Source organism: Aquarana catesbeiana, linkage group LG01, assembly GCF_042186555.1.
Source record: "Aquarana catesbeiana isolate 2022-GZ linkage group LG01, ASM4218655v1, whole genome shotgun sequence".
Taxonomy (NCBI): Eukaryota; Metazoa; Chordata; class Amphibia; order Anura; family Ranidae; genus Aquarana; species Aquarana catesbeiana.
Window position 1 is genome coordinate 17,216,266 of NC_133324.1, and position 115,707 is coordinate 17,331,972.

General features: G+C 43.5%; 1 protein-coding gene and 36 non-coding genes across 37 annotated transcripts; all 37 read left to right on the forward strand.

The window, feature by feature from the left end:
• Positions 1–15,341: 15,341 nt before the first annotated feature.
• Positions 15,342–48,258, forward strand: LOC141130151 (uncharacterized). The gene is made up of 9 exons (XM_073618103.1): positions 15,342–15,587; positions 21,985–22,275; positions 24,076–24,345; positions 29,757–29,909; positions 33,259–33,366; positions 36,869–36,970; positions 39,435–39,548; positions 41,813–41,911; positions 44,009–48,258. Exons 1-9 carry the CDS (start codon positions 15,500–15,502, stop codon positions 44,449–44,451), a joined length of 1,668 nt encoding a protein of 555 aa, XP_073474204.1. The 5' UTR covers positions 15,342–15,499; the 3' UTR covers positions 44,452–48,258.
• A 2,558-nt stretch (positions 48,259–50,816) lies between these two features.
• On the forward strand, positions 50,817–50,888 carry TRNAT-CGU (transfer RNA threonine (anticodon CGU)). Its single transcript has one exon. It is a non-coding gene; the product is annotated as a tRNA-Thr (tRNA).
• A 3,027-nt stretch (positions 50,889–53,915) lies between these two features.
• TRNAT-CGU (transfer RNA threonine (anticodon CGU)) lies at positions 53,916–53,987 on the forward strand. The gene has a single exon. It is a non-coding gene; the product is annotated as a tRNA-Thr (tRNA).
• Positions 53,988–55,459: 1,472 nt separating this feature from the next.
• TRNAT-CGU (transfer RNA threonine (anticodon CGU)) lies at positions 55,460–55,531 on the forward strand. Its single transcript has one exon. It is a non-coding gene; the product is annotated as a tRNA-Thr (tRNA).
• Positions 55,532–57,006: 1,475 nt separating this feature from the next.
• On the forward strand, positions 57,007–57,078 carry TRNAT-CGU (transfer RNA threonine (anticodon CGU)). Its single transcript has one exon. It is a non-coding gene; the product is annotated as a tRNA-Thr (tRNA).
• A 1,474-nt stretch (positions 57,079–58,552) lies between these two features.
• TRNAT-CGU (transfer RNA threonine (anticodon CGU)) lies at positions 58,553–58,624 on the forward strand. Its single transcript has one exon. It is a non-coding gene; the product is annotated as a tRNA-Thr (tRNA).
• Positions 58,625–60,101: 1,477 nt separating this feature from the next.
• TRNAT-CGU (transfer RNA threonine (anticodon CGU)) lies at positions 60,102–60,173 on the forward strand. Its single transcript has one exon. It is a non-coding gene; the product is annotated as a tRNA-Thr (tRNA).
• Positions 60,174–61,644: 1,471 nt separating this feature from the next.
• On the forward strand, positions 61,645–61,716 carry TRNAT-CGU (transfer RNA threonine (anticodon CGU)). The gene has a single exon. It is a non-coding gene; the product is annotated as a tRNA-Thr (tRNA).
• A 1,474-nt stretch (positions 61,717–63,190) lies between these two features.
• On the forward strand, positions 63,191–63,262 carry TRNAT-CGU (transfer RNA threonine (anticodon CGU)). The gene has a single exon. It is a non-coding gene; the product is annotated as a tRNA-Thr (tRNA).
• Positions 63,263–64,736: 1,474 nt separating this feature from the next.
• Positions 64,737–64,808, forward strand: TRNAT-CGU (transfer RNA threonine (anticodon CGU)). Its single transcript has one exon. It is a non-coding gene; the product is annotated as a tRNA-Thr (tRNA).
• A 1,474-nt stretch (positions 64,809–66,282) lies between these two features.
• Positions 66,283–66,354, forward strand: TRNAT-CGU (transfer RNA threonine (anticodon CGU)). The gene has a single exon. It is a non-coding gene; the product is annotated as a tRNA-Thr (tRNA).
• A 1,479-nt stretch (positions 66,355–67,833) lies between these two features.
• On the forward strand, positions 67,834–67,905 carry TRNAT-CGU (transfer RNA threonine (anticodon CGU)). Its single transcript has one exon. It is a non-coding gene; the product is annotated as a tRNA-Thr (tRNA).
• A 1,474-nt stretch (positions 67,906–69,379) lies between these two features.
• TRNAT-CGU (transfer RNA threonine (anticodon CGU)) lies at positions 69,380–69,451 on the forward strand. Its single transcript has one exon. It is a non-coding gene; the product is annotated as a tRNA-Thr (tRNA).
• Positions 69,452–70,925: 1,474 nt separating this feature from the next.
• Positions 70,926–70,997, forward strand: TRNAT-CGU (transfer RNA threonine (anticodon CGU)). Its single transcript has one exon. It is a non-coding gene; the product is annotated as a tRNA-Thr (tRNA).
• Positions 70,998–72,471: 1,474 nt separating this feature from the next.
• TRNAT-CGU (transfer RNA threonine (anticodon CGU)) lies at positions 72,472–72,543 on the forward strand. Its single transcript has one exon. It is a non-coding gene; the product is annotated as a tRNA-Thr (tRNA).
• A 1,474-nt stretch (positions 72,544–74,017) lies between these two features.
• On the forward strand, positions 74,018–74,089 carry TRNAT-CGU (transfer RNA threonine (anticodon CGU)). The gene has a single exon. It is a non-coding gene; the product is annotated as a tRNA-Thr (tRNA).
• Positions 74,090–78,956: 4,867 nt separating this feature from the next.
• TRNAT-CGU (transfer RNA threonine (anticodon CGU)) lies at positions 78,957–79,028 on the forward strand. Its single transcript has one exon. It is a non-coding gene; the product is annotated as a tRNA-Thr (tRNA).
• A 1,477-nt stretch (positions 79,029–80,505) lies between these two features.
• Positions 80,506–80,577, forward strand: TRNAT-CGU (transfer RNA threonine (anticodon CGU)). Its single transcript has one exon. It is a non-coding gene; the product is annotated as a tRNA-Thr (tRNA).
• A 1,471-nt stretch (positions 80,578–82,048) lies between these two features.
• Positions 82,049–82,120, forward strand: TRNAT-CGU (transfer RNA threonine (anticodon CGU)). The gene has a single exon. It is a non-coding gene; the product is annotated as a tRNA-Thr (tRNA).
• A 1,474-nt stretch (positions 82,121–83,594) lies between these two features.
• On the forward strand, positions 83,595–83,666 carry TRNAT-CGU (transfer RNA threonine (anticodon CGU)). Its single transcript has one exon. It is a non-coding gene; the product is annotated as a tRNA-Thr (tRNA).
• A 1,474-nt stretch (positions 83,667–85,140) lies between these two features.
• Positions 85,141–85,212, forward strand: TRNAT-CGU (transfer RNA threonine (anticodon CGU)). The gene has a single exon. It is a non-coding gene; the product is annotated as a tRNA-Thr (tRNA).
• Positions 85,213–86,686: 1,474 nt separating this feature from the next.
• TRNAT-CGU (transfer RNA threonine (anticodon CGU)) lies at positions 86,687–86,758 on the forward strand. The gene has a single exon. It is a non-coding gene; the product is annotated as a tRNA-Thr (tRNA).
• Positions 86,759–88,237: 1,479 nt separating this feature from the next.
• On the forward strand, positions 88,238–88,309 carry TRNAT-CGU (transfer RNA threonine (anticodon CGU)). Its single transcript has one exon. It is a non-coding gene; the product is annotated as a tRNA-Thr (tRNA).
• A 1,474-nt stretch (positions 88,310–89,783) lies between these two features.
• On the forward strand, positions 89,784–89,855 carry TRNAT-CGU (transfer RNA threonine (anticodon CGU)). The gene has a single exon. It is a non-coding gene; the product is annotated as a tRNA-Thr (tRNA).
• A 1,474-nt stretch (positions 89,856–91,329) lies between these two features.
• TRNAT-CGU (transfer RNA threonine (anticodon CGU)) lies at positions 91,330–91,401 on the forward strand. Its single transcript has one exon. It is a non-coding gene; the product is annotated as a tRNA-Thr (tRNA).
• A 1,474-nt stretch (positions 91,402–92,875) lies between these two features.
• On the forward strand, positions 92,876–92,947 carry TRNAT-CGU (transfer RNA threonine (anticodon CGU)). Its single transcript has one exon. It is a non-coding gene; the product is annotated as a tRNA-Thr (tRNA).
• Positions 92,948–94,421: 1,474 nt separating this feature from the next.
• TRNAT-CGU (transfer RNA threonine (anticodon CGU)) lies at positions 94,422–94,493 on the forward strand. The gene has a single exon. It is a non-coding gene; the product is annotated as a tRNA-Thr (tRNA).
• Positions 94,494–95,972: 1,479 nt separating this feature from the next.
• TRNAT-CGU (transfer RNA threonine (anticodon CGU)) lies at positions 95,973–96,044 on the forward strand. The gene has a single exon. It is a non-coding gene; the product is annotated as a tRNA-Thr (tRNA).
• Positions 96,045–99,854: 3,810 nt separating this feature from the next.
• Positions 99,855–99,926, forward strand: TRNAT-CGU (transfer RNA threonine (anticodon CGU)). Its single transcript has one exon. It is a non-coding gene; the product is annotated as a tRNA-Thr (tRNA).
• Positions 99,927–101,702: 1,776 nt separating this feature from the next.
• On the forward strand, positions 101,703–101,774 carry TRNAT-CGU (transfer RNA threonine (anticodon CGU)). Its single transcript has one exon. It is a non-coding gene; the product is annotated as a tRNA-Thr (tRNA).
• Positions 101,775–103,562: 1,788 nt separating this feature from the next.
• TRNAT-CGU (transfer RNA threonine (anticodon CGU)) lies at positions 103,563–103,634 on the forward strand. The gene has a single exon. It is a non-coding gene; the product is annotated as a tRNA-Thr (tRNA).
• Positions 103,635–105,413: 1,779 nt separating this feature from the next.
• TRNAT-CGU (transfer RNA threonine (anticodon CGU)) lies at positions 105,414–105,485 on the forward strand. Its single transcript has one exon. It is a non-coding gene; the product is annotated as a tRNA-Thr (tRNA).
• A 1,732-nt stretch (positions 105,486–107,217) lies between these two features.
• TRNAT-CGU (transfer RNA threonine (anticodon CGU)) lies at positions 107,218–107,289 on the forward strand. The gene has a single exon. It is a non-coding gene; the product is annotated as a tRNA-Thr (tRNA).
• Positions 107,290–109,077: 1,788 nt separating this feature from the next.
• On the forward strand, positions 109,078–109,149 carry TRNAT-CGU (transfer RNA threonine (anticodon CGU)). The gene has a single exon. It is a non-coding gene; the product is annotated as a tRNA-Thr (tRNA).
• Positions 109,150–110,929: 1,780 nt separating this feature from the next.
• On the forward strand, positions 110,930–111,001 carry TRNAT-CGU (transfer RNA threonine (anticodon CGU)). The gene has a single exon. It is a non-coding gene; the product is annotated as a tRNA-Thr (tRNA).
• Positions 111,002–112,733: 1,732 nt separating this feature from the next.
• On the forward strand, positions 112,734–112,805 carry TRNAT-CGU (transfer RNA threonine (anticodon CGU)). Its single transcript has one exon. It is a non-coding gene; the product is annotated as a tRNA-Thr (tRNA).
• Positions 112,806–114,586: 1,781 nt separating this feature from the next.
• Positions 114,587–114,658, forward strand: TRNAT-CGU (transfer RNA threonine (anticodon CGU)). The gene has a single exon. It is a non-coding gene; the product is annotated as a tRNA-Thr (tRNA).
• Positions 114,659–115,707: the final 1,049 nt, after the last annotated feature.

Consider the following 115,707-nt stretch of genomic DNA (forward strand, 5'->3'; position numbering starts at 1 on the left):
CTGTAGTTTGTACAGCACAGTGATGATGTCACTGCTATATTTACAAGGTAATATCTGAGTTTGTAAAAACATTTTGGATTTTTTTTATCCTTTGCAGCTATTAAGGAAGATATTTTAAAGCATTTGTTAACCCCCCCCCCCCCCCCCAAAAAAAAAAAAAAAAAAAGATCCTATTCCTTTAAAGCATGTTATATGACACAGTGCTTGTCCTGTGTCATTTGGTCCCCGGTAAAACCTAAAAAAACCTGGCTGATCCTGCCAGTTTCTACCCTCCCCTATGTAAACTGACCACAGTGTATCATGGCTGCTGAGACCAGACGCCGTGGTCAGTTTACGCGCCTCTGTCATCAGCAGCCTGTTATCTGCTCTCCTATCTGCTCTTGTGTCCTCCTCCCCCCTCCCCTCTCTGTGTGTAAGCCGCCCCTCCCCCCTCCCCTCTCTGTGTGTGAGCCGCCCCTCCCCCCTCCCCTCTCTGTGTGTGAGCCGCCCCTCCCCTCTCTGTGTGTGAGCCGCCCCTCCCCTCTCTGTCTGTGTGTGAGCCGCCCCTACCCTCTCTGTGTGTGAGCCGCCCCTCCCCCCTCCCCTCTCTGTCTGTGTGTGAGCCGCCCCTCCCCTCTCTGTGTGTGAGCCGCCCCTCCCCTCTCTGTATGTGTGTGAGCCGCCCCTCCCCCCTCCCCTCTCTGTCTGTGTGTGAGCCGCCCCTCCCCTCTCTGTGTGTGAGCCACCCCTCCCCTCTCTGTCTGTGTGTGAGCCGCCCCTCCCCTCTCTGTATGTGTGTGAGCCGCCCCTCCCCTCTCTGTATGTGTGTGAGCCGCCCCTCCCCTCTCTGTATGTGTGTGAGCCGCCCCTCCCCTCTCTGTATGTGTGTGATCCGCCCCTCCCCTCTGTGTGTGTGTGTGATCCGCCCCTCCCCTCTGTGTATGTGTGTGATCCGCCCCTCCCCTCTCTGTCTGTGTGTGAGCCGCCCCTCCCCTCTCTGTATGTGTGTGAGCCGCCCCTCCCCTCTCTGTATGTGTGTGAGCCGCCCCTCCCCTCTCTGTATGTGTGTGAGCCGCCCCTCCCCTCTCTGTATGTGTGTGAGCCGCCCCTCCCCTCTCTGTATGTGTGTGATCTGCCCCTCCCCTCTGTGTGTGTGTGATATGCCCCTCCCCTCTGTGTGTGTGTGTGATCCGCCCCTCCCCTCTCTGTATGTGTGTGATCCGCCCCTCCCCTCTCTGTCTGTGTGTGAGCCGCCCCTCCCCTCTCTGTATGTGTGTGAGCCGCCCCTCCCCTCTCTGTATGTGTGTGAGCCGCCCCTCCCCTCTCTGTATGTGTGTGAGCCGCCCCTCCCCTCTCTGTATGTGTGTGAGCCGCCCCTCCCCTCTCTGTGTGTGAGTGATCCGCCCCTCCCCTCTCTGTATGTGTGTGAGCCGCCCCTCCCCTCTCTGTATGTGTGTGAGCCGCCCCTCCCCTCTCTGTATGTGTGTGAGCCGCCCCTCCCCTCTGTGTGTGTGTGTGATCCGCCCCTCCCCTCTCTGTCTGTGTGTGAGCCGCCCCTCCCCTCTCTGTATGTGTGTGAGCCGCCCCTCCCCTCTCTGTATGTGTGTGAGCCGCTCCTCCCCTCTCTGTATGTGTGTGAGCCGCCCCTCCCCTCCCCTCTCTGTATGTGTGTGAGCCGCCCCTCCCCTCTCTGTATGTGTGTGAGCCGCCCCTCCCCTCCCCTCTCTGTATGTGTGTGAGCCGCCCCTCCCCTCTCTGTATGTGTGTGAGCCGCCCCTCCCCTCTCTGTATGTGTGTGAGCCGCCCCTCCCCTCTCTGTATGTGTGTGAGCCGCCCCTCCCCTCTGTGTGTGTGTGTGATCCGCCCCTCCCCTCTCTGTATGTGTGTGAGCCGCCCCTCCCCTCTCTGTATGTGTGTGAGCCGCCCCTCCCCTCTCTGTATGTGTGTGAGCCGCCCCTCCCCTCTCTGTATGTGTGTGAGCCGCCCCTCCCCTCTGTGTGTGTGTGTGATCCGCCCCTCCCCTCTCTGTATGTGTGTGATCTGCCCCTCCCCTCTCTGTGTGTGTGTGAGCCACCCCTCCCCTCTCTGTATGTGTGTGAGCCGCCCCTCCCCTCTCTGTGTGTGAGCCACCCCTCCCCTCTCTGTCTGTGTGTGAGCCGCCCCTCCCCCCTCCCATCTCTGTATGTGTGTGAGCCGCCCCTCCCCTCTCTGTCTGTGTGTGAGCCGCCCCTCCCCTCTCTGTATGTGTGTGAGCCGCCCCTCCCCTCTCTGTATGTGTGTGAGCCGCCCCTCCCCTCTCTGTATGTGTGTGAGCCGCCCCTCCCCTCTCTGTATGTGTGTGATCCGCCCCTCCCCTCTGTGTGTGTGTGTGAGCCTCCCCTCTCTGTATGTGTGTGAGCCGCCCCTCCCCTCTCTGTATGTGTGTGATCTGCCCCTCCCCTCTGTGTGTGTGTGTGATCCGCCCCTCCCCTCTCTGTATGTGTGTGATCCGCCCCTCCCCTCTCTGTATGTGTGTGAGCCGCCCCTCCCCTCTCTGTATGTGTGTGAGCCGCCCCTCCCCTCTCTGTATGTGTGTGATCCGCCCCTCCCCTCTCTGTCTGTGTGTGAGCCGCCCCTCCCCTCTCTGTATGTGTGTGATCCGCCCCTCCCCTCTCTGTCTGTGTGTGAGCCGCCCCTCCCCTCTCTGTATGTGTGTGAGCCGCCCCTCCCCTCTCTGTATGTGTGTGAGCCGCCCCTCCCCTCTCTGTATGTGTGTGATCCGCCCCTCCCCTCTCTGTCTGTGTGTGAGCCGCCCCTCCCCTCTCTGTATGTGTGTGAGCCGCCCCTCCCCTCTCTGTATGTGTGTGATCCGCCCCTCCCCTCTGTGTGTGTGTGTGTGAGCCGCCCCTCCCCTCTCTGTATGTGTGTGATCCGCCCCTCCCCTCTCTGTATGTGTGTGATCCGCCCCTCCCCTCTCTGTATGTGTGTGATCCGCCCCTCCCCTCTGTGTGTGTGTGTGATCCGCCCCTCCCCTCTCTGTATGTGTGTGAGCCGCCCCTCCCCTCTCTGTATGTGTGTGATCCGCCCCTCCCCTCTGTGTGTGTGTGTGTGAGCCGCCCCTCCCCTCTCTGTATGTGTGTGAGCCGCCCCTCCCCTCTGTGTGTGTGTGATATGCCCCTCCCCTCTCTGTATGTGTGTGATCCGCCCCTCCCCTCTCTGTATGTGTGTGATCCGCCCCTCCCCTCTCTGTCTGTGTGTGAGCCGCCCCTCCCCTCTCTGTATGTGTGTGAGCCGCCCCTCCCCTCTCTGTATGTGTGTGATCCGCCCCTCCCCTCTGTGTGTGTGTGTGTGAGCCGCCCCTCCCCTCTCTGTATGTGTGTGATCCGCCCCTCCCCTCTCTGTATGTGTGTGAGCCGCCCCTCCCCTCTCTGTATGTGTGTGAGCCGCCCCTCCCCTCTCTGTATGTGTGTGATCCGCCCCTCCCCTCTGTGTGTGTGTGTGAGCCGCCCCTCCCCTCTCTGTATGTGTGTGATCCGCCCCTCCCCTCTCTGTATGTGTGTGAGCCGCCCCTCCCCTCTCTGTATGTGTGTGATCCGCCCCTCCCCTCTGTGTGTGTGTGTGTGAGCCGCCCCTCCCCTCTCTGTATGTGTGTGAGCCGCCCCTCCCCTCTGTGTGTGTGTGATATGCCCCTCCCCTCTCTGTATGTGTGTGATCCGCCCCTCCCCTCTCTGTATGTGTGTGATCCGCCCCTCCCCTCTCTGTCTGTGTGTGAGCCGCCCCTCCCCTCTCTGTATGTGTGTGAGCCGCCCCTCCCCTCTCTGTATGTGTGTGATCCGCCCCTCCCCTCTGTGTGTGTGTGTGTGAGCCGCCCCTCCCCTCTCTGTATGTGTGTGATCCGCCCCTCCCCTCTCTGTATGTGTGTGAGCCGCCCCTCCCCTCTCTGTATGTGTGTGAGCCGCCCCTCCCCTCTCTGTATGTGTGTGATCCGCCCCTCCCCTCTGTGTGTGTGTGTGAGCCGCCCCTCCCCTCTCTGTATGTGTGTGAGCCGCCCCTCCCCTCTCTGTATGTGTGTGAGCCGCCCCTCCCCTCTCTGTATGTGTGTGATCCGCCCCTCCCCTCTCTGTATGTGTGTGATCCGCCCCTCCCCTCTCTGTATGTGTGTGATCCGCCCCTCCCCTCTCTGTCTGTGTGTGATCTGCCCCTCCCCTCTCTGTATGTGTGTGATCCGCCCCTCCCCTCTCTGTATGTGTGTGAGCCGCCCCTCCCCTCTCTGTATGTGTGTGATCCGCCCCTCCCCTCTCTGTATGTGTGTGATCCGCCCCTCCCCTCTCTGTATGTGTGTGATCCGCCCCTCCCCTCTCTGTATGTGTGTGATCCGCCCCTCCCCTCTCTGTATGTGTGTGAGCCGCCCCTCCCCTCTCTGTATGTGTGTGAGCCGCCCCTCCCCTCTCTGTATGTGTGTGATCCGCCCCTCCCCTCTCTGTATGTGTGTGATCCGCCCCTCCCCTCTCTGTATGTGTGTGATCCGCCCCTCCCCTCTCTGTATGTGTGTGAGCCGCCCCTCCCCTCTCTGTATGTGTGTGATCCGCCCCTCCCCTCTCTGTATGTGTGTGATCCGCCCCTCCCCTCTCTGTATGTGTGTGATCCGCCCCTCCCCTCTCTGTATGTGTGTGATCCGCCCCTCCCCTCTCTGTATGTGTGTGATCCGCCCCTCCCCTCTCTGTATGTGTGTGATCCGCCCCTCCCCTCTCTGTATGTGTGTGAGCCGCCCCTCCCCTCTCTGTATGTGTGTGAGCCGCCCCTTCCCCCTCCTGCTGCTCTCATAACACTAGCCTTTGTACACCATCAGCACTGCCTCCTATTGCATAGCTCCTAACTGTCCCCGATTTGGAGCAATGTCCCTCTGTCCCTCATTCCTCCTCATTTGTCCCTCATTTTGGTGTGATCTATACACAGTGAGGACGGAAAGTATTCAGACCCCCCTACATTTTTCACTCTTTGTTATATTGCAGCCATTTGCTAAAATCATTTAAGTTCATGTTTTTTCCTCATTAATGTACACACAGCACCCCATATTGACAGAAAAACACAGAATTGTTGACATTTTTGCAGATTTATTAAAAAAGAAAAACTAAAATATCACATGGTCCTAAGTATTCAGACCCTTTGCTCAGTATTTAGTAGAAGCACCCTTTTGATCTAATACAGCCATGAGTCTTTTTGGGAAAGATGCAACAAGTTTTTCACACCTGGATTTGGGGATCCTCTGCCATTCCTCCTTGCAGATCCTCTCCAGTTCTGTCAGGTTGGATGGAAAAAAATTCATAAACAAATCTATTTATAAATATTTTTACCGGTCACATTGTATTCAGTAGTTTCAAATAGCCTTGGTGTGGAGAAAATTCCTTGTTGCTCTATCCTAAGGTCTCCCAGCGGTCGGCCTGGTCAACAGAGGAGCAAATAGTACACACATGCCTTGTGAGGAGTCACACACCAATGCGACCGGTAAAAATATATATAAATAGATTTGTTTATGAATTTTTTTTTTCTTTCTTTCTTAAAAGTATTTTAACGTGTTTGCTCCTTTACAGTTGTTATACATATATCCTCTGAAGAAGACCCACTGGGGTCGAAACGCGACAGGTTCTTACATGCAAGACCTCTGTACTATTGTATTACTGCCGCATATGGTGTAACATACCGTGTATCATTTTATGCCATTGGTGTCGTTTTTAACCCATTGCTTTTGCTCCACAGTTCATGTTCTGATCATACATGTCAGTAGTAATTCTTTGATGTTTTGCAATAATAATAAAAACTATTTTAGTACGCTACCCGGTTTTGTACTTTTTGATTATTGCTGGCTGCTAAAAAAACCCTCTTTGGGGGATTTCCCGTTTTTTGATCCATTATTTGGGGTGCGCAGCCTCCTTTGTCTTCACTCACATTGAGTGTTTTTTCTTTCTAATTATTCATCTTTAAACATTTCCCGCCGTATGACATCATATGACATTCTAGACTTGAAGTGGAGATATCTGGATGATGCCTTCTGCCACCCATCGGCGGCTCTCAGGGTTCTCCCGTTTGACTAGGGGGCCCGGGATCCAATCCGGCGGCGGCAACCAGGTTACCACAGAGCAGGCTGTGGACCGGATGGTGTCCATGGCCATCTCTATGATCCTGTATTTAAAAAAAACACAGCAGTCAGCAGCAGGGAACTACCTCTTGCTCTTCCCCAGCAGGGAACTTTAACCATTTCCTGCCCGTAGGACATCATATGACATCCTGGACTTTTAGTGGTTGTCTCAGGATGATGGCTGTATCCACAGGCATCATTCTACTATCTTTTTTTTTTTTCAGATAGCAATTCCCTGTAATGTAAAAGCCATCCTATTGGCTAATTACCCCTTGGATTTCTTTTACAGGTGGCAGGATCAGACACTCACCAGAGGCTCTCCGATTGCACGGGAGAGCCCAGTATCCAATCCGGCGGAGCCGCGTTACCACAGAGCTGGCCGTGGACCGGATGGTCCTCGGCCATCATCTCTATGATCCTGGGAGGCCGGAAGCGACTTCATTACGTTACTTCCGGCTCTGGCAGATGTAAACACTGCCATTTTTTTTCCCAGGAAAGCAGAGATTACTTTTTTTTTTTTTTAGATCTCATGCTTTCCAGGGTAGAGATATCTGGGGTCTTAATGACCCAGATGTCTTTATAAAAGAGGACCTGTCAATCATGCCTTATTTCTGTACGTAGGCATCCCTTGTGATAGGAACAAAAGTGATAAAAAAAAATAAAAAAAATTTAAAGGACAGTGTAAAAAAAAAAAAATTGCAACAACCACCTTTTTATTCTCTAGGGTCTTTGCTAAAAAAAAAATATATATCTATATTACATTTGGGGGTTCTGAGTAATTTTCTAGCAAACAAAACACAGATTTTTACATGTAGGAGAGGAATGTCAGAAATGGCCTGGGTTTGAACTGGTTCACAAACAAAGCTCTGACATGTTATAATATGTGACAAAATGATGACCCGGAGTTCATGTTTTCCAGTTAGATCCGTTTATTCATCACATAGAGGAGAGATAATTCAGAACATTTTAGACCAACATACATTTATATGATTTTCTATAAGAAAACAGGAAATTACATTAATGTCATTAAAAATGGGTCAGAACAACACACATGTATCGATATTGACAGGAAAAGAGTTACTGCAGACAAGATCCACATTGGAGCTCTGAGCGCCAGAGGCGTAACTAGAAACCTCAGGGCCCCAGTGCAAGAAATCATGAACGCCCCCCCCCCCCCCCCCCAAAATCATGATTTTGATACCAATGCAACCTCAGTGTCCCCAGAGCAGCCGGTGTCACTAATGCAACCTGTGTCCCCAGTGCAGTAGGTTTTACCAATGCAACCTGTGTCCCCAGTGCAGCCGGTGTCACTAATGCAACCTGTGTCCCCAGTGCAGTAGGTTTTACCAATGCAACCTGTGTCCCCAGTGCAGCCGGTTTTACCAATGCAACCTGTGTGCCCAGTGCAGCCGGTGTCCCCAGTGCAGCCGGTGTCACTAATGCAACCTGTGTCCCCAGTGCAGCCGGTGTCCCCTGTGCAGCCGGTGTCCCCTGTGCAGCCTGTGTCCCCAGTGCAGCCGGTTTTACCAATGCAACCTGTGTCCCCAGTGCAGCCTGTGCCCCCAGTGCAGCCGGTTTTACCAATGCAACCTGTGTCCCCAGTGCAGCCGGTGTCCCCAATGCAACCTGTGTCCCCAATGCAACCTGTGTCCCCAATGCAACCTGTGTCCCCAGTGCAGCCGGTGTCACTAATGCAACCTGTGTCCCCAGTGCAGCCGGTGTCACTAATGCAACCTGTGTCCCCAGTGCAGCCGGTGTCACTAATGCAACCTGTGTCCCCAGTGCAGCCGGTGTCACTAATGCAACCTGTGTCCCCAGTGCAGCCGGTGTCCCCAATGCAACCTGTGTCCCCAATGCAGCCGGTGTCCCCAGTGCAACCTGTGTCCCCAGTGCAGCCGGTGTCCCCAGTGCAGCCGGTGTCCCCAGTGCAGCTGGTGTCCCCAATGCAACCTGTGTCCCCAATGCAACCTGTGTCCCCAATGCAGCCGGTGTCCCCAGTGCAGCCGGTGTTCCCAGTGCAGCCGGTGTCACTAATGCAACCTGTGTCCCCAGTGCAGCCAGTGTCCCCAGTGCAGCCGGTGTCACTAATGCAACCTGTGTCCCCAGTGCAGCCGGTGTCACTAATGCAACCGGTGTCCCCAGTGTAGCGTGTGTCCCCAGTGCAGCCGGTGTCCCCAGTGCAGCCGGTGTCCCCAGTGTAGCGTGTGTCCCCTGTGCAGCCGGTGTCCCCAGTGCAGCCAGTGTCCCCAGTGCAGCCGGTGTCACTAATGCAACCTGTGTCCCCAGTGCAGCCGGTGTCACTAATGCAACCGGTGTCCCCAGTGTAGTGTGTGTCCCCAGTGCAGCCGGTGTCCCCAGTGCAGCCGGTGTCACTAATGCAACCTGTGTCACCAATGCAGCTTGGAGGGGGTGGTTGTGGTACTGGAGGGGGGTGGTTGTGGTACTGGAGGGGGTGGTTGTGGTACTGGAGGGGGTGGTTGTGGTACTGGAGGGGGGTGGTTGTGGTACTGGAGGGGGTGGTGGTGGTACTGGAGGGGGGTGGTGGTACTGCTACTGGAGGGGGACCTCTTACTGATCCCATCCCCCCACCACCACCACTGATCTCATCCCTATCCCCCCACCCCCCATCTCCTCTGTTGTAGAGGTGATGGGGGGTGGGGGGATAGGGATGAGATCAGTGGTGGTGGGGGGATGGGATCAGTAAGAGGCAGAGCCGCAGAGGTGGTGGAGGTTGGGATCGATCGATTGGAGTGCAAAATGGTGACTTACCGCCAATCAATCGATCGATTCCCCCTCCTCAGAAATAGTCCTTCAGCATGCCTCCTCCAGGAATGCCTTGCTTGCCTCAGGTCACACGCCGCCATAGGTACTCCACACTGTGCAGAAGCAGAGGGGAGAGCTCCTCCCCCGCCTTCACTGAATTGGTCTGCTTCAGTGTCCGCCCCGCCTCCCTTACAGTCTCTCTGTTTCTGGATAGGCGGGGGCGGAGCCCACACAGTCTCTCAGCTCAGCGCTTCTCTCTCCCCTCAGGGCAGGCATAGCGTGTGAAAGCCCCCCTCCCCACGCCCAGGCAATGAACCCGACACAGTGGACACACACCTCCGGACAGTCAGGTGGACCCCTACACAGCGAGTGGGCGGGAGAGCGGCTGCTGGGCCCCCTGAAGTGGCAGGGAGAACTACAGGGCCCAGTTGCACTTGCGACTGTTGTGACCCCTATAATTCCGCCACTGCTAAGCGCCCCATACACTGACCAATGTATTAAAGAAACACAATGTGTCATCCAACTATTGTCTTTATCTTCCAGTCAGTTATATGGATAACACATATACTTGTAGGTGCCCTAAGTTTCTGTTATTAATCACTTGCCTACTGGGCACTTACACCCCCTTCCTGCCCAGGCCAATCTTCAGCTTTCAGAGCTCTCACACTTTAAATGACAATTGCACGGTCATGCAACGTTGTACTCATATGACATTTTTATGATTTTCTTCATACAAATTGAGCGTGCTATTTAGTCACCACTGGGGTTTTTTTTTTTTTGCTAAACAAGCAAAAAAAGACTGAAAATTTTGAAAAAAAAATGATATTTTGTTATAAAATTTTGCAAACAGGTAATTTTTCTCCTTCACTGATGGGCACTGATGAGGCTGCACTGATGGGCACTGATAGGTACTGATCAGGAGGCACTGATGAGGTGGCATTGATGGGCAATGATAGGTGGCACGGAGAGGTGGCACTGATAGGCAGCACTGAAGGGCACTGATAGGCGGCACTGGTGGGCACTGTTAAGGAGGTACTGATGAGGTGGCACTGATAGGCGGCACTGGTGGGCACTGATCAGGAGGCACTGATGAGGTGGCATTGATGGGCAATGATAGGTGGCACGGAGAGGTGGCACTGATATGCAGCACTGAAGGGCACTGATAGGTGGCACTGGTGAGCACTGATAATCAGCACTGGTGGCCATTGATCAGGAGGCACTGATGAGGTGGCATTGGTGGGCACTGATCAGGAGGCACTGAGGTGGCATTGATGGGCAATGATAGGTGGCACAAAGAGGTGGCACTGATATGCAGCACTGAAGGGCACTGATAGGCGGCACTGGTGAGCACTGATAATCAGCACTGGTGGGCATTGATCAGGAGGAACTGATGAGGTGGCATTGGTGGGCACTGATCAGGAGGCACTGAGGTGGCATTGATGGGCACTGATAGGCAGCACTGAAGGGCACTGATAGGCGGCACTGGTGGGCACTGATCAGGAGGCACTGATAGGCAGCACTGGTGGGCACTGATCAGGAGGCACTGATGAGGTGGCATTGATGGGCACAGAGAGGTGGCACTGATATGCAGCACTGAAGGGCACTGGTGAGCACTGATAATCGGCACTGGTGGGCATTGATCGGGAGGCACTGATTGGCATCACTAATGGGCACTGATTACCAGTACTGATGGGCAATGATAGATGACACTGGTGGGCACTGATTGGCAGCACTGAGGGGCACTGATTACCAGTACTGATGGGCAATGATAGATGGCACTGATAGGTGACACTGGTGGGCACTGATTAGCAGTACTGATGGGCACTGATAGGTGACTGCTGGGGAAGAGAAAGAGGAAGGTATTGCTGCTGACTGGTGTGTTTAGTAAATACAGGGAAATGTATCATGCAACGTTACAATGTATCAGGGTATTCTACAACACTGGGAAGTATTTGGATGTTTGTAGCATATAAGATTTCATGCACACAGACTTATGGAAATAAGAACATAGCAGAAAAATCTCCTCTAATGTTACAATATGTATGTGTATTTCTGCACGTATGGCATTTGAGCGTAAATGCATTTCACCATCAGAAAAACACAGAATTGTTGACATTTTTGCAGATTTATTAAAAAAGAAAAACTGAAATATCACATGGTCCTAAGTATTCAGACCCTTTGCTCAGTATTTAGTAGAAGCCCCTTTTGATCTAATACAGCCATGAGTCTTTTTGGGAAAGATGAAACAAGTTTTTCACACCTGGATTTGGGGATCCTCTGCCATTCCTCCTTTCAGAATACTTTCCGTCCCCACTGTATATATATATATGTGTGTGTGTGTATGTATGTACTGTATGTATGTATGCACACCTCCCAACTTTGTGAGATGGGAATGAGGGACACCTATCAGCAAAAGTATGCAGGCTTAGGACACACCCCCTTCCACGCCCCCTTAAAGGAGAATTGTGCAAAAAAACAAGATTGGTTGAACCCACAAGTGCTTTTTTACCACTACAATTCCTTTATATCGGCTTTTGGAATTTACAAATGCAGCAATTTAGAAATCAGATGAAAGGTTTAGCCCTGGAAAACACTTTTTGATAGATAAAAAGTGCATTTTATATACATCTCTATAGATCAGACCAAAATGAGGGACAAATGAGGAGGAATGAGGGACAGAGGGACATTGCTCCAAATCAGGGACAGTTGGGAGCTATGTGTGTGTACTGTATGTATATGTTTGTACTGTATGTATATATGTGTGCATGTGTGTACTGTATATATGTACTGTATATATGTATGTGTGTACTGTATATATGTGTGCATGTGTGTACTGTATATATGTACTGTATATATGTATGTGTGTACTGTATATATGTACTGTATATATGTATGTGTGTACTGTATATATGTATGTGTGTACTGTATATATGTACTGTATATATGTATGTGTGTACTGTATATATGTATGTGTGTACTGTATATATGTGTGCATGTGTGTACTGTATATATGTACTGTATATATGTATGTGTGTACTGTATATATGTATGTGTGTACTGTATATATGTGTGCATGTGTGTACTGTATATATGTACTGTATATATGTATGTGTGTACTGTATATATGTACTTAATAAATAAGGGAAATTAATCCCGCGCTATCTGTTATGGAAGAGGCTAAGGGTGGAAAAGCCGCATACACCGATAAGGTAAACACCTGACCTTTTAGATAAATGTATATGAGTAGGTGGTGCTGCGCTGATCCTTAGTGTAGAAACAGGTGAACATAAAATAATAGAATAATAATAATAAATGCGCTAGGTAAAAAAGTGGTGAAATAACATAAACGTGAAGGATAATGTGTATGACAAAAATTAAAAATTTTTTTTAAATGTTCAATATCTTCAATAGTGCATAGAGAATGGCATAAGTATACTCAAATAAAATATCACTTCAATCACCTAAAAATAAAATCCACATAGTTACAATACAATGACGTGATACTATCAAAGCACCAGTGACTAGCTCTGAATTTAAAAAAGAATAAGGTGCATAGTAAACGTACATTTATACTTGGACCAGCGAAATGTATAGATGAAGTCACGTGGTGTGACGTCACGGGTAGGGACGAGACAGGCTGCAAACACAAACAGAGGCACACGAGCTCGCTGCTCGTTGGATTGTTACCACTGCTTCTCAATTTTTATGTGAGTACCTGTATTTTTACAATAAAGAGTGTTACTTTTTAAACTGGATTACACTATTTGGCTTCTCTTCTGCCGATTACCCCCTATGAATACAACCCCCCTGCATTACACCTGAGGGAACTCCAACCCAGGATCCAGGATAGAGAGGGACGCGCTGGAACCCATAGGCGGACGCCCTTAACAGCTCTTTTGTTACCTGCTTTTGCCCCATTACCTGAAGGTAAGGGGCTATTACCCACCAAAGTGTCTAGCACACGAAGAAAACACTTGATGTGATTCACCCCAGCACTCTAACTGCAACGTGTGCATGCCAGGACGTTGCTGTCACAACCACACACAAGGATTGTTCTTGTGCATCATATGAATGCGTTCCCTAGCACTTTAATTGCAACGTGTGCATGTTAGCACATTGCTGTCACATTTTATTTAAAGGACTTTTCTTTTTATGTTTTCTATGTAAAATAGTATTTTTTCTCATTTTTTATAAAAAACTTTTTACCTTCTTTCATTATTTGATGTCAGCATGCACAATATGCACTTTATATAGAAACAGTTAGCTACCACTCCTTCAATTTTGAGTTGCACATAGCGCCTTTTGTCCGCACTATACATTTCGCTGGTCCAAGTATAAATGTACGTTTACTATGCACCTTATTCTTTTTTAAATTCAGAGCTAGTCACTGGTGCTTTGATAGTATCACGTCATTGTATTGTAATTATGTGGATTTTATTTTTAGGTGATTAAAGTGATATTTTATTTGAGTATACTTATGCCATTCTCTATGCACTATTGAAGATATTGAACATTTAAAAAAAATTTTTAATTTTTGTCATACACATTATCCTTCACGTTTATGTTATTTCACCACTTTTTTACCTAGCGCATTTATTATTATTATATATGTACTGTATATATGTATGTGTGTACTGTATATATGTGTGCATGTGTGTACTGTATATATGTACTGTATATATGTATGTGTGTACTGTATATATGTACTGTATATATGTATGTGTGTACTGTATATATGTACTGTATATATGTATGTGTGTACTGTATATATGTACTGTATATATGTGTGTGCATATATGTATATATGTATATATGTACTGTATATATGTGTGTACTGTATATATGTACTGTATATATGTGTGCATGTGTGTACTGTATATATGTACTGTATATATGTATGTGTGTACTGTATATATGTACTGTATATATGTATGTGTGTACTGTATATATGTACTGTATATATGTATGTGTGTACTGTATATATGTACTGTATATATGTGTGTGCATATATGTATATATGTACTGTATATATGTGTGTACTGTATATATGTACTGTATATATGTATGTGTGTAGTGTATATATGTACTGTATATATGTATGTGTGTACTGTATATATGTACTGTATATATGTGTGCATGTGTGTACTGTATATATGTACTGTATATATGTATGTGTGTACTGTATATATGTACTGTATATATGTATGTGTGTACTGTATATATGTACTGTATATATGTGTGTGCATATATGTATATATGTACTGTATATATGTGTGTACTGTATATATGTACTGTATATATGTGTGTGCATATATGTATATAGGTATATATGTACTGTATATATGTGTGTACTGTATATATGTACTGTATATATGTATGTGTGTAGTGTATATATGTACTGTATATATGTATGTGTGTACTGTATATATGTACTGTATATATGTGTGCATGTGTGTACTGTATATATGTACTGTATATATGTATGTGTGTACTGTATATATGTACTGTATATATGTATGTGTGTACTGTATATATGTACTGTATATATGTATGTGTGTACTGTATATATGTACTGTATATATGTGTGTGCATATATGTATATATGTACTGTATATATGTGTGTACTGTATATATGTACTGTATATATGTATGTGTGTACTGTATATATGTACTGTATATATGTATGTGTGTACTGTATATATGTACTGTATATATGTGTGCATGTGTGTACTGTATATATGTACTGTATATATGTATGTGTGTACTGTATATATGTACTGTATATATGTATGTGTGTACTGTATATATGTACTGTATATATGTGTGTGCATGTATGTATATATGTATATATGTACTGTATATATGTGTGTACTGTATATATGTACTGTATATATGTATGTGTGTACTGTATATATGTACTGTATATATGTGTGTGCATATATGTATATATGTATATATGTACTGTATATATGTGTGTACTGTATATATGTACTGTATATATGTGTGTGCATATATGTATATATGTATATATGTACTGTATATATGTGTGTACTGTATATATGTACTGTATATATGTATGTGTGTACTGTATATATGTACTGTATATATGTATGTGTGTACTGTATATATGTACTGTATATATGTATGTGTGTACTGTATATATGTGTGTACTGTATATATGTATGTGTGTACTGTATATATGTACTGTATATATGTGTGTACTGTATGTACTGTATATATGTATATATGTGTGTACTGTATGTATATATATGTTTGTCAACATTGCCTGCAGCTGTGCATAACTTTCATTTCAATAACATATTGGGTGTTGTTATTACTAGAAGATGACGCATCAAGAGTCCTCCACAAAGTGTTGATAATTATCTGTGGACGGGGAATTCACTCTTCAGCACCAGAAGTGATTACCATATCAGTGACCATAACAGGAAATCATGTGAGGCTCTCTCCTCCTCCTCACCTCACATGCCCAGACCCATTCACTGTGTGTAGTCAATGAGATTACATCAGGCCTGTGGGTGTCACTGAGCACCCCCATCCCCATCCCTCCCTCCTGACCAATCAAAACTCCAGACCTCCTGTGCATTCCTCCAGTCTCTGAGGTTGCATCAGCAGCACCAGTGGATGTCTCTGCAGAGTCCCCCCAATCCCTGCACCATGAAGACCCCCCTGATCCTCCTGATATCCCTGACCACCCTCTACACAGCTACAGGTGAGATCTGCCAGTGTGGAGGGGGCACTGCCTGGTCTGCTGGGACACTGATCATCACTATGTTGGGAGCAATCATCTTTATTTTAGGGAGCAATGATTTTTATGTTGGGGAACAATGCCAGCCTTGTAGGAAATTGCTGGCCAATGAAAGAGCCGGAAATAAAACTCTGCTGGGGAGGATGGAGATATTTTCTGCAGGCTATGTTTGATAAATACAGGGAATGTAGCATGCAGTGTTACAATGTATCAGGCTGTGTTTGATAAATACAGGGAATGTAGCATGCAGTTTACAATGTATCAGGTTGTGTGTAGTAAATACAGGGCATGCAGTTTACAATGTATCAGGTTGTGTGTAGTAAATACAGGGCATGCAGTTTACAATGTATCAGGTTGTGTGTAGTAAATACAGGGCATGCAGTTTACAATGTATCAGGTTGTGTGTAGTAAATACAGGGCATGCAGTTTACAATGTATCAGGTTGTGTGTAGTAAATACAGGGCATGCAGTTTACAATGTATCAGGCTGTGTGTAGTAAATACAGAGAATGTAGCATGCAGTTTACAATGTATCAGGTTGTGTGTAGTAAATACAGAGAATGTAGCATGCAGTTTACAATGTATCAGGCTGTGTGTAGTAAATACAGGGCATGCAGTTTACAATGTATCAGGTTGTGTGTAGTAAATACAGAGAATGTAGCATGCAGTTTACAATGTATCAGGCTGTGTGTAGTAAATACAGGGCATGCAGTTTACAATGTATCAGGCTGTGTGTAGTAAATACAGAGAATGTAGCATGCAGTTTACAATGTATCAGGCTGTGTGTAGTAAATACAGGGCATGCAGTGTTACAATGTATCAGGTTGTCACACAACTTTAGGAAGTCAGAGAATGACTGTAGATGTGGCTGAGCTGTGCTGCTGTAGAAATAAGAAATCCCGCCATGCTCAGACTGGTCATGCTGGACCTTGTAGTTCTACAGTGACAGTCGGCGTACTCTTGCGTAGTATATTGTACATGACTTTGTAACATCATGTGATTTAAATGCCTCCCCTGTCATATGGCCACTTCCCAGCATGCCTTCCTCTTTATGTTAATCCCTCCTACAATATAATACTAACATTTCATACAATGTAATCAGACAATTGTGATCTGGGTGTATGTGAAGTGATACACTTTGTATATAAAGTATCATAGAGCTCCTCGTGTCCATTCTTGTGCACAATGTATATCGCCCAACACTTGGAATTTACACCTTTATGGTTCACGTGAAATCCCCCCTCCCCCATCCTATATTCTTAAATAGGATTACATCAGCTGCTACAGCCAAGCGGAGTTGGCTCTTCTCCTCCTGCACCCCAATACTGACCAGTCCCAGAATGACCCCCCTTTTACTCCTGTTTACAGTGATGAGAGCCAGCTGGACCACAGGGGAGAGTTGCAATGTAAATTCCCATGAACTGCAATCTATATATAGTGTGAGTGTATAGGCTGCCATAGGAGTAACTGAGTAAAATAACTTTATATATACCTCTTCGCAATTTTTTTTTTATTTGGGGAGGGGGGGATTGATGTAGCACACAGATGTCCTAGGTAGAAGACTACGGAAAGGTTGTAGGTGGTGCGGAGGGTTGTAAGAAGCCTGGATAGAAAGGGGGGGGGGGGTGCATGGAATGAGCTGTAGTACTAAGGGCAGATAATCAAATTTGTTTCTTAGAGCACAGAAGGGTTGTAGATAGTGTGGGGGCTGCATAGAGCCTTGAAAGAGGGTTCAGTAGAATTTAGGATTTCTAGGGGTTCTTGAATCTCGATAATAGAGGATGGCCCATTAGGGAGTATTGAGCAGCTCTATACTATCTAGGAAACAAAAGAAGACCAAAGTATTCAATGTGTTCTCAACTTTAAGGCTCGATTCACATCTATGCATGTTGCTTTTGAGCGTTTTTGGAGGTTTTTTTGTGATGCTTGCCACGTTTTTGAGCAGCGTTTTTGCCGCGTTTTTTTTTTTTACATTTTTTTTTACTGTATACAGTTAAAAAAAAAAACCGGCAAAAACGCAAAACGCATCAAAAACGCTGTAAAAACGATGCAAAAACGTTGCAAAAACGCTACACTTGCGTTTTTGATGCTTGTCCATTGAATTCTATTACATGCAAAATGCTGCATTTTGCATGAAAAAAGTCCCTGACCCTTTCCAAAAATGCAGAGGTACAAAAATTGATGTGAACATGTTCTATAGGAACCCATGTTAAAAAATTCCCATGCATTTCTGCAAAATGCAAAATGCATCAAAAAATGCGCTAGTGTGAATGGAGCCTAAAGCTGTGTCTTCAGCTGGTGGACTTACCCTGTGGTGAGCTTTTCGGCTGCCCACACCAGGGCATGTAGCAAAGTCTTCCCCTACTTGGAAGGTACTAGTGATCTACTGGTACAAAACCTGCCTGAAAGCCACCCCATTCCTTTGGCAATGCTGTGGATTAAAGGCCAGCTTAAATGTGGCTTGACCAAAACCTGCCTCGCCGTTGGGGCAGTGCTGTGGGCTAGAGGCCAGCTGAAACATGGCCTGACTAAAATCAGCCCCATCACTGGGGAACCACTGTGGAATAGAGGCCAGGTGGAACATGGCCTGACTAAAATCAGCCCCATCACTGGGGAACCACTGTGGATTAGAGGCCAGGTGGAACATGGCCTGACTAAAATCAGCCCCATCACTGGGGAACCACTGTGGATTAGAGGCCAGGTGGAACATGGCCTGACTAAAATCAGCCCCATCACTGCGGAACCACTGTGGAATAGAGGCCAGGTGGAACATGGCCTGACTAAAATCAGCCCCATCACTGGGGAACCACTGTGGATTAGAGGCCAGGTGGAACATGGCCTGACTAAAATCAGCCCCATCACCGGGGAACCACTGTGGAATAGAGGCCAGGTGGAACATGGCCTGACTAAAATCAGCCCCATCACTGGGGAACCACTGTGGAATAGAGGCCAGGTGGAACATGGCCTGACTAAAATCAGCCCCATCACTGGGGAACCACTGTGGAATAGAGGCCAGGTGGAACATGGCCTGACTAAAATCAGCCCCATCACTAGGGAACCACTGTGGATTAGAGGCCAGGTGGAACATGCCATTGTAAAGTTTCTGTGCCCAAGCAGCTGGAAGAATAGGATGGGTGGGTCTGTAGCTATCCAGATATGCCATCTCTATATCTGATGGGTATGAAGCTGGTTGGTTCTTGAGAGCCGTAAAGTACCCATGTGCTGAAACAAACCAGAATTCCATTAGCACAATTAAAGATACAATGCCCGAGGATTGTATAGAACCTAAAGGAGGACATGTGGTAAAGTCTTGACACCACAGCCTGACCATCTTTTCTTCAACCCCCAGTGATTAAAACTTGTGCAATTGATCATATGATCCACTGCAACAGAAGTTGATTGGTAAGAAGCCTAGATGCCTCCATTCTTGGCCTGACTTACGGTAAAGAAAAATGGGAAAATAATATACAAACAAGATTTGAACTCATCTTGGCTCCAGTAATAAAAGTCCCGGGTAGTTTGTGTCCAGCTGTTCCTTTTGTGTGAGGACTCCTTGGCTGCTGTTTTGTCCCCTTGACTATAATTTTGCCACTTACCTTCATAGCTCCACCAATGACAACCAGTGAACTCCCAATAAAGCATTAATAATCCAGGACAGAACATTAATAATCCAGGACAGAACATTAATAATCCAGGACAGAAGTAATTTTTGAGGGAGCAATGGTAGCTAGGGTGGCTGTAGTCATCCAGATGTTCCATCTTGGTATCCTTTGGATATAAAGCTGGTCGGCTCTTGAGGTCCACAGAGGGTTCAGATGCCAAAAGAAACCAAAATCACATTGGAACATTTTTTCTTAAAGATACAAAGGCTGAGAATTGTGTGGGGCCCTTTGAAGGACATGTTGTAGAGTTCCTGATAGGTGGTGGTGCTGGTAATCCATGGGGTAGGTTTGGTGCTCGGTTGTGAAGCAGAATTCAGGTTTTCTGTAGTCAGAACTCTTCGTGTTTGCTGTGTCTCAGGGACTTTCCAGCCTTGCTGTGTCTCAGGGACTTTCCAGCCTCGCTGTGTCCTCTGGAAGTCTGTTTGTTCTTGAAGTTGCCAACGCCCAGTGTGATCTCATCACATAACTGAGCCGTTTAACAGGTTCTTCATTTCTTCAAGGAACCTTTTCTGTAAGGGATAAAGATCTAAATCAATAGAGCCTTGTCATGTAGTCACGCCTCCTCCACAACATGTTGCAGTTAGGCTTTTTTTATTTAAAAAGGAGTATTTAATTTAAACTGTGAAAATGCATTTATATTAGTATAATATATAAATAGAAAAAATAAATAAATATTATAGCTTTTCATTAGGAATGCACCGATACCAGTTTTGTAAGACCAAGAAGGAGTACAAATACTTTTTCTCAAGTACTCGCCGGTACCAATTACCACTACCTATTTTGCCCTTGGATGCATTTATTTTTTTACGGTTCACACCAGTGCGATTTATCATGCAATCTGACAGTTCAACATCGCACCCTATATACGATTTCATTGCGACTTGCATTGACTTCTGTTAAATAAAGTTGCAAGCCGCAATGGGATCGAAGGTCCAAATTGCACTGATCTGCAGGTTTGAAGTTGTGCTACTTCAGTGCTATTTCAAGGCCCCAGATCACCGCGATTTGGATCTCCGATTTGATTGCGGCTTGCAACTTTATTTAACAGAAATCAATGCAAGTTGCAATGAAATTGAAAAAAAAAAAAAAGTAGTATTAGCCCCGGTTCACGCTGAGTGCGGCTTTGAAATCGTGCTACTTCAGCGTGATTTCAAAGCCTCCAGTCAGTGTGATTTCATGTGTGGCCTGCCGACATCTGTGCGATTTCATGCAAGTTCAATCGTCAAAAATTAGTGCAGGAACCTTTTTCAAAATGGTATATAGAGAAAGCTAGTGCTCCAAGGCAACGGCTATAATCAAATGCTTTTTATTAACCATTTAAGGACCCGGAAGGATTTTCCCCCATAATGACCAGGCCATTTTTTGCGATACGGCACTGCGTCGCTTTAACTGGCTATTGCGCGGTCGAGCGACGCTGTACCCAAATAAAATTGACGTCCTTTTTTTCCAACAAATAGAGCTTTATTTTCGTGGTATTTGATCACCTCTGCAGTTTTTATTTTTTGTGCTATAAACAAAGAGCGATAATTTTGAAAAAAAAAAAAATTTTTTTCTACTTTTTGATATGATACATATCTCAAAAAAATTATAAAAAAACAAATGTATTCATCAGTTTAGGCCAATATATATATAATCTCCTACATATTTTTGGTTAAAAAAAAATCGCATTAGGCGTATATTGATTGGTTTGCGCAAAAGTTATTGCATCTGCAAACTACGGGATTGATTTGGGGACTTTTATTTTTTTTAATTGTTTTTACTGGTAATGGCAGCGATCTACAATTTACAGCAGGACTGCGACATTGCGGCGGACAAATCTGTCCCCAAATGACACTTTTTGGGGACCAGTGACATTATTACATTGATCAGTGCTAAAAAAAAAAAAAGCACTGATCAATGTAAAAATGACACCGGCAGGGAAGGGGTTAACACTAGGGGGCTATCAAGGGGTTAACTGTGTTCCCTGTGTGTGTTCTAACTGTAGGAGGGATGGGCTGGCAGGGACGTGACAGATCACTATTCCCGATGACTGGGAATAGTAGATCTCTGTCATGTCATCTGTCAGAATGGGGATCTGCCTTGTTTACAAAGGCAGATCCCCATTCTACCTTTTGTGCTAGGCGATATTGGGTCGCCGGCAGACATCGAGTCCGCCCGACCCTTGGGCACCCACCCGCAACCGCGCGAGCCGATGTACAATGATGGCGATTCGTGCAGAAGAGCCAACCTGCTGCACTAAGCGGTTAAAGTTTGTGTAGTACAGTCATGTAAGGATCCGGTGTGTTTTCAGCCGCCAGGCCTTAATCATGAGCTCTAGTAACATTTCACTTTTTTTTTTTTACTTGCAAAATGCTCAATTTAGGCTTGAAGATTACTTGAAAGGAGAGGACGAGCTCATCTTGTGTTACTCTACCCTCTCCTTCTATCAGCATGCTCCATGTTAGCATATAAGGACTACAGCACAACTGACTCTGTGTGCTGTTTTTCCCTTTACCAATCTGAGCCCTGCTGTACAGGCATTCAAGAGGCTGGCACCAGGTCAAATTCAGGTACTTACATTGCTTGCATAAAAAAAAAAGAAATACTTGTAATGATTATAGAGCTGCATTAGTTATTGCTTTATATCTGTTTGGAGTTCAGCTTTAACTCTTCAGCATCCACCAAACACTGAAATACCTGTTCTCTTATTTATTTCTGCAGGGGATGAAGGTATGGAGATTCACAATCTATTTAAAGCAATTGGCTCATCTGTGTCCTTTCCCAAAGTGAAGATTGATAATTTCACATTTTATGACTTGAGAAGAACCAATGGACCTGTTGTAGTGACATGTCATGGTGACTGCACTGTACGGGATCCGTACACCCAACGTGGCCACTTCTACCAACACAATGGGACATTCCTGCTGACTCAGCTAAGAAAGGAGGACAGCGGGATCTTTGCGTACGAAGTCAACTTCACATTGAAGGGACAGGTCCATCTCCAGGTGATGGGTGAGTGTGGTATATGGGTGCCAGTCGTGCTATATGAAGAGGCTAGCAAAACAAAACTGAAGCTTAAACTCTGATCAAATTATAAAAAATGGCTATCGGTAGCCCCTTGCTATCTGGGTTCTAATAAGCTTGTGTAGCACCCGGGAGTTTAGGCAGAAATGCTCCTCACAAATGTACTTGCCAGGAGTAGTTACTCTGGTCAACTGTTAGAGATCTATTGATTTATTCGTAAGTTTGGCTTTGTTGAACTTTTCTCTTCTACCACTAGGTGGCCGGGCACTTGGTATTAAATATGAGAAGGGCAACTCAAGGTCAGGTTATGGGTATATGGGGTATCTCAGCCTATGGGCAGGGGTTTTCTTGAACCCCTTGACCTGCTGGGGGCACCTATATATTTAGGTGGAGTCAGGTGATCTATGTTCTGTGCGTCGTGTTGCCCCGGGTTGCTAGGCCAGAGATTGGGCCTATCCTGGGGGCATCTGGCTGCTAGGCTGTCTGAGGGTCTATCTAAAATCAAGAGGGCAGCGCAGGGTTGGGATTGCGGGTTGCAGTCCAACCATAAATGACGGATCTGCCGGCCAGAGAACCTGTCCTGAACGGAGGTAAAGGGGAAGCTGTCGCCACTAACGGACCAACCACCTTATTACCAGGAACCACAGCGAGTAACTGAAGCAAGTACCGGAGCAGTATTCTCACCGAACGGGCACAGTGGAGAATCGGAAAACTTCAGTGGGTATCAAGTCAGGGACCCACCCAGCAGAGGTGACACTTGCAGAGCAGCCTTGTGTATCAAGCCAGGGAACGAGCAGGCCAATGGGGGTGAAGCTTGAGAAGTATCTGGAGTGCCAAGCTAGGGACCCAGCGGAGAGGCGGGGGGGGGGGTGACGCTTGAGGAAGATACCACCGTGAAGATTGGAGGAACTCAAGGGATTCAGTGGCAGTGAATCAGAGGGTCTAGTGAGAGACCAGGAGCTCAGTGTATGGAAGAACTACAAGGAGAAGTTGTAGTGAGAGTGAAAGAACTGTTACACTTTGTGTTAGGAACTGTTAAAGACTGTTGCCATGGGAGACAGCCATAGGTGTGCGCAGCCTCTTGCATTAGGGTGTGCACCCCAAAGCTCAAATACATATGCATGTGTATATGTACTGATGGTGTCAGTAGGGCAGTGGACAGTATAATTTTGTTAATTTTCTTTTCCCAAAATTTTTGGGCTTGTGTAACATTTTTTTTGGGGAGGGATGAAATATCAGTGGTCTAAACAGGGGGGAATATGCAGCACACAAGGCAATTAGGGTGTGCCCAGGCACACCTGGCACACCCTGTGCGCACGCCTATGGAGACAGCATTCCTACACATGCAGATGTGGCGTCTTGCTGGAGGCCTTTCCCTGCACGGCTGTCCTCCTATTGAAGTCTCGGAGTCTACTAATTGAACTTGCAACTACTCAAGGGTGTCCTGGCCCTAACCCTCTTTCCCCTATAAAAGTTTGTAAGAGAAATAAACATCTCTTTTGCATTGTCTGGCGCCCAATAACTTTCACCTTGGCATTCACCATGCCTCACAACCCGCCATATACAGAATGTCAGCTATCTCCGGCCCTGGAGGTTCTCATTTAGACTGAAGGAGGCTTGGAGACCTTGCTACACTTGTTCAAGCGTTATTAGACCCAAAAGCAAACATTTATTATATTGCAGCTTACCAATTCTTAGATGTGATGGCTGCATTTGTTTTCTTTTTAGGTTTTCTTTCTTCTGTTTTCATCCGGTGATCCTGCCAGTAAGTAATTTTTGTTTCTGCAGCTCCGGTGTTGGAACCGGTCTTGAAACAGGAAGTGAGAGAAAACGGAACCCAATGCCGGGTCACCATCACATGCCAAGCCAAGGGCGACGGTTCGCTCAGCTTCACGATTCGAAGGAACGATAAGATTTTCCATAATGTCACCAGCACAGACAACTCCATCTCTCTGTCTATGGATGGCTGGGATCCAGAAACGTCTGGTAGATTCTTCTGTAATGTGACAAATGCGGTCAGCTTCAACACATCTTCAGCGATTGAACTGCCACCTCCAGGTACATTACATTATAGAATGTCGTAACGGCCAGAGCGCTAATGATCTGCAGACTGCACTAATAGGAAATTAAAATGTTTCATTTTTTCAAATGTTTTCAATTTTTTTTTTTACTATTTATATGAAATTGCTTTTTTTTTTTTTTTTTTTTTTACAAATAAAGATTTAATTAGGCATACACTAGAGCTGCACAACTAATCGTTAAAAATTCTAATCCAAAAAAAATTGCTTTTGAAAGACCGGCGCTGTGCAGATACAGTGTGACATAAAATATTGCAATGATCTCCATTTTATTCCCTAGAGCAGGGATATGCAATTAGCGGACCTCCAGCTGTTGCAAAACAACAAGTCCCATCATGCCTCTGCCTCTGGGTGCCATGCTCATGGCTGTCAGAGTCTTGCTATGCCTCATGGGACTTGTAGTTCTGCAACAGCTGGAGGTCCGCTAATTGCATATCCCTGCTCTAGGGTCTCTGCTAAAAAAAATATATCGTATATATAATGTTTGGGGATTTTAAGAAATTTTCTAGCAAAAAATACTGATTTTCACTTGTAAGCAACAAGTGTCAAAAAAAGTTTAGTCTTTAAGTGGTTAAATTTCCCTCCTTTACAGACCGAAGTTCATTCCTTTGATCTAAAAGAACCAAGAGATACATTGTTTCTCTTTATCGCTGTTGATAAACATTTTCCTGCTGAGTTTTTTTTTCGTTTTCTTTTGACAGCTCAGAGAAGGCTCTGCACTTGTTTAACCGCATGGCGACCAGCCGCCGCAGATGTACTGCGGCAACATGGCTGCGCGAATCGCCGTCATGTTACGTCGGAAATAGAGGGCCATCAGGGGGTGCGTGCGCGCCCCCTGCTCGCCCACGGAGCTGATGCGTGTGCCCGGCGGTCGCGGGCACTGCCGTGCTCCCGCGATCGCTCGGGGCACACCGAGAACCGGGGATCTGTGTGTGTAAACGCACAGTTTCCAGTTCTCTGAGGGGAGAATAGACAGATCGTCTGTTCATACAAAGTATGAACAGCGATCTGTCATCTCCCCTGCACAGTCCCCTCCCCCCTTCAGTTAGAACACACACTAGGACACACTTAACCCCTTCACTGCCCCCTAATGGTTAACCCTTCACTGCCAGTGATATTTTTACAGTTATTAGTGAAATTTTATAGCACTGATCGCTGTATAAATGACAATGGTCCCAAAAATGTGTCAAAAGTGTCCAATGTGTCCGCCATAATGTCGCAGTCATGATAAAAATCGCAGGTTGCCGCCCTTACTAGTAAAAAAAAAAATAATACTAAAAAGCCATAAAACTATCCCCTATTTTGTAGACGGTAAAACTTTTGCGCAAATATACACTTATAGCGATTTTTTTTTTTTAACCAAAAATATGTAGAAGATTACATATCGGCCTAAACTGAGGAAAACAAATGTTTTTTTATATATTTTTGGGGGATATTTATTATAGCAAAAAGTAAAAAATATTGCGTTTTTTTTTTTCAAAATTGTCGGTCTTTTTTTTGTTTATAGCGCAAAAAATAAAAACCACAGAGGTGATCAAATACCACCAAAAGAAAGCGCTATTTGTGGGGGGAAAAAGTACGTCAATTTTGTTTGGTAGCAACGTCGCACGACCGCGCAATTGTCAGTTAAAGCGCCGCAGTGCCGAATCGCAAAAAGTGCTCTGGTCTTTGGCCAGCCAAATGGTCCAGGGGGCTGAAGCGGTTCACATGAATCGGGTAAATGCCGTATTATAATTGTGAGGGGGGGGGGGGGGGTTGAATCGTGATCACAATTTTTTTAACGATTAATAATGCAGCTCTAATTGTAGGTGATACTTTTCATTGGCTAACTGAACATTATTATTATTATTATTATACAGTATTTATTTAGCGCCAACAGTTTACGTAGCGCTTTACAACTTGAGGGTAGACAGTACAAATACAATACAATTTGATACAGTAGGAATCAGAGGGCCCTGCTCCTTAGAGCTTACAATCTAACATATTTTAGGGTACCAGCTTGAAAAAGAAAACAGTGTTTTTGAAAGCCTACAAGTTAAAATATTTTTAAAAAAGGGACATTTCTGTAAACTTTCAACATTTTGAAATAAAATAATAAAAAATAAATAAATAAAAATAATTAAAGAAATAAAATAAAATAAACATTTTAAAAATACCTAAATCCAAGTTTGATCTAGGTCAGTGCCAGGGTTAGTGTTTGGGTCGAGGTCAAAGGTCAGGGTCAGTATCCTTTGGACAGTTTTCTTTTTTTGTTAACCACATCCTGCCCAGCCTATAGCAGAATGACAGCCGGGCTGTGGTTTCATTATTCTGACTGGGCATCATATGATGTCCAGCAGGATAAGCTGCTCACACAGACCGATCAGTGGTGCCCACAAGTGCCCATCTGTGCCCACCAGGGATGCCAATCCATGCCCACCAGGGCTGCCTATCAGTGCCATCTATCATTGCCCATCAGTGCCACCCATTAGTGCCCATTAGTGCCGCCTATCAGTGCCACCTATCAGTGCCCATATATTTAAAATAAACAAGGTTGGATGATGTTGTCTTACAATATATAGAGACAAACAAACCTAAAACTTTTTTTCTACTTTGATTAGTGTTAGTTTAAAAAAAAAAATATTGTTACTGTAGCTAAAAAGTATAAACTAATGTATATAAAATGTATATTCTGGAACAGAGCATTGCAAATACTTTTTTTTCTTTTTTATATTGTGCTTTTTAAATGCTACAGAAAAAAATAACAAAAAAACGAAAAAAATTGTAATACTATTGGTTAGAAAAAAAAAAAATAAATAAAAAAAACAGAAAAACTTCCTTTACCAGATCAAACTGTGCAGACAAAATGTTAGTTACAGGGTTGAGACAAAGCATTTACCACTGACGGGGTGCTTACAATGATTAGCTTTTATTTATTTATGTAAAACCTTTATCCCAAAAGAAAAGAAAACGTTTTACTGTAACTGCATAAAAATGTTACTTGGAGTCCAGCTTTATTTGTTAGTCAAGTACATATACATCTGGTAGTTTAACATTATCCTCTTCCCAGACTGACAATGAAGCTGTCCAAAGGTGTCCCCATTGCTCCTCTATGTAGAGCAAGGATCCTCAAACTACGGCCCTCCAGCTGTTGCGGAACTACACATCCCATGAGGCATTGTAATACTGACCCCTGATGTAGAGCATAGTCACCCTATAGCAGGAAGTGTGATACTGACTGGATCATCAGATAAAAATTAAGGAAAAAATCCTAAAAAAAAAAAAGCTGCAATATATGACATTGTTAGTTTTAATGCTGGTTAATTTAGGGCTGATTATGGTAAACTAAGGGTTAAAAGGATATTACATAGAAACAATGGGGGTTTTTTTTATAAAAAAAAGAAGTTTGCTTTAGGTGAAATCAGATGTACTTTAAACCTCATCCCTTGATGTGCAGATGAATGAAACAGATCTTAGTTATCAATGTCTAAACAATGTTACTTTGTATCTCTCCATCTCCTGTCTGATCAATGTTTATAAACAATGTTACTTTGTATCTCTCCATCTCCTGTCTGATCAATGTTTATAAACAATGTTACTTTGTATCTCTCCATCCCCTGTCTGATCAATGTTTATAAACAATGTTACTTTGTATCTCATGTAAGAACACTGTTTATAAACACTGTATCGGACAATAATGTTTGTGACAGCAGCAATTGATATAGCTATTGTATTTGCACAGCAGCTTGTGAAGATAAAAGCACAGGAAGTACGACAACCGCCCTGTGTAATGTTATGACATTTTTTTAGTATTGTTCATGCAACTGGTTAAAGTTTATCTGAACACAAAAACAATCATGTCATATTTTGCAGCTTTCCTGTGATTAGATGATGTGACCACATTCGTTTTCTGTTTCATTGTTTTTTTCTTTGTTTCCTGGATGATTCTCCTAGTAACACAGTTCACTTCCTTCTCTAGGGTGACATGGTGACATGGTGAGTGAGCTTTGTCACCCCAGAACAGGAAGTGTAATATTGGTGAAATCTTAAGATTTAAAAAGAGGAAAAAGACTTGCAAAAAGAAAACTAATACAACCACCTCATCTAAGGACCGATGAGCTGCAATATAATTCATTTTTTAGATTTAGATATGTTTTTAAGGTCTTCAACCGCCTCCTCAAAGAAAAAAGGATTGTTGCCTGGATCAACCAATAAATTAATTATATGAGTGGTCGTTTTAACGGGTAAGTATCAGACAATCATGCAGGCAAAAGTCTGCATGCAGTTCCAGATGCCCTATATATCACATAGCAAAAAACAAGAGAAAGAGTTCTCTTAAAGAGGGTCAACCAGGAACACTAGTGTTGATACAAACCAGCTTTATTAATTACCTAATAATATACCAGATTTAAATACAAAAGAAAGTGAAAAAACAGCAATTTAGACTGACGGTTACCATAAACCAATTAAAATAGGACAACGTTGTCACAAGGGGTGATTAAAAACATATGGGAGCCGCGGCTTCACATCCACTCATACACATCATGCACATCTCTAAATTGTAGATAAGGTGTAAAAAGCTAAAGAATATAATGAAAAATTAATAATAAGGCCCTATTAAAGTAACAATTATATATAGCAATTTGGCAAAAAAAAAATTATATTTTGCAAAGTCCTGTATAATAGGGACAGATCATATATCAATAGCAGAGATGTCTCCTGCCTGGCCTATAGACAAATGACGGGCAAGCAGGAGCGCTGTTATTCTGGGGGGGGACGTCACTGCAGTGTGATCTGTCACCCAGAAAAGGGATCGTCGTACCGGCCCGGCCCCCAGTACCAATCACAGCGATCACATGAAAGTTGTACACAATGAATGGCTTTCCTTCTTAGCCATTCAATGCGTACTATTGTGCTGATTACATGGTACAGACAGGGCCAATCACAGTGCATCTGTACCATGTGATAGCTATGGTCAATCACAGCTATCACCATAGTACACAATGCCAATGAATGGATTCCATCCATAAAAAATGATTGCTTATAACAGTGATCAGCGATGTTTATAAGCAACCATAGTGAAAAAAATAAATAAAAATGCATGCCCAAAATGCTGCAAGTACAGAAAAAAACCTGTTGGTCCCTGCAAAGATCCAGTGAGTTTCTAACTATAAAAAGCACTGTGTAAACTGTTGGCGCTATATAAATCACGTATAATAATAATAAACAATAATAATCATAATAATAAAAAAATGTATTTTTATAAAATTTATAAAAATAAAAAAATAAAAACTTTAAAAGGTAAAAAAACAAACAAAAAAAAAAACAGACTTGTGACAATTATGACTTGTATAAACCTGCCCTAGGTGTGAAGCCTCCTTGAGTCAGTGAGTTTATTGTGTCCTTTTACAGTAAAACCGGGGCAGATGGAAATGATGATCATTGTGATTGGCTTGTTTCTCCAATGGGGCGGTACCATCCTGTACAGCCTATCTGAGAGGGTATCCCCCAAATGCAGTACATTGTGGCAAGAATGGCGGCAAAGGAATGGCTATATTGATGAAGGTAAGCCAATGGAAAAGATCAAAATTGAGATTATTAATTTCCCTAAAATGCTGGTGAAAATCTAGAAATTTCTGAAAAAAGTTGCCTTTTTTTTTGTTGTTGGAGATAAATTGAAGTTAATTGAAGTTAATGGGGAAGGGGAAAGTTAGGGACCAAGGGCTTGAAATTAATCCAGCTCTGTATTGGTGAATACATCAATAAATGTATTTGTTTGTTTGTTTTTTGTAATGCAAGCACAGTGTGTATCTGAATGTGTCCTGGTATCAGCCTATTGGGCAGTAGAGCTCAGACAGAGGGGAGGAGTGGCACAGGGAGCACACCAGGTGGGTTGCAGTGAAAGAAGCATGCTGATAGGAGGAGACAGCAGAGTGACAGAAAGATGAGCTCAGGTGGAGAATTGTAAGTAAGTAGCCACTTTACCTCCCGGGGTTCCGTCATCTGAGGTCTCCCACACGTTTCTTTTTTTGCGGAGAACTGTAAGTGAAAGTGCAGCAATGGTAATATTTCACTAATAATATGTAATAATAATAGTGTGTGTGACTGTGGGGGGGACATTAGAGCGTAAATGTTTGTTTATTAAAAAATCATACAAACATACAGCCTTATAAAAAAAACATATTTACACAAAAATAAACAACAACTAAACAAAAACAAGCATGCTTATATCAGCAAGTAAAGAAAACCGTTTCCTGACAAGATAACATAGAAAGAAACATATTTTAATGACAACAAAAAAGAGACTACAAACCCCGAACCTCAACTGAAACACAATCCAGGCTAAGAAACATTTTGAGATTTAATCGCCATCAGAATGCAATTCCAACCCCCCCCCCACACATTAACCCCTCCCCCCACATCATTCACCCCGACTTCCACATCATTCACCTTGCATTCTGCACTATCCACTCTCATTCCCTTCCCACCTCCCCCTCCACCATCATCCAATCCATCCCTCACTCCAACTCTCGGTGTTTGCTGACCTCCAGCCGCACTTCTGCCACGCCGAGGAGGAGGGGTTGACACCAACATACACGCTGGTCCAGCACCCTCCACTGCATTCACTACACCACACTTTCTGACACTGACTGGGAGACCACAGACTGAGGGGACACTGACACCACAGAGGGCCTCACAGACACAGATTCTGACAGGACAGAGACACTAGGATCCCCTGGTACAACCTCCGCCAACCCAGACTCTTCTCTATCCGGAAGGAAGAATTCCCCTACAAGCTCTGCCTTATTGTGCAAAGCCTCAGGGCACCGGCTATAAGGGTGACCAACCTTATCACATAGGTTACATTTATTGATGTTACTGTCCCTCACCAGATGCCCCAGTTCCTGGCACAAAGAGTACTTCTGTTCTGGACATTTAGAGGAGAAATGTCCCTTGACTCCACATTTATGGCACAGCTTAGGTTGACCAGGGTAGAAGACAGGAATCTTATCTCTACCAATAAAGGTAGAGGAGGGCAAATGCTGGATCACACACATTCCCACACACACTCAACCTCATTGACACCGACCACCCACCCGTCCAGATTCCTCTATCATTCAGAATCTTTTTTAGGGGACACAAGGTTTCACCAAACCTCAACCAGACCCATAAATTCTTGGGGGGGTATAGACTCATTCCTTGTCAGGATAGTCACATTCTTAATCAAGGGCTGACGTGAGACAACTTTGGGGGCAAGCCCCTTCCAGTCCAGCTGGCCCCTATATACACGCTCAAACTACTCCCAAAACAGATCCAGCGATTCTGGACGCACAAATAACAAATCATATTCATAGGAACCAGTGATAAGAGCCAATGATAAGAGCATAAATATCCTCCGCCTTAAATCCCATGGGTAGGATCTTACCCACAACCACCCTCTGATAGGTGGAATATCTCCTCCTTCCCACCTGAGCTGTACCACATTCCTGCACTTAATGGAAGGTGCGTTAGGTGAAAGTCGCACAACCGGCTCCCTTCCAGCAGCAGCATGACTTTGCCCCGACACAGCCTTAGCATAATTCCTAACTGGGACAGATAACACATTAACTGGTTGCATAGGAATATTAACTGGTTGCATAGGAACCTCTGAAATCTGGTTTGGTAAATTACCCACCACTTAATCCTCCCTCCTCCCCTCCAGCACAACAGTCCCGCTAACCATAGTGCCAGAAGTACCACAGATACCAGCAGTCCCGTCATCAAGTAAAGTCTTCTGTTTAGAAAAAACACCAGTTGTTTCAGCGTTCATACAGCCCTCCTGCTCTGCAGTTTCAATGTTCATGCGACATTCCTGCTCTGCACTGTTGGTGTCCATGTGGGACTCCTTGCAGCCAGCTAATCCTGCATTTCCTGCTGATTGCAAGGATCTGTTGGCAGGTGCAATCTCAGGAAAGTCCTCCACACATTGAGAGAGATTTTCAGCAAGCACTCCATTATCATGATCCTCATCTGATGAGTCGGTGCCGCTCAAGGGAGATTCCATTTCTGTAATGGCCTGCAGCAATCCACCATTTTCCTCAACCTCCTCCTGAGATGACCCAGGCTGCTGGGGAGGGAGGGGGGCAGATACTGACTCAGACATGACACATCATGAGACAGGGGTAGTACTGGGTCCACCATGTGAAGCCACTTCCTTACCCCCCATCCATACCGTTGCTCTGGTATCCACCCTCTGGCTGGTACTGGCACAGGCACTTTCCTTCATCTGTTGGAATCTCTCCTCATTCTCACACTTTTCTCTGAGCACACCGCTGCTCTCCTTCAGAGAGGCGACCAACTTCTCCTGCTTTTTCAATGCCTCTTCCAGAGACTTTGGCCTGCAGACTTCCCTGTTAATGTTTCCAGACTTACTGTGCAGGGATTTCTTTTTCCTGAGATCTTCTTTCATGACAGCAAGTTTCTGTTCCTCCTTGAAATACGGCAAAGTCTGTTCACCACTCTATTCTGGAAGACTGGTAAGGATTCCTCTTGCATAGGGACAGGCCCAGGATCCATTGCAGCTTGAGCACATGGAGTAGGCCTCAGTACCTCTGGAGAGCCTCCACCTCCATCTCCCCCCACCTACTGCATGGTGGTTGGGGTTGAAGCCTGCAGGACAGACCCAGGCTTGATGTTTCCTCTAGCTGAGATCCCAGCAGAGTGAGCCAACAGCACCTTGCAAAACAGCACCACCTGGTGGAGAAGCTCCTCTGGTGCAGAGACTGATATGACTGCCTCAGTGATGTCTGTACAGCACTGTGGTATATGTCAGAGTCCTACATGAAAATGCATGATAATAATTGTGGAATATTAATACATTTTACTCTAGGTGGTGTATTTCATTGAAAATAATTTCTGGATTTTTTGGTTTTAGGGGTCCAGGGCTCCAGAACACCTAGCCTCCACAGCAAAGCCCTCACTACAGCGGACAACATTTTTGGGTTCATTAAGGAGTCCCTTGCAGTATCCATTTTTGCACATGGTAAGGGGCATTAAGTCTCACAGTGACCCCAGTCCTATCCAAAGGGTCACAACATGAGAGTCACTGAAAGTCTATATTACAGAAAGATGGAGCCATGTATATCCTACATGGTTGTGCATGTACCAGTCTACATGTATGTATTTGTTTAACGTGTATCTATACCCAAGAACATAAATGTAATATATTGCACTTACCTATCTTTAGATGTGTTGGCTGCATTTGTTTTTTGTTTCAGGATTTTCTTTCCCTTTGCTTTCATCTGGTAATCCTGTCAGTAACACGTTTTATGTCCTAAGGATGAGCAACATTGTCACCTTAGCACAGACCTACAGAACACCTCACCTCCTCATCTACATACCATAGGTGGGGGTGGGGGGTGTTCTGTAGTCCACAGAGATAACTGAGCAAGACTAATAACACCGGTTGAGACTTCAATGCAGGCATAGGCGTGCACGGAGGGGGCGGGGGCATGGGCACGAGGGAAGAGGGACCCACTGTGCCCTGTCATGCACTGCACACCCAGAGTAATCCATTGTATTTATGTGCAGCACTGGATCTGCTGCATTGTCTCCCTTTCCTGTACAGTGTGTAAAAACAGGACAGAGGAGTCTGAACCTGCTCCGCCTCCCATCTTATCCCTGCTTAAACTACCCCGCTCCACACTCCACCCCCTGTCATGCACACGCTGCTAGGAGAGGGCTTGTAATGAAGGTGGCATATTTAAATGTAGAGGACACAGCAGCAGTAGATCCTGGCTGCCTGAGACCAGCCTGGGGCCATGATTTAGAGTAGCAGGCATATTGAACACCCCCCCTCCCTCTCTCTCATCCTCCCTCTGGCCTCCTCCCCCTCTCTCACCTCCCTCTCTCTCTCACCCCCCTCTCTCTCACCCCTTTCTCTATTTCACCCCTTTCTCTCTTTCAACCCTCTTTCTCTTTTACCCCTTTAACCCCTCTGCTCTCTCACCCTTCTCTCTCGTCCCCTCTCCCTACTCTCTCTCTCTTTCTCTCTCACCCCTCTCTCTATCCTCTCTCTTTCACACCTTTCTGTGACCCCCCTCTCTCACCCCCTCTCTCACCTCTCTCTTTCCCTCTCTCTCCTCTCTCTCTCTCCACTCACTCTCTCCCCCCCTCTCTCACCCCTTTCTTTCTCCCCCCTCCCTCTCTCTCTCTCGCCCCCTCTCTCACCTCTCCCTTTTCCTCTCCCCTCTGTCTCCCCTCTCTCTATCTACCCCCTCTCTCTCTCTCTCTTTCTCTCCCCGCTCCCCCTTCACTCTGTCAACCCCCCCACTCTCTCTCCCCTCTCTCTCTTTCTCTCACCCCCTCTCTCACCTCTCCTACCTTTCACTCTCCCCTCTCTCTCCCCTCTCTCTCTCCCCCCTCTCTCTCTCTCTCGCCCTCCCCCCTTTCTCTCTCTTATCCCTCTCTCCCCCCCTTTCTCTCTCTCTCTCTCTCTCTCTCTCTCTCACACCCCTTTTCGTTCTCACCCTCTCTTTCCCACCCCTCTTCTCTTGTCTATACCAAAATGTGATATAGTTTTCTCACTGAGGTATTTCAGAAAACTATTCTGTATTTTGGCCACTAGATAGAGTTGATTAGACAGGCACTAATATCTATAAGATATTTTGTTCAACTTGCATGAATTCTTATATAATTTGTGTAACAAATGTTTTATAAATAGACCCCCTACAGTGTGTATACAGGTGTGACAGGCGAAGTGGTCAAAGCTGATTTTTAGATAAGATCTTAAAGTGGTTTTCCGGCCAAAATTATACTTTTTAGATAAAAATACCCCTATAATACACAAGCTTAATGTATTCTAGTAAAGTTAGTCTGTAAACTAAGGTCTGTTTTGTTAGTTTATAGCAGTAGTTTGTTATTTTATAAACTTGCAGCAGGCCGTGGCCATCTTAAGTGTGGGCATCTGAAGCCAGACTGTATTTCTTCCTGGATCTCATCCTTGCAGATCTCGCACATGCTCAGTGCAGCACAAGCAGTGTAATAGGTTTCATGTCAGGTTTCCATAGTAACGGCAGTGTCAGAGGACGTTGCCGCCCCTTCCCAGAAGGCATTGCAAACAGGAAGTGATGTGATGGGCCGCGGCCAGGGAGGAGGAAGTGAAAAATGAATACAGCAGATATATAGTAGGTGCTGAGAAAAAAAATTTAAAAATATCCAATTCAGTTAGAGTGCACAGTTTAGTGAGGGATGCTGAAGAGTTGTAAAAGTGGGTGGAACTCCACTTTAAAGAGACCCTGTCACTAGGGTCAAAAATTTCAGGTAAATGCACAAAAAATTTGAGTATTTTAAGTGCTTGCTTACAGCTTTTTTTTTTTTTTCCTTTTACATAATTATTTTTTATTCACTTTCAATGTGCATTTAATTTCATTGAAAATCAAACTACTCCAGGAAGAGTCCATTCCATAGCACAGAATCCTTCCTCCTTGTATGTCATAGCCCTCTCCTCTTTTAGGAGTGTCTAATAACTGTTTCTGCTGGCACAGCTCCTCCACCCCTCACTTCTCTACATAACTTGTTGGGGGAGGAAAGAAGGGGAATCCTATAGAACCAATTTTCTTAACTGTTTGAACACAGGGGAACCCTTGAAATAACTTTCTGGTCTCAGGGAACCCTCTGCCTATAATGACTACACATGCGAAGCCAGCAATTACATCTAGCTGCCAAAACATAGTAAAGGTGTTGATGGAGGACCACGTAGCCACTTTTCAAACTGGAAAGACAAAGCCTGGCTTTGGAAGGCCCACTCTGGTGGAGTAGGTGTAGGAGTGGCCACTAGATCAGCCTTTCTCAACCTTTTCAGCCTAGAAGATCAATTGAAATAACGTTCTGGTCAGTGGGACAAATGCTCCTTACACTTGTGGTTATTACAAATAGCTAAAAAGATCTATGGTGTCAGTGGGAACTTATCTGAGAGGCCAAAATTGCTCATTGCTCAAGGAACCTCTAATAACCTCTGGAAGAACCCCCGGGATTCCATTGAACTCTGGTTGAGAAATCCTACTTTGGAGGAACCGTGGGATTCCATGGTTCCCTGGTTGAGAAATCCTGCTTTGGAGGAACCCAGGGATTCAATGGAACCCTGGTTGAGAAATCCTGCTTTGGGGGAACCCAGGGATTCAATGGAACCCTGGTTGAGAAACCCTACACTAGAGTGTCGGTTGAGTAATGGTTGTGAGTCTGCTGACAGGACATCCAAGATGGCGGAACCCAGCAGCAGTGTCAGGATATCTGGATGTCTACACCAGGGAGGATAAACTCTGTGAACACACACAGATAGAACTGGAGGGCTCTGAGTCATTCTATTCTGTATAAGAACCTGGAGAGAAAATAGCCTAAACCCATTTTGCACCAATGCGCACACTCTTATCAAGTTTGTGGAAGAAATGTAAAAAGCTGTCAATGTCAAATCCATTTACAGATTTTTAAAAAATAGGCAATTGTTTCTTCTTCTGATTATTCTGTATATATTTCATATGTTTCAGAACATTTTATCCCAGTGTGGTGTGTGCTGATTGCAACATGTTTCCTCCTGTGCCGGACAATATACTGGATAATCATCTTGGTGAACAGTCATAGAGAAACACGTAAGTCTCAGTGAGCTTGTTTTTCCTTTGTGTGCTCTATCCAACCGTGATGTAAAAATATCTGTGTGGCCAGTTTTTTTTTTTTACAACATGAACAATCAGACCACAAACATTTCCTTTTTTAAATTGATTTAACCACTTTACGCACACACTATAGTCGTAAAACGGCTACGGTGCGGGCTTACTTTGTCGGGAGGGCGTACATGGATGTCCTCCAGTGGTCACGCTCCCCGCGCCCTTCCCTTCAGACTCAGCTGATCACAGATCGGCCTAAAGGGCCAATCACAGTGGCCCTTTACCACGTGATCAGTTGTCAGCCAATAACAGCTGATCACAGGATGTAAACACAAGTTGGTTATCGGCCAAGGGACATTGGCACGGATAATCAGGGCACTGATCAGTGAAGTCACAACAAAGCCCACCAGTGCTACCAATCTGTGCATCATAATCAGTGTCACCTATCAGTGCTGCCTATCAGTGCTGCCTACCAGTGCCCATCAGCGCTGCCTATCAGTGCTGCCTATCAGTGCCACCTCTCAGAGCCCATCAGTGCCACCTATCAGTGTTCACCAGTGCCAGCTATCAGTGCAGCCTTATCAGTGCAGTCTCATCAGTGCCCACCAGTGCTGCCTCATCAGTAACCATCAGGGCAGCCTATCAGTGCCCATCGGTGCAGGCTCATCATCGCACATCAGTGAAGGAGAAAAATTACCCTTTCAGTCCTTTTTTGTTTGTTCAGCAAAAAAATAAAAACCCCAGCGGTGATTAAAGACCGCCAAAAGAAAGCTCTATTTGTGCGAAAAAAATGATAAAAATTTCATTTGGGTACAGCCACTTTTCAAAGCCCAGGAAATACCCACCACTCTGGTAGAGTAGGTGTAGGGGTGGCAGCTAGACCAGCCTTTCTCAACCCTTTCAGCACAGAGTAACCCTTGAAATAACTTTCTGGTCTCAGGGAACACTCTGCTAATAATGACTATATCTACATCTCATGATACATTAGTGTGATGATCAGTGGGAAGAATGTTCCTTACACTTGTGGTCATTGGGAAGAATTACCCCCTTATAGATAAATAAAAAGATCAATGTTGTCAGTGGGAACTTATCCGAGAGGCAGAAATAGCTTGTTGTTCAAGTAACCCCTAGCAACCTCTGGAGGAACCTTAGGCTTCCACAGAACCCTGGTTGAAAAACCCTTCTCTAGAGATACTGTAGCTGTAACCTTTTTGTTTCGCATGGTATCTATTCCTATACCTTCCAACTTTTGAACTTCAGAATGAGGGACAATTGAGGGAGTAAATGAGCTGCAGCGTGCATTGCGGCAAAATGTGGGTGTGGCCAAAGTCTGGTGAGGCTAAACAAAACTCAGCTCTCTCACCAATGCCCCCCAGCTCTCACTAGTGCCCCCCCCCCCCCCAGCTCTCTCACCAATGCTCCCCAGCTCTCACCAATTTCCCCTCCTCTCTTACTAATCCCCCTCCCCTCTTACACCAATTCTTCCTCCAGTCTCACTAATGCCCCCCCCCAGCTCTCTCACAAATTCCCCCCTCTGCTCTTACTAATGACCTTACCTTCAACTCTCTCACAAATGCAGATCAATATTTATTCTTGTGCTTTTTTTAAGCACAGTGCTGCTGACAGCTCCCAGTGCAGTGACTGTAGCATGGAGCCGAGGAGTTGCACCGGCTCCATGCTACAGTCCTGACAGGCGGGGAAAGACACCTCTGGCATCCCCAAATGTGAGGGCAGCAATGTGGGCAGTTGTGGCACGAGGACCTAGGGCGCCCACCAGCAAATGTGGGCCATGTCCCCCCTGGGTGCCTGGCGCTAACACACAGAAGCATGTGGAGTGCTTCTGTGTGACAAAGAGTTCAGTTCCTCTTACCTTCCACAGACAGGGACATGGCCGCTGAGAGGAGAGCAACGGGGCCGCTGATAGGCAGGATAGGGGCCGCTGAGAGAAGAGCATCGGGGCCGATGAGAGGAGAGGAACGGGGTCGCTGACAGGAGGATCAGGGGGCGGATCTGAGAGGTGGCCTGCAAATGATGTCATCGGTTGCTAGGATGCTGGCGGTCCTAAGAACTGGTGACTGCATTGAGGAGGGGGGAGCAGAGATTTAGGGCCAGATCTTCTCCCAGGAATCCTCACTTGGTGCTGTGTGTGATAGCACCCATTGCACCCGTTGAGGATACCACTACGGAGTGGAGCCCAGGGCTGGAACAAGTTCCAGCCCTGGATTCCGGGACACCAGCCCAGATCCGCGGGACTTACTTCAAATCGTGGGAAGGTTGGGAGGTATGCTTCCTCTACTGTAGGTGACTCTATCCTAGAGTTTCACCTGCTGCTTGGATATGAAAGTACAAATTAGTCCTATGAAATGTTTCAGGTTTTTTTTTTTATTACTACTTTGCTTTTCCTTTAGGTGTAACTTTCCCTAGTTGCTTGTTTTTATTCTTTTCTCAGGTGTGAAGTTTTCCTCCTCTATAAAATGTGTTTGTGCCATCGCCATGCGTCTCTCCAGTGTATTGGGAGTTCCTGCATTCTGTGTTGCTGTCTTAGTGGTCGTCAACAAATGCTGTGAGTAGAAAAGTTTCCATCGTATCATAACTTTATATTTATCTAGATGTGACCACATAAGAGATTCTGTCTGTTGGAGTTAGCTGTGTACACTCAGTAGTTGACTGTCAATGTCTTCTATTATCATGTGAGGTGCACACAGGACCAACTACAAACTCGTGTGCAATATGCTATACCTCCTACCACACACCGCATACCTTTTTAAAGAAGTATTTTTTCTGGTTTGATGAAAGGATGGGATGAATGTTAGAGGGTCTAGACAAGACCCAAATTCACCCCCAAACTTTCCTCTTACCCCAGAGCATGCCACATAGTTAATTAATTATTCTTTTACCATTTTATAACTTTTATTAATCCCAGTCACATCCAAGAAAACTACAACACACAATTATCAAGAGCCTTTTACCAACACACAGTATGCGAATGGGCCTTTGGGAGCCGAGGCAGCCACATTCTTTGTACAGAAAAAATCTATGTATGTATGTCTATGGAGAGGGGTGGTGATAGACGGAGTTCAGTGGCATATCCTCCATGGATTTACTAAAACTGGAGGGTGCAAAATCTGGTGCTGCTTCTGTACATGGCAGCCAATCAGCTTCTAACTTCAGCTTGTTCAATTAGGCTTTGACAATTTATTCTATATATTTATTTATTAATTTGCCCTGACATACACTTTAACTTCTAACCCACAACCTGAGGTCAACACCCAAATCCACCCAAATCCAGTGTTAGTTCATCTTTCCTTCACTTTTCCTCACAAATCCCCCTATGCATTCTAGGATCCCCGGAACATTAAACACTACTAAGCTGCCAAGGTTAAAGGAGTGCGCACTACACTTGCATTCAGTTTGAACATGCCGGAACAGCCACTCGGAGGACAATTCTAGCTTCCATGCTGTCCTGTGGTTCAGGCAGGGTTGAGGGCAGTTGAGCCCTTTGTATTTTTGGCTGACAGGCTGCACATGGCCTACACATATGCATAGGGAGTGTTGCGGAAAAAGCACAGGAAAGGTAAACTCTCTCACCTGGGGCCATCCCTAAATCTCTTCCTAAACCTAACTAAATGTAATCCTTGTCCTATAACCAACCCTTAAATATAACCCTAAAGCTAACATCTAACGTTAACCCTTAATCTAAGGCCAACACCGTAACCTTACCCATAGATCTAACTCTAACCCTTTCCCTGAGGCCAACCCCCAAATCTAACCCTAAACCAGGCTTCTAACCATTAACCTGAGGGCAACCCCTAAATCTATCCCTAAACCTACCTTCTAATTCTAGCCATTAAGCTGTGGCCAACCCCTAAGTCTAATCTTAAACCTAACTTCTAACTCTAACCATTAACCTGAGGCCAACTCCTAAATCTAACCCTAAACCTAACTTCTAATTCTAACCATTAACCTGAGGACAACCCCTAGATTTAACCCTAAACATAACTTATAACTCTAACCATTAAGCTGAGGCCAACCCCTAAGTCAAACCCTAAACCTAACTTCTAACTCTAACCATTAACTTGAGGCCAACTCCTAAATCTAACCCTAACGTCTAACTCTAACCATTAACCTGAGGACAACTCCTAGATTTAACCCTAAACATAACTTATAACTCTAACCATTAACCTGAGGCCAACACCTAAGTCTAACCCTAAACCTAATTTCTAAATTTAACCCTGGTCCTATAACCAACCCTTAAATATAACCCTAAAGCTAATATCTAACTCTAACCCTTAATCTAAGGCCAGCACCTTAACCTTACCCATAGACCTAACTCTAAACCTTTTCCTGAGGCCAACCCCCAAATATATCCCTAAACCATACTTCTAACCCTAACCATTACCCTGAGGGCAACCCATTAAATCTATCCCTAAACCTACCTTCTAACTCTACCTATTAAGCTGAGGCCAACCCCTAAGTCTAACTCTAAACTTAACTTCTTACTCTAACCATTAACCTGAGGCCAACTCCTAAATCTAACCCTAACCCTAACTTCTAACTCTAACCATTAACCTGAAGCCAACCCCTAAGTCTAACCCTGAACCAAACTTCTTACTCTAATCAGTAAAGCAGAGCTCCACCCAAAAGGGGAAGTTCCACACTTTAAGTCCTCCTCCCCTCCTCCCATGTTTGGCATGTAATTTTTTTTTGGTGGGGGGGGGAGCGGGTACATCGTTTCGACAGGTACTCATTTCCACTTCCTGATTGCTATATTACTATGTATATACTTTGTTACTTTAGTATTTTATGATTCTCCCTGTATGTTTTCAGATTCCTGCCCCTGCCCCTGTAGAATGACATACGATAGGCTTGTTTATGTTCTCATGATGCCGATTGCCTTCCTTGGATTGTGTTTCCTCTCCTACATGTGTAAGTGGATCTTTTTTGGTGAGATCAAAAATCATTATTGAACTCAAGTTTTGATGAAAAATACTTATTTCAACTGCTCTAGTCATTATTAATAGCAATATATAAACCTCTAATGCTGCCATTAGATAATTAAAGCTGAACTCCAGGCAGATATAACAGACAGAAATTTATGTAGCTCTGTATTCATGAATACACCATTAAAGCGATATCAAACCCTAAACCAAAAATGTCATATATTGCAGCTTACCAATCATTAGATGTGGGTGACTGCATTTGTTTTTCTTTTTTTTAGCCTTTTTTCCCCTTTGTTTTCACCTGATGATCTGGCCAGTAACACACCTCCTGTATCAGAGCACGCCAACTCTGGATGAAGGAGCACAGGAGGCACATTTGGACAAAAGCATTGTCAGTCTGGAGGGGGGGGCTGTTAGATGGACCAGTGGATTTATTTTGCATAAATAAACAAAAGATGATCATTGTAAGCACCCCTGTCATTGTTAAATGGTTTGTCCCAACCCTCTACCTGCTACACATGCAGGGCAGCTTGTTCTGTTGAAATACAACTGACTTGCTGGCAGGATAACCATGTGAAAATTTTATTTTTTGTTTTTTTCAATGCAACTGTAAGCACTCTAAGTGCATGCATTTGACTTGGCATCCATCCCTGTACATCAGAGCTCAGACTAGGAGAGAGAGAAGCAGCACAGAGAGCCAATCATTTGTGTTGCAGTGCTCATGTGCTGACAAGAGACATGCTGATAGGAGGAGACAGAAGGGTGGCAGAGAGATGAGCTCATCAGTCTGCTGCTGCTTCTCTGTGCACTGTCCAGTCACAGTCTGGGGGAGGGACAAGAACTGCAAGTGTTACTGAACTTCTGCAGAGAAAAACCCGGTGCCCTGCTGTGTGGCAGAGCTGTGAAAATTTCAGGAAAAAAAACAGACTGTGCCCACTGGGAGAAGGAAATGCCCCAGCATCAGTGGGGGTAAACAGTGCCTCGGGCTTGGTGGTAATTGGGAGTAAAACAATTACATAGTGCCTGTGGTCAGTAGATGAATAGTGCCTCATTGTTGGTGTAAGTGGAAGAGTAGAAGGAATGGTCCTTCATTGTTGGTGCTAGTTGGAGGAATAGTGCCCCATTGTTGGTGCTAGTTGGAGGAATAGTGCCCCATCGTTGGTGCTAGTTGGAGGGATAGTGTCCCATCACTGGTATCAGTGGGAGGACTAGTGTTCAATCATTGGTATCAGTGGGAGGAATAGTGCCCCATCATTGGTGTCAGTGGGAGGAAAAGTGCCCCATCATTGGTGCCAGTGGGAGGAAAAGTGCCCCATCATTGTTGCCAGTGGGAGGAAAAGTGCCCCATTATAGGTGTCAGTGGGAGCAAAAGTGCCCCATTATAGGTGTCAGTGGGAGCAAAAGTGCCCCATCATTGGTATCAGTGGGAGGAAAAGTGCCCCATTATAGGTGTCAGTGGGAGGAATAGTGACTCATCATTGGTATCAGCGGGAGGAATAGTGCCTCCTCATTGGTATCAGTGAGAGGAATAGCGCCCCATCATTGGTGTCAGTGGGAGGAATAGTGCCCCATCGTTGGTGTCAGTGGAAGAAAGTATGCCCCATCATTGGTGTCAGTGGGAGGAATAGTGCCCCATCGTTGGTGTCAGTGGAAGAAAGTATGCCCCACTGTTGGTGTCAGTGGGCGGAATAGTGCCCCATTGTTGTCAGTGGAAGGGGAAGTGCCCCATCGTTGGTGTCAGTGGGAGGAAGTATGCCCCACTGTTGGTGTCAGTGGCAGGAATAGTGCCCCATCATTGGTGTCAGTGGAAGTAATAGTGCCCCATTGTTGGTGTCAGTGGAAGTAATAGTGCCCCATCATTGGTGTCAGTGGAAGTAATAGTGCCCCATTGTTGCTGTCAGTGGGAGGAATTATGCTCCACTGTTGGTGTCCTACACAATCCACAACTAAAAATATGATCTGTCTTTCCATACACTTTAAGTTTTTTTTTCCTACACACAACTCTGTTATTAGTTTAGCCCTTGACTTGAGGCTTGGAATGAAGTTAGTAAAATAATCACTAATCTCATGTTTCCAATTACAGACTTAAAGAAAAAAGCCAAGGCTAAAGGAATTCAACAAAGCCAACCTGAAGATGTCAAAGCTCAGCAAATAGACCTGCAAAATGGGTTTATCAGCCATGTCACTAATGGTGGCATAGGACAACCAGAGGACAAGAGCAACCCTGATTGTGAGGAGCACCTACCTGGAGTGGTTGTAGACATTCCAAATGGCGATCAGGAAAATCCAGAGCAAGAAGCGAGCTGTGAGAACTCAACTGAGGAAGGCCCAGGAGACCGGTTGATACCTAAACCTGAGGGAGGCCAGTTACAGGGGTCCCTAGAGATCCAATGCAAGAGTAACTTCGGAGCAGCTCCAAACCATGAGGATCCTGATAACACCGAGGAGGACACAGAGGGACAATGCTTACTGACTGTTGCAACCAAGGTGGTGGCCTTGGACAAGGATCGAGTAGCGAACGGTTAACGAACATTGAGAGGTTTTTTTATAGGTCAATTCCAAGTGGAATCATTCGGAACCTTCATCAGGTCCTATATCGTCTCTGCAGCAATACAGAGGCACCAGAGGAAGATGAACCTGGTGAAGAAGAGTAGAAACAGGAAGAGCAAATACTGTTATGTGTGATAAATTGATGTACAATATGTTACGTATGAACCTGTACCTATATACTGATACTGTGGCTATTATGGTTGGAAGGCGCAAAGCAAAAGAGAAACGGGACTCCAGATTTGTGTTGCATTTACAGTAACAGTAATTTCTGTAGAGAATGTTTCGCCACTGCTGTCCAGTAGTCATAATGAGTTTAGGGACTGATATTGTATTGTATAAACCGTTAATGCATTCTATAGATCGTATGCAGTAAATACATGTATTAATGTAATAATAGCACATTCTGGTTAGGAATTCTTTTTCTATATTATTTAATTTAAAGTGGTGTTCCGGCCAAAATTATAGTTTTTAAATAAAAATACCCCTATAATACACAAGCTTAATATATTCTAGTAAAGTTAGTCTGTAAACTAAGGTCTGTTTTAATAGCTTATAGCAGTAGTTTGTTGTTTTATAAACTTACAGCAGGCCGTGGCCATCTTAAGTGTGGGCATCTGAAGCCAGACTGTATTTCTTCCTGGATCTCATCCTTGCAGATCTCGCACATGCTCAGTGCAGCACAAGCAGTGTAATAGGATTCAGGTCAGGTTTCCATAGCAACGGCAGTGTCAGAGGATGTTGCCGCCCCTTCCCAGAAGGCATTGCAAACAGGAAATGATGCGATGGGCCACGGCCAGGGAGGAGGAAGTGAAAAATGAATACAGCAGATATACAGTAGGTGCTGAGAAAAAAAAATAAAAAAATATCCAATTCGTTTACAGTGCACAGTTTAGTGAGGGATGCTGAAGAGTTGTCAAAGTGGGTGGAACTCCACTTTAAATTAGCCTCCATATTTACATGACGGACAAGCTGCTCAGCAAAAGTGACAGCGGTAAGAGTTGGAGGAAACTATAACACTGCTGGCCAACAGCGGTCACCTTGAATTCAGATATTTCTTTTATTCAGGTTTAAAATGTGTTTTGACCTCCGTCCAGAGGGAATGCTAATTTGTGTTTTTATTGTACAAGGAGGACGCAACAGTGTCATCCCTAGTAATGTGTAAGGCCTAGTTTTCAGGAAGCGGGTGAGGGGCATGAAAACAGGTGGTTGAGCTTCCCGTTAATCTAACATGGTGGCTGTACAAATGCTGTGGTCGTGCCACAAATTATGCCCACTGTGAAAATGGGTCACAGACACTCTTTAACCACCCTGCGCCATGCTGGGGTGGGCTTATTAGGATTAAAACAGGTGGCAAAGAGGAGAGAGAATGCCATAATAACGTCATAATGAGGAATACTTTTTGGTTGTATTCGCTAATGATGTCAGGAACACTATATTACCAAAAGTATTGGGACATCTGCCTTTACACACAAGCAAGCTTTAATGAGTTGAGTTGAAGACCTTGGATTGTGGGCTCCTTGAGGGTAGGGACCAATGTGGGTGTACGATGTATGTGTGGAGTGCTGGAGGCGCTATATGGGTACCTTAAATAAATAGGGATGATTGTAGACACGTACCCACACTCAGGTTGAACTGGATGGACTGGTGTCTTTATTCAACCTTACTAACTATGTAACTATGTAACTATGTAATGACATCCCAGTCTTCATCCGTAGGGTTCAATATTGAGTTGGTCCACGCTTTGCAGCTATAACAGCTTCCACCAAATGATTTGGACCAGTGCACAAAGCAAGTTCCATAAAGACATGAATGAGCGAGTTTGGGGTGGTGGAACTTGACTGGCCTGCACAGAGTCCTCACCTTAACCCGATAGAACACCTTTGGGATATTTTAGAGCTGAGACTGCGAGCCAGGCCTTCTCATCCAACATCAGTGCCTGACCTCACATCACAAATGCTCTTCTGGAAGAATGGTCAAACATTCCCATGGACACACTCCTAAACCTTGTGGACAGCCTTCCCAGAAGAGTTGAAGCTGTTATAGCTGCAAAGGGTGGGCCAACTCAATATTGAACCCTACGGACTAAGACTGGGATGCCATTAAAGCTCATTTGTGTGTAAAGGCAGGCGTCCCAATACTTTTGGTAATATAGTGTATGTTGAGGACAGAGATCCACTCTTTAAGTTTTTTTATTTGTATTATATATTTTATTTACTAAACCTCCTATTTTTTTTCACCTTATTACCTTATTTAAAGGGGAATTCCAAACAAGTTACAAAGCCAATAGAATTATATCAAGTTTTGTTTTTTTGTTTTTTTTAATCTTTTCTTTTTGGGATTCTTTAAAACAGCTCCAGGCTTTTTTTGTTTATTAAAGGTGAGCAGCTACAAAAAGTTTAGCTGCTGACTTTTAATAAACAGACACTTACCTGTTCCACGGTCCAGCGATGTGGCCGCACACCCTCCTCTCCTCAGCACCTTCATTGATACTGTGGGCACCGGGCTGTGACAGCTTGCGCCTTCATGGCGGGGCGTGCTCTGCGCATGCATGAGTTACGCTGCGCTCTCCCACTGGACAGGCAAACTTCTGGGACCTGTCACGTGTCCTAGAAGATTGCCTAGAGGGAGGGGCCACCTAGGGGGAGAGGAGGGAGGAGTCGCCTAGGCGGCCCGTGGGCGGAACCAGGAAGTGGGACAGGAAGTCCCCTTAAAAACTAAGCAACCACTCCCCCCCAAAAAAATTACATGCCACATTTTGTGGGGCGAGGAGTGCCCAAAGCGAAAGTTCCACTTTTGGGTGGAGCTTCGGCTTCCCCAGACACAGTGAGAGGAAATGATGTTGTTTCTCCCACTGTGTGATGTCAGAAACCCGAAGCAACAAGGATTTTGTTACTTCTAGTTTCAGTCTCATGTAAACAATCCAGCTTGTGAAAGCATCTAATCAAACCGATCTCTGTTTGACCAAATGCTTTGGAGGCCAGAGGAGAGATCTGAGGGTCTCGTAGACCTCAGATCTCTCCATAAAGATGACTTTGCGTTGCAAGGCCCATGCTATCACAAGGGATGTTTTTCATCTCCTATGATTGCGTTCAATTTGACCCAAAAAAAAAGAAACGTATTGTGTAAAAAAAAAAAAAAAATTGTAGTGTGACTGAATTTTTACTTTTTGATTTTTTGCTTCTTTTGTTTTCTACGATATTTTTTGTTCATTTTTTTTTGTTTGTTTACTCATTAGTTGGCAATTCGCCACGTATGACTCCCTGTGATCACCAGGCAAATTAAATAGGCAAGTTTTTTTTCCTCTGATATTATCGTGCGATACTGGTGCTTTTGGTGGGCATGTATTGACACCACCGCTGGCAGTGCTTCATTCATCCTTCCAAGTTGCATGGTAGAACATTTTGCATGGTAGGTGTCGCGTATAACAACTGTTGCCCATCTGTCCCCTACAGTTGTCAAGTATCCATGTTTTTATTGCTATGATATGTTTTTTTCTATTTTTTGTAGTAAGACAAAATTATGACTGTACATACTCTTATTAAATACCCCTTGAGGAAGGTGCTTGAACCAGAAACGCGTTGTGTATCGGAGACCACTCTGTACTGGAGAGTAGCAACAATCTTTTTGTCAAGCATATCATGTAACCTGTCGTGTTTTTTGTCTTTTCTTTTTCTATTTTTTGTATATTTTTTGTATAATGTTTGCTATGTCTTTTTAAACACACGATCATCCTAATGATCGTTCATCTTTTATGTATACACAATAAACATATTTTCTAATTTATCAATGTGTGGTTGTTGCCTACAAAGTCCCAACAAAGGGGGATTTTCTTTTCTTGTTATGCAAACAGGGATGTGGCAACAACACCCTGGTCTGATATGGTGAAATCCCTTTTTTGTTACCCCTTTTTTGCCCGCACACACACCATGTTCACGTAGGTTTAAACAGTGATCGCACCACGCACGAGCAATAATTCTAGTTTCAGACCTCCTGTGGAACCCTAAACTGGTAACCTGTAAAGGCTTTGAAAGCGTCGCCTATGGAAATTTTTAGGTACCGTAATTTGGCACCATTCCACGGGCGTGCGCAATTTTAAACCATGACATGTTGGATATCTACTTACTCAGTGTAACATCATCTTTTCCAACAATCTGGTATTGTATTGTGTTTTTATATATTAAAATTCATTAAAGTGTATTTTTTCCAAAAAAAAATTGTGTTTAAAAAAACTCTGTGCAAAATAAACATATGCAACACCCACCATTTTATTCTCAAGGGCCTCTGCTTAAAAAAATAATATAATGTTTGTGGCTTCGAAGTAGTTTTCTAGCAAAAAAAAACAATAAAAAACTATTTTTACAGGAGGAAAGTAATCCCAGAATTGGCCCGGACTGAAAGTGGTTAAATGTCTTGTTGTGGAACACAGGGACAGTTGGTCTCCTTGTACGGTGAGGTATATGGGAGTCTGGAGACTGGCCGAGCTGATAAGGTGTTCCAAGATAACAGGAATGAATATCTCCTGTAATGAATGATATGTTGCTTCTGCAAGTTTTTAAGTGAATTATTAAATATGTAAGATGTTTATGCATGGGAGGGATTGAGCTTAAAACCCCACATCGTTTAATGGAAACGTCAAATCCTTGGCACGCCTGCCATGTCTGAGGATCTTCATACACGTTAACCTATCTACTTTCTAATCTTTTACTATGTACTGTAATGCCCCGTACACACGATCGGACTTTCCGACAACAAAACTGTGGAATTTTGTTCGAAGGTTGTTGGCTCCAACTTTTCTTGTATACACACGGTCACACAAATGTTGGCCAACAATTACGAACATGGGAACATACAAGACGTACGGCGAGCCAAGAAAAAGGAGGTTCTATAGTCATGTGATATCTCCATTACGAACGCTAGTTTTACAAGACCGAGCACTTCTGGCTCGTACTTGATTCCGAGCATGCGTGAACTTTTGTGCGACGGACTTGTGTAGACACGATCGCAAAGTCCGACAACAAAGTTTTGTTGGCGGAAAATTTGAACCTGCGAGCCAACATTTGTTGGTGGAAAGTCTGACAACAAATGTTTGATGGAGCATACACACGGTCGGACTTTCAGCCAACAAGCTCACATCTAACATTTCCTGTCGGAAAGTCCGATCGTGTGTACGTGGCATAACTCTTCTTTTCCAAATACATCTTCAAAATCTTTCACTGTGGTCAGAGGTTGTTCATTTTCTGGTGGTGTCCCAGTTGGGAGAACCTTCCCTGACTTCCTGGGGCTGTCACCAGGATGAACCTCTTCCCATTCTAACTAAAATTAAAAAATGAGGTGGTTTGAAGTTTCAATTCAGTTCACAAAGTCTGTGCCTGGAATTGTGGGTACACTGCCACATATTTGGGGATTGGGTGCAATATTAACAAAGAGGTTGGAGTGTCAATTCACTCTCCGGTACACCGCCAACCGCTGTTCACATTCACATTGCATGGTGCTTTGCTGGTGACTCTTCATGGATGGTTCAGAAGACTCTTTCCGTGGGCAACATGTGAATGTGGCTGTGTTAGTTTTGGATGAATTTGCATTGTGTATAGACCAGCTCGGTTCTTCTCAACCTTTTTTTCAGTCAAGGCACCCTTTAATATTACAGACAATCTTGAGGCACCCCATTCTAAAAATGTACAAAAAACTATTCTAATAGCTTTACACAATGCAGAAATATCCTCATGTAGGACACCTAACGTTAGAGGTGATTTATTCTTCCAAAGCAAATACACTTTTTTGCACACTGGTACTGGCTAGTATCCCAATGTTTCTCTTCTCCCTCAATTTCTCTCCACCAGTCAGCTAATGTCATCCCAGTACTGAGAGAGAGAGGGGCACAGGAGGGCCAAACAATGATGCTGTGGAGGCAACAGACATCCTCCTTATTTTTGGGGGATATTTATTATAGCAAAAAGTAAAAAATATTGCTTTTTTTTTTTCAAAATTGTCTGATTTTTTTGTTTATAGCGCAAAAAATCTAAACTGCAGAGGTGATCAAATACCACCAAATGAAAGCTCCATTTGTGGGGGAATAAAGGATGTAAATTTTGTTTGGGTACAACATCGCACGGACAGGCAATTGTCAGTTAAAGTGACGCAGTGCCGAATCGCAAAAAGTGCTCTGGTCAGGAAAGGGGGTAAAATCTTCTGGGGCTGAAGCGGTTAAAAAATAGACCCAGGTCTTCGTCTGTGACCTTATCTCTTCCACTTTACTAATTATCGTCTTTGAACACAATCAATGATTGGAAGATTCACGTTGTGTTCTCACAGGATGACATAACACTGTAAGTCCTTCAGAGGGTGCAGTGGCCAAGTGGTAAGGCGTTGGTCTCGTAAACCAAAGATTGTGGGTTCAATCCCCATCTGTGCCTCAATCTTTATACCCAACCTACTCTACTGAGTGCTATAAACATTTGTGGTAACGATAATCTGTGTGAGCTCAGCTTCTTTCGATAAGAATTATAAGACCACAGATGACATAACAGTGTAAAATTGGTCAACAACAGAACAATTATACAAAGCAAGACTAGTCCCAAATGTACTGGAGAGAAAGAGCAAAGATTGGGCTTTACTACAAGAATTAGGTTACAGCAGTGCAAGCACAGCCAGCAGCAGGATATTAATAATCATGGATATTAGGTGTAACTGGTGTATGCCCAACCTTTATTTTATCTGGAGAGGGAGGTGTGGAGAATGTGAGTGATATAACATGAGGTGGTTTAGGTGTACACTGTACTGCACTTAGGTTCTTTTACAGCAGTACAAAAAAACAAACACAAATAAAAGGTTCTCACGCCAAACATAACTTGTGTGCATTCTCACAGGGTGACATACAAAGCTGTGCCCTACAGAGGGCGCAGTGGCCCAAGTGGTAAGGCGTTGGTCTCGTAAATCAGATCATGGGTTCAATCCCCATCTGTGTATCAATCCTTATATCCAACCGAACGCTGTAAACATTTGTGATTATGGATGAATAGTGACCCATTTCACACCTCTTTTAGTTAGGTTTTTCCTCCAATTGTAAGGACATTTGTTCAGACTGGAACAACAAATACCAATTAACAACTTCCCTACCGGTTTCTATACATATACGGCGGCAGGATGGCTTTCCTTCACGAATCGCCGTATATGTACGAAGCTCCTTTTAAGAGCCAAAGCAGGCATGCGTGCTGCACGGCACGGGGACTCGATGTGCGTGGCCAGCAGGAATGATCACCGACGGCGACCTGCGATTGCAGGCATGAGAGCTGCAACGAGGATTTGTGTGTGTAAACCCTGTTCTGACAGGGGAGGAGAAACAGATCGTCTGTTCCTACTAAGTAGGAACAGCGATCTGGCTCCACCTACAGTCAGTCACTTCCCCTAACAGTTTGAAACACTCCTAGGGAACACATTTAACCCCTTGATTGCCCCCTAGTGTTAACCCCTTCCCTACCAGTGACATTTACACAGCAATTAATGCATTTTTATAGCTCTGATCGCTGTGTAAATGTCGCTGGTCCTAAAAATGTGTCCGATGCGTCCGCCGCAATGTCGCAGGTCCGTTAAAAAATCGCAGATCGCCGCCATTACTGGTAAAAAAAAAATAATAATAAAAATGCCATAAAACTATCCCCTATTTTGTAAACGATGCAGCGACGCAGTGCCGAATCACAAAAAGTGCTCTGGTCAGGAAAGGGGGTAAAATCTTCTGGGGCTGAAGCGGTTAAAAAATAGACCCAGGTCTTCGTCTGTGACCTTATCTCTTATCTCTTCCACTTTACTAAATATCGTCTTTGAAATCAAACAATGGATGGAAGATTCACATTTTGTTCTCACAGGATGACATAACACTGTCAGCCCTATAGAGGGCGCAGTGGCCAAGTGGTAAGGCATTGGTCTTGTAAACCAAAGATCGTGGCTTCAATCCCCATCTGTGCTTCAATCTTTATACTCAACCTAATCTACTGAGTGCTATAAACATTTGTGGTAACGATAATCTGTGTGAGCTCAGCTTCTTTCTATAAGAATTATAAGACCACAGATGACATAACAGTGTAAAATTAGTCAGCAACAGAACAATTATACTGAGCAAGACTAGTCCCAAATATACTGGAGAGAAAGAGCAAAGATTGGGCTTTACTACAAGAATTAGGTTACAGCAGTGCAAGTACAGCCAGCAGCAGGATATTAATAATCATGGATATTAGGTGTAACTGGTGTATGCCCAACTTTTATTTTATCTGGAGAGGGAGGTGTGGAGAATGTGAGTGATATAACGTGAGGTGGTTTAGGTGTACACTGTACTGCACTTAGGTTCTTTTACAGCAGTACAAAAAAACAAACACAAATAAAAGGTTCTCACGCCAAACATAACTTGTGTGCATTCTCACAGGGTGACATACAAAGCTGTGCCCTACAGAGGGCGCAGTGCCCCAATTGGTAAGGCGTTGGTCTCGTAAATCAGATCATCGGTTCAATCCCCATCTGTGTATCAATCTTTATATCCAACCGAACGCTGTAAACATTTGTGATTATGGATGAATAGTGACCCATTTCACACCTCTTTTAGTTAGGTTTTTCCTCCAATTGTAAGGACATTTGTCCAGACTGGAATAACAAATACCAATTAACAACTTCCCTACCGGTTTCTATACATATATGGCGGCAGGATGGCTTTCCTTCACGAATAGCCGTATATGTACGATGCTCCTTTTAAGAGCCATAGCAGGCATGCGTGCTGCACGGCACGGGGACTCGATGTGCGTGGCCAGCAGGAATGATCACCGACGGCGACCTGCGATTGCAGGAATGAGAGCTGCAACAAGGATTTGTGTGTGTAAACCCTGTTCTGAAAGAGGAGGAGAAACAGATAGTCTGTTCCTACTAAGTAGGAACAGCGATCTGGCTCCACCTACAGTCAGTCACTTCCCCTAACAGTTTGAAACACTCCTAGGGAACACATTTAACCCCTTGATTGCCCCCTAGTGTTAACCCCTTCCCTACCAGTGACATTTACACAGCAATTAATGCATTTTTATAGCTCTGATCGCTGTGTAAATGTCGCTGGCCCTAAAAATGTGTCCGATGTGTCCGCCGCAATGTCGCAGGTCCGTTAAAAAATCGCAGATCGCCGCCATTACTGGTAAAAAAAAATAATAATAAAAATGCCATAAAACTATCCCCTATTTTGTAGACGACGCAGCGATGCAGTGCCGAATCACAAAAAGTGCTCTGGTCAGGAAAGGGGGTAAAATCTTCTGGGGCTGAAGCGGTTAAAAAATAGACCCAGGTCTTCGTCTGTGACCTTATCTCTTATCTCTTCCACTTTACTAAATATCGTCTTTGAAATCAAACAATGGATGGAAGATTCACATTGTGTTCTCACAGGATGACATAACACTGTCAGTCCTATAGAGGGCGCAGTGGCCAAGTGGTAAGGCGTTGGTCTCGTAAACCAAAGATCGTGGGTTCAATCCCCATCTGTGCCTCAATCTTTAAACCTAATCTACTGAGTGCTATAAAGATTTGTGGTAACGATTATCTGTGTGAGCTCAGCTTCTTTCTATAAGAATTATAAGACCACAGATGACATAACAGTGTAAAATTGGTCAGCAACAGAACAATTATACTGAGCAAGACTAGTCCCAAATGTACTGGAGAAAAAGAGCAAAGATTGGGCTTTACTACAAGAATTAGGTTACAGCAGTGCAAGTGCAGCCAGCAGCAGGATATTAATAATCATGGATATTAGGTGTAACTGGTGTATGCCCAACTTTTATTTTATCTGGAGAGGGAGGTGTGGAGAATGTGAGTGATATAACGTGAGGTGGTTTAGGTGTACGCTGTACTGCACTTAGGTTCTTTTACAGCAGTACAAAAAAACAAACACAAATAAAAGGTTCTCACGCCAAACATAACTTTTGTGCATTCTCACAGGGTGACATACAAAGCTGTGCCCTACAGAGGGCGCAGTGGCCCAAGTGGTAAGGCGTTGGTCTCGTAAATCAGATCATGGGTTCAATCCCCATCTGTGTATCAATCTTTATATCCAACCGAACGCTGTAAACATTTGTGATTATGGATGAATAGTGACCCATTTCACACCTCTTTTAGTTAGGTTTTTCCTCCAATTGTAAGGACATTTGTTCAGACTGGAACAACAAATACCAATTAACAACTTCCCTACCGGTTTCTATACATATACGGCGGCAGGATGGCTTTCCTTCACGAATAGCCGTATATGTACGATGCTCCTTTTAAGAGCCATAGCAGGCATGCGTGCTGCAAGGCACGGGGACTCGATATGCGTGGCCAGCAGGAATGATCACCGACGGAGACCCGCGATTGCAGGCATGAGAGCTGCAACGAGGATTTGTGTGTGCAAACCCTGTTCTGACAGGGGAGGAGAAACAGATCGTCTGGTCCTACTAAGTAGGAACAGCGATCTGGCTCCACCTACAGTCAGTCACTTCCCCTAACAGTTTGAAACACTCCTAGGGAACACATTTAACCCCTTGATTGCCCCCTAGTGATAACCCCTTCCCTACCAGTGACATTTACACAGCAATTAATGCATTTTTATAGCTCTGATCGCTGTGTAAATGTCGCTGGTCCTAAAAATGTGTCCGATGTGTCCGCCGCAATGTCGCAGGTCCGTTAAAAAATCGCAGATCGCCGCCATTACTGGTAAAAAAAGATAATAATAAAAATGCCATAAAACTATCCCCTATTTTGTAGACGACGCAGCGATGCAGTGCCGAATCGCAAAAAGTGCTCTGGTCAGGAAAGGGGGTAAAATCTTCTGGGGCTGAAGCGGTTAAAAAATAGACCCAGGTCTTCGTCTGTGACCTTATCTCTTATCTCTTCCACTTTACTAAATATCGTCTTTGAAATCAAACAATGGATGGAAGATTCACATTGTGTTCTCACAGGATGACATAACACTGTCAGTCCTATAGAGGGCGCAGTGGCCAAGTGGTAAGGCATTGGTCTCGTAAACCAAAGATCGTGGGTTCAATCCCCATCTGTGCCTCAATCTTTAAACCTAATCTACTGAGTGCTATAAAGATTTGTGGTAACAATAATCTGTATGAGCTCAGCTTCTTTCTATAAGAATTATAAGACCACAGATGACATAACAGTGTAAAATTGGTCAGCAACAGAACAATTATACTGAGCAAGACTAGTCCCAAATGTACTGGAGAAAAAGAGCAAAGATTGGGCTTTACTACAAGAATTAGGTTACAGCAGTGCAAGTGCAGCCAGCAGCAGGATATTAATAATCATGGATATTAGGTGTAACTGGTGTATGCCCAACTTTTATTTTATCTGGAGAGGGAGGTGTGGAGAATGTGAGTGATATAACGTGAGGTGGTTTAGGTGTACACTGTACTGCACTTAGGTTCTTTTACAGCAGTACAAAAAAACAAACACAAATAAAAGGTTCTCACGCCAAACATAACTTGTGTGCATTCTCACAGGGTGACATACAAAACTGTGCCCTACAGAGGGCACAGTGGCCCAAGTGGTAAGGCGTTGGTCTCGTAAATCAGATCATGGGTTCAATCCCCATCTGTGTATCAATCTTTATATCCAACCGAATGCTGTAAACATTTGTGATTATGAATGAATAGTGAGCCATTTCACACCTCTTTTAGTTAGGTTTTTCCTCCAATTGTAAAGACATTTGTTCAGACTGGAACAACAAATACCAATTAACAACTTCCCTACCAGTTTCTATACATATACGGCGGCAGGATGGCTTTCCTTCATGAATAGCCGTATATGTACAATGCTCCTTTTAAGAGCCATAGCAGGCATGCGTGCTGCACGGCACGGGGACTCGATGTGCGTGGCTAGCAGGTATGATCACCGACAGCGACCCGCGATTGCAGGCATGAGAGCTGCAACGAGGATTTGTGTGTGTAAACCCTGTTCTGACAGGGGAGGAGAAACAGATCGTCTGTTCCTACTAAGTAGGAACAGCGATCTGGCTCCACCTACAGTCAGTCACTTCCCCTAACAGTTTGAAACACTCCTAGGGAACACATTTAACCCCTTGATTGCCCCCTAGTGATAACCCCTTCCCTACCAGTGACATTTACGCAGCAATTAATGCATTTTTATAGCTCTGATCGCTGTGTAAATGTCGCTGGTCCTAAAAATGTGTCCGATGTGTCCGCCGCAATGTCGCAGGTCCGTTAAAAAATCGCAGATCGCCGCCATTACTGGTAAAAAAAAATAATAATAATAAAAATGCCATAAAACTATCCCCTATTTTATAGACGACGCAGCGACGCAGTGCTGAATCGCAAAAAGTGCTCTGGTCAGGAAAGGGGGTAAAATCTTCCGGGGCTGAAGCGGTTAAAAAATAGACCCAGGTCTTTGTCTGTGACCTTATCTCTTATCTCTTCCACTTTACTAAATATCGTCTTTGAAATCAAACAATGGATGGAAGATTCACATTGTGTTCTCACAGGATGACATAACACTGTCAGTTCTATATAGGGTGCAGTGGCCAAGTGGTAAGGCGTTGGTCTCGTAAACCAAAGATCGTGGGTTCAATCCCCATCTGTGCCTCAATTTTTATACCCAACCTAATCTACTGAGTGCTATAAACATTTGTGGTAACGATAATCTGTGTTAACTCAGCTTCTTTCTATAAGAATTATAAGACCACAGATGACATAACAGTGTAAAATTGGTCAGTAACAGAACAATTATACTGAGCAAGACTAGTCCCAAATGTACTGGAGAGAAAGAGCAAAGATTGGGCTTTACTACAAGAATTAGGTTACAGCAGTGCAAGTGCAGCCAGCAACAGGATATTAATAATCATGGATATTAGGTGTAACTGGTGTATGCCCAACTTTTATTTTATCTGGAGAGGGAGGTGTGGAGAATGTGAGTGATATAACGTGAGGTGGTTTAGGTGTACACTGTACTGCACTTAGGTTCTTTTACAGCAGTACAAAAAAACAAACACAAATAAAAGGTTCTCACGCCAAACATAACTTGTGTGCATTCTCACAGGGTGACATACAAAGCTGTGCCCTACAGAGGGCGCAGTGCCCCAATTGGTAAGGCGTTGGTCTCGTAAATCAGATCATCGGTTCAATCCCCATCTGTGTATCAATCTTTATATCCAACCGAACGCTGTAAACATTTGTGATTATGGATGAATAGTGACCCATTTCACACCTCTTTTAGTTAGGTTTTTCCTCCAATTGTAAGGACATTTGTTCAGACTGGAACAACAAATACCAATTAACAACTTCTCTACCGGTTTCTATACATATACGGCAGCAGGATGGCTTTCCTTCACGAATAGCCGTATATGTACGATGCTCCTCATAAGAGCCATAGCAGGCATGCGTGCTGCAAGGCACGGGGACTCGATATGCGTGGCCAGCAGGAATGATCACCGACGGCGACCCGCGATTGCAGGCATGAGAGCTGCAACGAGGATTTGTGTGTGCAAACCCTGTTCTGACAGGGGAGGAGAAACAGATCGTCTGGTCCTACTAAGTAGGAACAGCGATCTGGCTCCACCTAGAGTCAGTCACTTCCCCTAACAGTTTGAAACACTCCTAGGGAACACATTTAACCCCTTGATTGCCCCCTAGTGTTAATCCCTTCCCTACCAGTGACATTTACAATTAATGCATTTTTTATAGCTCTGATCGCTGTGTAAATGTCGATGGTCCTAAAAATGTGTCCGATGTGTCCGCCGCAATGTCGCAGGTCCGTTAAAAAATCGCAGATCGCCGCCATTACTGGTAAAAAAAAAATAATAATAAAAATGCCATAAAACTATCCCCTATTTTGTAGACGACGCAGCCACGCAGTGCCGAATCACAAAAAGTGCTCTGGTCAGGAAAGGGGGTAAAATCTTCTGGGGCTGAAGCAGTTAAAAAATAGACCCAGGTCTTCGTCTGTGACCTTATCTCTTATCTCTTCCACTTTACTAAATATCGTCTTTGAAATCAAACAATAGATGGAAGATTCACATTGTGTTCTCACAGGATGACATAACACTGTCAGTCTTATAGAGGGCACAGTGGCCAAGTGGTAAGGCGTTGGTCTCGTAAACCAAAGATCGTGGGTTCAATCCCCATCTGTACCTCAATCTTTATACCCAACCTAATCTACTGAGTGCTATAAACATTTGTGGTAACGATAATCTGTGTGAGCTCAGCTTCTTTCTATAAGAATTATAAGACCACAGATGACATAACACTGTAAAATTGGTCAGCAACAGAACAATTATACTGAGCAAGACTAGTCCCAAATGTACTGGAGAGAAAGAGCAAAGATTGGGCTTTACTACAAGAATTAGGTTACAGCAGTGCAAGTGCAGCCAGCAGCAGGATATTAATAATCATGGATATTAGGTGTAACTGGTGTATGCCCAACTTTTATTTTATCTGGAGAGGGAGGTGTGGAGAATGTGAGTGATATAACGTGAGGTGGTTTAGGTGTACACTGTACTGCACTTAGGTTCTTTTACAGCAGTACAAAAAAACAAACACAAATAAAAGGTTCTCACGCCAAACATAACTTGTGTGCATTCTCACAGGGTGACATACAAAGCTGTGCCCTACAGAGGGCGCAGTGGCCCAAGTGGTAAGGCGTTGGTCTCGTAAATCAGATCATGGGTTCAATCCCCATCTGTGTATCAAGCTTTATATCCAACCGAACGCTGTAAACATTTGTGATTATGGATGAATAGTGACCCATTTCACACCTCTTTTAGTTAGGTTTTTCCTCCAATTGTAAGGACATTTGTCCAGACTGGAATAACAAATACCAATTAACAACTTCCCTACCGGTTTCTATACATATATGGCGGCAGGATGGCTTTCCTTCACGAATAGCCGTATATGTACGATGCTCCTTTTAAGAGCCATAGCAGGCATGCGTGCTGCACGGCACGGGGACTCGATGTGCGTGGCCAGCAGGAATGATCACCGACGGCGACCTGCGATTGCAGGAATGAGAGCTGCAACAAGGATTTGTGTGTGTAAACCCTGTTCTGAAAGGGGAGGAGAAACAGATAGTCTGTTCCTACTAAGTAGGAACAGCGATCTGGCTCCACCTACAGTCAGTCACTTCCCCTAACAGTTTGAAACACTCCTAGGGAACACATTTAACCCCTTGATTGCCCCCTAGTGTTAACCCCTTCCCTACCAGTGACATTTACACAGCAATTAATGCATTTTTATAGCTCTGATCGCTGTGTAAATGTCGCTGGCCCTAAAAATGTGTCCGATGTGTCCGCCGCAATGTCGCAGGTCCGTTAAAAAATCGCAGATCGCCGCCATTACTGGTAAAAAAAAATAATAATAAAAATGCCATAAAACTATCCCCTATTTTGTAGACGACGCAGCGATGCAGTGCCGAATCACAAAAAGTGCTCTGGTCAGGAAAGGGGGTAAAATCTTCTGGGGCTGAAGCGGTTAAAAAATAGACCCAGGTCTTCGTCTGTGACCTTATCTCTTATCTCTTCCACTTTACTAAATATCGTCTTTGAAATCAAACAATGGATGGAAGATTCACATTGTGTTCTCACAGGATGACATAACACTGTCAGTCCTATAGAGGGCGCAGTGGCCAAGTGGTAAGGCGTTGATCTCGTAAACCAAAGATCGTGGGTTCAATCCCCATCTGTGCCTCAATCTTTAAACCTAATCTACTGAGTGCTATAAAGATTTGTGGTAACGATTATCTGTGTGAGCTCAGCTTCTTTCTATAAGAATTATAAGACCACAGATGACATAACAGTGTAAAATTGTTCAGCAACAGAACAATTATACTGAGCAAGACTAGTCCCAAATGTACTGGAGAGAAAGAGCAAAGATTGGGCTTTACTACAAGAATTAGGTTACAGCAGTGCAAGTGCAGCCAGCAGCAGGATATTAATAATCATGGATATTAGGTGTAACTGGTGTATGCCCAACTTTTATTTTATCTGGAGAGGGAGGTGTGGAGAATGTGAGTGATATAACGTGAGGTGGTTTAGGTGTACGCTGTACTGCACTTAGGTTCTTTTACAGCAGTACAAAAAAACAAACACAAATAAAAGGTTCTCACGCCAAACATAACTTTTGTGCATTCTCACAGGGTGACATACAAAGCTGTGCCCTACAGAGGGCGCAGTGGCCCAAGTGGTAAGGCGTTGGTCTCGTAAATCAGATCATGGGTTCAATCCCCATCTGTGTATCAATCTTTATATCCAACCGAACGCTGTAAACATTTGTGATTATGGATGAATAGTGACCCATTTCACACCTCTTTTAGTTAGGTTTTTCCTCCAATTGTAAGGACATTTGTTCAGACTGGAACAACAAATACCAATTAACAACTTCCCTACCGGTTTCTATACATATACGGCGGCAGGATGGCTTTCCTTCACGAATAGCCGTATATGTACGATGCTCCTTTTAAGAGCCATAGCAGGCATGCGTGCTGCACGGCACGGGGACTCGATGTGCGTGGCCAGCAGGAATGATCACCGACGGCGACCTGTGATTGCAGGCATGAGAGCTGCAACGAGGATTTGTGTGTGTAAACCCTGTTCTGAAAGGGGAGGAGAAACAGATCGTCTGTTCCTACTAAGTAGGAACAGCGATCTGGCTCCACCTACAGTCAGTCACTTCCCCTAACAGTTTAAACACTCCAAGGGAACACATTTAACCCCTTGATTGCCCCCTAGTGATAACCCCTTCCCTACCAGTGACATTTACACAGCAATTAATGCATTTTTATAGCTCTGATCGCTGTGTAAATGTCGCTGGTCCTAAAAATGTGTCCGATGTGTCCGCCGCAATGTCGCAGGTCCGTTAAAAAATCGCAGATCGCCGCCATTACTGGTAAAAAAAAATAATAATAAAAATGCCATAAAACTATCCCCTATTTTGTAGACGACGCAGCGATGCAGTGCCGAATCGCAAAAAGTGCTCTGGTCAGGAAAGGGGGTAAAATCTTCTGGGGCTGAAGCGGTTAAAAAATAGACCCAGGTCTTCGTCTGTGACCTTATCTCTTATCTCTTCCACTTTACTAAATATCGTCTTTGAAATCAAACAATGGATGGAAGATTCACATTGTGTTCTCACAGGATGACATAACACTGTCAGTCCTATAGAGGGCGCAGTGGCCAAGTGGTAAGGCGTTGGTCTCGTAAACCAAAGATCGTGGGTTCAATCCCCATCTATGCCTCAATATTTATACCTAATCTACTGAGTGCTATAAACATTTGTGGTAACGATAATCTGTGTGAGCTCAGCTTCTTTCTATAAGAATTATAAGACCACAGATGACATAACAGTGTAAAATTGGTCAGCAACAGAACAATTATACTGAGCAAGACTAGTCCCAAATGTACTGGAGAGAAAGAGCAAAGATTGGGCTTTACTACAAGAATTAGGTTACAGCAGTGCAAGTGCAGCCAGCAGCAGGATATTAATAATCATGGATATTAGGTGTAACTGGTGTATGCCCAACTTTTATTTTATCTGGAGAGGGAGGTGTGGAGAATGTGAGTGATATAACGTGAGGTGGTTTAGGCGTTCACTGTACTGCACTTAGGTTCTTTTACAGCAGTACAAAAAAACAAACACAAATAAAAGGTTCTCACGCCAAACATAACTTGTGTGCATTCTCACAGGGTGACATACAAAGCTGTGCCCTACAGAGGGCGCAGTGGCCCAAGTGGTAAGGCGTTGGTCTCGTAAATCAGATCATGGGTTCAATCCCCATCTGTGTATCAATCTTTATATCCAACCGAACGCTGTAAACATTTGTGATTATGGATGAATAGTGACCCATTTCACACCTCTTTTAGTTAGGTTTTTCCTCCAATTGTAAGGACATTTGTTCAGACTGGAACAACAAAAACCAATTAACAACTTCCCTACCGGTTTCTATACATATACGGCGGCAGGATGGCTTTCATTCACGAATAGCCGTATATGTACGATGCTCCTTTTAAGAGCCATAGCAGGCATGCGTGCTGCACGGCACGGAGACTCGATGTGCGTGGCCAGTAGGAATGATCACCGACAGCGACCCGCGATTGCAGGCATGAGAGGTGCAACGAGGATTTGTGTGTGTAAACCCTGTTCTGACACTGGAGGAGAAACAGATCGTCTGTTCCTACTAAGTAGGAACAGCGATCTGGCTCCACCTACAGTCAGTCACTTCCCTTAACAGTTTGAAACACTCCTAGGGAACACATTTAACCCCTTGATTGCCCCCTAGTGTTAACCCCTTCCCTACCAGTGACATTTACACAGCAATTAATGCATTTTTATAGCTCTGATCGCTGTGTAAATGTCGCTGGTCCTAAAAATGTGTCCGAGGTGTCCGCCGCAATGTCGCAGGTCCGTTAAAAAATCGCAGATCGCCGCCATTACTGGTAAAAAAAAAAATAATAATAAAAATGCCATAAAACTATCCCCTATTTTGTAGACGACGCAGCGATGCAGTGCCGAATCGCAAAAAGTGCTCTGGTCAGGAAAGGGGGTAAAATCTTCTGGGGCTGAAGCGGTTAAAAAATAGACCCAGGTCTTCGTCTGTGACCTTATCTCTTATCTCTTCCACTTTACTAAATATCGTCTTTGAAATCAAACAATGGATGGAAGATTCACATTGTGTTCTCACAGGATGACATAACACTGTCAGTCCTATAGAGGGCGCAGTGGCCAAGTGGTAAGGCGTTGGTCTCGTAAACCAAAGATCGTGGGTTCAATCCCCATCTATGCCTCAATACTTATACCTAATCTACTGAGTGCTATAAACATTTGTGGTAACGATAATCTGTGTGAGCTCAGCTTCTTTCTATAAGAATTATAAGACCACAGATGACATAACAGTGTAAAATTGGTCAGCAACAGAACAATTATACTGAGCAAGACTAGTCCCAAATGTACTGGAGAGAAAGAGCAAAGATTGGGCTTTACTACAAGAATTAGGTTACAGCAGTGCAAGTGCAGCCAGCAGCAGGATATTAATAATCATGGATATTAGGTGTAACTGGTGTATGCCTAACTTTTATTTTATCTGGAGAGGGAGGTGTGGAGAATGTGAGTGATATAACGTGAGGTGGTTTAGGCGTACACTGTACTGCACTTAGGTTCTTTTACAGCAGTACAAAAAAACAAACACAAATAAAAGGTTCTCACGCCAAACATAACTTGTGTGCATTCTCACAGGGTGACATACAAAGCTGTGCCCTACAGAGGGCGCAGTGGCCCAAGTGGTAAGGCGTTGGTCTCGTAAATCAGATCATGGGTTCAATCCCCATCTGTGTATCAATCTTTATATCCAACCGAACGCTGTAAACATTTGTGATTATGGATGAATAGTGACCCATTTCACACCTCTTTTAGTTAGGTTTTTCCTCCAATTGTAAGGACATTTGTTCAGACTGGAACAACAAAAACCAATTAACAACTTCCCTACCGGTTTCTATACATATACGGCGGCAGGATGGCTTTCATTCACGAATAGCCGTATATGTACGATGCTCCTTTTAAGAGCCATAGCAGGCATGCGTGCTGCACGGCACGGAGACTCGATGTGCGTGGCCAGTAGGAATGATCACCGACAGCGACCCGCGATTGCAGGCATGAGAGGTGCAACGAGGATTTGTGTGTGTAAACCCTGTTCTGACACTGGAGGAGAAACAGATCGTCTGTTCCTACTAAGTAGGAACAGCGATCTGGCTCCACCTACAGTCAGTCACTTCCCTTAACAGTTTGAAACACTCCTAGGGAACACATTTAACCCCTTGATTGCCCCCTAGTGTTAACCCCTTCCCTACCAGTGACATTTACACAGCAATTAATGCATTTTTATAGCTCTGATCGCTGTGTAAATGTCGCTGGTCCTAAAAATGTGTCCGATGTGTCCGCCGCAATGTCGCAGGTCCGTTAAAAAATCGCAGATCGCCGCCATTACTGGTAAAAAAAAAAATAATAATAAAAATGCCATAAAACTATCCCCTATTTTGTAGACGACGCAGCGACGCAGTGCCGAATCGCAAAAAGTGCTCTGGTCAGGAAAGGGGGTAAAATCTTCTGGGGCTGAAGCGGTTACAAAATAGACCCAGGTCTTCGTCTGTGACCTTATCTCTTATCTCTTCCACTTTACTAAATATCGTCTTTGAAATCAAACAATGGATGGAAGATTCACATTGTGTTCTCACAGGATGACATAACACTGGCAGTCCTATAGAGGGCGCAGTGGCCAAGTGGTAAGGTGTTGGTCTCGTAAACCAAAGATCGTGGGTTCAATCCCCATCTGTGCCTCAATCTTTAAACCTAATCTACTGAGTGCTATAAAGATTTGTGGTAACGATAATCTGTGTGAGCTCAGCTTCTTTCTATAAGAATTATAAGACCACAGATGACATAACAGTGTAAAATTGGTCAGCAACAGAACAATTATACTGAGCAAGACTAGTCCCAAATGTACTGGAGAGAAAGAGCAAAGATTGGGCTTTACTACAAGAATTAGCTTACAGCAGTACAAGTGCAGCCAGCAGCAGGATATTAATAATCATGGATATTAGGTGTAACTGGTGTATGCCCAACTTTTATTTTATCTGGAGAGGGAAGTGTGGAGAATGTGAGTGATATAACGTGAGGTGGTTTAGGCGTACACTGTACTGCACTTAGGTTCTTTTACAGCAGTACAAAAAAACAAACACAAATAAAAGGTTCTCACGCCAAACATAACTTGTGTGCATTCTCACAGGGTGACATACAAAGCTGTGCCCTACAGAGGGCGCAGTGGCCCAAGTGGTAAGGCGTTGGTCTCGTAAATCAGATCATGGGTTCAATCCCCATCTGTGTATCAATCTTTATATCCAACCGAACGCTGTAAACATTTGTGAATATGGATGAATAGTGACCCATTTCACACCTCTTTTAGTTAGGTTTTTCCTCCAATTGTAAGGACATTTGTTCAGACTGGAACAACAAAAACCAATTAACAACTTCCCTACCGGTTTCTATACATATACGGCGGCAGGATGGCTTTCATTCACGAATAGCCGTATATGTACGATGCTCCTTTTAAGAGCCATAGCAGGCATGCGTGCTGCACGGCACGGAGACTCGATGTGCGTGGCCAGTAGGAATGATCACCGACAGCGACCCGCGATTGCAGGCATGAGAGGTGCAACGAGGATTTGTGTGTGTAAACCCTGTTCTGACAGGGGAGGAGAAACAGATCGTCTGTTCCTACTAAGTAGGAACAGCGATCTGGCTCCACCTACAGTCAGTCACTTCCCCTAACAGTTTGAAACACTCCTAGGGAACACATTTAACCCCTTGATTGCCCCCTAGTGATAACCCCTTCCCTACCAGTGACATTTACACAGCAATTAATGCATTTTTATAGCTCTGATCGCTGTGTAAATGTCGCTGGTCCTAAAAATGTGTCCGATGTGTCCGCCGCAATGTCGCAGGTCCGTTAAAAAATCGCAGATCGCCGCCATTACTGGTAAAAAAAATAAATAATAATAAAAATGCCATAAAACTATCCCCTATTTTGTAGACGACGCAACGACGCAGTGCCGAATCGCAAAAAGTGCTCTGGTCAGGAAAGGGGGTAAAATCTTCTGGGGCTGAAGCGGTTAAAAAATAGACACAGGTCTTCGTCTGTGACCTTATCTCTATCTCTTCCACTTTACTAAATATCGTCTTTGAAATCAAACAATGGATGGAAGATTCACATTGTGTTCTCACAGGATGACATAACACTGTCAGTCCTATAGAGGGCGCAGTGGCCAAGTGGTAAGGCGTTGGTTTCGTAAACCAAAGATTGTGGGTTCAATCCCCATCTGTGCCTCAATCTTTATACCCAACCTATTCTACTGAGTGCTATAAACATTTGTGGTAACGATAATCTGTGTGAGCTCAGCTTCTTTCTATAAGAATTTTAAGACCACAGATGACATAACAGTGTAAAATTGGTCAGCAACAGAACAATTATACTGAGCAAGACTAGTCCCAAATGTACTGGAGAGAAAGAGCAAAGATTGGGCTTTACTACAAGAATTAGGTTACAGCAGTGCAAGTGCAGCCAGCAGCAGGATATTAATAATCATGGATATTAGGTGTAACTGGTGTATGCCCAACTTTTATTTTATCTGGAGAGGGAGAATGTGGAGAATGTGAGTGATATAAAGTGAGGTGGTTTAGGTGTACACTGTACTGCACTTAGGTTCTTTTACAGCAGTACAAAAAAACAAACACAAATAAAAGGTTCTCACGCCAAACATAACTTGTGTGCATTCTCACAGGGTGACATACAAAGCTGTGCCCTACAGAGGGCGCAGTGGCCCAAGTGGTAAGGCGTTGGTCTCGTAAATCAGATCATGGGTTCAATCCCCATCTGTGTATCAATCTTTATATCCAACCGAACGCTGTAAACATTTGTGATTATGGATGAATAGTGAGCCATTTCACACCTCTTTTAGTTAGGTTTTTCCTCCAATTGTAAGGACATTTGTTCAGACTGGAACAACAAATACCAATTAACAACTTCCCTACCGGTTTCTATACATATACGGCGGCAGGATGGCTTTCCTTCACGAATAGCCGTATATGTACGATGCTCCTTTTAAGAGCCATAGCAGGCATGCGTGCTGCACGGCACGGGGACTCGATGTGCGTGGCCAGCAGGAATGATCACCAACAGCGACCTGCGATTGCAGGCATGAGAGCTGCAACAAGGATTTGTGTGTGTAAACCCTGTTCTGACAGGGGAGGAGAAACAGATCGTCTGTTCCTACTAAGTAGGAACAGCGATCTGGCTCCACCTACAGTCAGTCACTTCCCCTAACAGTTTGAAACACTCATAGGGAACACATTTAACCCCTTGATTGCCCCCTAGTGTTAACCCCTTCCCTACCAGTGACATTTACACAGCAATTAATGCATTTTTATAGCTCTGATCGCTGTGTAAATGTCGCTGGTCCTAAAAATGTGTCCGATGTGTCCGCCGCAATGTCGCAGGTCCGTTAAAAAATCGCAGATCGCCGCCATTACTGGTAAAAAAAAAAAAATAATAAAAATGCCATAAAACTATCCCCTATTTTGTAGACGACGCAGCGACGCATTGCCGATTCGCAAAAAGTGCTCTGGTCAGGAAAGGGGGTAAAATCTTCTGGGGCTGAAGCGGTTAAAAAATAGACCCAGGTCTTCGTCTGTGACCTTATCTCTTATCTCTTCCACTTTACTAAATATCATCTTTGAAATCAAACAATGGATGGAAGATTCACATTGTGTTCTCACAGGATGACATAACACTGTCAGTCCTATAGAGGGCGCAGTGGCCAAGTGGTAAGGCGTTGGTCTCGTAAACCAAAGATCGTGGGTTCAATCCCCATCTATGCCTCAATATTTATACCTAATCTACTGAGTGCTATAAACATTTGTGGTAACGATAATCTGTGTGAGCTCAGCTTCTTTCTATAAGAATTATAAGACCACAGATGACATAACAGTGTAAAATTGGTCAGCAACAGAACAATTATACTGAGCAAGACTAGTCCCAAATGTACTGGAGAGAAAGAGCAAAGATTGGGCTTTACTACAAGAATTAGGTTACAGCAGTGCAAGTGCAGCCAGCAGCAGGATATTAATAATCATGGATATTAGGTGTAACTGGTGTATGCCCAACTTTTATTTTATCTGGAGAGGGAGGTGTGGAGAATGTGAGTGATATAACGTGAGGTGGTTTAGGCGTACACTGTACTGCACTTAGGTTCTTTTACAGCAGTACAAAAAAACAAACACAAATAAAAGGTTCTCACGCCAAACATAACTTGTGTGCATTCTCACAGGGTGACATACAAAGCTGTGCCCTACAGAGGGCGCAGTGGCCCAAGTGGTAAGGCGTTGGTCTCGTAAATCAGATCATGGGTTCAATCCCCATCTGTGTATCAATCTTTATATCCAACCGAACGCTGTAAACATTTGTGATTATGGATGAATAGTGACCCATTTCACACCTCTTTTAGTTAGGTTTTTCCTCCAATTGTAAGGACATTTGTTCAGACTGGAACAACAAAAACCAATTAACAACTTCCCTACCGGTTTCTATACATATACGGCGGCAGGATGGCTTTCATTCACGAATAGCCGTATATGTACGATGCTCCTTTTAAGAGCCATAGCAGGCATGCGTGCTGCACGGCACGGAGACTCGATGTGCGTGGCCAGTAGGAATGATCACCGACAGCGACCCGCGATTGCAGGCATGAGAGGTGCAACGAGGATTTGTGTGTGTAAACCCTGTTCTGACACTGGAGGAGAAACAGATCGTCTGTTCCTACTAAGTAGGAACAGCGATCTGGCTCCACCTACAGTCAGTCACTTCCCTTAACAGTTTGAAACACTCCTAGGGAACACATTTAACCCCTTGATTGCCCCCTAGTGTTAACCCCTTCCCTACCAGTGACATTTACACAGCAATTAATGCATTTTTATAGCTCTGATCGCTGTGTAAATGTCGCTGGTCCTAAAAATGTGTCCGATGTGTCCGCCGCAATGTCGCAGGTCCGTTAAAAAATCGCAGATCGCCGCCATTACTGGTAAAAAAAAAAATAATAATAAAAATGCCATAAAACTATCCCCTATTTTGTAGACGACGCAGCGATGCAGTGCCGAATCGCAAAAAGTGCTCTGGTCAGGAAAGGGGGTAAAATCTTCTGGGGCTGAAGCGGTTAAAAAATAGACCCAGGTCTTCGTCTGTGACCTTATCTCTTATCTCTTCCACTTTACTAAATATCGTCTTTGAAATCAAACAATGGATGGAAGATTCACATTGTGTTCTCACAGGATGACATAACACTGTCAGTCCTATAGAGGGCGCAGTGGCCAAGTGGTAAGGCGTTGGTCTCGTAAACCAAAGATCGTGGGTTCAATCCCCATCTATGCCTCGATACTTATACCTAATCTACTGAGTGCTATAAACATTTGTGGTAACGATAATCTGTGTGAGCTCAGCTTCTTTCTATAAGAATTATAAGACCACAGATGACATAACAGTGTAAAATTGGTCAGCAACAGAACAATTATACTGAGCAAGACTAGTCCCAAATGTACTGGAGAGAAAGAGCAAAGATTGGGCTTTACTACAAGAATTAGGTTACAGCAGTGCAAGTGCAGCCAGCAGCAGGATATTAATAATCATGGATATTAGGTGTAACTGGTGTATGCCCAACTTTTATTTTATCTGGAGAGGGAGGTGTGGAGAATGTGAGTGATATAACGTGAGGTGGTTTAGGCGTACACTGTACTGCACTTAGGTTCTTTTACAGCAGTACAAAAAAACAAACACAAATAAAAGGTTCTCACGCCAAACATAACTTGTGTGCATTCTCACAGGGTGACATACAAAGCTGTGCCCTACAGAGGGCGCAGTGGCCCAAGTGGTAAGGCGTTGGTCTCGTAAATCAGATCATGGGTTCAATCCCCATCTGTGTATCAATCTTTATATCCAACCGAACGCTGTAAACATTTGTGATTATGGATGAATAGTGACCCATTTCACACCTCTTTTAGTTAGGTTTTTCCTCCAATTGTAAGGACATTTGTTCAGACTGGAACAACAAAAACCAATTAACAACTTCCCTACCGGTTTCTATACATATACGGCGGCAGGATGGCTTTCATTCACGAATAGCCGTATATGTACGATGCTCCTTTTAAGAGCCATAGCAGGCATGCGTGCTGCACGGCACGGAGACTCGATGTGCGTGGCCAGTAGGAATGATCACCGACAGCGACCCGCGATTGCAGGCATGAGAGGTGCAACGAGGATTTGTGTGTGTAAACCCTGTTCTGACACTGGAGGAGAAACAGATCGTCTGTTCCTACTAAGTAGGAACAGCGATCTGGCTCCACCTACAGTCAGTCACTTCCCTTAACAGTTTGAAACACTCCTAGGGAACACATTTAACCCCTTGATTGCCCCCTAGTGTTAACCCCTTCCCTACCAGTGACATTTACACAGCAATTAATGCATTTTTATAGCTCTGATCGCTGTGTAAATGTCGCTGGTCCTAAAAATGTGTCCGATGTGTCCGCCGCAATGTCGCAGGTCCGTTAAAAAATCGCAGATCGCCGCCATTACTGGTAAAAAAAAAAATAATAATAAAAATGCCATAAAACTATCCCCTATTTTGTAGACGACGCAGCGATGCAGTGCCGAATCGCAAAAAGTGCTCTGGTCAGGAAAGGGGGTAAAATCTTCTGGGGCTGAAGCGGTTAAAAAATAGACCCAGGTCTTCGTCTGTGACCTTATCTCTTATCTCTTCCACTTTACTAAATATCGTCTTTGAAATCAAACAATGGATGGAAGATTCACATTGTGTTCTCACAGGATGACATAACACTGTCAGTCCTATAGAGGGCGCAGTGGCCAAGTGGTAAGGCGTTGGTCTCGTAAACCAAAGATCGTGGGTTCAATCCCCATCTATGCCTCGATACTTATACCTAATCTACTGAGTGCTATAAACATTTGTGGTAACGATAATCTGTGTGAGCTCAGCTTCTTTCTATAAGAATTATAAGACCACAGATGACATAACAGTGTAAAATTGGTCAGCAACAGAACAATTATACTGAGCAAGACTAGTCCCAAATGTACTGGAGAGAAAGAGCAAAGATTGGGCTTTACTACAAGAATTAGGTTACAGCAGTGCAAGTGCAGCCAGCAGCAGGATATTAATAATCATGGATATTAGGTGTAACTGGTGTATGCCTAACTTTTATTTTATCTGGAGAGGGAGGTGTGGAGAATGTGAGTGATATAACGTGAGGTGGTTTAGGCGTACACTGTACTGCACTTAGGTTCTTTTACAGCAGTACAAAAAAACAAACACAAATAAAAGGTTCTCACGCCAAACATAACTTGTGTGCATTCTCACAGGGTGACATACAAAGCTGTGCCCTACAGAGGGCGCAGTGGCCCAAGTGGTAAGGCGTTGGTCTCGTAAATCAGATCATGGGTTCAATCCCCATCTGTGTATCAATCTTTATATCCAACCGAACGCTGTAAACATTTGTGATTATGGATGAATAGTGACCCATTTCACACCTCTTTTAGTTAGGTTTTTCCTCCAATTGTAAGGACATTTGTTCAGACTGGAACAACAAAAACCAATTAACAACTTCCCTACCGGTTTCTATACATATACGGCGGCAGGATGGCTTTCATTCACGAATAGCCGTATATGTACGATGCTCCTTTTAAGAGCCATAGCAGGCATGCGTGCTGCACGGCACGGAGACTCGATGTGCGTGGCCAGTAGGAATGATCACCGACAGCGACCCGCGATTGCAGGCATGAGAGGTGCAACGAGGATTTGTGTGTGTAAACCCTGTTCTGACACTGGAGGAGAAACAGATCGTCTGTTCCTACTAAGTAGGAACAGCGATCTGGCTCCACCTACAGTCAGTCACTTCCCTTAACAGTTTGAAACACTCCTAGGGAACACATTTAACCCCTTGATTGCCCCCTAGTGTTAACCCCTTCCCTACCAGTGACATTTACACAGCAATTAATGCATTTTTATAGCTCTGATCGCTGTGTAAATGTCGCTGGTCCTAAAAATGTGTCCGATGTGTCCGTCGCAATGTCGCAGGTCCGTTAAAAAATCGCAGATCGCCGCCATTACTGGTAAAAAAAAAAATAATAATAAAAATGCCATAAAACTATCCCCTATTTTGTAGACGACGCAGCGACGCAGTGCCGAATCGCAAAAAGTGCTCTGGTCAGGAAAGGGGGTAAAATCTTCTGGGGCTGAAGCGGTTACAAAATAGACCCAGGTCTTCGTCTGTGACCTTATCTCTTATCTCTTCCACTTTACTAAATATCGTCTTTGAAATCAAACAATGGATGGAAGATTCACATTGTGTTCTCACAGGATGACATAACACTGGCAGTCCTATAGAGGGCGCAGTGGCCAAGTGGTAAGGTGTTGGTCTCGTAAACCAAAGATCGTGGGTTCAATCCCCATCTGTGCCTCAATCTTTAAACCTAATCTACTGAGTGCTATAAAGATTTGTGGTAACGATAATCTGTGTGAGCTCAGCTTCTTTCTATAAGAATTATAAGACCACAGATGACATAACAGTGTAAAATTGGTCAGCAACAGAACAATTATACTGAGCAAGACTAGTCCCAAATGTACTGGAGAGAAAGAGCAAAGATTGGGCTTTACTACAAGAATTAGGTTACAGCAGTACAAGTGCAGCCAGCAGCAGGATATTAATAATCATGGATATTAGGTGTAACTGGTGTATGCCCAACTTTTATTTTATCTGGAGAGGGAAGTGTGGAGAATGTGAGTGATATAACGTGAGGTGGTTTAGGCGTACACTGTACTGCACTTAGGTTCTTTTACAGCAGTACAAAAAAACAAACACAAATAAAAGGTTCTCACGCCAAACATAACTTGTGTGCATTCTCACAGGGTGACATACAAAGCTGTGCCCTACAGAGGGCGCAGTGGCCCAAGTGGTAAGGCGTTGGTCTCGTAAATCAGATCATGGGTTCAATCCCCATCTGTGTATCAATCTTTATATCCAACCGAACGCTGTAAACATTTGTGATTATGGATGAATAGTGACCCATTTCACACCTCTTTTAGTTAGGTTTTTCCTCCAATTGTAAGGACATTTGTTCAGACTGGAACAACAAAAACCAATTAACAACTTCCCTACCGGTTTCTATACATATACGGCGGCAGGATGGCTTTCATTCACGAATAGCCGTATATGTACGATGCTCCTTTTAAGAGCCATAGCAGGCATGCGTGCTGCACGGCATGGAGACTCGATGTGCGTGGCCAGTAGGAATGATCACCGACAGCGACCCGCGATTGCAGGCATGAGAGGTGCAACGAGGATTTGTGTGTGTAAACCCTGTTCTGACAGGGGAGGAGAAACAGATCGTCTGTTCCTACTAAGTAGGAACAGCGATCTGGCTCCACCTACAGTCAGTCACTTCCCCTAACAGTTTGAAACACTCCTAGGGAACACATTTAACCCCTTGATTGCCCCCTAGTGATAACCCCTTCCCTACCAGTGACATTTACACAGCAATTAATGCATTTTTATAGCTCTGATCGCTGTGTAAATGTCGCTGGTCCTAAAAATGTGTCCGATGTGTCCGCCGCAATGTCGCAGGTCCGTTAAAAAATCGCAGATCGCCGCCATTACTGGTAAAAAAAATAAATAATAATAAAAATGCCATAAAACTATCCCCTATTTTGTAGACGACGCAACGACGCAGTGCCGAATCGCAAAAAGTGCTCTGGTCAGGAAAGGGGGTAAAATCTTCTGGGGCTGAAGCGGTTAAAAAATAGACACAGGTCTTCGTCTGTGACCTTATCTCTATCTCTTCCACTTTACTAAATATCGTCTTTGAAATCAAACAATGGATGGAAGATTCACATTGTGTTCTCACAGGATGACATAACACTGTCAGTCCTATAGAGGGCGCAGTGGCCAAGTGGTAAGGCGTTGGTTTCGTAAACCAAAGATTGTGGGTTCAATCCCCATCTGTGCCTCAATCTTTATACCCAACCTATTCTACTGAGTGCTATAAACATTTGTGGTAACGATAATCTGTGTGAGCTCAGCTTCTTTCTATAAGAATTTTAAGACCACAGATGACATAACAGTGTAAAATTGGTCAACAACAGAACAATTATACTGAGCAAGACTAGTCCCAAATGTACTGGAGAGAAAGAGCAAAGATTGGGCTTTACTACAAGAATTAGGTTACAGCAGTGCAAGTGCAGCCAGCAGCAGGATATTAATAATCATGGATATTAGGTGTAACTGGTGTATGCCCAACTTTTATTTTATCTGGAGAGGGAGAATGTGGAGAATGTGAGTGATATAAAGTGAGGTGGTTTAGGTGTACACTGTACTGCACTTAGGTTCTTTTACAGCAGTACAAAAAAACAAACACAAATAAAAGGTTCTCACGCCAAACATAACTTGTGTGCATTCTCACAGGGTGACATACAAAGCTGTGCCCTACAGAGGGCGCAGTGGCCCAAGTGGTAAGGCGTTGGTCTCGTAAATCAGATCATGGGTTCAATCCCCATCTGTGTATCAATCTTTATATCCAACCGAACGCTGTAAACATTTGTGATTATGGATGAATAGTGAGCCATTTCACACCTCTTTTAGTTAGGTTTTTCCTCCAATTGTAAGGACATTTGTTCAGACTGGAACAACAAATACCAATTAACAACTTCCCTACCGGTTTCTATACATATACGGCGGCAGGATGGCTTTCCTTCACGAATAGCCGTATATGTACGATGCTCCTTTTAAGAGCCATAGCAGGCATGCGTGCTGCACGGCACGGGGACTCGATGTGCGTGGCCAGCAGGAATGATCACCAACAGCGACCTGCGATTGCAGGCATGAGAGCTGCAACAAGGATTTGTGTGTGTAAACCCTGTTCTGACAGGGGAGGAGAAACAGATCGTCTGTTCCTACTAAGTAGGAACAGCGATCTGGCTCCACCTACAGTCAGTCACTTCCCCTAACAGTTTGAAACACTCATAGGGAACACATTTAACCCCTTGATTGCCCCCTAGTGTTAACCCCTTCCCTACCAGTGACATTTACACAGCAATTAATGCATTTTTATAGCTCTGATCGCTGTGTAAATGTCGCTGGATAGTGTGAGCTCAGCTTCTTTCTATAAGAATTATAAGACCACAGATGACATAACAGTGTAAAATTGGTCAGCAACAGAACAATTATACTGAGCAAGACTAGTCCCAAATGTACTTGAGAGAAAGAGCAAAGACTGAGGCTTTACTACAAGAATTAGGTTACAGCAGTGCAAGTACAGCCAGCAGAAGGATATTAATAATTGTGGACATTAGGTGTAACTGGTGTATGCCTAACTTTTATTTTATCTGGAGAGGGAGGTGTGGATAATGTGAGTGATATAACGTGAGGTGGTTTAGGTGTACACTGTACTGCACTTAGGTTCTTTTACAGCAGTGCAAAAAAACAAACACAAATAAAAGGTTCTCATGCCAAACATAACTTGTGTGCATTCTCACAGGGTGACATTCAAAGCTGTGCCCTACAGAGGGCCCAGTGGCTAAGTGTTAAGGCGTTAGTCTCGTAAATTAGATCATGGGTTCAATCCCCATCTGTGTATCAATCTTTATATCCAACCGAACGCTGTAAACATTTGTGATTATGGATGAATAGTGAGCCATTTCACACCTCTTTTAGTTTGTAAGGACATTTGTTCAGACTGGAACAACAAATACCAATTAACCACTTCCCTACCGGCTTCTATACATATACGGCGGCAGGATGGCTTTCCTGCACGAATCGCCGTATATGTACGATGCTCCTTTTAAGAGCCATAGCAGGCATGCCTGCTGCACGGCGGGGGGACTTGATGTGCGTGGCCAGCGGGAACGATCGCCGACGGCCACTCGCGATTGCAGGCATGAGAGCTGCAACGAGGATTTGTGTGTGTAAACCCTGTTCTGACAGGGGAGGAGAAACAGATCGTCTGTTCCTACTAAGTAGGAACAGCGATCTGGCTCCACCTACAGTCAGTCACATCCACTAACAGTTTGAAACACTCCTAGGGAACACATTTAACCCCTTGATTGCCCCCTAGTGTTAACCCCTTCCCTACCAGTGACATTTACACAGTAATTAATGCATTTTTATAGCTCTGATCGCTGTGTAAATGTCGCTGGTCCTAAAAATGTGTCCGATGTGTCCGCCGCAATGTCGCAGGTCCGTTAAAAAATCGCAGATCGCCGCCATTACTGGTAAAAAAAAAAAAAGAATAATAAAAATGCTATAAAACTATCCCCTATTTTGTAAATGCTATAACTTTTGCGCAAACCAATCAATATATGCTTATTGCGATTTTTTTTTTACCAAAAATATGTAGAAGAATACATATCGGCCTAAACTGAGGAAAAAATGTGTTTTTTATATATTTTTTGGGGATATTTATTATAGAAAAAAGTAAAAAATATTGCTTTTTTTCAAAATTGTCTGTCTTTTTCTGTTTATAGCGCAAATTATAAAAACCGCAGAGGTGATCAAATACCACCAAAAGAAAGCTCTATTTGTGGGGGAAAAAGGGATGTAAATTTTGTTTAGGTACAACGTCGCATGACCACGCAATTGTCAGTTAAACAACACAGTGCTGAATCTCAAAAAGTGCTCTGGTCAGGAAAGGGGGTAAAATGTTCTGGGGCTGAAGCAGTTAAAAAATAGACCCAGGTCTTCGTCATTGACCTTATCTCTTATCTCTTCCACTTTACTAAATATCGTCTTTGAAATCAAACAATGGATGGAAGATTCACATTGTGTTCTCACAGGATGTCATATTTATTATTATTATTATTATACAGGATTTATATAGCGCCGACAGTTTACGCAGCGCTTTACAACAACATTAGGGCAGACAGTACAAGTACAATACAATTCAATACAGGAGGAATCAGAGGGCCCTGCTCGTTAGAGCTTACAATCTAGGACATATCACTGTCAGTCCAATAGAGAGTGCAGTGGCCAAGTGGTAAGGCGTTGGTCTAGTAAACCAAAGATCGTGGGTTCAATCCCCATCTGTGCCTCAATCTTTATACCTAATCTACTGAGTGCTTTAAACATTTGTGGTAACGATAATCTGTGTGAGCTCAGCTTCTTTCTATAAGAATTATAAGACCACAGATGACATAACAGTGTAAAATTGGTCAGCAACAGAACAATTATATTGAGCAAGACTAGTCCTAAATGTGCTGGAGGGAAAGAGCAAAGACTGGGGCTTTACTACAAGAATTAGGTTACAGCAGTGCAAGTGCAGCCAGCCGCAGGATATTAATAAGCATGGATATTAGGTGTAACTGGTGTATGCCTAACTTTTATTTTATCTGGAGAGGGAGGTGTGGATAATGTGAGTGATATAACGTGAGGTGGTTTAGGTGTACACTGTACTGCACTTAGGTTCTTTTACAGCAGTACAAAAAAACAAACACAAATAAAAGGTTCTCATGCCAAACATAACTTGTGTGCATTCTCACAGGGTGACATACAAAGCTGTGTGCTACAGAGGGCGTAGTGGCCAAGTGTTAAGGCGTTGGTCTCGTAAATCAGATCATGGGTTCAATCCCCATCTGTGTATCAATCTTTATATCCAACCGAACGCTGTAAACATTTGTGATTATGGATGAATAGTGAGCCATTTCACACCTCTTTTAGTTAGGTTTTTTCCTCCAATTGTAAGGACATTTGTTCAGACTGGAACAACAAATACCAATTAACCACTTCCCTACCGGCTTCTATACATATACGGCGGCAGGATGGCTTTCCTGCACGAATCGCCGTATATGTACGATGCTTCTTTTAAGAGCCATAGCAGGCATGCCCGCCGCACGGCGGGGGGGACTTGATGTGCGTGGCCAGCGGGAACGATCGCCGACGGCCACCTGCGGTTGCAGGCATGAGAGCTGCAACGAGGATTTGTGGGTGTAAACCCTGTTCTGACAGGGGAGGAGAAACAGATCGTCTGTTCCTACTAAGTAGGAACAGCGATCTGGCTCCACCTACAGTCAGTCACATCCCCTAACATTTTGAAACACTCCCAGGGAACACATTTAACTCCTTGATTGCCCCCAAGTGTTAACCCCTTCCCTACCAGTGACATGTACACAGCAATTAATGCATTTTTATAGCTCTGATCGCTGTGTAAATGTCGCTGGTCCTACAAATGTGTCCGATGTGTCCTCCGCAATGTCGCAGTCCCGCTAAAAAATCGCAGATCGCCGCCATTACTGGTAAAAAAAAAAAAAAAAGAATAATAAAAATGCCATAAAACTATCCCCTATTTTGTAGACGCTATAACTTTTGCGCAAACCAATCAATATATGCTTATTGCGATTTTTTTTTTACTAAAAATATGTAGAAGAATACATATCGGCCTAAACTGAGGAAAAAATGTGTTTTTTATATATTTTTTGGGGATATGTATTATAGAAAAAATAAAAAATATTGCTTTTTTTCAAAATTGTCTGTCTTTTTCTGTTTATAGCGCAAAATATAAAAACCACAGAGGTGATCAAATATCACCAAAAGAAAGCTCTATTTGTGGGGGAAAAAGGGATGTAAATTTTGTTTGGGTACAACGTCGCATGACCACGCAATTGTCAGTTAAACGACGCAGTGCTGAATCGCAAAAAGTGCTCTGGTCAGGAAAGGGGGTAAAATCTTCTGGGGCTGAAGCGGTTAAAAAATAGACCCAGGTATTCGTCTGTGACCTTATCTCTTATCTCTTCCACTTTACTAAATATCGTCTTTGAAATCAAACAATGGATGGAAGATTCACATTGTGTTCTCACAGGATGACATAACACTACCAGTCCAACAGAGGGCGCAGTGGCCAAGTGGTAAGGTGTTGGTCTCGTAAACCAAAGATCGTGGGTTCAATCCACATCTGTGCCTCAATCTTTATACCCAACCTAATCTACTGAGTGCTATAAACATTTGTGGTAACGATAATCTGTGTGAGCTCAGCTTCTTTCTATAAAAATTATAAGACCACAGATGACATAACACTGTAAAATTGGTCAGCAACAGAACAATTATACTGAGCAAGACTAGTCCCAAATGTACTGGAGAGAAAGAGCAAAGATTGGGCTTTACTACAAGAATTAGGTTACAGCAGTGCAAGTGCAGCCAGCAGCAGGATATTAATAATCATGGATATTAGGTGTAACTGGTGTATGCCCAACTTTTATTTTATCTGGAGAGGGAGGTGTGGAGAATGTGAGTGATATAACGTGAGGTGGTTTAGGTGTACACTGTACTGCACTTAGGTTCTTTTACAGCAGTACAAAAAAACAAACACAAATAAAAGGTTCTCACGCCAAACATAACTTGTGTGCATTCTCACAGGGTGACATACAAAGCTGTGCCCTACAGAGGGCGCAGTGGCCCAAGTGGTAAGGCGTTGGTCTCGTAAATCAGATCATGGGTTCAATCCCCATCTGTGTATCAAGCTTTATATCCAACCGAACGCTGTAAACATTTGTGATTATGGATGAATAGTGACCCATTTCACACCTCTTTTAGTTAGGTTTTTCCTCCAATTGTAAGGACATTTGTCCAGACTGGAATAACAAATACCAATTAACAACTTCCCTACCGGTTTCTATACATATATGGCGGCAGGATGGCTTTCCTTCACGAATAGCCGTATATGTACGATGCTCCTTTTAAGAGCCATAGCAGGCATGCGTGCTGCACGGCACGGGGACTCGATGTGCGTGGCCAGCAGGAATGATCACCGACGGCGACCTGCGATTGCAGGAATGAGAGCTGCAACAAGGATTTGTGTGTGTAAACCCTGTTCTGAAAGGGGAGGAGAAACAGATAGTCTGTTCCTACTAAGTAGGAACAGCGATCTGGCTCCACCTACAGTCAGTCACTTCCCCTAACAGTTTGAAACACTCCTAGGGAACACATTTAACCCCTTGATTGCCCCCTAGTGTTAACCCCTTCCCTACCAGTGACATTTACACAGCAATTAATGCATTTTTATAGCTCTGATCGCTGTGTAAATGTCGCTGGCCCTAAAAATGTGTCCGATGTGTCCGCCGCAATGTCGCAGGTCCGTTAAAAAATCGCAGATCGCCGCCATTACTGGTAAAAAAAAATAATAATAAAAATGCCATAAAACTATCCCCTATTTTGTAGACGACGCAGCGATGCAGTGCCGAATCACAAAAAGTGCTCTGGTCAGGAAAGGGGGTAAAATCTTCTGGGGCTGAAGCGGTTAAAAAATAGACCCAGGTCTTCGTCTGTGACCTTATCTCTTATCTCTTCCACTTTACTAAATATCGTCTTTGAAATCAAACAATGGATGGAAGATTCACATTGTGTTCTCACAGGATGACATAACACTGTCAGTCCTATAGAGGGCGCAGTGGCCAAGTGGTAAGGCGTTGATCTCGTAAACCAAAGATCGTGGGTTCAATCCCCATCTGTGCCTCAATCTTTAAACCTAATCTACTGAGTGCTATAAAGATTTGTGGTAACGATTATCTGTGTGAGCTCAGCTTCTTTCTATAAGAATTATAAGACCACAGATGACATAACAGTGTAAAATTGGTCAGCAACAGAACAATTATACTGAGCAAGACTAGTCCCAAATGTACTGGAGAGAAAGAGCAAAGATTGGGCTTTACTACAAGAATTAGGTTACAGCAGTGCAAGTGCAGCCAGCAGCAGGATATTAATAATCATGGATATTAGGTGTAACTGGTGTATGCCCAACTTTTATTTTATCTGGAGAGGGAGGTGTGGAGAATGTGAGTGATATAACGTGAGGTGGTTTAGGTGTACGCTGTACTGCACTTAGGTTCTTTTACAGCAGTACAAAAAAACAAACACAAATAAAAGGTTCTCACGCCAAACATAACTTTTGTGCATTCTCACAGGGTGACATACAAAGCTGTGCCCTACAGAGGGCGCAGTGGCCCAAGTGGTAAGGCGTTGGTCTCGTAAATCAGATCATGGGTTCAATCCCCATCTGTGTATCAATCTTTATATCCAACCGAACGCTGTAAACATTTGTGATTATGGATGAATAGTGACCCATTTCACACCTCTTTTAGTTAGGTTTTTCCTCCAATTGTAAGGACATTTGTTCAGACTGGAACAACAAATACCAATTAACAACTTCCCTACCGGTTTCTATACATATACGGCGGCAGGATGGCTTTCCTTCACGAATAGCCGTATATGTACGATGCTCCTTTTAAGAGCCATAGCAGGCATGCGTGCTGCACGGCACGGGGACTCGATGTGCGTGGCCAGCAGGAATGATCACCGACGGCGACCTGTGATTGCAGGCATGAGAGCTGCAACGAGGATTTGTGTGTGTAAACCCTGTTCTGAAAGGGGAGGAGAAACAGATCGTCTGTTCCTACTAAGTAGGAACAGCGATCTGGCTCCACCTACAGTCAGTCACTTCCCCTAACAGTTTAAACACTCCAAGGGAACACATTTAACCCCTTGATTGCCCCCTAGTGATAACCCCTTCCCTACCAGTGACATTTACACAGCAATTAATGCATTTTTATAGCTCTGATCGCTGTGTAAATGTCGCTGGTCCTAAAAATGTGTCCGATGTGTCCGCCGCAATGTCGCAGGTCCGTTAAAAAATCGCAGATCGCCGCCATTACTGGTAAAAAAAAATAATAATAAAAATGCCATAAAACTATCCCCTATTTTGTAGACGACGCAGCGATGCAGTGCCGAATCGCAAAAAGTGCTCTGGTCAGGAAAGGGGGTAAAATCTTCTGGGGCTGAAGCGGTTAAAAAATAGACCCAGGTCTTCGTCTGTGACCTTATCTCTTATCTCTTCCACTTTACTAAATATCGTCTTTGAAATCAAACAATGGATGGAAGATTCACATTGTGTTCTCACAGGATGACATAACACTGTCAGTCCTATAGAGGGCGCAGTGGCCAAGTGGTAAGGCGTTGGTCTCGTAAACCAAAGATCGTGGGTTCAATCCCCATCTATGCCTCAATATTTATACCTAATCTACTGAGTGCTATAAACATTTGTGGTAACGATAATCTGTGTGAGCTCAGCTTCTTTCTATAAGAATTATAAGACCACAGATGACATAACAGTGTAAAATTGGTCAGCAACAGAACAATTATACTGAGCAAGACTAGTCCCAAATGTACTGGAGAGAAAGAGCAAAGATTGGGCTTTACTACAAGAATTAGGTTACAGCAGTGCAAGTGCAGCCAGCAGCAGGATATTAATAATCATGGATATTAGGTGTAACTGGTGTATGCCCAACTTTTATTTTATCTGGAGAGGGAGGTGTGGAGAATGTGAGTGATATAACGTGAGGTGGTTTAGGCGTTCACTGTACTGCACTTAGGTTCTTTTACAGCAGTACAAAAAAACAAACACAAATAAAAGGTTCTCACGCCAAACATAACTTGTGTGCATTCTCACAGGGTGACATACAAAGCTGTGCCCTACAGAGGGCGCAGTGGCCCAAGTGGTAAGGCGTTGGTCTCGTAAATCAGATCATGGGTTCAATCCCCATCTGTGTATCAATCTTTATATCCAACCGAACGCTGTAAACATTTGTGATTATGGATGAATAGTGACCCATTTCACACCTCTTTTAGTTAGGTTTTTCCTCCAATTGTAAGGACATTTGTTCAGACTGGAACAACAAAAACCAATTAACAACTTCCCTACCGGTTTCTATACATATACGGCGGCAGGATGGCTTTCATTCACGAATAGCCGTATATGTACGATGCTCCTTTTAAGAGCCATAGCAGGCATGCGTGCTGCACGGCACGGAGACTCGATGTGCGTGGCCAGTAGGAATGATCACCGACAGCGACCCGCGATTGCAGGCATGAGAGGTGCAACGAGGATTTGTGTGTGTAAACCCTGTTCTGACACTGGAGGAGAAACAGATCGTCTGTTCCTACTAAGTAGGAACAGCGATCTGGCTCCACCTACAGTCAGTCACTTCCCTTAACAGTTTGAAACACTCCTAGGGAACACATTTAACCCCTTGATTGCCCCCTAGTGTTAACCCCTTCCCTACCAGTGACATTTACACAGCAATTAATGCATTTTTATAGCTCTGATCGCTGTGTAAATGTCGCTGGTCCTAAAAATGTGTCCGAGGTGTCCGCCGCAATGTCGCAGGTCCGTTAAAAAATCGCAGATCGCCGCCATTACTGGTAAAAAAAAAAATAATAATAAAAATGCCATAAAACTATCCCCTATTTTGTAGACGACGCAGCGATGCAGTGCCGAATCGCAAAAAGTGCTCTGGTCAGGAAAGGGGGTAAAATCTTCTGGGGCTGAAGCGGTTAAAAAATAGACCCAGGTCTTCGTCTGTGACCTTATCTCTTATCTCTTCCACTTTACTAAATATCGTCTTTGAAATCAAACAATGGATGGAAGATTCACATTGTGTTCTCACAGGATGACATAACACTGTCAGTCCTATAGAGGGCGCAGTGGCCAAGTGGTAAGGCGTTGGTCTCGTAAACCAAAGATCGTGGGTTCAATCCCCATCTATGCCTCAATACTTATACCTAATCTACTGAGTGCTATAAACATTTGTGGTAACGATAATCTGTGTGAGCTCAGCTTCTTTCTATAAGAATTATAAGACCACAGATGACATAACAGTGTAAAATTGGTCAGCAACAGAACAATTATACTGAGCAAGACTAGTCCCAAATGTACTGGAGAGAAAGAGCAAAGATTGGGCTTTACTACAAGAATTAGGTTACAGCAGTGCAAGTGCAGCCAGCAGCAGGATATTAATAATCATGGATATTAGGTGTAACTGGTGTATGCCTAACTTTTATTTTATCTGGAGAGGGAGGTGTGGAGAATGTGAGTGATATAACGTGAGGTGGTTTAGGCGTACACTGTACTGCACTTAGGTTCTTTTACAGCAGTACAAAAAAACAAACACAAATAAAAGGTTCTCACGCCAAACATAACTTGTGTGCATTCTCACAGGGTGACATACAAAGCTGTGCCCTACAGAGGGCGCAGTGGCCCAAGTGGTAAGGCGTTGGTCTCGTAAATCAGATCATGGGTTCAATCCCCATCTGTGTATCAATCTTTATATCCAACCGAACGCTGTAAACATTTGTGATTATGGATGAATAGTGACCCATTTCACACCTCTTTTAGTTAGGTTTTTCCTCCAATTGTAAGGACATTTGTTCAGACTGGAACAACAAAAACCAATTAACAACTTCCCTACCGGTTTCTATACATATACGGCGGCAGGATGGCTTTCATTCACGAATAGCCGTATATGTACGATGCTCCTTTTAAGAGCCATAGCAGGCATGCGTGCTGCACGGCACGGAGACTCGATGTGCGTGGCCAGTAGGAATGATCACCGACAGCGACCCGCGATTGCAGGCATGAGAGGTGCAACGAGGATTTGTGTGTGTAAACCCTGTTCTGACACTGGAGGAGAAACAGATCGTCTGTTCCTACTAAGTAGGAACAGCGATCTGGCTCCACCTACAGTCAGTCACTTCCCTTAACAGTTTGAAACACTCCTAGGGAACACATTTAACCCCTTGATTGCCCCCTAGTGTTAACCCCTTCCCTACCAGTGACATTTACACAGCAATTAATGCATTTTTATAGCTCTGATCGCTGTGTAAATGTCGCTGGTCCTAAAAATGTGTCCGATGTGTCCGCCGCAATGTCGCAGGTCCGTTAAAAAATCGCAGATCGCCGCCATTACTGGTAAAAAAAAAAATAATAATAAAAATGCCATAAAACTATCCCCTATTTTGTAGACGACGCAGCGACGCAGTGCCGAATCGCAAAAAGTGCTCTGGTCAGGAAAGGGGGTAAAATCTTCTGGGGCTGAAGCGGTTACAAAATAGACCCAGGTCTTCGTCTGTGACCTTATCTCTTATCTCTTCCACTTTACTAAATATCGTCTTTGAAATCAAACAATGGATGGAAGATTCACATTGTGTTCTCACAGGATGACATAACACTGGCAGTCCTATAGAGGGCGCAGTGGCCAAGTGGTAAGGTGTTGGTCTCGTAAACCAAAGATCGTGGGTTCAATCCCCATCCGTGCCTCAATCTTTAAACCTAATCTACTGAGTGCTATAAAGATTTGTGGTAACGATAATCTGTGTGAGCTCAGCTTCTTTCTATAAGAATTATAAGACCACAGATGACATAACAGTGTAAAATTGGTCAGCAACAGAACAATTATACTGAGCAAGACTAGTCCCAAATGTACTGGAGAGAAAGAGCAAAGATTGGGCTTTACTACAAGAATTAGCTTACAGCAGTACAAGTGCAGCCAGCAGCAGGATATTAATAATCATGGATATTAGGTGTAACTGGTGTATGCCCAACTTTTATTTTATCTGGAGAGGGAAGTGTGGAGAATGTGAGTGATATAACGTGAGGTGGTTTAGGCGTACACTGTACTGCACTTAGGTTCTTTTACAGCAGTACAAAAAAACAAACACAAATAAAAGGTTCTCACGCCAAACATAACTTGTGTGCATTCTCACAGGGTGACATACAAAGCTGTGCCCTACAGAGGGCGCAGTGGCCCAAGTGGTAAGGCGTTGGTCTCGTAAATCAGATCATGGGTTCAATCCCCATCTGTGTATCAATCTTTATATCCAACCGAACGCTGTAAACATTTGTGATTATGGATGAATAGTGACCCATTTCACACCTCTTTTAGTTAGGTTTTTCCTCCAATTGTAAGGACATTTGTTCAGACTGGAACAACAAAAACCAATTAACAACTTCCCTACCGGTTTCTATACATATACGGCGGCAGGATGGCTTTCATTCACGAATAGCCGTATATGTACGATGCTCCTTTTAAGAGCCATAGCAGGCATGCGTGCTGCACGGCACGGAGACTCGATGTGCGTGGCCAGTAGGAATGATCACCGACAGCGACCCGCGATTGCAGGCATGAGAGGTGCAACGAGGATTTGTGTGTGTAAACCCTGTTCTGACAGGGGAGGAGAAACAGGTCGTCTGTTCCTACTAAGTAGGAACAGCGATCTGGCTCCACCTACAGTCAGTCACTTCCCCTAACAGTTTGAAACACTCCTAGGGAACACATTTAACCCCTTGATTGCCCCCTAGTGATAACCCCTTCCCTACCAGTGACATTTACACAGCAATTAATGCATTTTTATAGCTCTGATCGCTGTGTAAATGTCGCTGGTCCTAAAAATGTGTCCGATGTGTCCGCCGCAATGTCGCAGGTCCGTTAAAAAATCGCAGATCGCCGCCATTACTGGTAAAAAAAATAAATAATAATAAAAATGCCATAAAACTATCCCCTATTTTGTAGACGACGCAACGACGCAGTGCCGAATCGCAAAAAGTGCTCTGGTCAGGAAAGGGGGTAAAATCTTCTGGGGCTGAAGCGGTTAAAAAATAGACACAGGTCTTCGTCTGTGACCTTATCTCTATCTCTTCCACTTTACTAAATATCGTCTTTGAAATCAAACAATGGATGGAAGATTCACATTGTGTTCTCACAGGATGACATAACACAGTCAGTCCTATAGAGGGCGCAGTGGCCAAGTGGTAAGGCGTTGGTTTCGTAAACCAAAGATTGTGGGTTCAATCCCCATCTGTGCCTCAATCTTTATACCCAACCTATTCTACTGAGTGCTATAAACATTTGTGGTAACGATAATCTGTGTGAGCTCAGCTTCTTTCTATAAGAATTTTAAGACCACAGATGACATAACAGTGTAAAATTGGTCAGCAACAGAACAATTATACTGAGCAAGACTAGTCCCAAATGTACTGGAGAGAAAGAGCAAAGATTGGGCTTTACTACAAGAATTAGGTTACAGCAGTGCAAGTGCAGCCAGCAGCAGGATATTAATAATCATGGATATTAGGTGTAACTGGTGTATGCCCAACTTTTATTTTATCTGGAGAGGGAGAATGTGGAGAATGTGAGTGATATAAAGTGAGGTGGTTTAGGTGTACACTGTACTGCACTTAGGTTCTTTTACAGCAGTACAAAAAAACAAACACAAATAAAAGGTTCTCACGCCAAACATAACTTGTGTGCATTCTCACAGGGTGACATACAAAGCTGTGCCCTACAGAGGGCGCAGTGGCCCAAGTGGTAAGGCGTTGGTCTCGTAAATCAGATCATGGGTTCAATCCCCATCTGTGTATCAATCTTTATATCCAACCGAACGCTGTAAACATTTGTGATTATGGATGAATAGTGAGCCATTTCACACCTCTTTTAGTTAGGTTTTTCCTCCAATTGTAAGGACATTTGTTCAGACTGGAACAACAAATACCAATTAACAACTTCCCTACCGGTTTCTATACATATACGGCGGCAGGATGGCTTTCCTTCACGAATAGCCGTATATGTACGATGCTCCTTTTAAGAGCCATAGCAGGCATGCGTGCTGCACGGCACGGGGACTCGATGTGCGTGGCCAGCAGGAATGATCACCAACAGCGACCTGCGATTGCAGGCATGAGAGCTGCAACAAGGATTTGTGTGTGTAAACCCTGTTCTGACAGGGGAGGAGAAACAGATCGTCTGTTCCTACTAAGTAGGAACAGCGATCTGGCTCCACCTACAGTCAGTCACTTCCCCTAACAGTTTGAAACACTCATAGGGAACACATTTAACCCCTTGATTGCCCCCTAGTGTTAACCCCTTCCCTACCAGTGACATTTACACAGCAATTAATGCATTTTTATAGCTCTGATCGCTGTGTAAATGTCGCTGGTCCTAAAAATGTGTCCGATGTGTCCGCCGCAATGTCGCAGGTCCGTTAAAAAATCGCAGATCGCCGCCATTACTGGTAAAAAAAAAAAAATAATAAAAATGCCATAAAACTATCCCCTATTTTGTAGACGACGCAGCGACGCATTGCCGATTCGCAAAAAGTGCTCTGGTCAGGAAAGGGGGTAAAATCTTCTGGGGCTGAAGCGGTTAAAAAATAGACCCAGGTCTTCGTCTGTGACCTTATCTCTTATCTCTTCCACTTTACTAAATATCATCTTTGAAATCAAACAATGGATGGAAGATTCACATTGTGTTCTCACAGGATGACATAACACTGTCAGTCCTATAGAGGGCGCAGTGGCCAAGTGGTAAGGCGTTGGTCTCGTAAACCAAAGATCGTGGGTTCAATCCCCATCTATGCCTCAATATTTATACCTAATCTACTGAGTGCTATAAACATTTGTGGTAACGATAATCTGTGTGAGCTCAGCTTCTTTCTATAAGAATTATAAGACCACAGATGACATAACAGTGTAAAATTGGTCAGCAACAGAACAATTATACTGAGCAAGACTAGTCCCAAATGTACTGGAGAGAAAGAGCAAAGATTGGGCTTTACTACAAGAATTAGGTTACAGCAGTGCAAGTGCAGCCAGCAGCAGGATATTAATAATCATGGATATTAGGTGTAACTGGTGTATGCCCAACTTTTATTTTATCTGGAGAGGGAGGTGTGGAGAATGTGAGTGATATAACGTGAGGTGGTTTAGGCGTACACTGTACTGCACTTAGGTTCTTTTACAGCAGTACAAAAAAACAAACACAAATAAAAGGTTCTCACGCCAAACATAACTTGTGTGCATTCTCACAGGGTGACATACAAAGCTGTGCCCTACAGAGGGCGCAGTGGCCCAAGTGGTAAGGCGTTGGTCTCGTAAATCAGATCATGGGTTCAATCCCCATCTGTGTATCAATCTTTATATCCAACCGAACGCTGTAAACATTTGTGATTATGGATGAATAGTGACCCATTTCACACCTCTTTTAGTTAGGTTTTTCCTCCAATTGTAAGGACATTTGTTCAGACTGGAACAACAAAAACCAATTAACAACTTCCCTACCGGTTTCTATACATATACGGCGGCAGGATGGCTTTCATTCACGAATAGCCGTATATGTACGATGCTCCTTTTAAGAGCCATAGCAGGCATGCGTGCTGCACGGCACGGAGACTCGATGTGCGTGGCCAGTAGGAATGATCACCGACAGCGACCCGCGATTGCAGGCATGAGAGGTGCAACGAGGATTTGTGTGTGTAAACCCTGTTCTGACACTGGAGGAGAAACAGATCGTCTGTTCCTACTAAGTAGGAACAGCGATCTGGCTCCACCTACAGTCAGTCACTTCCCTTAACAGTTTGAAACACTCCTAGGGAACACATTTAACCCCTTGATTGCCCCCTAGTGTTAACCCCTTCCCTACCAGTGACATTTACACAGCAATTAATGCATTTTTATAGCTCTGATCGCTGTGTAAATGTCGCTGGTCCTAAAAATGTGTCCGATGTGTCCGCCGCAATGTCGCAGGTCCGTTAAAAAATCGCAGATCGCCGCCATTACTGGTAAAAAAAAAAATAATAATAAAAATGCCATAAAACTATCCCCTATTTTGTAGACGACGCAGCGATGCAGTGCCGAATCGCAAAAAGTGCTCTGGTCAGGAAAGGGGATAAAATCTTCTGGGGCTGAAGCGGTTAAAAAATAGACCCAGGTCTTCGTCTGTGACCTTATCTCTTATCTCTTCCACTTTACTAAATATCGTCTTTGAAATCAAACAATGGATGGAAGATTCACATTGTGTTCTCACAGGATGACATAACACTGTCAGTCCTATAGAGGGCGCAGTGGCCAAGTGGTAAGGCGTTGGTCTCGTAAACCAAAGATCGTGGGTTCAATCCCCATCTATGCCTCGATACTTATACCTAATCTACTGAGTGCTATAAACATTTGTGGTAACGATAATCTGTGTGAGCTCAGCTTCTTTCTATAAGAATTATAAGACCACAGATGACATAACAGTGTAAAATTGGTCAGCAACAGAACAATTATACTGAGCAAGACTAGTCCCAAATGTACTGGAGAGAAAGAGCAAAGATTGGGCTTTACTACAAGAATTAGGTTACAGCAGTGCAAGTGCAGCCAGCAGCAGGATATTAATAATCATGGATATTAGGTGTAACTGGTGTATGCCCAACTTTTATTTTATCTGGAGAGGGAGGTGTGGAGAATGTGAGTGATATAACGTGAGGTGGTTTAGGCGTACACTGTACTGCACTTAGGTTCTTTTACAGCAGTACAAAAAAACAAACACAAATAAAAGGTTCTCACGCCAAACATAACTTGTGTGCATTCTCACAGGGTGACATACAAAGCTGTGCCCTACAGAGGGCGCAGTGGCCCAAGTGGTAAGGCGTTGGTCTCGTAAATCAGATCATGGGTTCAATCCCCATCTGTGTATCAATCTTTATATCCAACCGAACGCTGTAAACATTTGTGATTATGGATGAATAGTGACCCATTTCACACCTCTTTTAGTTAGGTTTTTCCTCCAATTGTAAGGACATTTGTTCAGACTGGAACAACAAAAACCAATTAACAACTTCCCTACCGGTTTCTATACATATACGGCGGCAGGATGGCTTTCATTCACGAATAGCCGTATATGTACGATGCTCCTTTTAAGAGCCATAGCAGGCATGCGTGCTGCACGGCACGGAGACTCGATGTGCGTGGCCAGTAGGAATGATCACCGACAGCGACCCGCGATTGCAGGCATGAGAGGTGCAACGAGGATTTGTGTGTGTAAACCCTGTTCTGACACTGGAGGAGAAACAGATCGTCTGTTCCTACTAAGTAGGAACAGCGATCTGGCTCCACCTACAGTCAGTCACTTCCCTTAACAGTTTGAAACACTCCTAGGGAACACATTTAACCCCTTGATTGCCCCCTAGTGTTAACCCCTTCCCTACCAGTGACATTTACACAGCAATTAATGCATTTTTATAGCTCTGATCGCTGTGTAAATGTCGCTGGTCCTAAAAATGTGTCCGATGTGTCCGCCGCAATGTCGCAGGTCCGTTAAAAAATCGCAGATCGCCGCCATTACTGGTAAAAAAAAAAATAATAATAAAAATGCCATAAAACTATCCCCTATTTTGTAGACGACGCAGCGATGCAGTGCCGAATCGCAAAAAGTGCTCTGGTCAGGAAAGGGGGTAAAATCTTCTGGGGCTGAAGCGGTTAAAAAATAGACCCAGGTCTTCGTCTGTGACCTTATCTCTTATCTCTTCCACTTTACTAAATATCGTCTTTGAAATCAAACAATGGATGGAAGATTCACATTGTGTTCTCACAGGATGACATAACACTGTCAGTCCTATAGAGGGCGCAGTGGCCAAGTGGTAAGGCGTTGGTCTCGTAAACCAAAGATCGTGGGTTCAATCCCCATCTATGCCTCGATACTTATACCTAATCTACTGAGTGCTATAAACATTTGTGGTAACGATAATCTGTGTGAGCTCAGCTTCTTTCTATAAGAATTATAAGACCACAGATGACATAACAGTGTAAAATTGGTCAGCAACAGAACAATTATACTGAGCAAGACTAGTCCCAAATGTACTGGAGAGAAAGAGCAAAGATTGGGCTTTACTACAAGAATTAGGTTACAGCAGTGCAAGTGCAGCCAGCAGCAGGATATTAATAATCATGGATATTAGGTGTAACTGGTGTATGCCTAACTTTTATTTTATCTGGAGAGGGAGGTGTGGAGAATGTGAGTGATATAACGTGAGGTGGTTTAGGCGTACACTGTACTGCACTTAGGTTCTTTTACAGCAGTACAAAAAAACAAACACAAATAAAAGGTTCTCACGCCAAACATAACTTGTGTGCATTCTCACAGGGTGACATACAAAGCTGTGCCCTACAAAGGGCGCAGTGGCCCAAGTGGTAAGGCGTTGGTCTCGTAAATCAGATCATGGGTTCAATCCCCATCTGTGTATCAATCTTTATATCCAACCGAACGCTGTAAACATTTGTGATTATGGATGAATAGTGACCCATTTCACACCTCTTTTAGTTAGGTTTTTCCTCCAATTGTAAGGACATTTGTTCAGACTGGAACAACAAAAACCAATTAACAACTTCCCTACCGGTTTCTATACATATACGGCGGCAGGATGGCTTTCATTCACGAATAGCCGTATATGTACGATGCTCCTTTTAAGAGCCATAGCAGGCATGCGTGCTGCACGGCACGGAGACTCGATGTGCGTGGCCAGTAGGAATGATCACCGACAGCGACCCGCGATTGCAGGCATGAGAGGTGCAACGAGGATTTGTGTGTGTAAACCCTGTTCTGACACTGGAGGAGAAACAGATCGTCTGTTCCTACTAAGTAGGAACAGCGATCTGGCTCCACCTACAGTCAGTCACTTCCCTTAACAGTTTGAAACACTCCTAGGGAACACATTTAACCCCTTGATTGCCCCCTAGTGTTAACCCCTTCCCTACCAGTGACATTTACACAGCAATTAATGCATTTTTATAGCTCTGATCGCTGTGTAAATGTCGCTGGTCCTAAAAATGTGTCCGATGTGTCCGCCGCAATGTCGCAGGTCCGTTAAAAAATCGCAGATCGCCGCCATTACTGGTAAAAAAAAAAATAATAATAAAAATGCCATAAAACTATCCCCTATTTTGTAGACGACGCAGCGACGCAGTGCCGAATCGCAAAAAGTGCTCTGGTCAGGAAAGGGGGTAAAATCTTCTGGGGCTGAAGCGGTTACAAAATAGACCCAGGTCTTCGTCTGTGACCTTATCTCTTATCTCTTCCACTTTACTAAATATCGTCTTTGAAATCAAACAATGGATGGAAGATTCACATTGTGTTCTCACAGGATGACATAACACTGGCAGTCCTATAGAGGGCGCAGTGGCCAAGTGGTAAGGTGTTGGTCTCGTAAACCAAAGATCGTGGGTTCAATCCCCATCTGTGCCTCAATCTTTAAACCTAATCTACTGAGTGCTATAAAGATTTGTGGTAACGATAATCTGTGTGAGCTCAGCTTCTTTCTATAAGAATTATAAGACCACAGATGACATAACAGTGTAAAATTGGTCAGCAACAGAACAATTATACTGAGCAAGACTAGTCCCAAATGTACTGGAGAGAAAGAGCAAAGATTGGGCTTTACTACAAGAATTAGGTTACAGCAGTACAAGTGCAGCCAGCAGCAGGATATTAATAATCATGGATATTAGGTGTAACTGGTGTATGCCCAACTTTTATTTTATCTGGAGAGGGAAGTGTGGAGAATGTGAGTGATATAACGTGAGGTGGTTTAGGCGTACACTGTACTGCACTTAGGTTCTTTTACAGCAGTACAAAAAAACAAACACAAATAAAAGGTTCTCACGCCAAACATAACTTGTGTGCATTCTCACAGGGTGACATACAAAGCTGTGCCCTACAGAGGGCGCAGTGGCCCAAGTGGTAAGGCGTTGGTCTCGTAAATCAGATCATGGGTTCAATCCCCATCTGTGTATCAATCTTTATATCCAACCGAACGCTGTAAACATTTGTGATTATGGATGAATAGTGACCCATTTCACACCTCTTTTAGTTAGGTTTTTCCTCCAATTGTAAGGACATTTGTTCAGACTGGAACAACAAAAACCAATTAACAACTTCCCTACCGGTTTCTATACATATACGGCGGCAGGATGGCTTTCATTCACGAATAGCCGTATATGTACGATGCTCCTTTTAAGAGCCATAGCAGGCATGCGTGCTGCACGGCATGGAGACTCGATGTGCGTGGCCAGTAGGAATGATCACCGACAGCGACCCGCGATTGCAGGCATGAGAGGTGCAACGAGGATTTGTGTGTGTAAACCCTGTTCTGACAGGGGAGGAGAAACAGATCGTCTGTTCCTACTAAGTAGGAACAGCGATCTGGCTCCACCTACAGTCAGTCACTTCCCCTAACAGTTTGAAACACTCCTAGGGAACACATTTAACCCCTTGATTGCCCCCTAGTGATAACCCCTTCCCTACCAGTGACATTTACACAGCAATTAATGCATTTTTATAGCTCTGATCGCTGTGTAAATGTCGCTGGTCCTAAAAATGTGTCCGATGTGTCCGCCGCAATGTCGCAGGTCCGTTAAAAAATCGCAGATCGCCGCCATTACTGGTAAAAAAAATAAATAATAATAAAAATGCCATAAAACTATCCCCTATTTTGTAGACGACGCAACGACGCAGTGCCGAATCGCAAAAAGTGCTCTGGTCAGGAAAGGGGGTAAAATCTTCTGGGGCTGAAGCGGTTAAAAAATAGACACAGGTCTTCGTCTGTGACCTTATCTCTATCTCTTCCACTTTACTAAATATCGTCTTTGAAATCAAACAATGGATGGAAGATTCACATTGTGTTCTCACAGGATGACATAACACTGTCAGTCCTATAGAGGGCGCAGTGGCCAAGTGGTAAGGCGTTGGTTTCGTAAACCAAAGATTGTGGGTTCAATCCCCATCTGTGCCTCAATCTTTATACCCAACCTATTCTACTGAGTGCTATAAACATTTGTGGTAACGATAATCTGTGTGAGCTCAGCTTCTTTCTATAAGAATTTTAAGACCACAGATGACATAACAGTGTAAAATTGGTCAGCAACAGAACAATTATACTGAGCAAGACTAGTCCCAAATGTACTGGAGAGAAAGAGCAAAGATTGGGCTTTACTACAAGAATTAGGTTACAGCAGTGCAAGTGCAGCCAGCAGCAGGATATTAATAATCATGGATATTAGGTGTAACTGGTGTATGCCCAACTTTTATTTTATCTGGAGAGGGAGAATGTGGAGAATGTGAGTGATATAAAGTGAGGTGGTTTAGGTGTACACTGTACTGCACTTAGGTTCTTTTACAGCAGTACAAAAAAACAAACACAAATAAAAGGTTCTCACGCCAAACATAACTTGTGTGCATTCTCACAGGGTGACATACAAAGCTGTGCCCTACAGAGGGCGCAGTGGCCCAAGTGGTAAGGCGTTGGTCTCGTAAATCAGATCATGGGTTCAATCCCCATCTGTGTATCAATCTTTATATCCAACCGAACGCTGTAAACATTTGTGATTATGGATGAATAGTGAGCCATTTCACACCTCTTTTAGTTAGGTTTTTCCTCCAATTGTAAGGACATTTGTTCAGACTGGAACAACAAATACCAATTAACAACTTCCCTACCGGTTTCTATACATATACGGCGGCAGGATGGCTTTCCTTCACGAATAGCCGTATATGTACGATGCTCCTTTTAAGAGCCATAGCAGGCATGCGTGCTGCACGGCACGGGGACTCGATGTGCGTGGCCAGCAGGAATGATCACCAACAGCGACCTGCGATTGCAGGCATGAGAGCTGCAACAAGGATTTGTGTGTGTAAACCCTGTTCTGACAGGGGAGGAGAAACAGATCGTCTGTTCCTACTAAGTAGGAACAGCGATCTGGCTCCACCTACAGTCAGTCACTTCCCCTAACAGTTTGAAACACTCATAGGGAACACATTTAACCCCTTGATTGCCCCCTAGTGTTAACCCCTTCCCTACCAGTGACATTTACACAGCAATTAATGCATTTTTATAGCTCTGATCGCTGTGTAAATGTCGCTGGTCCTAAAAATGTGTCCGATGTGTCCGCCGCAATGTCGCAGGTCCGTTAAAAAATCGCAGATCGCCGCCATTACTGGTAAAAAAAAAAAAATAATAAAAATGCCATAAAACTATCCCCTATTTTGTAGACGACGCAGCGACGCATTGCCGATTCGCAAAAAGTGCTCTGGTCAGGAAAGGGGGTAAAATCTTCTGGGGCTGAAGCGGTTAAAAAATAGACCCAGGTCTTCGTCTGTGACCTTATCTCTTATCTCTTCCACTTTACTAAATATCATCTTTGAAATCAAACAATGGATGGAAGATTCACATTGTGTTCTCACAGGATGACATAACACTGTCAGTCCTATAGAGGGCGCAGTGGCCAAGTGGTAAGGCGTTGGTCTCGTAAACCAAAGATCGTGGGTTCAATCTCCATCTGTGCCTCAATCTTTATACCCAACCTACTCTACTGAGTGCTATAAACATTTGTGGTAACGATAATCTGTGTGAGCTCAGCTTCTTTCTATAAGAATTATAAGACCACAGATGACATAACACTGTAAAATTGGTCAGCAACAGAACAATTATACTGAGCAAGACTAGTCCCAAATGTACTGGAGAGAAAGAGCAAAGATTGGGCTTTACTACAAGAATTAGGTTACAGCAGTGCAAGTGCAGCCAGCAGCAGGATATTAATAATCATGGATATTAGGTGTAACTGGTGTATGCCCAACTTTTATTTTATCTGGAGAGGGAGGTGTGGAGAATGTGAGTGATATAACGTGAGGTGGTTTAGGTGTACACTGTACTGCACTTAGGTTCTTTTACAGCAGTACAAAAAAACAAACACAAATAAAAGGTTCTCATGCCAAACATAACTTGTGTGCATTCTCACAGGGTAACATACAAAGCTGTGTCCTACAGAGGGCGTAGTGGCCAAGTGTTAAGGCGTTGGTCTCGTAAATCAAATCATGGGTTCAATCCCCATCTGTGTATCAATCTTTATATCCAACCGAACGCTGTAAACATTTGTGATTATGGATGAATAGTGAGCCATTTCACACCTCTTTTAGTTAGGTTTTTCCTCCAATTGTAAGGACATTTGTTCAGACTGGAACAACAAATACCAATTAACCACTTCCCTACCGGCTTCTATACATAAACAGCGGCAGGATGGCTTTCCTGCATGAATCGCCGTATATGTACGATGCTCCTTTTAAGAGCCACAGCAGGCATGCCCGCTGCACGGCGCGGGGACTCGATGTGCGTGGCCAGCGGGAACGATCGCCGACGGCCACGCGCGATTGCAGGCATGAGAGCTGCAACGAGGATTTGTGTGTGTAAACCCTGTTCTGACAGGGGGGGAGAAACAGATCGTCTGTTCCTACTAAGTAGGAACAGCGATCTGGCTCCACCTACAGTCAGTCACATCCCCTAACATTTTGAAACACTCCCAGGGAACACATTTAACTCCTTGATTGCCCCCTAGTGTTAACCCCTTCCCTACCAGTGACATTTACACAGCAATTAATGCATTTTTATAGCTCTGATCACTGTGTAAATGTCGCTGGTCCTACAAATGTGTCCGATGTGTCCTCCATAATGTCGCAGTCCCGCTAAAAAATCGCAGATCGCCGCCATTACTGGTAAAAAAAAAAAAAGAATAATAAAAATGCTATAAAACTATCCCCTATTTTGTAAATGCTATAACTTTTGCGCAAACCAATCAATATATGCTTATTGCGATTTTTTTTTTACCAAAAATATGTAGAAGAATACATATCGGCCTAAACTGAGGAAAAAATGTGTTTTTTATATATTTTTTGGGGATATTTATTATAGAAAAAAGTAAAAAATATTGCTTTTTTTCAAAATTGTCTGTCTTTTTCTGTTTATAGCGCAAATTATAAAAACCGCAGAGGTGATCAAATACCACCAAAAGAAAGCTCTATTTGTGGGGGAAAAAGGGATGTAAATTTTGTTTAGGTACAACGTCGCATGACCACGCAATTGTCAGTTAAACAACACAGTGCTGAATCTCAAAAAGTGCTCTGGTCAGGAAAGGGGGTAAAATGTTCTGGGGCTGAAGCAGTTAAAAAATAGACCCAGGTCTTCGTCATTGACCTTATCTCTTATCTCTTCCACTTTACTAAATATCGTCTTTGAAATCAAACAATGGATGGAAGATTCACATTGTGTTCTCACAGGATGTCATATTTATTATTATTATTATTATACAGGATTTATATAGCGCCGACAGTTTACGCAGCGCTTTACAACAACATTAGGGCAGACAGTACAAGTACAATACAATTCAATACAGGAGGAATCAGAGGGCCCTGCTCGTTAGAGCTTACAATCTAGGACATATCACTGTCAGTCCAATAGAGAGTGCAGTGGCCAAGTGGTAAGGCGTTGGTCTAGTAAACCAAAGATCGTGGGTTCAATCCCCATCTGTGCCTCAATCTTTATACCTAATCTACTGAGTGCTTTAAACATTTGTGGTAACGATAATCTGTGTGAGCTCAGCTTCTTTCTATAAGAATTATAAGACCACAGATGACATAACAGTGTAAAATTGGTCAGCAACAGAACAATTATATTGAGCAAGACTAGTCCTAAATGTGCTGGAGGGAAAGAGCAAAGACTGGGGCTTTACTACAAGAATTAGGTTACAGCAGTGCAAGTGCAGCCAGCCGCAGGATATTAATAAGCATGGATATTAGGTGTAACTGGTGTATGCCTAACTTTTATTTTATCTGGAGAGGGAGGTGTGGATAATGTGAGTGATATAACGTGAGGTGGTTTAGGTGTACACTGTACTGCACTTAGGTTCTTTTACAGCAGTACAAAAAAACAAACACAAATAAAAGGTTCTCATGCCAAACATAACTTGTGTGCATTCTCACAGGGTGACATACAAAGCTGTGTGCTACAGAGGGCGTAGTGGCCAAGTGTTAAGGCGTTGGTCTCGTAAATCAGATCATGGGTTCAATCCCCATCTGTGTATCAATCTTTATATCCAACCGAACGCTGTAAACATTTGTGATTATGGATGAATAGTGAGCCATTTCACACCTCTTTTAGTTAGGTTTTTTCCTCCAATTGTAAGGACATTTGTTCAGACTGGAACAACAAATACCAATTAACCACTTCCCTACCGGCTTCTATACATATACGGCGGCAGGATGGCTTTCCTGCACGAATCGCCGTATATGTACGATGCTTCTTTTAAGAGCCATAGCAGGCATGCCCGCCGCACGGCGGGGGGGACTTGATGTGCGTGGCCAGCGGGAACGATCGCCGACGGCCACCTGCGGTTGCAGGCATGAGAGCTGCAACGAGGATTTGTGTGTGTAAACCCTGTTCTGACAGGGGAGGAGAAACAGATCGTCTGTTCCTACTAAGTAGGAACAGCGATCTGGCTCCACCTACAGTCAGTCACATCCCCTAACATTTTGAAACACTCCCAGGGAACACATTTAACTCCTTGATTGCCCCCAAGTGTTAACCCCTTCCCTACCAGTGACATGTACACAGCAATTAATGCATTTTTATAGCTCTGATCGCTGTGTAAATGTCGCTGGTCCTACAAATGTGTCCGATGTGTCCTCCGCAATGTCGCAGTCCCGCTAAAAAATCGCAGATCGCCGCCATTACTGGTAAAAAAAAAAAAAAAAGAATAATAAAAATGCCATAAAACTATCCCCTATTTTGTAGACGCTATAACTTTTGCGCAAACCAATCAATATATGCTTATTGCGATTTTTTTTTTACTAAAAATATGTAGAAGAATACATATCGGCCTAAACTGAGGAAAAAATGTGTTTTTTATATATTTTTTGGGGATATGTATTATAGAAAAAATAAAAAATATTGCTTTTTTTCAAAATTGTCTGTCTTTTTCTGTTTATAGCGCAAAATATAAAAACCACAGAGGTGATCAAATATCACCAAAAGAAAGCTCTATTTGTGGGGGAAAAAGGGATGTAAATTTTGTTTGGGTACAACGTCGCATGACCACGCAATTGTCAGTTAAACGACGCAGTGCTGAATCGCAAAAAGTGCTCTGGTCAGGAAAGGGGGTAAAATCTTCTGGGGCTGAAGCGGTTAAAAAATAGACCCAGGTATTCGTCTGTGACCTTATCTCTTATCTCTTCCACTTTACTAAATATCGTCTTTGAAATCAAACAATGGATGGAAGATTCACATTGTGTTCTCACAGGATGACATAACACTACCAGTCCAACAGAGGGCGCAGTGGCCAAGTGGTAAGGTGTTGGTCTCGTAAACCAAAGATCGTGGGTTCAATCCACATCTGTGCCTCAATCTTTATACCCAACCTAATCTACTGAATGCTATAAACATTTGTGGTAACGATAATCTGTGTGAGCTTAGCTTCTTTCTATAAGAATTATAAGACCACAGATGACATAACAGTGTAAAATTGGTCAGCAACAGAACAATTATACTGAGCAAGACTAGTCCAAAATGTACTGGAGAGAAAGAGCAAAGGCTGAGGCTTTACTACAATAATTAGGTTACAGCAGTGCAAGTACAGCCAGCAGAAGGATATTAATAATCGAGGATATTAGGTGTAACTGGTGTATGCCTAACTTTTATTTTATCTGGAGAGGGAGGTGTGGATAATGTGAGTGATATAACATGAGGTGGTTTAGGTGTACACTGTACTGCACTTAGGTTCTTTTACAGCAGTACAAAAAAAACAAGCACAAATAAAAGGTTCTCATGCCAAACATAACTTGTGTGCATTCTCACAGGGTGACATACAAAGCTGTGCCCTACAGAGGGCGCAGTGGCCAAGTGTTAAGGCGTTGGTCTCGTAAATCAGATCATGGGTTCAATCCCCATCTGTGTATCAATCTTTATATCCAACCGAACGCTGTAAACATTTGTGATTATGGATGAATAGTGAGCCATTTCACACCTCTTTTAGTTTGTAAGGACATTTGTTCAGACTGGAACAACAAATACCAATTAACCACTTCCCTACCGGCTTCTATACATATACGGCGGCAGGATGGCTTTCCTGCACGAATCGCCGTATATGTACGATGCTTCTTTTAAGAGCCATAGCAGGCATGCCCGCTGCACGGCGGGGGGGACTTGATGTGCGTGGCCAGCGGGAACGATCACCGATGGCCACCCGCCATTGCAGGCATGAGAGCTGCAACGAGGATTTGTGTGTGTAAGCCCTGTTCTGACAGGGGAGGAGAAACAGATCGTCTGTTCCTACTAAGTAGGAACAGCGATCTGGCTCCACCTACAGTCAGTCACATCCCCTAACATTTTGAAACACTCCCAGGGAACACATTTAACTCCTTGATTGCCCCCTAGTGTTAACCCCTTCCCTACCAGTGACATTTACACAGCAATTAATGCATTTTTATAGCTCTGATCGCTGTGTAAATGTCGCTGGTCCTAAAAATGTGTCCGATGTGTCCTCCGCAATGTCGCAGTCCCGCTAAAAAATCGCAGATCGCCGCCATTACTGGTAAAAAAAAAAAGAATAATAAAAATGCCATAAAACTATCCCCTATTTTGTAAATGCTATAACTTTTGCGCAAACCAATCAATATATGCTTTTTGCAATTTTTTTTTACCAAAAATATGTAGAAGAATACATATCGGCCTAAACTGAGGAAAAAATGTGTTTTTTATATATGTTTTGGGGATATTTATTATAGAAAAAAGTAAAAAATATTGCTTTTTTTCAAAATTGTCTGTCTTTTTCTGTTTATAGCGCAAAACATAAAAACCACAGAGGTGATCAAATACCACCAAAAGAAAGCTCTATTTGTGGGGAAAAAAGGGATGTAAATTGTGTTTGGGTACAACGTCGCATGACCACGCAATTGTCAGTTAAACAACACAGTGCTGAATCTCAAAAAGTGCTCTGGTCAGGAAAGGGGGTAAAATGTTCTGGGGCTGAAGCGGTTAAAAAATAGACCCAGGTCTTCGTCATTGACCTTATCTCTTATCTCTTCCACTTTACTAAATATCGTCTTTGAAATCAAACAATGGATGGAAGATTCACATTGTGTTCTCACAGGATGACATAACACTGTCAGTCCAATAGAGGGCGCAGTGGCCAAGTGGTAAGGCGTTGGTCTCGTAAACCAAAGATTGTGGGTTCAATCCCCATCTGTGCCTCAATCTTTATACCTCATCTACTGAGTGCTATAAACATTTGTGGTAACGATAATCTGTGTGAGCTCAGCTTCTTTCTATAAGAATTATAAGACCACAGATGACATAACAGTGTAAAATTGGTCAGCAACAGAACAATTATACTGAGCAAGACTAGTCCCAAATGTACTGGAGAGAAAGAGCAAAGACTGAGGCTTTACTACAAGAATTAGGTTACAGCAGTGCAAGTACAGCCAGCAGAAGGATATTAATAATCGTGGATATTAGGTGTAAATGGAGTATGCCTAACTTTTATTTTATCTGGAGAGGGAGGTGTGGATAATGTGAGTGATATAACGTGAGGTGGTTTAGGTGTACACTGTACTGCACTTAGGTTCTTTTACAGCAGTACAAAAAAACAAACACAAATAAAAGGTTCTCATGCCAAACATAACTTGTGTGAATTCTCACAGGGTGACATACAAAGCTGTGCCCTACAGAGGGCGCAGTGGCCAAGTGTTAAGGCGTTGGTCTCGTAAATCAGATCATGGGTTCAATCCTCATCTGTGTATCAATCTTTATATCCAACCGAACGCTGTAAACATTTGAGATTATGGATGAATAGTGACCCATTTCACACCTCTTTTAGTTAGGTTTTTCTTCCAATTGTAAGGACATTTGTTCAGACTGGAACAACAAATACCAATTAACCACTTCCCTACCGGCTTCTATACATATACGGCGGCAGGATGGCTTTCCTGCACGAATCGCCATATATGTACGATGCTCCTTTTAAGAGCCACAGCAGACATGCCCGCTACACGGCGGGGGAACTTGATGTGCGTGGCCAGCAGGAACGATCTCCGACGGCCACCCGCGATTGCAGGCATGAGAGGTGCAACAAGGATTTGTGTGTGTAAACCCTGTTCTGACAGGGGAGGAGAAACAGATCGTCTGTTCCTACTAAGTAGGAACAGCGATCTGGCTCCACCTACAGTCAGTCACATCCCCTAACAGTTTGAAACACTCCTAGGGAACACATTTAACCCCTTGATTGCCCCCTAGTGTTAACCCCTTCCCTACCAGTGACATTTACACAGCAATTAATGCATTTTTATAGCTCTGATCGCTGTGTAAATGTCGCTGGTCCTAAAAATGTGTCCGATGTGTCCTCCGCAATGTCGCAGTCCCGCTAAAAAATCGCAGATTGCCGCCATTACTGGTAAAAAAAAAAAAAGAATAATAAAAATGCCATAAAACTATCCCCTATTTTGTAAATGCTATAACTTTTGCGCAAACCAATCAATATATGCTTATTGCAATTTTTTTTTTACCAAAAATATGTAGAAGAATACATATCGGCCTAAACTGAGGAAAAAATGTGTTTTTTATATATTTTTTGGGGATATTTATTATAGAAAAAAGTAAAAAATATTGTTTTTTTTCAAAATTGTCTGTCTTTTTCTGTTTATAGCGCAAAATATAAAAACCGCAGAGGTGATCAAATACCACCAAAAGATAGCTCTATTTGTGGGGGAAAAAGGGATGTAAATTTTGTTTGGGTACAACGTCGCATGACCACGCAATTGTCAGTTAAACAACACAGTGCTGAATCTCAAAAAGTGCTCTGGTCAGAAAAGGGGGTAAAATGTTCTGGGGCTGAAGCGGTTAAAAAATAGACCCAGGTCTTCGTCTGTGACCTTATCTCTTATCTCTTCCACTTTACTAAATATCGTCTTTGAAATCAAACAATGGATGGAAGATTCACATTGTGTTCTCACAGGATGACATAACACTGTTAGTCCAATAAAGGGCGCAGTGGCCAAGTAGTAAGGCGTTGGTCTCGTAAACCAAAGATCGTGGGTTCAATCCCCATCTGTGCCTCAATCTTTATACCTAATCTACTGAGTGCTATAAACATTTGTGGTAACGATAATCTGTGTGAGCTCAGCTTCTTTCTATAAGAATTATAAGACCACAGATGACATAACAGTGTAAAATTGGTCAGCAACAGAACAATTATACTGAGCAAGACTAGTCCCAAATGTACTGGAGAGAAAGAGCAAAGACTGGGGCTTTACTACAAGAATTAGGTTACAGCAGTGCAAGTGCAACCAGCAGCAGGATATTAATAAGCATGGATATTAGGTGTAACTAGTGTATGCCTAACTTTTATTTTATCTGGAGAGGGAGGTGTGGATAATGTGAGTGATATAACATGAGGTGGTTTAGGTGTACACTGTACTGCACTTAGGTTCTTTTACAGCAGTACAAAAAAACAAACACAAATAAAAGGTTCTCATGCCAAACATAACTTGCGTGCATTCTCACAGGGTGACATACATAGCTGTGCCCTACAGAGGGCGCAGTGGCCAAGTGGTAAGGCGTTGGTCTCATAAATCAGATCATGGGTTCAATCCCCATCTGTGTATCAATCTTTATATCCAACCGAAGCTGTAAACATTTGTGATTATGGATGAATAGTGAGCCATTTCACACCTCTTTTAGTTAGGTTTTTCCTCCAATTGTAAGGACATTTGTTCAGACTGGAACAACAAATACCAATTAACCACTTCCCTACCGGCTTCTATACATAAACAGCGGCAGGATGGCTTTCCTGCACGAATCGCCGTATATGTACGATGCTCCTTTTAAGAGCCACAGCAGGCATGCCCGCTGCACGGCGGGGGGACTTGATGTGCGTGGCCAGCGGGAATGATCGCCGATGGCCACCCGCGATTGCAGGCATGAAAGCTGCAACGAGGATTTGTGTGTGTAAACCCTGTTCTGACAGGGGAGGAGAAACAGATCGTCTGTTCCTACTAAGTAGGAACAGCGATCTGGCTCCACCTACAGTCAGTCACATCCCCTAACAGTTTGAAACACTCCTAGGGAACACATTTAACCCCTTGATTGCCCCCTAGTGTTAACCCCTTTACTACCAGTGACATTTACACAGCAATTAATGCATTTTTATAGCTCTGATCGCTGTGTAAATGTCGCTGGTCCTAAAAATGTGTCCGATGTGTCCTCCGCAATGTCGCAGTCCCGCTAAAAAATCGCAGATCGCCGCCATTACTGTTAAAAAAAAAAAAAGAATAATAAAAATGCCATAAAACTAACCCCTATTTTGTAGACGCTATAACTTTTGCGCAAACCAATCAATATATGCTTATTGCGAATTTTTTTTTACCAAAAATATGTAGAAGAATACATATCGGCCTAAACTGAGGAAAAAATGTGTTTTTTATATATTTTTTGGGGATATTTATTATAAAAAAAGTAAAAAATATTGCTTTTTTTCAAAATTGTCTGTATTTTTCTGTTTATAGCGCAAAATATAAAAACCGCAGAGGTGATCAAATACCACCAAAAGAAAGCTCTATTTGTGGGGGAAAAAGGGATGTAAATTTTGTTTGGGTACAACGTCGCATGACCACGCAATTGTCAGTTAAACGACGCAGTGCTGAATCGCAAAAAGTGCTCTGGTCAGGAAAAGGGGTAAAATCTTCTGGGGCTGAAGCGGTTAAAAAATAGACCCAGGTCTTCGTCTGTGACCTTATCTCTTCCACTTTACTAAATATCGTCTTTGAAATCAAACAATGGATGGAAGATTCTCATTGTGTTCTCACAGGATGACATAACACTGTGAGTCCAATAGAGGGCGCAGTGGCCATGTGGTAAGGCGTTGGTCTCGTAAACCAAAGATTGTGGGTTCAATCCCCATCTGTGCCTCAATCTTTATACCCAACCTAATCTACTGAGTGCTATAAACATTTGTGGTAACAATAATCTGAGTGAGCTCAGCTTCTTTCTATAAGAATTATAAGACCACAGATGACTAGTCCCAAATGTACTGGAGAGAAAGAGCAAAGACTGAGGCTTCACTACAATACAAGAATTAGGTTACAGCAGTGCAAGTACAGCCAGCAGAAGGATATTAATAATCGTGGATATTAGGTGTAACTGGTGTATGCCCAACTTTTATTTTATCTGGAGAGGGAGGTGTGGATAATGTGAGTGATATAACGTGAGGTGGTTTAGGTGTACACTGTACTGCACTTAGGTTCTTTTACAGCAGTACAAAAAAACAAACACAAATAAAAGGTTCTCATGCCAAACATAACTTGTGTGCATTCTCACAGGGTGACATACAAAGCTGTGCCCTACAGAGGGCGCAGTGGCCAAGTGTTAAGGCGTTGGTCTCGTAAATCAGATCATGGGTTCAATCCCCATCTGTGTATCAATCTTTATATCCAACCGAACGCTGTAAACATTTGAGATTATGGATGAATAGTGAGCCATTTCACACCTCTTTTAGTTTGTAAGGACATTTGTTCAGACTGGAACAACAAATACCAATTAACCACTTCCCTACCGGCTTCTATACATATACGGCGGCAGGATGGCTTTCCTGCACGAATCGCCGTATATGTACGATGCTCCTTTTAAGAGCCATAGCAGGCATGCCCGCTGCACGGCGGGGGGGACTTGATGTGCGTGGCCAGCGGGAACGATCGCCGACGGCCACCGGCGATTGCAGGCATGAGAGCTGCAACGAGGATTTGTGTGTGTAAACCCTGTTCTGACAGGGGAGGAGAAACAGATCGTCTGTTCCTACTAAGTAGGAACAGCGATCTGGCTCCACCTACAGTCAGTCACATCCCCTAACATTTTGAAACACTCCCAGGGAACACATTTAACTCCTTGATTGCCCCCTAGTGTTAACCCCTTCCCTACCAGTGACATTTACACAGCAATTAATGCATTTTTATAGCTCTGATCGCTGTGTAAATGTCGCTGGTCCTAAAAATGTGTCCGATGTGTCCTCCGCAATGTCGCAGTCCCGCTAAAAAATCGCAGATCGCCGCCGTTAGTGGTAAAAAAAAAAAAGAATAATAAAAATGCCATAAAACTATCCCCTATTTTGTAAATGCTATAACTTTTGCGCAAACCAATCAATATATGCTTTTTGCAATTTTTTTTTACCAAAAATATGTAGAAGAATACATATCGGCCTAAACTGAGGAAAAAATGTGTTTTTTATATATTTTTTGGGGATATTTATTATAGAAAAAAGTAAAAAATATTGCTTTTTTTCAAAATTGTCTGTCTTTTTCTGTTTATAGCGCAAAACATAAAAACCACAGAGGTGATCAAATACCACCAAAAGAAAGCTCTATTTGTGGGGAAAAAAGGGATGTAAATTGTGTTTGGGTACAACGTCGCATGACCACGCAATTGTCAGTTAAACAACACAGTGCTGAATCTCAAAAAGTGCTCTGGTCAGGAAAGGGGGTAAAATGTTCTGGGGCTGAAGCGGTTAAAAAATAGACCCAGGTCTTCGTCATTGACCTTATCTCTTATCTCTTCCACTTTACTAAATATCGTCTTTGAAATCAAACAATGGATGGAAGATTCACATTGTGTTCTCACAGGATGACATAACACTGTCAGTCCAATAGAGGGCGCAGTGGCCAAGTGGTAAGGCGTTGGTCTCGTAAACCAAAGATCGTGGGTTCAATCCCCATCTGTGCCTCAATCTTTATACCTAATCTACTGAGTGCTATAAACATTTGTGGTAACGATAATCTGTGTGAGCTCAGCTTCTTTCTATAAGAATTATAAGACCACAGATGACATAACAGTGTAAAATTGGTCAGCAACAGAACAATTATACTGAGCAAGACTAGTCCCAAATGTACTGGAGAGAAAGAGCAAAGACTGAGGCTTTACTACAAGAATTAGGTTACAGCAGTGCAAGTACAGCCAGCAGAAGGATATTAATAATCGTGGATATTAGGTGTAATTGGAGTATGCCTAACTTTTATTTTATCTGGAGAGGGAGGTGTGGATAATGTGAGTGATATAACGTGAGGTGGTTTAGGTGTACACTGTACTGCACTTAGGTTCTTTTACAGCAGTACAAAAAAACAAACACAAATAAAAGGTTCTCATGCCAAACATAACTTGTGTGAATTCTCACAGGGTGACATACAAAGCTGTGCCCTACAGAGGGCGTAGTGGCCAAGTGTTAAGGCGTTGGTCTCGTAAATCAGATCATGGGTTCAATCCCCATCTGTGTATCAATCTTTATATCCAACCGAACGCTGTAAACATTTGAGATTATGGATGAATAGTGACCCATTTCACACCTCTTTTAGTTAGGTTTTTCTTCCAATTGTAAGGACATTTGTTCAGACTGGAACAACAAATACCAATTAACCACTTCCCTACCGGCTTCTATACATATACGGCGGCAGGATGGCTTTCCTGCACGAATCGCCATATATGTACGATGCTCCTTTTAAGAGCCACAGCAGGCATGCCCGCTACACGGCGGGGGAACTTGATGTGCGTGGCCAGCGGGAACGATCTCCGACGGCCACCCGCGATTGCAGGCATGAGAGCTGCAACAAGGATTTGTGTGTGTAAACCCTGTTCTGACAGGGGAGGAGAAACAGATCGTCTGTTCCTACTAAGTAGGAACAGCGATCTGGCTCCACCTACAGTCAGTCACGTCCCCTAACAGTTTGAAACACTCCTAGGGAACACATTTAACCCCTTGATTGCCCCCTAGTGTTAACCCCTTCCCTACCAGTGACATTTACACAGCAATTAATGCATTTTTATAGCTCTGATCGCTGTGTAAATGTCGCTGGTCCTAAAAATGTGTCTGATGTGTCCTCCGCAATGTGGCAGTCCCGCTAAAAAATCGCAGATTGCCGCCATTACTGGTAAAAAAAAAAAAAGAATAATAAAAATGCCATAAAACTATCCCCTATTTTGTAAATGCTATAACTTTTGCGCAAACCAATCAATATATGCTTATTGCAATTTTTTTTTTACCAAAAATATGTAGAAGAATACATATCGGCCTAAACTGAGGAAAAAATGTGTTTTTTATATATTTTTTGGGGATATTTATTATAGAAAAAAGTAAAAAATATTGCTTTTTTTCAAAATTGTCTGTCTTTTTCTGTTTATGGCGCAAAATATAAAAACCGCAGAGGTGATCAAATACCACCAAAAGATAGCTCTATTTGTGGGGGAAAAAGGGATGTAAATTTTGTTTGGGTACAACGTCGCATGACCACGCAATTGTCAGTTAAACAACACAGTGCTGAATCTCAAAAAGTGCTCTGGTCAGGAAAGGGGGTAAAATGTTCTGGGGCTGAAGCGGTTAAAAAATAGACCCAGGTCTTCGTCTGTGACCTTATCTCTTATCTCTTCCACTTTACTAAATATCGTCTTTGAAATCAAACAATGGATGGAAGATTCACATTGTGTTCTCACAGGATGACATAACACTGTTAGTCCAATAGAGGGCGCAGTGGCCAAGTGGTAAGGTGTTGGTCTCGTAAACCAAAGATCGTGGGTTCAATCCCCATCTGTGCCTCAATCTTTATACCTAATCTACTGAGTGCTATAAACATTTGTGGTAACGATAATCTGTGTGAGCTCAGCTTCTTTCTATAAGAATTATAAGACCACAGATGACATAACAGTGTAAAATTGGTCAGCAACAGAACAATTATACTGAGCAAGACTAGTCCCAAATGTACTGGAGAGAAAGAGCAAAGACTGGGGCTTTACTACAAGAATTAGGTTACAGCAGTGCAAGTGCAACCAGCAGCAGGATATTAATAAGCATGGATATTAGGTGTAACTAGTGTATGCCTAACTTTTATTTTATCTGGAGAGGGAGGTGTGGATAATGTGAGTGATATAACATGAGGTGGTTTAGGTGTACACTGTACTGCACTTAGGTTCTTTTACAGCAGTACAAAAAAACAAACACAAATAAAAGGTTCTCATGCCAAACATAACTTGTGTGCATTCTCACAGGGTGACATACATAGCTGTGCCCTACAGAGGGCGCAGTGGCCAAGTGGTAAGGCGTTGGTCTCATAAATCAGATCATGGGTTCAATCCCCATCTGTGTATCAATCTTTATATCCAACCGAAGCTGTAAACATTTGTGATTATGGATGAATAGTGAGCCATTTCACACCTCTTTTAGTTAGGTTTTTCCTCCAATTGTAAGGACATTTGTTCAGACTGGAACAACAAATACCAATTAACCACTTCCCTACCGGCTTCTATACATAAACAGCGGCAGGATCGCTTTCCTGCACGAATCGCCGTATATGTACGATGCTCCTTTTAAGAGCCACAGCAGGCATGCCCGCTACACGGCGGGGGGACTTGATGTGCGTGGCCAGCGGGAATGATCGCCGATGGCCACCCGCGATTGCAGGCATGAAAGCTGCAACGAGGATTTGTGTGTGTAAACCCTGTTCTGACAAGGGAGGAGAAACAGATTGTCTGTTCCTACTAAGTAGGAACAGCGATCTGGCTCCACCTACAGTCAGTCACATCCCCTAACAGTTTGAAACACTCCTAGGGAACACATTTAACCCCTTGATTGCCCCCTAGTGTTAACCCCTTTCCTACCAGTGACATTTACACAGCAATTAATGCATTTTTATAGCTCTGATCGCTGTGTAAATGTCGCTGGTCCTAAAAATGTGTCCGATGTGTCCTCCGCAATGTCGCAGTCCCGCTAAAAAATCGCAGATCGCCGCCATTACTGGTAAAAAAAAAAAAAAGAATAATAAAAATGCCATAAAACTAACCCCTATTTTGTAGACGCTATAACTTTTGCGCAAACCAATCAATATATGCTTATTGCGATTTTTTTTTTACCAAAAATATGTAGAAGAATACATATCGGCCTAAACTGAGGAAAAAATGTGTTTTTTATATATTTTTTGGGGATATTTATTATAAAAAAAGTAAAAAATATTGCTTTTTTTCAAAATTGTCTGTCTTTTTCTGTTTATAGCGCAAAATATAAAAACCGCAGAGGTGATCAAATACCACCAAAAGAAAGCTCTATTTGTGGGGGAAAAAGGGATGTAAATTTTGTTTGGGTACAACGTCGCATGACCACGCAATTGTCAGTTAAACGACGCAGTGCTGAATCGCAAAAAGTGCTCTGGTCAGGAAAAGGGGTAAAATCTTCTGGGGCTGAAGCGGTTAAGAAATAGACCCAGGTCTTCGTCTGTGACCTTATCTCTTCCACTTTACTAAATATCGTCTTTGAAATCAAACAATGGATGGAAGATTCTCATTGTGTTCTCACAGGATGACATAACACTGTGAGTCCAATAGAGGGCGCAGTGGCCAAGTGGTAAGGCGTTGGTCTCGTAAACCAAAGATTGTGGGTTCAATCCCCATCTGTGCCTCAATCTTTATACCCAACCTAATCTACTGAGTGCTATAAACATTGGTGGTAACAATAATCTGAGTAAGCTCAGCTTCTTTCTATAAGAATTATAAGACCACAGATGACTAGTCCCAAATGTACTGGAGAGAAAGAGCAAAGACTGAGGCTTTACTACAATACAAGAATTAGGTTACAGCAGTGCAAGTACAGCCAGCAGAAGGATATTAATAATCATGGATATTAGGTGTAATTGGAGTATGCCTAACTTTTATTTTATCTGGAGAGGGAGGTGTGGATAATGTGAGTGATATAACGTGAGGTGGTTTAGGTGTACACTGTACTGCACTTAGGTTCTTTTACAGCAGTACAAAAAAACAAACACAAATAAAAGGTTCTCATGCCAAACATAACTTGTGTGCATTCTCACAGGGTGACATACAAAGCTGTGCCCTACAGAGGGCGCAGTGGCCAAGTGTTAAGGCGTTGGTCTCGTAAATCAGATCATGGGTTCAATCCCCATCTGTGTATCAATCTTTATATCCAACCGAACGCTGTAAACATTTGTGATTATGGATGAATAGTGAGCCATTTCACACCTCTTTTAGTTTGTAAGGACATTTGTTCAGACTGGAACAACAAATACCAATTAACCACTTCCCTACCGGCTTCTATACATATACGGCGGCAGGATGGCTTTCCTGCACGAATCGCCGTATATGTACGATGCTCCTTTTAAGAGCCATAGCAGGCATGCCCGCTGCACGGCGGGGGGGACTTGATGTGCGTGGCCAGCGGGAACGATCGCCGACGGCCACCGGCGATTGCAGGCATGAGAGCTGCAACGAGGATTTGTGTGTGTAAACCCTGTTCTGACAGGGGAGGAGAAACAGATCGTCTGTTCCTACTAAGTAGGAACAGCGATCTGGCTCCACCTACAGTCAGTCACATCCCCTAACATTTTGAAACACTCCCAGGGAACACATTTAACTCCTTGATTGCCCCCTAGTGTTAACCCCTTCCCTACCAGTGACATTTACACAGCAATTAATGCATTTTTATAGCTCTGATCGCTGTGTAAATGTCGCTGGTCCTAAAAATGTGTCCGATGTGTCCTCCGCAATGTCGCAGTCCCGCTAAAAAATCGCAGATCGCCGCCATTACTGGTAAAAAAAAAAAAGAATAATAAAAATGCCATAAAACTATCCCCTATTTTGTAAATGCTATAACTTTTGCGCAAACCAATCAATATATGCTTATTGCAATTTTTTTTTACCAAAAATATGTAGAAGAATACATATCGGCCTAAACTGAGGAAAAAATTTGTTTTTTATATATTTTTTGGGGATATTTATTATAGAAAAAAGTAAAAAATATTGCTTTTTTTCAAAATTGTCTGTCTTTTTCTGTTTATAGCGCAAAACATAAAAACCGCAGAGGTGATCAAATACCACCAAAAGAAAGCTCTATTTGTGGGGAAAAAAGGGATGTAAATTGTGTTTGGGTACAACGTCGCATGACCACGCAATTGTCAGTTAAACAACACAGTGCTGAATCTCAAAAAGTGCTCTGGTCAGGAAAGGGGGTAAAATGTTCTGGGGCTGAAGCGGTTAAAAAATAGACCCAGGTCTTCGTCATTGACCTTATCTCTTATCTCTTCCACTTTACTAAATATCGTCTTTGAAATCAAACAATGGATGGAAGATTCACATTGTGTTCTCACAGGATGACATAACACTGTCAGTCCAATAGAGGGCGCAGTGGCCAAGTGGTAAGGCGTTGGTCTCGTAAACCAAAGATCGTGGGTTCAATCCCCATCTGTGCCTCAATCTTTATACCTAATCTACTGAGTGCTATAAACATTTGTGGTAACGATAATCTGTGTGAGCTCAGCTTCTTTCTATAAGAATTATAAGACCACAGATGACATAACAGTGTAAAATTGGTCAGCAACAGAACAATTATACTGAGCAAGACTAGTCCCAAATGTACTGGAGAGAAAGAGCAAAGACTGAGGCTTTACTACAAGAATTAGGTTACAGCAGTGCAAGTACAGCCAGCAGAAGGATATTAATAATCGTGGATATTAGGTGTAATTGGAGTATGCCTAACTTTTATTTTATCTGGAGAGGGAGGTGTGGATAATGTGAGTGATATAACGTGAGGTGGTTTAGGTGTACACTGTACTGCACTTAGGTTCTTTTACAGCAGTACAAAAAAACAAACACAAATAAAAGGTTCTCATGCCAAACATAACTTGTGTGAATTCTCACAGGGTGACATACAAAGCTGTGCCCTACAGAGGGCGCAGTGGCCAAGTGTTAAGGCGTTGGTCTCGTAAATCAGATCATGGGTTCAATCCTCATCTGTGTATCAATCTTTATATCCAACCGAACGCTGTAAACATTTGAGATTATGGATGAATAGTGACCCATTTCACACCTCTTTTAGTTAGGTTTTTCTTCCAATTGTAAGGACATTTGTTCAGACTGGAACAACAAATACCAATTAACCACTTCCCTACCGGCTTCTATACATATACGGCGGCAGGATGGCTTTCCTGCACGAATCGCCATATATGTACGATGCTCCTTTTAAGAGCCACAGCAGGCATGCCCGCTACACGGCGGGGGAACTTGATGTGCGTGGCCAGCGGGAACGATCTCCGACGGCCACCCGCGATTGCAGGCATGAGAGCTGCAACAAGGATTTGTGTGTGTAAACCCTGTTCTGACAGGGGAGGAGAAACAGATCGTCTGTTCCTACTAAGTAGGAACAGCGATCTGGCTCCACCTACAGTCAGTCACATCCCCTAACAGTTTGAAACACTCCTAGGGAACACATTTAACCCCTTGATTGCCCCCTAGTGTTAACCCCTTCCCTACCAGTGACATTTACACAGCAATTAATGCATTTTTATAGCTCTGATCGCTGTGTAAATGTCGCTGGTCCTAAAAATGTGTCCGATGTGTCCTCCGCAATGTCGCAGTCCCGCTAAAAAATCGCAGATTGCCGCCATTACTGGTAAAAAAAAAAAAAGAATAATAAAAATGCCATAAAACTATCCCCTATTTTGTAAATGCTATAACTTTTGCGCAAACCAATCAATATATGCTTATTGCAATTTTTTTTTTACCAAAAATATGTAGAAGAATACATATCGGCCTAAACTGAGGAAAAAATGTGTTTTTTATATATTTTTTGGGGATATTTATTATAGAAAAAAGTAAAAAATATTGCTTTTTTTCAAAATTGTCTGTCTTTTTCTGTTTATAGCGCAAAATATAAAAACCGCAGAGGTGATCAAATACCACCAAAAGAAAGCTCTATTTGTGGGGGAAAAAGGGATGTAAATTTTGTTTGGGTACAACGTCGCATGACCACGCAATTGTCAGTTAAACGACGCAGTGCTGAATCGCAAAAAGTGCTCTGGTCAGGAAAAGGGGTAAAATCTTCTGGGGCTGAAGCGGTTAAGAAATAGACCCAGGTCTTCGTCTGTGACCTTATCTCTTCCACTTTACTAAATATCGTCTTTGAAATCAAACAATGGATGGAAGATTCTCATTGTGTTCTCACAGGATGACATAACACTGTGAGTCCAATAGAGGGCGCAGTGGCCAAGTGGTAACGCGTTGGTCTCGTAAACCAAAGATTGTGGGTTCAATCCCCATCTGTGCCTCAATCTTTATACCCAACCTAATCTACTGAGTGCTATAAACATTTGTGGTAACAATAATCTGAGTGAGCTCAGCTTCTTTCTATAAGAATTATAAGACCACAGATGACTAGTCCCAAATGTACTGGAGAGAAAGAGCAAAGACTGAGGCTTTACTACAATACAAGAATTAGGTTGCAGCAGTGCAAGTACAGCCAGCAGAAGGATATTAATAATCGTGGATATTAGGTGTAACTGGTGTATGCTTAACTTTTATTTTATCTGGAGAGGTAGGTGTGGATAATGTGAGTGATATAACGTGAGGTGGTTTAGGTGTACACTGTACTGCACTTAGGTTCTTTTACAGCAGTACAAAAAAACAAACACAAATAAAAGGTTCTCATGCCAAACATAACTTGTGTGCATTCTCACAGGGTGACATACAAAGCTGTGCCCTACAGAGGGTGCAGTGGCCAAGTGTTAAGGCGTTGGTCTCGTAAATCAGATCATGGGTTCAATCCCCATCTGTGTATCAATCTTTATATCCAACCGAACGCTGTAAACATTTGTGATTATGGATGAATAGTGAGCCATTTCACACCTCTTTTAGTTTGTAAGGACATTTGTTCAGACTGGAACAATAAATACCAATTAACCACTTCCCTACCGGCTTCTATACATATACGGCGGCAGGATGGCTTTCCTGCACGAATCGCCGTATATGTACGATGCTCCTTTTAAGAGCCATAGCAGGCATGCCCGCTGCACGGCGGGGGGGACTTGATGTGCGTGGCCAGCGGGAACGATTGCCGACGGCCACCCGCGATTGCAGGCATGAGAGCTGCAACGAGGATTTGTGTGTGTAAACCCTGTTCTGACAGGGGAGGAGAAACAGATCGTCTGTTCCTACTAAGTAGGAACAGCGATCTGGCTCCACCTACAGTCAGTCACATCCCCTAACATTTTGAAACACTCCCAGGGAACACATTTAACTCCTTGATTGCCCCCTAGTGTTAACCCCTTCCCTACCAGTGACATTTACACAGCAATTAATGCATTTTTATAGCTCTGAT

What these genes read in the sequence shown, in the direction of transcription:
- LOC141130151 (XM_073618103.1), top strand. Translation starts at nt 15,500, where the DNA reads ATGTCTCTGCAGAGTCCCCCCAATCCCTGCACCATGAAGACCCCCCTG. An exon ending in GAATGGCTATATTGATGAAG is followed by an intron (nt 29,910 to 33,258) that starts GTAAGCCAATGG and finishes TTTTGGTTTTAG; the next exon opens with GGGTCCAGGGCTCCAGAACA. An exon ending in GAACAGTCATAGAGAAACAC is followed by an intron (nt 36,971 to 39,434) that starts GTAAGTCTCAGT and finishes TTCTTTTCTCAG; the next exon opens with GTGTGAAGTTTTCCTCCTCT.